A 144,179-nucleotide genomic window follows, 5' to 3' on the forward strand; every position below is an offset into this window, starting at 1 on the left:
TGGATTATGGGTCTGTAACCATGGCAGCCCTAAAACGACCAAATCATGCATTTTATGTAAAACCAGGAAACGTATCACCTCGCGGTGTTCAGGAGTCATGCACATGGTAACCTGAGTCCAATACTGCGGTTTATTTGCTGCCAATGGTGTAGCATCAATACCCCTAAGAGGAATAGGATTTTCTAATGGTTCAAGAGTAAATCCACAGCGCTTAGCAAATGAGAGATCCATGAGACTCAGGGCAGCACCTGAATCTACAAACGCCATGACAGGATAAGATGACAGTGAGCAAATCAAAGTTACAGACAGAATAAATTTAGGTTGCAAATTACCAACGGTGACAGGACTAACAACCTTAGCTATACGTTTAGAGCATGCTGAGATAACATGTGTAGAATCACCACAGTAGTAGCACAAGCCATTCCGGCGTCTATGAATTTTCCGCTCATTTCTAGTCAGGATTCTATCACATTGCATTAAATCAGGTGTCTGTTCAGACAACACCATGAGGGAATTTGCGGTTTTTCTATCACATTGCACCGAATTAGGTGTCTGTTCAGACAACACCATGAGGGAATTTGCGGTTTTGCGCTCCCGCAACCGCCGGTCAATTTGAATAGCCAGTGCCATAGTATCATTCAGACCTGTGGGAATGGGAAAACCCACCATAACATTCTTAATGGCTTCAGAAAGGCCATTTCTAAAATTAGCGGCCAGTGCACACTCGTTCCAATGTGTCAGCACGGACCATTTCCGAAATTTTTGGCAATACACTTCAGCCTCGTCCTGCCCCTGAGACATAGACAGCAAGGCCTTTTCTGCCTGAATCTCAAGATTGGGTTCCTCATAAAGTAAACCGAGCGCCAGAAAAAACGCATCAAGATCAGCCAATGCCGGATCTCCTGGCGCCAGCGAAAAAGCCCAATCCTGAGGGTCGCCCCGTAAGAACGAAATAACAATTTTTACTTGCTGAGCAGAATCTCCTGATGAACAGGGTCTCAGGGACAAAAACAATTTACAATTATTCACGAAATTCCTAAACTTAAACCTGTCTCCGGAAAACAGTTCAGGAATCGGTATTTTAGGTTCTGACCTAGGATTTCTGATAACATAGTCTTGTATGCCCTGCACACGAGTAGCCAGCTGGTCCACACTTGTAATCAAGGTCTGGACATTCATGTCTGCAGCAAGCATAGCCACTCTGAGGTAAAGGGGAAGGAGAAGAAAAAAAAAAAAACTCAGAATCTTCTTTCTTATAATCCCTCTTCTGCAATGCATTAAACATTTAATACTGGCCTGGCAAACTGTTATGACCCCAATGGCGAGGGTCTCAGAGGAACGTGGAAGTCTGCAGAATACAAAAATCCAGCTCATAGGGCAGTGGTAACTGGGTTGACCATATATCTACTCCTAACGCCAACACTAGAAGTAGCCGGGGATCATTCCTACGTTGATTCTAGATGACACGCGCCAGCCGGAGAATCTAGCTACCCCTAGTAGAGGAAACAAAGACCTTTCTTGCCTCCAGAGAAGGGGACCCCAAAGCTGGATAGAAGCCCCCCACAAATAATGACGGTGAGGTAAGAGGAAATGACAAACACAGAAATGAACCAGGTTTAGCACAGAGAGGCCCGCTTACTGATAGCAGAATAAAGAAAGGTAACTTATATGGTCAACAAAAACCCTATCAAAATCCACACTGGAAATTCAAGAACCCCCGAACCGTCTAACGGTCCGGTGGGAGAACACCAGCCCCCTAGAGCTTCCAGCAAAGGTCAGGATATAGATTTGGAACAAGCTGGACAAAAATACAAAACCAAAACAAATAGCAAAAAGCAAAAGGCAGACTTAGCTGATATAACTGGAACCAGGATCAGTAGACAAGAGCACAGCAGACTAGCTCTGATAACTACGTTGCCAGGCATTGAACTGAAGGTCCAGGGAGCTTATATAGCAACACCCCTAACTAACGACCCAGGTGCGGATAAAAGGAATGACAGAAAAACCAGAGTCAAAAAACTAGTAACCACTAGAGGGAGCAAAAAGCAAATTCACAACATCGATGGCTTCAGGGACTAAGTGATTGGTAAGTAAGTACTCTATGTTGTATGCTGTATGTTCTGTATGTCAATATGTGTGTACTGTATGTTGCATGAACTGTATGTACTTTATATGTGTGTATGTGTTTGGGTTTTTTTACACTTGAACACAGTAGCCGGATGATGGGACTATACTGTCCCATCATCCGGCTAACTGTCACTGTAGCAGGCATAGCCGGATGGGACTAGTAGTCCCATCGACAATGCCTGCCTACATACAGCCCCGCACACACACACAGCCCCGCACACACCCACGCACACCCACATAGACACACACAGCCCCACAGACCCCCGCACAGCTCCGTGATCCCCGCACAGCCCCATGATCCCCGCACAGCCCCGCGATCCCCGCACAGCCCCGTGATCCCCGCACAGCCCGCGATCCCCTCACAGCCCCACGATCCCCGCACAGCCCCATGATCCCCGCACAGCCACACAGACGTCCGCACACAGACACACACACGGCCCTGCAGACACCCGCAAATCCCCGAACAGCTCCGCAGACCCCTGCACAGAGACACACATACAGTCCCGCAGACCACCGCAGACACACACAAACACCCACACACAGAAAAGCACATCTTCTCCGCACACACACAGTCTCCCCCTACACACATAGTCTCCGCCCACACACTCTTTCCCCTCCCGATCTGCAGCATTTCTCTCACCCAACTCCGCAGCAAAACCACAGATCCTGCAGTTTTGCTGTAGATTTGACTGAATCAGTGGAAGTCAATGGGTGCAGAAACGCTGCAGATCCGCAAAAAGAATTGGCATGGTCCTTTTTTGAATCTGCCGCGTTTTCAGTGCGGAATTTTCCATACTATTAGCACAACATTTTTTTTCCCCATTGATTTACATTGTACTGTAAATCACTTGCAGATCTGCAGAGGTTCTGCGAGGAAAAAAAACGCTGTGGATCCGCAGGAAATCCGCAACGTGTGCACATAGCCTTAAAGTTAAAGGTCTTATTCATTTTTTATATTGACAACCTATGCTTGGGATAGGCCGTCAGCATCTGATAGGTGAGGGTTGTCCACTATTTGGTAAATCCCATGACTGTGGCCAGCATCAGTACATAATCCTTTATTGCATGTGCTGCAGGGTTCAGTAGAAAAGGCTGCATGCGCGTGCTTGCAGGGTACGAGGGAATTCAAATGCTGGCTGTCGGCAAAAGGGTACAAGCACTGCAATCCCTGGGAATCTGCTTAGGGGTCAGAGAAAAGGACATTGTGGGCTGTTCCCCACCCCTGATCTATGTGGTTAGGGAGAGACCAATCATTCTATCTGAGTTGTGGAGAAGCAGATGCTGTTATTACGCCTTGACTAGTTACAGTGCCTTGTGAAAGTATTCGTCCCCCTTGAACTTTTCAACCTTTTCCCACATAACATGATTCAAACATAAAGATACCAAATGTAAATTTTTGGTGAAGAATCAACATCAAGTGGAACATAATTGTGAAGTTGAACGGAATTTATTGGTTATTTTAAAATTTTGTGGAAATTCAAAAACTGAAAAGTGGGGCGTGCAATATTATTCGGCCCCTTTAACTTAATACTTTGTTGTGCCACCTTTTGCTGCGATTACAGCTGCAGGTCGCTTGGGGTATGTCTCTATCAGTTTTGTACAGCGAGAGAATGAAATTCTTGCCCATTCTTCGGCTACTTTCACACTAGCGTTAACTGCATTACGTCGCAAATGCGTCGTTTTGCCAAAAAAACGCATCCTGCAAAAGTGCTTGCAGGATGCGTTTTTTCTGCATTGACTAACATTAGCGACGCATTTGCGACGCAATGACACACGTCGCAACTGTCATGCGACGGTTGCGCCGTGCTGTGGCGGACCGTCGGGAGCAAAAAACGTTACATGTAACGTTTTTTGCTCACGCCGGTCCGCTTTTTCCGACCGCGCATGCGCGGCCGGAACTCCGCCCCCACCTCCCCGCACTTCCCCGCACCTCACAATGGGGCAGTGGATGCGCTGGAAAAATGCATCCGCTGCCCCCGTTGTGCGGCGGAGACAACGCTAGCGTCGGGGACCTCGGCCCGACACACGGCGACGGGCCGAGCCCGACGCTAGTGTGAAAGAAGCCTTCCTTGGCAAACAGCTCGAGCTCAGTGAGGTTTGATGGAGATCATTTGTGAACAGCAGTTTTCAGCTTTTTCTACAGATTCTCGATTGGATTGAGGTCTGGACTTTGACTTGGCCACTCTAACACCTGGATACATTTATTTGTGAACCATTCCATTGTAGATTTTTCTTTATGTTTGGGGTCAATGTCTTGTTGGAAGACAAATCTCTGTCCCAGTCTCAGGTCTTTTGCAGACTCAAACAGGTTTTCTTCAAAATGGTCCTGTATTTGGCTCCATCCATCTTCTTATCAATTTCAACCATCTTCCCTGTCCCTGCTGAAGAAAAGCAGGCCCAAACCATGATGCTGCCACCACCATGTTTGACAGTGGGGATGGTTTGTTCAGGGTGATGAGCTGTGTTGCCTTTACGCCAAACATATCGTTTGGCATTGTTGACAAAAAGTTAGATTTTGGTTTCATCTGAGCAGAGCACCTTCTTCCACATGTTTGGTGTGTCTCCCAGGTGGCTTGTTGCAAACTTTAAACAACACTTTTTATGGATATCTTTGAGAAATGGCTTTCTTCTTGCCAGTCTTCCATAAAGGCCAGATTTGTGCAGTGTACGACTGATTGTTGTCCTATAGACAGACAGTCCCACCTCAGCTGTAGATCTCTGCAGTTCATCCAGAGTGATCATGGGCCTCTTGGCTGCAGCTCTGATCAGTCTTCTCCTTGTTTGAGATGAAAGTTTAGAGGGATGGCCGGGCCTTGGTAGATTTGCAGTGGTATGATATTCCTTCCATTTCAATATGATCGCTTGCACAGTGCTCCTTGGGATGTTTAAAGTTTTGGAAATCATTTTTTATCCAAATCCGGCTTTAAACTTCTCCACAACAGTATCACAGACCTGCCTGTTGTGTTCCTTGGTCTTCATGATGCTCTCTGTGCTTCAAACAGAACCCTGAGACTATCACAGAGCAGGTGCATTTATACGGGTGCATTATATTTATCATCATTAGGCATTTAGGACAACATTTGATCATTCAGAGATCCACAATGAACTGCTGGAGTGAGTTTGCTGCACTGAAAGTAAAGGGGCCGAATAATATTGCACGCCACACTTTTCAGTTTTTGATTTTCCACAAAAATTTCAAATAAGCAATAAATTTCGTTCAACTTCACAAATGTGTTCCACTTGTTGCTATTTTTCACCCAAAATTTACATTTGATGTATGTACTTTATGTTTGAAGCATGATATGTGGGAAAAGGTTGAAAAGTTCAAGGGGCCGAATACTTTCGCAAGGCACTGTACCTTCTCCCAGGCCCCATTCTCAGTTACGTTTTGCTCCGAAATGCTACAGCATTACAAAGTAAAACATACATGTTTGTAATAAAGGAGCATAGTCACCGATTCATGTTGCCTATGGCTCCCTCTAATTTGGAAAAAGGACCCATAGGCCTCCTCAGAAAATATGAACTGGATGTGCCTGCTACCTCTACACTCCATAATGCTTCAATCCTGGTACATTCTACAAGACAAGCAAACAAAATTATATAAAAAATCTGTGTATAATGTAAAAGTGGTTCACATAAGATTCAAACAATCTGATAATTTATGTATATTTTTACTTTTGTTACAATTCAAAAAGTTATCATTTTAAATGCAAGGTTTGACATGTTTCTCCAGGTGTATTCAGGGTCTTGGTTTTTATGTTTTTGACTATCAATCTCAAGGTTAAGAAGAGAAATCAACTTCAAAGTAAGAGTGAAAGATAGAAAGACAACATCCATCCTAGCTGAAGAAGCTTCATGGTTATCAACCAATGATAACATGAAAACTGTATGTTTGCACAACCTCTCAGTCCCTGTCCTACCTGTGACTTGTACTACCTGACAAATATTTGCATTGGGTCAGTACAAAGTTTATTATTTTAGATTTTCCAAAAAGAGAAGTTATAAACTCCACAGTGAAGTGGATTCCATCTCATTGAAGACCAACCTGGGGCCAGAGGATTTCTCTGGCTGCAAATTTGAAATCATGAAGCGTATATTATATCTCCTGTTATTACTATTTACTGCTAAAATACAAGGATTTGATCTGTTCATAGAAGAGTTCCCAGATTCTGCTGTGAGTATTTTACATACTTTATAATATAGTTACTATAATTTTATCAGCATAAACTACATTGAAGAGCTTCTCAGGATAAAACAAAAAATTATGCATAACTGTTTGATTACCATATCCCTCTAAATTACAAACATTACCTATTACTTGGCATTTAATACATTTATTTAGTTGGTTTTTATTTGTTGCATTTTCTACATGTGTAAGAAATGCTAGATGGAAAGCTATAATGGCTAATTACTGCAGGGATTCATCTGATATTTTGCACGTCCTGAATATGGCACTGCATCGTGGAGGATGGTACCTGCAGCTAAGGCTACATTCACATATCTGTTGTATACATCCATGCGCTATTCGCTTTTTTTACTGACAGCATACTGACCATAGAATTTCATTGCTCGATAACCATATCCGTTTTAAAAAACGTATTCATTTTTCTTATCTGTGAGACTCAAAGATGGTCCTATTCTCATCCAATTTGCGATCAAATTCGGCCATTATCGTCTTAAAAATGGATGAAAATCTGATGTTATTCACGTTTAATCCATTTTCCAATGATCCATTGTTAATTGTAAATTAAAGTGGAGACAGGTTACCTCCTTCAGTTTTTAAAAACGGATGAAAAAAATGGATGCAAAATGGAGGCAATGGGGAAGGCACATGAGAGAAAAACCGTCTATTTTACACAATTTTAAAAATAGACATGGATGTGTGAACGTAGCCTTATTATGGGTCTGAAATTTAATTGACCAACTAATGGATGCAATCGTGGGTCTTTACGCACCATACATTTTGCTCCATAAATGTAACTTTTCAGGCTTGTTAAATTTTTTCACCTGTCAATTAAAGGAATAATGTGGTACACACATTAATAGGTCCCACTCCTGACTCTCTCAGTCTGTGCCTCTGTATTTGACGAGTTTGTCACACTGTATTATTATTTTCATTTTTGTACAGCAGCTATTTATGCTGATTTATCTTAAAGACTACACATGATCACAGACACGGAAGAGGTGATGGTTGCTAATCATCCACCTAACAGCTATAATCACTGGTCCCCAAGTAGCACATAAACCCATTACCTAGACCCAGCATATATGTAATATCCTTAGATTAGCGGAGATCGGTGATTGCCGGCACTTTTTAATGCCGCTTTCCAGTACATGCACCCTGCATCCAGCAGTACAATGTTGGGCTTTGCGTGGGATTAGGATTCAAGCCAAATATAAAAATGGCTACAGGTTGTAAGTGGCTTATTGGAGAAAATTTGGTAATTTTTTGCAATATGTAAACTTTTATTTTTTGAGATAGGATTTCTTAGCAAGTATATAAAAAAGATAAAGAAATATTGAAACAATGCTACTTTATGTACTGCTTTAGCAAGTAATCCACACTGTAAAATAAAAGAATATAGTCTATTAAATCCATTAAACCTTTTTCTCTAATGTTGTAATAATTGTAATAACAATTCTATTTAGCCTTTATACAGTTGTGCTCAAAAGTTTACATACCCCAGCAAAATTTTTGCTTTTTCGTCCTTTTTTCAGAGAATATGAATGATAGCACCAAAACCTTTTCTCCACTCTTGGTTAGTGGTTGGGTGAAGCCAGAAGTTGACACAAATGGGTTTAAATGGCTACTACAGGTAATATCCTCACCTGGGACCTGTGACAAATGCCAGGAAAATGGTTCGGGATGCAAGGAAAAACCCACAAATAACATCAGCTGAAATACTGGACTCTGAAAACTAACGGTGTGGCTGTTTCAAAATGCACAATAAGGAGGCACATGAAGAAAAATGGGCTGCATGGTTGAGTCGCCAGAAGAAAGCCAAATGACCCTGATCAAAAGTTCACATACTTCATTTCTTAATACTGTGTATGGCCGCCTCTAATATCAATTACAGTTTGAAGTCTTTTGTGGTAGTTGTGGATAAGGTTCTTTATTTTCTTTATTTTCTCAGATGGTAAAGCTGCCCAATTTTCTTGTCAAAAAGCCTCCAGTTCCTGTAAATTCCTGAGTTGTCTAGCATGAACTGCATGCTTGAGATCTCCCCAGAGTGGTTCAATGATATTGAAGTCAGGAGATTGAGATGGCCACTCCAGAACCTTCACTTTGTTCTGTTGTAGCCAATGACAGGTCAAGTTGGCCTTGTGTTTTGGATCATTGTCATTTTGAATGTCCAAGTACGTCCCATGCGCAGCTTCCGGGCTGATGAGTGCAAATTTTCCTCCAGTATTTGCTGATAACGTGCTGCATTCATTTTTCCTTCAACTTTGACCAAGTTTCCTGTGTAGCTCACACACCCCCAAAACATCAACGATCCGCCTCTGTTCTTTACAATAGGCCTTGTTGACCTCTCTCCAAATGTAATGTTTATGGTTGTGGCCAAAAAGTTCAATTTTTGTCTCATCACTCCAAATTACCTTGTTCCAGAAGTTTTGATGCTGGTTTCTGTGCTGTTTTGTGTAGTGTAGGTGACATACATTGTGGCATTTGCGCAGTAATGGCTTTCTTCTGGCGACTCAACCAGACCATGCTGCCCGCTTTTCTTCAAGTGCCTCCTTATTGTGCATCTTGAAACAGCCACACCGCTAGTTTTCAGAGAGTCCTCTATTTCATCTGATGTTATTTGTGGGTGTTTCTTTGCATCCTGGCCAATTTTTCCTGCCATTTGGCACAGGTCACAGGTGAGGATATTACCTGTAGTAGCCATTTAAACCCATTTGTGTCAACTTCTGTGCATGTTATCAGGCCAAAATCACCAGGGTATGTAAACTTTTGACCTGGGCCATTTGGATGTCTTGGGATGTCATTATGATTTAAAAAAAGAAAATACAGTAATTTGACAATAAATGGCTTCACCCAACCACTAACCATGAGTGGAGAAAAGGTTTTGGTGTTATCATTCATATTCTCTGAAGAAAGGCCAAGAAAGCAAAAATTCTGCCATGATATGTAAACTTTTGAGCACAACTGTATGTGTTTTCTATAACATTATTTCCTCCTTTAACTGATGTCTGCAAAGTACAACTTGCACATGTTTTGGCTGAGAAGTATAACATTCATTTATGGTACAACCCTGTTAAAGGCAACCTGTCACCAAATTCAGGCTGCTGGAACCACAGGCAACATGAACCCAAGCCTGGCGGTGTGATTGCAGCCAAGTATGACTTTCTCTAAAACCCTGCAACATTTCAGAGAAAACAGAGTTTGAAGAGTCGGCTGGGGACTCCAGGGAGAGATCTGAATAGTCTGGTGCAACCACCGATGGCTTATCCTCACCCCACTCCTGGTGATTGATAGGTCTCTCATGTGTGCATATAGGAAGAAACCTGTCAATCACCTGCGATGGGATGGGGCGGTAGATGCCGGACGACTCACGTCTCTTCTTTTTTGAATGGATTTTCAAACTTGCATGTTTTCTTGAAAGATAAAACAGCTGGGCTCTGATTAATGCATTAATGCTGCCAGTCATTCAGGCAGAATGAATATAGTGACAGGTCCTCATTATGAAAGTCTTCTTATATGTCTAAATAAATTATTTCCTTGAACACATTTTCAATAAAGAATTACATGTGAAAGTATACAAACCATAACTAGTGGCTCCTGAGCACTTCTAAGATACTTTCAATTATGACATGTAGGACTCAGATGGTGGTAATTTAGTGCTGTTTGCCATAGATATAGTCGCAACATGATAAGCCTGGTGCCAATGATGCACACCATTACTTAGAACTGCCATCAGTTTGGGAGTCACATGGAGAAGGTCCCGGAGCCACATTTGGTTCTTCAGCTACTGGTTATGAAATATTGATTTGGAAGGTAATTTACAATCAGGAATTTGTTTTTATAAAAGTGTAGCTGCATTGTCATTAAATGTTTGATATGTCATAGAGACATTTAGAAGTATTGATTGGTTGGTGACCAGTTACTGAGACCCCCAACAATTGCTAAGACAAAGGGCAGAAGAGCTCAGCCTCTGAGACTGAAGATGAGCTTATAGACTCTCTGTATACCCAACTTTGGTCTTTGAGGACAGTAGCACTCAACTGAGAACTTTTGCCCCTCTCTGTTATCAGTCAGTGGGGGTCTTAACACACAGGCTCCCTCCAATCAAAACTTTTGGTATGTCTCCATGATATGTCAAAAGATTTGTGAAAGTACAGTTACTCATCTTTCTCCATCTTTATCCATTCTTTTTTTCCCCAGTTACATCTCATTATATCTGACTCCACTATTGTGCATGTGTAGACTTTTTAGGAGCTTGAATACACCTTGTTTTAGCTTTTGTACAAAGTAATACCCTCTTCGTCTATCACGTTTCCTATTTCCACGGTTAGAAAATATTAATCTCTCCAGGCTGTTATGATTTACAATTGTTGCTGATGTTATGTCATTGTTTATATATACCTTTTAAAAAATAATTAAAAAGTTGTAATAGAAAAGGGTTTTCCATCCTTATGGTATTGATGGCTTTTTCCTGAAAAGGACATAAAATCCAAACACATCACCGTTAAAAAGAGGTCATATTTATCAATACCTGGTTATAATACCAATGTGTTGCAGGATGCATGCAGGCCCAGTGATAAACCATGGAGGCAGCACAGGTATTTTGTACCCATGCCATGTGCGCCTGATATCACCAGGGGCTGTCTGTATACTGCAGTACATTGGTGTTTTAACCAGGTATTAATACGTATGGCCTATTTTTTTCTATGTTGTTAAGGTATTGATGATTTCTTCTTGTGATAGTTCATCAATGTTAGACAGGTGGGTGTAAGATACTCAGCACCCCCACAATCAGCTGTTTTCAGTTCCTGCGGGGTATGGAGCCAGAAGAGCGTATCTTAGTTTACTGTTCAGTGGACATTATCAGGTGCTGCAGTTCACCTCCAATTTAACTGAATAGGAACTGAGGACCCAATCTGATAATGGTGACCTATCCTATCGATTGATTCTATCCATTTGTCATGTCCGACCCTTAGGTACTCTGTAGGCCAGTTCGATATTGATTCTGATCCATAGTTTCATGGAGAAGGTTTTATGGACTGTGTCACCAGGTCTTTCTCCAACCTATAGCCCTTAGCCACATGACCAGCACAGTTGGTATGTCACGTGTTGCCATCATCCCCTGGTAATAGGAAACCGGCAATAAGAAGCCAGCTATGTATACTGTCGATAGGTCATCAATATTGTACTTCAGGAAAACCCCTTTACGTGCCTTTATTGCCTCAGTCCAATAATCTATGCAAAATATTTTGTAAATGTAAATGGTCTTTTTAAGCCAGTACTTTTCATTTGGCAAGTATCACCTGCTATAAAGCCTGGAGGAGGACCATAGTCCATCCTGATACAAAAAATGTGACACCATAAGTAGCCAGTACAGAGTTGTGATGACCCGATAACTATAGTGTCATTTCGTGTGATGAAGTGAATCCATTATACTAAGCGATTCATTTATTTCACAGAATGTAAATTATATAGCGGGATAACTGTGATGTGTGTAGTACGTGTGACGTAGACTATGTAAAGGGTCATGAACATAGCAGCTTTAAGTTACACTTCTGATTGTAAATTTACTTTTTAGGATCTTGGTGATCTCCTCCCAGGGTTTGAAAGTAATCATGGTGAAAGATTTAAGGTATGGACATGTTTCCCAAGATACACTGCAAACTTATATTAACCTTCATAAAAAGACACATTGCAAATTGCTTTCCTGTCCACGCATTAAACATAACTACGGTAATTGAAAATCGTTACCAGCCGTTCAGTTCGTTAATTAAGCACACTCAGACCATATTTTATATAGCCGTAGACATACATGTACTTCAAGGGCAAAAACATTAACTCCAGCTTATGAATAACATAATGTTCTGATATGTGCTGTATGTTTACCAAGTAGATAAAGCAACCTACACAAGGTCATGTAATGCGCCATTGTCAGGGTGCACAGTCCAAGGTGTCACTAGGGTCACTAACATGCTAGATAATGGGCGAGGGCAGAGAGAAAGGGAACGCTATCATTCACATTAGAAATGGGTAAACTGTATATTATTTAAGATGATCAATAATAGATGATCTATATTGCTATCTGTCCAATTATCACACTGTTATCATCAAGAACCTTACTGGTAATATAGTCCAGATGCAATGGACTAAGATAGATAGATAACAATAAGTTAGGTAAAGATGATATATATATATATATATATATATATATATATATATATATATATATATATATATATATACATACATATGTGTGTGTGTGTGTGTATAGTTGAAACTAGAAGTTTACATCCACTATATAAAAAGACACATATGCATGTTTTTCTCAATATCTGACACAAAATCAGAATAAACCTTTCCACTTTTTAGGTCAATTAGGATTACCTGTTGTTTACATACATTTCATTAGCATTTGGTACCATTGCCCTTAAACTGAATGACTTGGGTCAAACGTTTGGGATCACCTTCCACAAGTTTCTCACAATAGTTGGTCGGAATTTGAGCCCATTCCTCCTGAAAAAACTGGTGTAACTGATCCAGGTCTGTAGGTCGCTTTGCTCGCACCTGCCTTTTCAGTTTTCCCCTCAAATTTTTAATAGGATTGAGATCAGGGCTTTGTGATGGCCACTCCAAAACATTGGCTTTGTTATCCTTGAGCCACTTTGTCACCATTTTGGCAGTATGCTTCGGGTCATTGTCCATTTGGAAGACCCATTTCCGCCAAAGCTTTAACTTCCTGGCTGATGTCTTGACATGTTGCTTCAATATTGTCACATAATCTTCGTTTCTCATGATGCCATCTATTTTGTGAAGTGCACCAGCCCCTCCTGCAGAAAGCAATCCCTGTTGTGAATTCTGCTCTTGGGCTCCCTCCAGTGGTTGTTGGTGGTAGTGCAGTTGTCTTGGGGTTGTAATCCAGGGCAGGTGTTTCTGCTGATTGCAGCTCTATTAGGTATTTAGGTGTGCAGGATCCATGAGTCCTTGCCAGTTGTCCATTGTTTTTGGAGGGATTGCATCTCTCTCTGCTTCCTCATGCCCTGCTGCCAATTCAGCTAAGATAAGTGTCTGTTTTTTTGTCTCTGTGCACACATGCAGTGTGCTTTGCAATTCAGTGCAATTCATTGTGTTTTTGTCCAGCTTAGACTTTGTTTGGATTTTTCAGTCATGCTGGATTCTCAGGAGATGCAGATATACTTTCTATGTCTTTAGTTAGATGTAGAATATTTGTATTATCTGCTGTGGATATTTTTAGGATTTTAATACTGACCGCTTAGAATTCTGTCCTATCCTTTTCTATTTAGCTAGAAGTGCCTCATTTGCTAAATCCTGTTTTTCCGCCTGCATGTGTCTTTCCTCTTATACTCACAGTCAATATTTGTGGGGGGCTGCCTATCCTTTGGGGTTCTGCTCTGAGGCAAGATAGCATTCCCATTTCCATCTATAGGGGTATTTAGTCCTCCGGCTGTGTCGAGGTGTCTAGGACGTGTTAGGTACATCCCACAGCTACTTCTAGTTGCGGTGTTAGTTTAGGGTTTGCGGTCAGTACAGGTACCACCTACTCCTGAGAAAGTCTCTCATGTGGCTCCAAGGTTACCGGATCATAACAAATCCCACAACATGATGTTGCAACCCCAATACACACAAAGGAAATAAGCATGTGTATTACAAAACATGTGCAATTGCAATAATTTTCGGGGAGAAATACTTCATTTTCTGGAACATGACTATATATATATATATATAGAGGGAGAAAAAAAGCCAACCAGCACTCCTAATGTGAACACGTGCAAAGCTGCAAACTGCATCATATAGATAAAAAAACACAGCAGCACATGTACATGAATCTAGGCCATGTGAAAACACAGACAAATATTCAATATGAATTATACTTCTCAAAAATATTTTTTTCACAAATTTTTTCAAAAACATTTTTTTTTTATAAAACTTACAGTAATAGATGAAATGAAGATTCTTAGCGCATAAATTGGCCAATTCATGTGTGCCCATCAACCACGGCAAGGTGATCTCCCTCTGATGGGTCCTACTCTACCATACATGACACTCTTGGGCCACCAGCATACAACTATGGACAAAACATGTCACTCTGGGCTAAACCTACAATTTATGGGCAGGTAGAGTTGATTACCGCCATCTGCAAGGTCAATGGGAGGAGTGCAAGATCAGTCTAGATGCAGCCACATCCAATAACTAAATAGAGAAAAAAAGCCAACCAGCACTCCTAATGTGAACACGTGCAAAGCTGCAAACTGCATCATATAGATAAAAAAACACAGCAGCACATGTACATGAATCTAGGCCATGTGAAAACACAGACAAATATTCAATATGAATTATACTTCCCAAAAATATTTTTTTCACAAATTTTTTTTTAAAAAAATTATTTTTTCCCATAAAACTTACAGTAATAGATGAAATGAAGATTCTTAGCGCATAAATTGGCCAATTCATGTGTGCCCATCAACCACAGCAAGGTGATCTCCCTCTGATGGGTCCTACTTATAGGCTGGTGGCCCAAGAGTAGCATGTACGGTAGAGTAGGACCCATCAGAGGGAGATCACCTTGCCGTGGTCATCTATTACTGAAAGCTTTATGAAAAAAAATAATTTTTTTTTGAAAAAATTTGTGAAAAAAATATTTTTGAGAAGTATAATTCATATTGAATATTTGTCTGTGTTTTCACATGGCCTAGATTCATGTACATGTGCTGCTGTGTTTTATATATATATATATATATATATATATATATGTATATATATATATATATATTGCTCTGGCAAAAATTAAGAGACCAGTGGAACATTTCAGTTTGTCTTATTTTTTTCTTTATATGTATATTTTTTAGTAAAATACAAAAAAAAGTACATTTTTCTTTTATTCTATAAATTGACAACATGTCTCAGAAGTTCCAAGCAATAAATTTTGTATTCATTTTCTGAAAATGAGAAATGGTCAAAATAACAAAAAAAGCATTGCTTGCAGACCTCAAATAATGCAAAAAACAAGTTCATAATCATTTAGAAACAACAATACTAATGTTTTAACTCAGGATGAGTTCAGAAATCAATATTTTATGTAATAACCATGATTTTTAATCACAGCTTTCATGCGTCTTGGCATATTTTCCACCAGTCTTTCACACTGCTTTTGGGTGACCTTATGCCACTCCTGGTATAAAAATGTAAGCAGTTCTTCTTTATTTGATGGCTTGTGACTATCCTTCTAACTCCTGATTACATTCCAGAAGTTTTCAATGGGGTTCAGGTCTGGAGATTGGGCTGTGTTGGTCCTTCATCCACACCTTTATTGACCTAGCTGTGTGGCATGGCGCATTTTCCTGCTGGAACCTTCGCAAAGATTAACTTGCTCAATTCCAGCCTTGCTGAAGCATCCCCAGATCTTCACCGTTCCTCTACCAAATTTCTCAGTGGGTGCAAGACACTGTAGCTTGTAAACCTCTCCAGGTCTCTATCTAACCATTAGGCGACCAGGTGTTGATCTGGGGATGCTTCAGCAAGGCTGGAATTGGGCAGGGTGTTCTTTGTGAAGGATGTATGAATCAAACCGCATACAAGGTTATCCTGGAAAAACAGTTGATTCCTTCTGATCAGGCAATGTTCCCCAACTCTGAGGACTGTTTTTTCCAGCGGGACAATGCACCATGCCACACGGCTAGGTCAATCAAGGTGTGGATGAAGGACCACCACATCAAATCTCTGTCATGGTCAGCCCAATCTGCAGACCTGAACCCCATTGAAAACTTCTGGAATGTAATCAGGGGAAAGATTGATAGTCACAAGCCATCAAATAAAGAAGAACTGCTTACATTTTCGTACCAGGAGTGGCATAAGGTCACCCAAAAGCTTTGTGAAAGACTTGTGGAAAGTATGCCAAGATGCATGAAAGCTGTGATTAAAAATCATGGTTATTCCACAAAATATTGATTTCTGAACAATTCCTGGAGTTAAAATATTAGTATTGTTGTTTCTAAATTATTATGAACTTGCTTGTTTTTTTGCATTATTTGAGGTCTGCAAGCAATGCTTCTTTTGTTATTTTGACCATTTCTCATTTTCAGAAAATAAAAACAAAATTTATTGCTTGGAACTTCGAAGACATGTTGTCAGTAGTTTATAGAATAAAATAACAATTTACATTTTACTCAAAATATACCTATAAAGAGAAAAATCAGACAAACTGAAAATGTTGGAGTGGTCTCTTAATTTTTGCCAGAGCTGTATATATATATACCTGTATACATATACAGTGGGTACGGAAAGTATTCAGACCTCGTTACATTTTTCACTCTTTGTTTCATTGCAGCCATTTGATAAATTCAAAAAAGTTTATTTTTTTCTCATTAATGTACACTTTGCACCCCCATCTTGACTGAATAAAAACTGAAATATCACATGGTCATAAGTATTCAGACCCTTTGCTCAGACACTGATATGTAAGTCACATGCTGTCCATTTCCTTGTGATCCTCCTTGAGAGGGTTCTACTCCTTCATTGGAGTCCAGCTGTGTTTAATTAAACTGATAGTACTTCATTTGGAAAGGCACACACCTGTCTATATAAGACCTCACAGCTCACAGTGCATGTCAGACCAAATGAGAATGATGAGATCAAAGAAACTGGCCACAGAGCTCATAGACAGAATTGTTGCAAGTCACAGATCTGGCCAAGGTTACAAAAGAATGTCTGCAATACTCAAGGTTTCTAAGAGCACAGTGGCCTCCATAATCCTTAAATGGAAGTAGTTTGGGACCACCAGAAGTCGTCCTAGACCTGGTTGTCTAGCCAAACTGGGCAATCATGGTAGAAGAGCCTTGGTGAGAGAGGTAAAGAAGAACCCCAAGATCACTGTGGCTGAGCTCCAGAGATGCAGTAGGGAGATGGGAGAAAGTTCCACAAAGTCAACTACCACTGCAGGCCTCCACCAGTCGGGCCTTTATGGCAGAGTGGCCCAACAGAAGTCTATCTTCAGTGCAAGACATATGAAAGCCTGCACAAAGTTTTTTAAAAAACACATGAAAGATTCACAGACTATGAGAAATAAGATTCTCTGGTCTGATGAGACGAAGATAGACCTTTTTGGTGATAATTCTAAGCGGTATGTGTGGAGAAAACCAAACACTGCTCATCACCTGCCCAATACAATCCAAACAGTGAAACATGTTGGTGGCAGCATCATGCTATGGGGGTGTTTTTCAGCTGCAGGGACAGGACGACTGGTTGTCATTGAAAGAAACATGAATGTGGCCAAGTACAGAGATATCCTAGAAGAAAGCCTATCCCAGAGGGCTCTGGGCCTCAGACTTGGCCGAAGGTTCACCTTCCAACAAGACAATGACCCAAGCACACAGCTAAAATAACAAAGGAATGGCTTCAGAACAACTCTGTGACCATTCTTGACTGGCCCAGCCAGAGCCCTGACCTAAACCCAATTGATCCAAAGTAGAGAAGAAAGTAGAAGTGCACTCACCGGTCCTTGTTGCAAAAGTCCATTTTAATTAACACATATGCAGGTACAAAGGGAGGACGTGGAATAGAAGGTCCTTCTATTCCACGTCCTCCCTTTGTACCTGCATATGTGTTAATTAACCCCTTCACCCCGAAGCCTGTTTTCACCTAAGTGACAGGGCCAATTTTTACAATTCTGACCACTGTCACTTTATGAGGTCATAACTCTGAAACGCTTCAACGGATCCTGGTGATTCTGACATTGTTTTCTCGTGACATATTGTACTTTATGATAGTGGTAAAACTTCTTCGATATGACTTGCATTTATTTGTGAAAAAAACAGAAATTTGTCGAAAATTATGAAAATTTAGCAATTTTCAAATTTTTCATTTTTATGCCCTTAAATTAGAGAGTTATATCACATAATATAGTTAATAAACAACATTTCCCACATGTCTGCTTTACATCAGCACAATTTTGGAAACATAATTTTTTTTTGTTAGGGAGTTATAAGGGTTAAAAGTTGACCAGCGATTTCTCATTTTTGCAACAAAATTTGCAAAACCATTTTTTTTACGGACCACCTCACACTTGAAGTGACTTTGAGGGGTCTATATGACAGAAAATACCCAAAAGTGATACCATTCTAAAAACTGCACCCCTCAAGGTACTCAAAACCACATTCAAAAATTTTATTAACCCTTCAGGTGCTTCACAGGAATTTTTGGAATGTTTAAAAAAAATTGAACATTTAACTTTTTTTTCACAAAATTTTTACTTCAGATCCAATTTGTTTTATCTTACCAAGGGTAACAGGAGAAACCACAAAAGTCGTTGTACAAATTGTCCTGAGTACGCCGATACCCCACATGTTGGGGTAAACCAATGTTTGGGCACATGGCAGAGCTCGGAAGGGAAGGAGCGCCATTTGACTTTTCAATGCAAGATTTGCTGGAATTGAGATCGGAACCCATGTCGCGATTGGAGAGCCCCTGACGTGCCTAAACAGTGGAAACCCCCACAAGTGACACCATTTTGGAAAGTAGACCCCCTAAGGAACTTACCTAGATGTGTGGTGAGCATTTTGAACCTCCAAGTGCTTCACAGAAGTTTATAATGTAGAGCCGTAAAAAAAAATTCATATTAATTTTCACAAAAAATGATATTTTCGCCCCAAATTTTTTATTTTCTCAAGGGTAACAGGATAAATTGGACCCCAATAGTTGTTGTGCAATTTGTCCTGAGTACGCTGATACTTCATATATGGGGATAAACCACTGTTTGAGCACATGGCAGAGCTCGGAAGGGAAGGAGCGCCATTTGACTTTTCAATGCAAAATTGGCTGGAATTGAGATCGGAACCCATGTCGCATTTGGAGAGCCCCTGATGTGCCTAAACAGTAGAAACCCCCCACAAGTGACCCCATTTTGGAAATAAGACCCCCTAAGGAACTTATCTAGATGTGTGGTGAGCACTTTTAACCCCCAATTGTTTCACTAAAGTTTAAAATTAAAAAATCATTTTTTCTTTCCACAAAATTATGTTTTAGCCCGCAATTTTTTTTTTCCCAAGGGTAACAGGAGAAATTAGACCACAAAAGTTATTGTCCAATTTGTCCTGAGTACGATGATACCCCATACATGGGGGTAAACCACTGTTTGGGCGCACGGCAGAGCTCTGAAGGGAAGGAGCGCCGTTTGAAATGCAGACTTAGATGGATTGGTCTGCAGGCGTCATGTTGCATTTACAGAGTCCCTGATGTACCTAAACAGTAGAAACCCCCCACAAGTGACCCCATATTGGAAACTAGACCCCCCAAGGAACTTATCTAGATGTGTTGTGAGAACTTTGAACCAACAAGTGTTTCACTACAGTTTATAACGCAGAGCCGTGAAAATAAAAAATATTTTTTTTTCCACGAAAATGATATTTTACCCCCCACATTTTTTTTCCCAAGGGTAACAGGAGAAATTGGACCACAAAAGTTGTTGTCCAATTTGTGCTGAGTACGCTGATACCCCGTATATGGGGGGGAACCACTGTTTGGGTGCACGGCAGAGCTCGGAAGGGAAGGAGCACTGTTTTACTTGTTCAAAGCAGAATTGTCTGGAATTGAGATCGGACGCCATGTCGCATTTGGAGAGCCCCTGATGTGCCTAAACAGTGGAAACCCCCCAATTCTAACTGAAACCCTAACCCCAACCCTTACCCCAGCCCTAACCCTAGCCCTAACCCCAGCCATAACCCTAGCCCTAACGCCAACCCTGTTGTGAATTAGACTTTTTGGCTCCCTCTTGTGGTTACTAGTGATATGACTCTGGGATTGTCTTTCCTCAGTTTGGCACCCACCTGGGTCGTTAGTCCAGGGGTGTTGCTATATAAGCTTCCTGGATCCTTAGTCCAGTGCCTGGCATCGTTGTAATCAGATCCTTTCTGTTTGCTCCTGTCTGCTGGTCCGGTTCGTGCAAAATTAAGCTAAGTCCTGCTTCTTTGTTTTTTGGTTATTTGCTTGCTCTCATTTTTGTCCAGCTTGTACTAAATGTGATTCCTGACCTTGCTGGAAGCTCTAGGGGGCTGGTGTTCTCCCCCCGGGCCGTTAGACGGTTCGGGGGTTCTTGAATATCCAGCGTGGATATTTTGATAGGGTTTTTGCTGACCATATAAGTCATCTTACTATATTCTGCTATTAGCTAGTGGGCCTCTCTTTGCTAAATACCTAGCTCATTCTTACGTTTGTCTTTTCCTCTTACCTCACCGTTATTATTTGTTGGGGGCTTGTATCCAACTTTTGGGGTCTTTTCTCTGGAGGCAAGAAAGGTCTTTCTTTTCCCTTCTAGGGTTAGTTAGTTCTCCGGCTGGCGCGAGACGTCTAGAACCAACGTAGGCACGTTCCCCGGCTGCTGCTATTTGTGGTGCTAGGATTAGATATATGGTCAGCTCAGTTACCACTGCCCTATGAGCTGGTTTTTTGTGTTTGCAGACTTAGTAATTATTTCTGAGACCCTCTGCCATTGGGGTCATAACAGTATGCCAGGCCTACATTGAATGTTTAATGCATTGCAGAAGTGGGATAATAAGAAAGGAAATTCTGAGGTTTTTTTTTTTTTTTTCCTCTCTTCCTCCCCTTTACCTCTGAGTGGCTTGTGCTTGCTGCAGACATGAATGTCCAGACCTTGATTACAAGTGTAGACCAGCTTGCTGCTCGTGTGCAGGGCATACAAGATTTTGTTACCAGTAGTCCAATGTCTGAACCTAAAATACCTATTCCTGAACTGTTTTCTGGAGACCGATTTAAGTTTAGGAATTTCAGGAATAATTGTAAATTGTTTCTATCTCTGAGACCCCGTTCATCTGGAGATTCAGCTCAGCAAGTTAAAATTGTTATCTCTTTTTTACGGGGCGACCCTCAGGATTGGGCCTTCTCGCTAGCGCCAGGAGATCCGGCATTGGCAAATATTGATGCGTTTTTTCTGGCGCTCGGATTGCTTTACGAGGAACCCAATCTTGAAGTTCAGGCAGAAAAAGCCTTGCTGGCTATTTCTCAGGGCCAGGATGAAGCTGAAGTGTATTGCCAAAAATTTCGGAAATGGTCCGTGCTTACTCAGTGGAATGAGTGTGCTCTGGCCGCAAATTTCAGAAATGGCCTTTATGAAGCCATTAAGAATGTGATGGTGGGTTTCCCCATTCCTACAAGTCTGAACGATTCCATGGCGCTGGCTATTCAAATTGACCGGCGTGTGCGGGAGCGCAAAACCGCTAATCCTCTGGTGGTGTTGAACAAACACCTGATTTAATGCAATGTGATAGGATTCAGACTAGAAATGAGCGGAAAAATCATAGACGTCAGAATGGGTTGTGTTTTTACTGTGGTGATTCTACACATGTTATATCAGCATGCTCTAAACGCCTAACAAGGGTTGTTAGTCCTGTCGCCATTGGTAATTTGCAACCTAAATTTATTTTGTCTGTGACTTTAATTTGCTCATTGTCTTCTTACCCTGTTATGGCGTTTGTGGATTCAGGCACTGCCCTGAGTCTTATGGATCTGTCATTTGCCAAGCGCTGTGGTTTTGTTCTTGAACCGTTGGTAAATCCTATTCCTCTTAGAGGTATTGATGCTACGCCATTGGCGGAAAATAAACCGCAGTTTTGGACGCAGGTAACCATGTGCATGACTCCTGAACATCGGGAGGTGATTCGTTTTCTTGTTCTGCATAAAATGCATGATTTGGTTGTTTTGGGTCTGCCATGGTTACAGACCCACAATCCAGTCTTGGATTGGAAGGCTATGTCTGTGTCAAGTTGGGGCTGTCAGGGAATTCATGCTGATTCTCCGCCGGTGTCTATTGCTTCCTCTACTCCTTCGGAAGTTCCTGAGTATTTGTCTGATTATCAGGATGTATTCAGCGAGTCCAGGTCCAGTGCTCTGCCTCCTCATAGGGACTGTGACTGCGCCATAGATTTGATTCCAGGTAGTAAATTTCCTAAGGGAAGACTATTTAATCTGTCTGTACCTGAGCATGCCGCAATGCGTTCGTATATCAAGGAGTCTCTGGAGAAGGGGCATATCCGTCCATCCTCTTCCCCTCTTGGTGCGGGATTCTTTTTTGTGGCCAAGAAGGACGGATCTTTGAGACCTTGTATTGACTATCGGCTTCTGAATAAAATCACTGTTAAATTTCAGTATCCTTTGCCTCTGTTGTCGGACTTGTTTGCCCGGATTAAAGGTGCCAAGTGGTTCACCAAGATAGATCTTCGTGGTGCGTACAACCTTGTGCGCATTAAGCAAGGAGATGAATGGAAGACTGCATTTAATACGCCTGAAGGTCATTTTGAGTACTTGGTGATGCCTTTTGGGCTCTCTAATGCTCCCTCAGTGTTTCAGTCCTTTATGCATGATATTTTCTGGAAGTATCTGGATAAATTTATGATTGTTTATCTGGATGATATTCTGGTTTTCTCTGAAGATTGGGACTCACATGTGGAGCAGGTCAGGATGGTGTTTCAGGTTTTGCGTGAGAATGCTTTGTTTGTTAAGGGCTCAAAGTGTCTCTTTGGAGTACAGAAGGTTCCCTTTTTGGGGTTTATTTTTTCCCCTTCTGCTGTGGAGATGGACCCAGTCAAGGTGCGAGCTATTCATGATTGGACTCAACCCTCGTCAGTTAAGAGTCTTCAGAAGTTCTTGGGTTTTGCTAACTTCTACCGTCGTTTTATCGCTAATTTTTCTAGCGTTGTTAAACCTTTGACGGATATGACCAAGAAAGGTTCTGATGTTGCTAACTGGGCTCCTGCAGCCGTGGAGGCGTTCCAAGAGTTGAAGCGCCGGTTTACTTCGGCGCCTGTTTTGTGCCAGCCTGATGTCTCACTTCCCTTTCAGGTCGAAGTGGATGCTTCTGAGATTGGGGCAGGGGCCGTTTTGTCGCAGAGAGGCCCTGGTTGCTCGGTAATGAGACCATGTGCTTTCTTCTCTAGGAAGTTTTCGCCTGCTGAGCGGAATTATGATGTTGGCAATCGGGAGTTGCTGGCCATGAAGTGGGCATTTGAGGAGTGGCGTCATTGGCTCGAGGGTGCTAAGCATCGTGTGGTGGTCTTGACTGATCACAAAAATTTGATGTATCTCGAGTCTGCTAAACGCCTGAATCCTAGACAGGCCCGCTGGTCATTGTTTTTCTCCCGTTTTGACTTTGTGGTCTCGTATTTACCAGGTTCAAAGAATGTGAAGGCTGATGCTCTTTCAAGGAGCTTTGTGCCTGACTCTCCTGGAGTCGCAGAACCAGTTGGTATTCTTAAAGAGGGAGTTATCTTGTCAGCCATTTCTCCTGATTTGCGACGTGTGTTGCAGAGATTTCAGGCTGGTAGACCTGACTCTTGTCCACCTGACAGACTGTTTCTTCCTGATAAGTGGACCACCAGAGTCATTTCCGAGGTTCATTCCTCGGTGTTGGCAGGGCATCCGGGAATTTTTGGCACCAGAGATCTGGTGGCTAGGTCCTTTTGGTGGCCTTCCTTGTCACGAGATGTGCGGTCATTTGTGCAGTCCTGTGGGACTTGTGCTCGAGCTAAGCCTTGCTGTTCTCGTGCCAGCGGGTTGCTCTTGCCCTTGCCTGTCCCGAAGAGGCCTTGGACACACATTTCCATGGATTTCATTTCAGATCTCCCGGTGTCTCAGGGCATGTCTGTCATCTGGGTGGTATGTGATCGCTTTTCTAAAATGGTCCATTTGGTGCCTTTGCCTAAGCTGCCTTCCTCTTCCGATCTGGTTCCTGTGTTCTTTCAGAATGTGGTTCGTTTACACGGCATTCCTGAGAATATTGTGTCTGACAGAGGATACCAGTTTGTTTCCAGGTTCTGGCGATCCTTTTGTGCTAGGATGGGCATTGATTTGTCGTTTTCGTCTGCCTTTCATCCTCAGACTAATGGACAAACGGACAAACGGAGCGAACTAATCAGACTCTGGAGGCTTATTTGAGGTGTTTTGTTTCGGCAGATCAGGATGATTGGGTGACCTTCTTGCCTTTGGCTGAGTTTGCCCTTAATAATCGGGCTAGTTCCGCTACTTTGGTTTCGCCATTTTTCTGCAACTCTGGTTTCCACCCTCGTTTTTCCTCGGGACATGTGGAGCCTTCTGACTGTCCTGGGGTAGATTCTGTGGTGGATAGGTTGCAGCAGATCTGGAATCATGTGGTGGACAACTTAAAGTTGTCACAGGAGAAGGCTCAGCGTTTTGCCAACCGCCGCCGCGGTGTGGGTCCCCGACTTCGTGTTGGGGATTTGGTGTGGCTGTCTTCTCGATTTGTTCCTATGAAGGTCTCCTCTCCTAAGTTTAAGCCTCGCTTCATCGGTCCTTACAAGATATTGGAAATCCTTAATCCTGTGTCCTTTCGCTTGGATCTTCCGGTGTCGTTTGCCATTCACAACGTGTTCCATAGGTCTTTGTTGCGGCGGTACGTTGTACCTGTGGTTCCTTCTGTTGAGCCTCCTGCTCTGGTGTTGGTTGAGGGCGAGTTGGAGTACGTGGTGGAGAAGATCTTGGATTCTCGTCTCTCCAGACGGAGGCTTCAGTATCTGGTCAAGTGGAAGGGCTATGGTCAGGAGGATAATTCCTGGGTGGTTGCCTCTGATGTGCATGCGGCCGATTTGGTTCATGCCTTTCACGCTGCTCATCCTGATCGCCCTGGTGGTCTTGGTGAGGGTTCGGTGACCCCTCCTTAAGGGGGGGGGTACTGTTGTGAATTAGACTTTTTGGCTCCCTCTTGTGGTTACTAGTGATATGACTCTGGGATTGTCTTTCCTCAGTTTGGCACCCACCTGGGTCGTTAGTCCAGGGGTGTTGCTATATAAGCTTCCTGGATCCTTAGTCCAGTGCCTGGCATCGTTGTAATCAGATCCTTTCTGTTTGCTCCTGTCTGCTGGTCCGGTTCGTGCAAAATTAAGCTAAGTCCTGCTTCTTTGTTTTTTGGTTATTTGCTTGCTCTCATTTTTGTCCAGCTTGTACTAAATGTGATTCCTGACCTTGCTGGAAGCTCTAGGGGGCTGGTGTTCTCCCCCCGGGCCGTTAGACGGTTCGGGGGTTCTTGAATATCCAGCGTGGATATTTTGATAGGGTTTTTGCTGACCATATAAGTCATCTTACTATATTCTGCTATTAGCTAGTGGGCCTCTCTTTGCTAAATACCTAGCTCATTCTTACGTTTGTCTTTTCCTCTTACCTCACCGTTATTATTTGTTGGGGGCTTGTATCCAACTTTTGGGGTCTTTTCTCTGGAGGCAAGAAAGGTCTTTCTTTTCCCTTCTAGGGTTAGTTAGTTCTCCGGCTGGCGCGAGACATCTAGAACCAACGTAGGCACGTTCCCCGGCTGCTGCTATTTGTGGTGCTAGGATTAGATATATGGTCAGCTCAGTTACCACTGCCCTATGAGCTGGTTTTTTGTGTTTGCAGACTTAGTAATTATTTCTGAGACCCTCTGCCATTGGGGTCATAACACAACCCTAACCCTAGCCCTAACCCCAACCCTAACCCTAGCCCTAACCCTAATGGGAAAATGGAAATAAATACATTTTTTTTAAATTTTATTATTTTTCCCTAACTAAGGGGGTGATGCAGGGGGGTTTGATCTACTTTTATAGCGTTTTTTTGGCGGATTTTTATGATTGGCAGCCATCACACACTAAAAGATGCTTTTTATTGGAAAAAATAGTTTTTGCATCACCACATTTTGAGAGCTATAATTTATCCATATTTTGGCCCACAGAGTCATAAGAGATCTTGTTTTTTGCGGGACGAGTTGCTGTTTTTATTGGTACCATTTTCGGACACATGACATTTTTTGATCGCTTTTTATTCCGATTTTTGGGAGGCAGAATGAACAAAAATCAGCAATTCCTGAAATTCTTTTAGGGGGGGCGTTTATAGCATTCCACGTGTGGTAAAATTGATAAAGCAGCTTTATTCTTCAGGTCAGTACGATTACAGCGATACCTCATTTACAGTGCCTACAAGTAGTATTCAACCCCCTGCAGATTTAGCAGGTTTACAAATTTGGAATTAACTTGGCATTGTGACATTTGGACTGTAGATCAGCCTGGAAGTGTGAAATGCACTGCAGCAAAAAAGAATGTTATTTCTTTGTTTATTTTTTTGTAAAATTGGGAAAAGTTTTTTCAGAGGGTCATTTATTATTCAACCCCTCAACCCACCAGAATTCTGTTTGGTTCCCCTAAAGTATTAAGAAGTAGTTCAGGCACAAAGAACAATGAGCTTCACATGTTTGGATTAATTATCTCTTTTTCCAACCTTTTCTGACTATTTAAGACCCTCCCCAAACTTGGGAACAGCACTCAAACATGGTCAACATGGGAAAGACAAAGGAGCATTCCAAGGCCATCAGAGACAAGATCGTGGCGGGTCACAAGGCTGGCAAGGGGTACAAAACCCTTTCCAAGGAGTTGGGCCTACCTGTCTCCACTGTTGGGACCATCATCCGGAAGTGGAAGGCTTATGGAACTACTGTTAGCCTTCCACGGCCTGGACAGCCTTTGAAAGTTTCCTCCCGTGCCGAGGCCAGGCTTGTCCGAAGAGTCAAGGCTAACCCAAGGACAACAAGGAAGGAGCTCCGGGAAGATCTCATGGCAGTGGGGACATTGGTTTCAGTCAATACCATAAGTAACGTACTCCACCGCAATGGTCTCCGTTCCAGACGAGCCCGTAAGGTACCTTTACTTTCAAAGCGTCATGTCAAGGCTCGTCTACAGTTTGCTCATGATCACTTGGAGGACTCTGAGACTGACTGGTTCAAGGTTCTCTTGTCTGATGAGACCAAGATCGAGATCTTTGGTGCCAACCACACACGTGACGTTTAGAGACTGGATGGCACTGCATTTGACCCCAAGAATACCATCCCTACAGTCAAGCATGGTGGTGGCAGCATCATGCTGTGGGGCTGTTTCTCAGCCAAGGGGCCTGGCCATCTGGTCCGCATCCATGGGAAGATGGATAGCACGGCCTACCTGGAGATTTTGGCCAAGAACCTCCGCTCCTCCATCAAGGATCTTAAGATGGGTCGTCATTTCATCTTCCAACAAGACAACGACCCAAAGCACACAGCCAAGAAAACCAAGGCCTGGTTAAAGAGGCAAAAAATCAAGGTGTTGCAGTGGCCTAGTCAGTCTCCTGACCTTAACCCAATTGAAAACTTGTGGAAGGAGCTCAAGATTAAAGTCCACATGAGACACCCAAAGAACCTAGATAACTTGGAGAAGATCTGCATGGAGGAGTGGGCCAAGATAACTCCAGAGACCTGTGCCGGCCTGATCAGGTCTTATAAAAGACGATTATTAGCTGTAATTGCAAACAAAGGTTATTCCACAAAATATTAAACCTAGGGGTTGAATAATAATTGACCCACACTTTTATGTTTAAAATTTATAAAAATTTAACTGAGCAACAAAACTTTTTGGTTTGTAAGATTTATGCATCTGTTAATAAATCCTGCTCTTGTTTGAAGTTTGAAGGCTCTAACTTATTTGCATCTTATTAAACCTGCTAAATCTGCAGGGGGTTGAATACTACTTGTAGGCACTGTATATCATTTTTTTATGTTTTGGCGCTTTTACACAATAAAAACTATTTTATATAAAAAAAATAATTGTTTTTGCATTGCTTTATTCTGAGAGCTATAACTTTTTTATTTTTCTGCTGATGATGCTGTATGGCTGCTTTTTTTTTGCGGGACAAGATGACGTTTTCAGCGGTACCATGGTTATTTATATCCGTCTTTTTGATCGCGTGTTACTCCACTTTTTGTTCGCCTGTATGAAAATAAAGCGTTGCTTTTTGCCTTGTTTTTTTTTTTTTTTTTTGCGGTGTTCACTGAAGGGGTTAACTAGTGGGATAGTTTTATAGAGCGGGTCGTTACGGACGTGGAGATACCAAATATGTGTACTTTTATTGTTTGTTTTTTTATTTACATAAATAAATGGATTTACTGGGAAATGTGTTTATTTCCTTTATTTGGGGATTTTTTTAAAAAAAATTTTGTACGTTCTATTTTTTTTTTTTTACTTTCTACTATTGTCCCAGGGTGGGACAACATCACTGTATTAGATCAGATCGTTGATCTGACAGTGCGCATAGCACTCTGTCAGATCAACGATCTGACAGGCAAGTTTAGGTGGCTTTCCGGCGCCTGCTCTCAGCAACTCTCAGCAGGCGCCGGCTAGCCAGGTCATTTCATGACCCGGAAGGAGTCCCGCGGCCATCTTGGATCCGGGGACTCCTTCCGGATCACCGGAGCAACGCGATGAGATCGCATTGCTCCGGTGGGAGAGCGCAGGGAGCCCTCGTCCCTGCGCGATCCCCCTCTATGCCGCTGTCACTACTGACAGCGGCATCAGAGGGTTTAAATGCCCACGATCGGCGCTAGCGCCGATCGTGGGCATTGCTGCGGGGTGTCAGCTGTCATATACAGCTGACACCCACACCCGATCACCGCGGCGCTCAGCGTGAGACCGCGGTGTTCGGTGCGCCGTACTAGTACTGCTGCTGGCACAAATGCAGTGCTGGCAGCGCAGTACTAGTACGGCGCATGTCGCGAAGGGGTTAAAATGGACTTTTGCAAAAGGACCGGTGAGTGCACTTCTACTTTTTTCTCTACTTTGGAATATTATGGACTCACAGATTGTGCACCCGAGTGTCCACCTGCAGGCTTTCTAGACACAGCAGCTTGAATCATCGTGGTGGTGTTGGAAGAATTTAGTAGCAGTGCCATGTGCCATCTCTTACATTTATATATTCTCTAAACCCAATTGAGCATCTTTGGAGAGACCTGAAAATGGCTGTCCATCAAGGTTCACCATCCAATCTGACGGAACTGGAGAGGATCTACAAGGAAGAATGTCAGACTTTTGTGGCTTATCTTCCTTGTGGAGTGTGTCAATGACTGCCTTCTGGACATCTGTCAAGTTAGCAGTCTTCTCCATGATTGTGGAGCCTAGTGAAACAGACTAAGAGACCTTTTTAAATGTTTAGGAAGCCTTTGCAGGTGTTTTTTGTTAACTATTCTAATTTACTGAGATAATGACTTTTGGGGTATCATTGCCTGTAAGCCATAATCATCAACATTAACAGAAATAAACACTTGAAATAGATCACTCTGTTTGTAATGACCAATCCACTTTCCAGGAAACTATTCCTGTAGGAATGCTCGGACCTGACACCCGTAATGTGGTTGTGCACCATCTTACCAGAAAAACTCAGGGAACGTGCCATCTTCAGTGCATAACTGAACAGTTTCCTAGAAAGTGGATTGGTCGTCGTGGGCCAGTTGAATGACCACCAAGGTCTCCCGATCTGACCCCATTAGACTTTTATCTTTGGGGTCATCTGAAGGCAATAGTCTATGCTGGGAAGATACGAGATGTGCAGCATCTGAAACAACGGATACTGAAAGCCTGTACTAGCATTTCTTCTACGGTGTTGCTATCAGAGTGTCAAGAGTGGGAGAAGAGGGTTGCATTGACAATCCAACACAATGAACAGCACTTTGAACACATTTTATAAGAGGTCATAAACTTGTAAATAACTCATGAAAGAATAAAGTTACGTTAAAACCAAGCATACTATTGTTTTTTTGTGAAATTCTCAATAAGTGATGTGTCACATGACCCTCTTCCCATTGGAAACAATAAAATTGGATCCAAAATGGCCAACTTCAAAATGGTTGCCATGGTCACCACGCATCTTGAAAAGTTTTCCCCCTCCCATATACTAATGTGCCACAAACAGGAAGTTGATATCACCAACTATTCACATTTTATTTAGCTGTATCCATATAAATGACCCACCCGGTATATGAGTTTCACTTTTTGTATTGAAGAACTGAAATAAATCTACTTTTTGATGATATTCTAATTTTGTGAGAAGCACCTGATATATATATATATATATATATATATATATATATATATATATAATGATAGATAAGAATATTAAGGACCACATATTTCAATAGTTTCCACACCAATAGTTTGCAGCAAAGTGGTAGCCAGCACAGAGTTTTCACAGACAGCCTATTGCATTCTGTTTTGTGATATTGCGCAGTATTGAAAGAAAAAAAACATGGACATTGCCATAATCAGGCTGAGTAAATAAATAGTGGGCAATTTCCTCATGTGATCTCTGTTACTCATTAAATATGATTATTTCTTTATATAGACAAATGTGACATTGAAAAGTAAGCTTCCTAAAAAATAAAGGACCATTTACAGAAGTAATCTACTATATAATTGTCTAAGGGTCACTTCCATCTTTCTGTCTGTCCTTCTGTCTTTCTTTCTGTCACGGAAATCCCAAGTCGCTGATTGGTCATGGCAAAACGGCCAAGACCAATCAGCGACGGGCACAGTCCGGCAGCAAAATGGCCGCTCCCTACACCCCTGCCGTCAGTGCCCGCTCCATACTCCCCCCCAGTCAGCGCTCACACAGGGTTAATGGCAGTGTTAACGGACCGCGTTATGCTGCAGTGTAACGCACTCCGTTAAAGCTGCTATTAACCCTGTGTGACCAACTTTTTACTATTAATGCTGCCTATGCAGTATTTCAATAGGGTACCTATGAGACACCTAATATAAAAGAAACTCTTGACTATAGAACCAACTTTGTACCAAATGGTGTTAATGTATGTTCATTTAGTATGGAATGAGGTAGATACTACAGGGTTAATATCTCCAGTAAAGTGCTTATTGCAAAATCAGTTGGTTCCTGCAAAAAGTAACTACCTCAGTTACACATCAGGGTGAGTACATACCCATGGAGCAGCAAGTAAACAGCAGGGGTACAAGAAAGGAGGCACATAGTGTACCTTATCGTACGGAATTGCTACATATATAGATACTAGCCAAATTAGGCATATAGGAGCAATGAGAAATGTAAAAAATTATGAAAATAAAATGTGTGTTCTTAGTATGTTGCCAAATAAGGGAAAAGGGCTTACCCAATAGTGATGTGTAATAAAGTGCTCAGTGCTGATTAATTAGACCTCCAATATAGAGCAGCAACCTCAAATGCTACCAGCATTGCTCCAAGCTCAATAACCATACGCTGGAGGTAAAGACATATTGAGAGGCACACAAATCATGAACGGTATATTACCCCAGCCAGGAGAGAGTCAGAAGACCCCTTGAGGCGCGTTTCATCACAGCTTCCTCAGAAGGGGTGCACAGAAAAGTTAGAGTTAGATGTAAGGTTAGCTCTCTACAGTATTGGCTGCAGACAAATGAATTTGAATAATCATGTAAGAAAAATGCATTTTACAAAGACATTCTTAAATTAATAAGCACCTAAAAATATTGATTGGGTAGTACTCTAATAATATCGGTGTACACCAATGTTATGTAAGTAAAACTCAATGTAAGTTATGAATGGATCAATGTGATAGCTTTTAAATATAATGTACAAGCAACATACTGTTTTTTCACCATAATATAATCGTGGGGAAAATTTGCCAAGATGTCAGTCTTAATGAAGCACTACCATTTTTTTTATTACTAAATGTGTGATTATATGCATATAATGTAGTGTGAGTGTATTAATTTATGTAAGTAATGTATATGTAAGTCTGTGATGCGTCAGAACGCAGCTCCATAGGCTTAGAATAGAAAAGCGACTTCTACGCATAGACTATAGAGTGAGCCGATTAGTCGCAATTGCGGTGACATCATTGATAAAAGGAGCAGAACAGTGCTGGAGGATGGAGAATGCAGTAGTAGATGAATATATTAATCCTCTCCCACTACATTACATACAGATATACAGTGGGGAAATAAGTATTTGATCCCTTGCTGATTTTGTAAGTTTGCCCACTGACAAAGTCATGAACAGCCTATAAATTTAAGGGTAGGTTAATTTTAACAATGAGAGATAGAATATAAAAAATAAAATCCAGGAAATCACATTGTATAAATTATATAAATTTATTTGCATTTTGCAGTGAAAAATAAGTATTTGATCCCCTACCAACCATTAAGAGTTATGGCTCCTACAGACCAGTTAGACGCTCCTAATCAACTTGTTACCTGCATTAAAGACAGCTGTCTTACACAGTCACCTTTATAAAAGACTCCTGTCCATAGACTCAGTAAATCAGTCAGACTCTAACCTCTACAACACGGGCAAGACCAAAGAGCTTTATAAGAATGTCAGGGACAAGATCACAGACCTGCACAAAGCTGGAATGCGCTACAAAACCAAGTAAGATGCTGGGTGAGAAGGAGACAACTGTTGGTGCAATAGTAAGAAAATAGAAGAAATACAAAATGACTGTCAATCGACATCGATCTGGGGCACCATGCAAAATCTCACCTCGTGGGGTATCCTTGATCATGAGGAAGGTGAGAGATCTGCCTAAAACTACACGGGGAGGAGCTTGTTAATGATCTCAAAGCAGCTGGGACCACAGTCACCAAGAAAACCATTGGTATCACATCACACAGTAAAGGTTTAAAATCCTGCAGTGCCTGCAAGGTCCCCCTGCTCAAGTCACATGTGCAGGCCCATCTGATGTTTGCCAAAGATCACTTGGATGATACTGTGAGTGATTGGGAGAAGGTGCTGTGGTCAGATGAGACAAAAATGGAGGTCTTTGGCATTAACTCAACTTGCCATTTTTGGAGGAAAAGAAATGGTGTCTATGACCCAAAGAGCACTGTCCCCACTGTCAAGCATGGAGGAGGAAACATTATGTTTTGGGGGTGTTTCTCTGCTAAGGGCACAGGACTACTTCACTGCATAAATGGGAGAATGGATGGAGCCATGTATCGTAAATTCCTGAGTGACAAAACTCCTTCCCTCCACCAGGACATTAAAAATGGGTCGTGGCTGGGTCTTCCAGCAAGACAATGACCCAAAATATACAGCCAAGGCAACAAAGGAGTGGCTCAAAAAGAAGCACATTAAGGTCATAGAGTGGCCTAGCCAGTCTCCAGACCTTAATCCCATAGAAAACTTAGGGAGTTGAAGCTCCGAGTTGCCAAGCAACAGTCTAAAAAACTTATACTCCAACACCAAAGAACAGCGCTCCAACCGGGTGTAATGATCCAATAAAAAATCTTTATTCAGCCATAAAAAGCGACGTTTCGACCATAGACTGGTCTTTTTCAAGCATACAAAGATGGTAACCTGAGCAGTCTTAAATAGTGTGGACACCACACAGGGAGCCAATCACTATCAAGTACCAGCCCACAATACAATACCATACAATATCATAAAGTATAAACAAACATCAGACACTTGTGTATAAACAGACCTCCATAGTGGTCTCCCCTATATAGGCGAGACCACACGGACAGGTAATCATGTAAATAACATAACTTGATGTACAAGTGTATCTTTCTTTTAAATAGATCTTTTTTCCAGTGTGGGGATGGCAAAAAAATTCTCCTTTCAACATATTATTACAGCAAGCGCAGCCGAGGCATGGGAAATTCCCAAACCTCAGTGCGCTTAGTGTTTTTTGACATGATACCTTAGCCGTACCAAAATCTGATTTCACCAATTTATCACCCAGGTTTCTTTTGGCGCCACTTGTTTGTATTGGATTAAGGTATACAGGAAGCTCAACATGGGAAGGATACTATTGGCAGATGATTACCATGGAGACAAAGACGCATCTGGTGAACCTACCGATCTGAGATGAAAATAATGCCTTGCTGTATGTCTATATATTAAATAATGTAACGATTGTGGTGGTAGTGATATGTTCTTTTAATGTCTGTTTATACACAAGTGTCTGATGTTTGTTTATACTTAATAATATTGTATGGTATTGTATTGTGGGCTGGTACTCAATAGTGATTGGCTCCCTGTGTGGTGTCCACACTATTTAAGACTGCCCAGGTTACCATCTTTGTATGCTTGAAAAATTCCCTGGATATGGAGCGAGCGCCCTGATAAGTGAGTGCTGTCAGCCACCTCTATACTTTACAGTCTCAAATTCTTAATGATTTAGAGATGATCTGCAAAGAGCAGTGGATGAAAAGTCCTCCTGACACGTGCGCAAAACTCATCATCAACTCAAAAAAAGTCTGACTGCTGTGCTTGCCAACAAGGGTTTAGCCACCAACTATTAAGTCTTTTTTGCCAGTGGGATCAAATACTTATTTCTCACTGCAAAATGCAAATAAATGTATATAATTTACACAGTGTGATTTTCTGGATTTTATTTTTGATATTCTATCTCTCAATGTTAAAATTAACCTGCCCTTAAAATTTTAGACTATTCATGCCTTTGTCAGTGTGCAAACTTACAAAATCAGCAAGGGTTCAAATACTTACATCCCCCACTGTACACAATGAAATTTAGTTTAAAAAATATAGATGGAAGGGCTTCTGTAATCAATGTACATTCCAAATTTTTTTGGGTGCGTACGCATATTAATAATTCTACAGAAATACAATTCTATTTCTGCTTTGAGCAAGATTAGATTTGTTCTTTAATTTAGGCCCCTTTCACACATCAGCTTTTTGCCGTCAGTCACAATCCGTTGGCTCGATTTGAAAAACTGATGCGACGGATTTGTTTTTTTCAACGGATCCGACTACCGAATTTGGCTGATTGGACTGGAGCATGCTTAATTAAAAAAAAGCGGAATCTGTCGCCGGATTCTGTCATTTGATGGATCTGGTGCCATTGGCTTCCATTCTAGCAAACGACGGATGGCGACAGATCATAAAAAACGTTACTATGTCCGTTGTCTCCTGCCATTTTTGACGGATCTGGCGAACGACGGATGAAACGTGAGGCCAACTGTTGCAATCCGTCACTAATACAAGTCTATGAGAAAAAAACGGATTCGGCGGTATCAGTCGCCAGATCCGTTTTTTCAAAATTTGACGGATTGCGACTGATGGCAAAAAACTGATGTGTGAAAGGGGGCCTTACACATATTACTTGTCACTTTACAAATGGCAAGAGAAGTAAAACATTTTAAAGGGAACCTGTCACCCCCCAGGCATTTGTAACTAAAAGAGCCATCTTGTGCAGCACTAATGCTGCATTCTGTCAAGGTGGCTCTTTTAGTTCGTGTCCTTGCCAACGCTGAAATAATCGTTTATATAATTTGTCCCTCATACCTCGAATTTGACAGGGGGGCAGGTCTTTCCCCCCTTACACAGACGCACCACAGCCGTCAGTTATTTCCTCATTTCTCATGGGCGCCGCCTCCTCAGCATTTAGGCATTTTCCCGGCGCCTGCGCTTTGTCCTTGGGCATGCAGAGTTAGCACTGCCCGTCCACTGACATCACATGATTTCTTTCTTATTGCGCCTGCGTGGACGCATGGCCCGAGATCCCGCCCCGCAGTCTCTTCTGATTTATTTACACTGCGGGGCTGGGAATCTTGGTCATGCACAGTACTTATCTGCGGCTCTCCCTCATCTCCCTTCGCCTCTTTCCTACTGTCCAGCGTCATAGGAATCGTCAGATATCGTCAGATATCGCCTGGTGGGCTGACAGGTTCCCTTTAAAGCAAATATGACATGCTCTAAAATGTAAAACTTTTCCTAATAAATCATTTCTTAATTTTCCCCACTATAAGTAATAAATAAATGTTAAATTATTATTAATTAATTAATAATTAATTATTATTAAATTATTTAAATTCCAATATGCAGCTCTGGCAAAAATTAAGAGACCACTTCAAAATTTTCAGTTTGTCTGATTTTTCTCTTTATAGGTATATTTTTGAGTAAAATGTAAATTATTCTTTTATGAGAAATGGTCAAAATAACAAAAAAAATGCATTGCTTGCAGACCTCAAATAATGCAAAAAAAACAAAACAAAACAAGTTCATAATCATTTAGAAACAACAATACTAATGTTTTAACTCAGGAAGAGTTCAGAAATCAATATTTTGTGGAATAACCATGATTTTTAATCTCAGCTTTCATGCATCTTGGCATGCTTTGTACAAGTCTTTTACACTGCTTTTGGGTGACATTATGCCACTCCTGGTACAAAAATGTAAGCAGTTCTTCTTTGTTTGATGGCTTGTAACTATCCATCCTCCTCTTGATTACATTCCAGAGGTTTTCAATGGTGCTCAGGTCTGGAGATTGGCCTGGCCATGACAGGGATTTGATGTGGTGGTCCTTCATCCACACATTGATTAACCTAGCTGTGTGGCATGGCGCATTGTCCTGCTGGAAAAAAACAGTCCTCAGAGTTGGGGAACATTGCCTGATCAGAAGGAATCAACTGTTTTTCCAGAATAATCTTGTATGCAGCTTGATTCTTACGTCCTTCGCAAAGATTAACCTGCCCAATTCCAGCCTTGCTGAAGCATCCCCAAATCATCACTGATCCTCCACCAAATTTCACAGTGGGTGCAAGACACTGTGGCTTGTACGCCTCTCCAGGTCTCCGTCTAACCATTAGACGACCAGGTGTTGGGCAAAGCTGAAAATTAGACTCATTAGAGAAGATTACCTAACTCCAATCCTCTATGGTGCAATCCTTATGGTCTTTGGCAAACTTCAGCCTGGCTCTCCTTTGCTTCTCATTGATGAAAGGCTTTTTTCTAGCTTTACATGACTTGAGTCCTGCCTCTAAGAGCCTGTTATGAACTGTTCTTGCTGTGCACTTCACCCCAGCTGCCATTTGCCATTCCTTTTGTAGGTCACTTGATGTCATCCTGCAGTTGCTAAGTGACATTCGAATAAGATGACGGTCATCCTGGTCAGTGGAGAGTCGTTTTCGCCCTCTGCCGGTCTGTAGCTTTGTTGTCCCCAATGACTGCTTCTTGACCTTGTTGTAATGGACTGCCGCCTATGAAACTGTAAGGATGGCGGCAACATGATGCTCACTGTGTCCCTCTGCTAGTAAAGCCAGAATTGAGCCCTTCTTTTCCCTCACTCAAGACTTTTCTTTTCAACTCCTTTGGCATGGTTAAAAGTTATTTTTTCATTCCTATTACTTTTGGGATATTACTAGCACTTGTTTTGCCATCCAGCTTTTCCTATTGCAAGAGGATTGTGAACACCACAGCAGTGTTTTTTATACTTTCCTTCTTTAAATAAGATTTGGTTCGGGTGATCACCTAATCAGAAACACATTAAGGAGAATGAGGAGTACTCTGGTTGGTATTCAACTGGAATGGAAAAGCTGTCAGACATGTAGAGAAGCTGATTTTTATAAAACTGTGCAGTGGTCTCTTAATTTTTGCCAGAGCTGTATAAAGTTTCTTGATTAAGGACGTAATACTCATGGTGGGAGATATGGTCTATGCTGGTATAATAAAATAATAATCAGATCTGAAAATGAACATTTGAAGTTCCTTGCTTACTTTGTGAGCTGTGAACCATATAATGACAAATATTTTCTATATTCTTGTTTTATAGCGATCTGAAGATAGCAGTGAAAAGGTAGGTGTTTCTGCTGAAACCATAAGGTCAGAGATAGATAACTGAATGTTGACTGTTCCTTTAACTGCAAGGTCACACATTCTAGAGAGGCTAAAGGTACCTTCACACGAAGCGACGCTGCAGCGATAGCGACAACGATGTCGATCGCTGCAGCGTCGCTGTTTGGTCGCTGGAGAGCTGTCACACAGACCGCTCTCCAGCGATCAACTATGCCGAGGTCCCCTGGTAACCAGGGTAAACATCGGGTAACTAAGCGCAGGGCCGCGCTTAGTAACCCGATGTTTACCCTGGTTACCAGCGTAAAATCTAAAAAAAACAAACAGCACATACTTACATTCACGTCCCCCTGCGTCCACTTCCTGACTGACTGAGCGCCGTACAGTGAGAGCAGAGCGGTGACGTCACCGCTGTGCTGCTTTCACTTTCACTTTGCGGCGCTGAGTCAGAGGAGGAAGCAGACTGCAGGGGGACGTGAATGTAAGTATGTGCTGTTTGTTTTTTTTACATTTTACGCTAGTAACCAGGGTAAACATCGGGTAACTAAGCGCGGCCCTGCGCTTAGTAACCCGATGTTTACCCTGGTTACCAGTGTAAAATATCGCTGGTATCGTTGCTTTTGCTTTCAAACACAACGATACACAGCGATCGGACGACCAAATAAAGTTCTGGACTTTATTCAGCGACCAGCGACATCACAGCAGGATCCTGATCGCTGCTGCGTGTCAAACGAAACGATATCGCTAGCGAGGACGCTGCAACGTCACGGATTGCTAGCGATATCGTTATAATGTCGTTTCGTGTGAAGGTACCTTAAGGGGGGCTGGATAATTGTGTAAGCCATTTAGTAGAAGAATTGTATTATAGTAAATATAAAAAAGAATAGTTGATGGTTGCATAAATGCCACTAGAAATATTGTGGATTTGAGTAGAAATAGTTGGTAAAATATTTTTTATACATTTTACTTTACATTTATTTTATATCATAGGTCTCACTAGAGCTCTTTTATAGTTTAAAGGGAACCTGCCACATACAGAAGTGCTATTTACCTGCAAATATAGCGTTAAAACCATGCCTGCCTGCCTTACTGAACCAGCGGCTAAAGAGAGAAAATGAACTTGAACTTAGATCATCTCTGTGTATGCTTGCTTCGAGTCATTGAGGCAGTGCAGGAATCCCACCTTCATGTAATGTGCTGAGGCGTAAGAGACAAGTCCCTCACCCTCAGCTACTGCCTCGAGCCACGTTACACAGTAACCAATGACTATAACTGCTCCTTGCATTGCCCTGATGACTGGAAGCAAGCAGCTACAAGGAAAATCAAATTGAATTTTCTCCCTGTAGATGCTGCTTCACTTATGGGGTCTAACACGATTTTAATGCTATCTAGCTGCAGATGAACCTCATATCTGAATGTAAATATTGCTTCTGGACATGATGGTCTCCCTTTAATATTCTTAAAACTCCCTATATATTTCATGATTAGTGTTTGATTAAAATGTCTCCATATATAATGCAACAATTGAGTGACAATGGTATGTCCATCATTCCTCCTACCAGGCACCGTCCCATGACTCAATCTCCCTGTACAGCTACAAGGTGCAATCATCCATCACTTCCCACTTTGTTAATACCATGATACAAAGCAAAGTGGAAAACAATGCCAAACACGGGCAGAGTCTCTCATTTGATATCCAGATACCAAAAGGTGCATTGATCAATAACTTCACGATGTAAGCATAATTCCAATCTGTTTCTCATGCTTCGATACACCTTTCAGATTTTTAAAATATATTGTCTATTATTTAAAGGTTTTATTTTTAGTACAGATTTGTGGTTCCTAATAAAATAAGTGTCATAAATGGTGTGTTCTCTAAATGGGATATAGTCAGCAGTGGGGACTGCAGGGATCTGTACTAGGACTGATTCTTTTTAACCTCTTTATTACTGACCTTGTGGATGGGATTGAGAGCAAATTGTCAGACTTTGCTGACAACATCAAACTATTTAGGAGACTAAAATCTGACTTTGACATTACAATATTGCAAAACGATCTGGATAAGATGACTGAATGGACAAACAATTAGCAAATGAGGTATAATGTAGATACAGTGCCTTGCGAAAGTATTCGTCCCCCTGGAACTTTTCAACCTTTTCCCACATAACATGCTTCAAACATAAAGATACTAAATGTAAATTATTGGTGAAGAATCAACAAGTGGAACACAATTGTGAAGTTCAACACAATTTATTGGTTATTTTAAATTTTTGTGGAAATTCAAAAACGGAAAAGTGATGGCAGACACTATAACAGCTTTTAAAAAATGGATGGATGATTTCCTTAGTACACATAACATTGCGGGTTATAGATAATTTAGTTACAAATAATTTATCACTGAGGTGTGATCTAATAACCATGTATAAGTATATCAGGGGACAATACAAATATCTCTCCGAGGATCTGTTTATACGGTAACAAGGGGGCATTCTCTGTGACTGGAGGAGAGAAGGTTTTTCCACCAAGATAGAAGAGGATTCTTTACTGTTAAGGCAGCGAGAATCTGGAATTGCTTGCCTGAGGAGGTGGTGATGGCAAACTCGGTCAAGGGGTTCAAGAGAGGCCTGGATGTCTTCCTGGAGCGTAACAATATTGTATCTTACAGTTATTAGGTTCTTCAGAAGGACGTAGATCTGGGGAATTATTCTGACGGAATAGCTGGATGGCCAATTATCTTTTTTCGGCCTTGCTAACTATGTTACTATGTTACTATATTAGTGAAGAAAGACTGAACTTGATGGACCATGGCTTTTTTCAACTATGTAACTATGTAATATTATAATTATTTTGCAAAAAACTTTCTTTCAGGAATGTCAATGGCATCACATTTAGTGGCTCAATAAGAGAAAAGTCGGAGGCTAGAAGCTTGTACTCCAAAGCAAGAGCAAGAGGCAAATCAGCCGGACTGTTAAGGTCAGAGGAACATTATTGCACAATGCCATTTTTTGTGTAGAAGTTTATTAATATCTTATCAATGTAATATTTTCTTAAGCATACAATCTAAAAAATATTCAAAACCCTCAAAAATGAAGAAAATCAGTGCTCACAGACCCAGATTTCCCATGGAGTACAGAACATGATGGTTTCTTCAACCATGCAATCGTTCAACTTCAAATCTAGTTTTAAAAAAGGCTTTGGGTCCATGGTGTATTCGTGAATAATTTACTGGGCTGCTTGCTATCATTTTGGTAAAATCACTATTATCTCTGCTACAGTTCTAATGGTTCTCTGAATGCCGAGCTGTGTATAACCCTGCTCACACGTCTAAATAGCAGCTTTCTGTGTATAGTGGCGGGATCTTACAGAGCAGGAGGAGTATATTGCAAGAGACAACTAGTCCTCTAGTGATAATCTCATGCTGATATAGCACTGATTTTATTGAAACAACAACACATGGCATGTTACTGGAATCAGGCTCTCTGCCACTAGATCATGATGCTTTCAGATTACATAGCAAAACCTGCTGACCAATTCCCCTTTATGGCTCCCATACACATTAGTCGAGAGCTCCTGTGTGTGGTGCAGTTGACAGAGATGATCATAGTGAGAGATATAAATCAATGAAAGGTGCATTACACAATATGCCATAGACCAGGGGTGGGAAATTAATTTTCCTCAATGACCATGTAAGAGACCGTGTCTGTTGTGGAGGGCTGGATGAACAGACTGAAATTAATGCTGCTTAATATGAATATTATCATTAACATATTTATTAATGTTATTGTTTATTATTGAGAAGCTGTTACTGCTAATACATGGTACGCTATGAAGTATTGTAGCACGTATCATTATCAGTATCAACTAATCAAAAACAATATAATTCACTCCGTTTTATAACATTTATAAAAAGCAGTATAGCAAAAAGCAGTATCCCCCCACATGTAAAGGCTCTTACCTACACAGTATAATATCTCAACAGCTCTTACCCAAAAGTGTGACATCCCCACAGCCCTCCCACACACAGTATGATGGTCCTCACACTCCCCCAACAGAGTATGATGGCCCCATATTTCCCCACACAGTATGATATCTGCCTGCCCCCATGCACAGTATGATGCCTCCACAGATTCACCCCACAAGTACTGACTGTCAATGAAAAAACACAGAAATACTACTCACCTTGTGCCGGTTCATGGACGCACTGTGCAGTGTATGGACTGGGGCTCTACACGATAGACCTTATCAAGTGACACCATTGCACGTGCTGTGCCAAGACAAAGGTACAAAGGCTAAATGGTGGAACAAGGAGCTAATGGCTCCCTAGTCCATCATTGCCAAAATCGGTACGCAAGATGGAGGGATTGCAGTGCCAATCGGCAACAGGCTCCACCCCAACTCAAGGCAGTACACCGCTGTTTCCAGGTTTTCAGCTGTTCCTGTCTGGCCAACAAGCCATAGTTAACCCAGAGATAAAGCTATCTCGCAAACGTGCCTGATTACTTCAATTAAGCCAAGGGAATTGGTTGCTGTCAGACCCCTTTAGCAGAGTCTTATCTCCTGTGGGAACAAGGCCATTACTTAATATCGCAGGTGTTTCAGAAGACCTGCATACATAAGAGATTATTGATCGATACCACTGGAATTGGCGGGTTTGACTGACTTTTATCTAATTTGTGTGATTTCTTATAGAAATAGATAACTAATAGTCTGACTAAAGATTGTGTCACAAACATCAATTTGAATAGTATCACTTTGGAGGATTTAGTTATGGTTTCTGTCAGGGTATCTATGGTTTAGCAAATAGATCAATGTCTGCACTCAAAATTTACTGTGCTATATTGCTGTTCAGTCAGTTTTCTTATATTTACTATCTATGGTTTAGAACATTCTAGTACTTATACTCTACCACTACTATGTGTGCATCCACTGTTCCATTGTAAACTGTGGTCAAGCTATGCAGGTAAGCAACCGTGAAAGGGTGATGACATTATTGAATTTTCCATATATATGATAAATTACAAGATCTCAATATCTCCTATTTTCCGCTACAGAACTAACTCCCTAGACATGGAAAATTTCAAAGCTGAATTAAATGTTCCCGGAGGAACAAAAGTTCAATTTGAACTTCATTACCAGGAAGCCATTCAGAGGAAACTAGGTGCCTATGAACATGTTCTCTATCTCCAGCCGGGCCGGTTGGCTAAACATTTTGAGGTAAGAAGTGGAGGGTATGTAACAGGAAACAGAATATCAAGCTTTTAAAATGACTAGAAACATAATTCACCCTGTTTATCATAATAGTAAATTTATGTTTCCAGGTGGATATCTACGTCTTGGAGCCTGAAGGAATCAGTAGTCTCACTGTGGTTAACCCAGTTGCAAAACAATTTGCTGACATCATTAATGTTGACCTAGGAGACCAAAAGGTAAAAAGAAAATTAATTTTATGTTACACGTGTGTAAAGACATGTTATGTAAAGAGACCAGAGACAAAAAACAAACAAACTAACAAATAACTCTGAAATTGTCATAACTACATTCAGATTTATGAAACCTGAAACTGTTGAACCCTAAATGTAAATACTTGTGAGGTGTAAATCTTTTGAAATTTCTCAAAAATCTGAATCAAGGCAAGTTAATTCATCGTGAATTGCAAGTGCTGCAAAGCCTCCAATTGCCCTGAAAAGACATGGATAACACTTTGAGGTCTCCTAAAATTTTATCAAACCCATTTCAATAAATTTAATGTAAAAATAGCCTATGTATTGTCAAAGTAACCTTAAAGGGGTTGGCCACTACTATGACAACCCCTTCTTAATCAAAATGTTTAGCCCCAATAAAATAATAAAGCCTATACCCCCTCCTTGTTGGCGCCATTCCAGCGGTGTTGGCACTCACGGTCCTAGGGCTCTGTTGTGACACGGGACCCTGGCGTTCAGTCAGCGCTGGCATCACTGTCCCCACCTTCAGACAAATCGAGCATGAAGAGGAAGTCGAGGCTACAGCTGACTTCCTCTTTATGCTCAGTTTGTACAAAGGCTGATTGGGCTCCAGCGTCGCAGGTCACAACATTGCACGAGCGCCTTGGGGAGAGCAAGTGCAGCCACAGCAAGAACAGATCTGGCATGGGAGGTGAGTATAAGCTTTAATATTTTGTGAGGGTATGAGAAGAAGTTATCCAAGTAGTGGACAACTTCTTTAATATATATATGGCTTTAGGTAGGCAGATGTTAACCAACAGTTTATTCCTTATACATTCATTGCCTTCACTGCTTGACTATCACATAATATCTGTGCAGCTTCTTCAGTGTTTTTATGGCTTTTTCTCCTTATCTCTAAGCCAAACTATGAACTGTGATGTTCCCTCACTATCTAGATGTATCAGTAAAAGACTTGCTGCATTTACTGCCTCTGCTTTTATACAGTCTATGATAGTCCCACCTGATTGGCTGCGAGATACCATGTGATGAGATAGCTGCAAGGCACCATGGGTTTGGGAAGATCGACCAGCTGCAGCCTTACATGGTGGATACAATGTTCTATAATGTGTAAAATGATGGAGGTAGCTGTTTTAGGTGATTCAGACAAACGTGAATCGCTATTTATTTGAATTTGCTCTGTTTTGAGAATTCCCAAATATTCAACATAAATTGATGGAATCTTTTTGCTCACTGCTAAAAAGCACATATTGCTGTGAGTGGCCAAATATCTTCTGAAAGTTGCTACCAGTATATTTACATGCAATGATGAATGCATTGAAACTTGTAAGGAAAACAGTGGAGAGTAGCCCTGCTCATTATTCTTATTGGTATAATATGAAAAGCAAATGAATAATAATAGCCAAAACAAGAGTTTAAGAGCTTTTCCATCCATAAATAATAATGACGGTAAAACATTCCTTCTATTATGTTATGTTTATTAGCGTTTCCATGTCCTTATACTGATATATCATGCACAGAAGTCTGTACATACAGCTGTTACTCCTGAATTCCTGCATAAAAAGTTTTGAAAAGATGCAATATTTTGGTGCAACGCAAGGCTGCACTGAAATTTTTGAGCTTTTGGCGTTCTCATATTCCTTTTGCCCAGTTTTACTTAAGTGGGTGGATCTGAGGTGGGCTGGAGTGTGGCAACTCCCAGCAAGTTAAATTCATGACGAGTTGCAGCGTACCTTGTCCGACAAATCTTACTCCAGTCTTTGACTAAAGTAAGACTTGTGGCGAGACACACACCAGTTTTCAAACGCATCGGATTCATTAAGAGGCATGTACTTCTTAGTGAATTAGCAGCTTCTGACTCCAGCGCAACTCCTTATCCAGCCTAAATATAACAAGGTACATGGCACTCCTGTGATGTTTCGGCCCTAAGGAATGGGCCTTCATCAAAGTCAGATTGCTGGGAATATGGCAACCTTGAGAGTAGCAGTTCAATAAAAAGGCAATATGAAATTGCGTGGTATTGAGCACTCATTACCACACAATTTTACATTGCCCTTCGATTGTGCTGCTCAAACCTGCCATATTGCCAGCATTCTGAGTTTGATGAAGGCCCATTCCTTAGGGCCGAAAAGGCACAAATTTTTCTTTTGGATTGCCTATATAAAAATACATATCGCAAACTTAGGAGTGCCGAGTATCTCGATATATTTATTCTTACACGGATTGGAACCCTTGCCCGAGTGAGCACCCATATTCTCCTATTTTTGAGTGCCGTATATCCACTACTATCCTTAGCAAGACTGGCATGAAAAACACCTGTCATGATGAATCGGGGCCATAGTATTCTGCAATGGATAATCTGTTAAAATAAGTATGTAAAATATAATTAATTTAATTTTTTTTTATTATCGTTCTATTTTCATTTGCATTTCAATATTTAACCTTTTTTCAGGCTCATATATCTTTCAGGCCAACTGTGGATCAGCAGCGTGAGTGCTCCTCCTGTGTGACAACTGCGGTGAATGGAAGACTAAGTATAAAATATGACGTCAAGAGGGATAGGTCCAGTCAACTCCAGGTAAAATACCAGACAGAAACTTGACAGGCCCCATTATATATGTCATAGGGACTCATCAGGAGCAGTTGAGATTGGTGTGACAATGGATCAGTCATACCAGTTAGCGAGATATCAAGAACACAAATTATGACAGAAGCGTGAACGTCATTTTTGGAAAACTACCGTATTTAACGTGACTTTTGAATGTATATGGCACAAAGATAATCATGAAACCGAATCTTACTATATTCAGCATGCATAACAGGTTATTCTGTGAATTTCAGGTGTTCAATGGATACTTCCTCCATTTCTTTGCTCCAGAAAATCAGCCTCCACTTCCAAAGAACATTTTATTTGTGATTGATGTCAGTGGTTCCATGTGGGGGATTAAAATGAGACAGGTAAGTGTTAAATTGATTTAGTTATATAGTTCCTCCGATATGGGAATATAGAGGTTTATGACAGATTATCCTTTGCATTCATTGAACACTTGTGCTTTTTGCTTTTTTTAATTGGTTTCAAAAGAGTACATAAATTAATAATCCTAATAATAGTTGTCATAATAATATGATGTCAGGTTATTCTGAGAAATCTCACACATTATAATGCTTTTTTTTTTCTTATAGACAATTGAAGCTATGAAATCTATCTTAGATGATCTTCGTCCTGATGATCAGTTTGGGATTGTAGACTTCAACCATAATATTCGATGCTGGAAAGACGAGCTTGTTTTTGCATCACCCATTGAAGTACAAAGTGCCAAGAAATATGTACAGAATATACAACCTATTGGAGGTAAACTAAAAAATATGTGCCTTTCATGGTATCAAACAATGAATGATTTTTAACTACAAAAAAAGTAATTTACAGATCAATGTAAAAATCCATTTCATATTGTTTCATTTAGAGCAAAAATTATTTAAAGGGATCCTTTAACGCGAAAAAACATTATTAACCTGCAGATATAGGGTTGTTCTGCAGGTTAATAGCATGCACTAACCTGCCCGATGCTGGCACTTAGACCACCGCTGCTGGGAGGAAATGAACTTTAATCCTTCCGGCAGCATTCCGATTTAAGTCACAGGGGTTGCACCAGGCAGGCTCAGTCAGCGCTCTGTGTATAAAGAGAGGGAGGCTATAACCGTGCCCCCGTCACTGACTGACAGCTCGCTAAGCTAACCAGCTGTCAGTCAGTGATGGGGCAGAAGTTAAAGCCACTGCTTTCTATACACAGAGCAGTCACTGAACCCACGGCGTCACCCTACGACTTGAAGCCGAAAGCTGCTGGGAGGAATAAGTTCAATTTCTCGCAGCGCGGGCCAAAGTGCTGAAGCCATGCAGGTTCAGAACACTTTTAACCTGCAGATAAACCCCATATCTGCAGGTTTATAGTGTTTTTTTTTGACCTGACAGGTTCCCATTTAAGGTAACTTTAGGATAAGAGATTCATAATACCTTGTATTATATTGACTTGGCTGACTTGGCTGCTCTTTCTATACTTAGAAGTCCATTAGAAGGTCTCACGCAGTGATTTACAGCTTTCCCTTGAATTTTGTACATACAGAGTTAGTTGGTTATGCTGAATTTTTTTCCCCAGAAATTATATATTAAAGGTATTGTCCCATGTTCGTTCCTCAGGAGTGCACATCTCCTAAAGATTGACAGTTCACACCACTGGCATGGCTGAGACATTGGCCTAAACTGTGCCCTCTCTGCTGCAAGCAGAGGCAACTTCAGGGCAGCATTTACAGACTGTATAGCAATCATCTAACCAGTACATGCTCATTGACTAGGAAACCAGCCACTGCAGAGGTGGTTGGTAAACTAGGCAATGAGCTGCAAAAGTATAAAATTTAAAATAATTCAATGTTTAAGAAGGGAGAGGACTTTTAATATGAAGTAAATCGCAAAGTTGTTTGTTTTTACAACACTTTGCAATTTTAACCATTTTAGAAACATGAGTTAATATTTTTTTATTTCATCAGCATTATGCTGTATAATCTATTTATTTTAAAGAATCAATTACAGCCATACTCGAAATTGTTGGCACTCTTAAAATTGATCCAGAAAATGAAGTACCATATTTCTTGGACTAATAAGATGCACTTAGGTTTTAGGGGAGGAAAATTTTAAAAATATGTAAGCAACAAGTATGGCCGTGATGTACTGTTATGGGGGGGGGGCTCTGATGTTAACACTGTTATAGGGGTAATGTCCCCCAATTCTGTACTAATATCCTCCATCCTGGTATATATGTGTAACAACATGGCACGGGGTGGTAGTCGTGGGCGAGTCCATTAAGCAACGGTTAGTAAGCACCTCAGCCCCCTTGTACATAAACAGACAGATGCATCTCCAGTCCTGTAGCACAGACAAATTACCTTCAGCACTCGGTTGCTCTCCACAGAGGAACAGCGTTCTCCATATGCATCACATGGCACGCTCCGGTTCCAACAGTAGAAAACTTGTTTTTTAAAGATAAAATGAAGAAGATATGACTTCTTGTACTTTCCCTAGCAAAGTCTATCACATCAGCAGCCGCAGCAGCTCCCATTCGGCTCCTGAGAGCTAACAGTCCCTTGGTGGGCACCTCCTCAGTCCTGGTGCCCGTTTCCACTGCTGGGGGATCCTGGACAGCACCTTCTCCCCTCCAGGGGAGTATCAGTCTCCCAACCCTGCAGAGCCTCCTGCCCTGGGCAAGCCTGCCTGGGCACTGCTCCAGAAACAGGAGCTTCCTGCTTCTTTGAGGCTGCTAGTTCAGACCCCTTTTATTAACCACTTCTGTCCCAACAGATAACATATTGCAGTACACTACTAAGACATAGAATTAAAGGGAACTACATGCTGCCATAACACAGTAAACAGTAGTACCATAGTAGACATATAGACACATTGATACATAGCCAACTATTAGAGCACCGCAAGGAGAACACATGTCTGGCATATACGGAAGGAGGGGGCAGCTGAGGGTCCCCGCCACCTCCTTATATATGTGCCCATCCTGGTACATATGCCCCCCCAATCCTGATATATATGTCCCCATCCAAGTATATATGATCCTCATCCTGGTACACATGAACCCATGCAGGTATATATGGCCCCCATCTAGATATACATGGCTCCCCATCCAGGTATGCATGGCACTCCATCTTGGTATACATGGCTCCCATCCCAATCCTGGTATACATGGACTCCATCCTGGTATGCATGGCCCCCATCCCCATCCTGGTATACATGGCTTTATCCCCACCCTTGTATACATGGCCCCATCCCCATCCTGGTATACATGGCCCTCATTCCCATCCTGATATATATGGCCCCATACAAGTATACATGGCCCCTCATCCAGGTATACATGGCACCGTATCCTGGTATACAAGACCGCCATCTCCATCCTGGTATACATGGCCCCCCCATACACATTCTGGTATAAAAGGCCCCGATCCCCATCCTGGTATATATGGCCCCATCACACTGCAGGCATAAAAAATAAACGATTGTACTTACATTACCTGTTCTGATGTCAGCAGCTGATTTCAGCGTGCAAGCAGCGCGTGACGTCACTGCCAGGCACCCCCACGTGATGAGGTCAGCTGCTAAAATATTCACTGCTCCCCACACCTGGGACTATGGGAGTGGAGAGCAGTGAATATTCATTTTCTTTAATAGTGGGCACACTGCTAGCCGCAGACGGCGGCTCCTGCAGCAGCTGGGCGATCACGTGTGCCCGCTATTAAAGAGAATGAATATTCACTGCTCTCCACTCCCAAAGCTCTATCTTGGTCTCATCTGCCCACAAGATGCTTTCCCAGAAGAATTTTGGCTTACTCACATACATTTTGGCAATCTGCAGTCTAGCTTTTTTAAGTCTCTGTGTCAGCAGTAGAGTCCTCCTGGGTTTCCAATAGCGTTTAATTTCATTCAAACGTCAACGGATAGTTTACACTGAAACTGATGCACCCTGACCCTACAGGACAGCTTAGATTTCTTTGGAACTCTATTGGGGCTGCTTATCCACCATGCAGACTATCCTGCGCTGCAAACTTTCATCAATTTTTCCCTGTGATCCATGTCCTGTGAGATTAGCTACAGTGCCATGGGCTGTAAACTTCTTGTTTATGTTGCATATCATGGACAAAGAAGCATCAAGATCTCTTAATATGGACTTGTAACCTTGAGATTATTGATATTTTTCAACAATTTTGGTTCTCAGGTCCTCACACAGTTCTCTTCTTCTCTTTCTGTTCTCCGTGTGACACACACAAACACAATGCAAAGATTGAATCAATCTCTCCAGTTTCAGGTGTAATTTTCATATTGCCCTCACCTTTTACTTGCCACAGTTGAAGTTGAACGAGCATCACATGCTTGAAACAAAAATTGTTTATCCACAATCTTAGAAAGATGCTAACGATTTGTGGGAAATTATGCCCAGTTTGCTTTTGTTCTCTGTTTTTTTTTCTGTGTTGTTTCAATACACACAAAGGAAATAAACATGTGTATAACAAAACATGTGTAATTGCAATAATTATCTGGGAAAAATACTTCATTTTCTGGTACAATTTCTGGGGTCCCAATACTTTTGGCAATGACTGTATTTAACATACTCCTCAAGACTGAAGTTTGAACACTAAGAAGGAAAATTTGTGAAATTATTGAAATCACAATATTGATAAACATGTTATTGATATTCAAATGTTAAAAAAATTTGAAAAAACACTTTCAAAATATCTTGAATTTCTCAGTATTGAGTATGAGCAACACATGCAGAAGTATCTGCACTTAGACACCTTGGCATGCTATCAATGAGGTTTTAAATGCTTGTCTGAATAATGCTCTGCCACACTAAATGTATGCCACAGGCTCCACGGCCTAACTAATGAAACACCAAGTTGTTAATGTACCTGGATTGAAGACTAGAGGGGTCCAACTACCGTACATAATCCCACTTTACGCCATAATCCCTGGGGTAGGACCCATGTGACATTCCCTTGTGAAGGCCTGAAGGCCGTTTCCTACTTGATCTTGTCTGATTCATAAGAACAGAGAACTGTGATCTGTCCTGTACTGAAAGTGATATTGGATATCACATAGCAAGCCTAATATATTAAACAGTGTGCACACATACCAACAAAAGCCGTTTGCATTACATTGGGCTACAAGTCAGATGACCAGCTACAGGTGTTTCATTGAGCTGACCTCATGGCTCTTAAAGGCTATCATGTTGCAGACCAAGATAGTAATAGAGGCTTGCATAGAGGTCTATCCTCTTCAGCAATAAGCACTAGTGATGAGCGAGTACACTCATTGCTCGGGTGGTCTCCGAGTATTTGCTAGTGCTCGGAGATTTGGTTTTTGTCCACGCAGCTGCATGATTTACGGCTGCTAGACATGCTGAATACATGTGAGGATGCCCTAGAAACCTGGCAACCCCCACATGTATTCAGGCTGGCTAGCAGCCGTAAATCATGCAGCTGAGGCAGCGAAACAAAATCTCCGAGCACTAACAAATACTCGGAGATCACCCGAGAGTGCTTGCTCATCACTAATAAGCACCGCTTTTGTCTTGGATACAATGATAGTCAGAGATTTGTGTTGTGAATTTGGATTCTGGGCTCCCCCGGTGGCTACTGGTGGAATTGAACTGGTGTTGTCATCTTCTCTGTTCACCTGTTCCCATCAAGATGTGGGAGTCGCTATATAACCTTGCTGCTCTGTTAGTTGCTTGCCGGTCAACAATGTTATCAGAAGCCTCTCTGTGCTTGTTCCTGCTCCTAGACAACTACTAGATAAGTTGGACTCTTGTCCATGTTTGTTTTTGCATTTTTGTTCCAGTTCACAGCTGAAGTTTCGTTACTGTGTCTGGAAAGCTCTTGTGAACAGGAATTGCCACTCTGGTGTTATGAGTTAATGCCAGAGTTTTAAAGTAATTCCTGGATGGTGTTTTGATAGGGTTTTCAGCTGACCATGAAAGTGTCCTTTCTGTCTTCTGCTATGTAGTAAGTGGACCTCAAATTTGCTAAACCTATTTTCATACTACGTTTGTAATTTCATCTTAATTCACCGCCAATACATGTGGGGGGCCTCTGTCTCCTTTCGGGGTATTTCTCTAGAGGTGAGCTAGGACTAATATTTTCCTCTGCTAGCATTATTTAGTCCTCCGGCTGGTGCTGGGCATCTAGAATCAACGTAGGCATGCTACCCGGCCACTGCTAGTTGTGCGTTAGGTTTAGTTCATGGTCAGCTCAGTTTCCATCTTCCAAGAGCTAGTTCCTATATATGCTGATGCTATGTTCTCTTGCCATTGAGAACATGACAGTTTGACCGGCCAACTAAAGGGTTAATATCCTTGGCTAAGAAAGGAGAGAAATAAGAAGTCTGCTGAGAATTTTTTTTTTTTTTTTTTTCTCCTTCTAATCTTTGAATGGCTCTGTGTCCACCTGTTTGTAATGGATCTTCAGAGTGTGACTGCAGGTTTGAATAATCTCGCCACGAAGGTACAAAATTTGCAAGACTTTGTTTGTCATGCACCTGTATCTGAGCCGAGAATTCCTTTGCCGGAATTTTTCTCGGGGAATAGATCTGGGTTTCAGAATTTTCGAAATAATTGCAAATTATTTTTGTCCCTGAAATTTCGCTCTGCCGGAGACCCTGCACAGCAGGTCAGGATTGTGATTTCCTTGCTCCGGGGCGACCCTCAAGACTGGGCTTTTTCATTGACACCAGGGGATCCTGCGTTGCTCAATGTGGATGCGTTTTTTCTGGCCTTGTGGTTGCTTTATGACGAACCTCATTTGGAGCTTCAGGCAGAAAAAACTTTGATGTCCCTATCTCAGGGGCAAGATGAAGCGGAAATTTACTGTCAAAGATTCCGTAAATGGTCTGTGCTTACTCAGTGGAATGAGTGCGCCCTGGCGGCGACTTTCAGAGAGGGTCTCTCTGATGCCATTAAGGATGTTATGGTGGGGTTCCCTGTGCCTGCGGGTCTGAATGAGTCCATGACAATGGCTATTCAGATCGATAGGCGTTTGCGGGAGCGCAAACCAGTGCACCATCTGGCGGTGTCCACTGAGAAGTCGCCAGAGAGTATGCAGTGTGATAGAATTCTGTCCCGAAGCGAGCGGCAGAATTTTAGACGGAAAAATGGGTTGTGTTTCTATTGTGGTGATTCTACTCATGTTATATCAGCATGCTCTAAGCGCACTAAAAAGCTTGATAAATCTGTTTCCATTTGCACCTTACCGCCTAAGTTTATTCTATCTGTGACCCTGATTTGCTCTTTGTCATCTATTACTACGGACGCCTATGTCGACTCTGGCGCCGCTTTGAGTCTTATGGATTGGTCCTTTGCTAAACGCTGTGGGTATGATTTAGAGCCTTTGGAGACTCTTATTCCTCTGAAGGGGATTGACTCCACCCCATTGGCTAATAATAAACCACAATACTGGACCCAAGTAACTATGCGTATTAATCCGGATCACCAGGAGATTATTCGCTTTCTGGTGCTGCATAATCTACATGATGATTTGGTGCTAGGATTGCCTTGGCTGCAATCTCACAACCCAGTCCTCGACTGGAAAGCTATGTCTGTGTTGAGCTGGGGATGTAAGGGGGCTCATGGGGATGTACCTGTGGTTTCCATTTCATCATCTATTCCCTCTGAAATTCCTGAGTTCCTGTCTGACTATCGTGACGTCTTTGAAGAATCCAAGCTTGGTTCATTACCTCCGCACCGAGAGTGCGATTGTGCCATAGATTTAATCCCGGGTAGTAAATACCCAAAGGGTCGTTTATTTAATCTGTCTGTGCCTGAACATGCTGCTATGCGAGAATATATAAAGGAGTCCTTGGAAAAGGGACATATTCGTCCATCGTCATCTCCCTTAGGAGCCGGTTTTTTCTTTGTGTCAAAAAAAGACGGCTCTTTGAGACCATGTATCGATAATCGGCTTTTGAATAAAATCACTGTAAAATATCAATACCCATTGCCGTTGCTGACTGATTTGTTTGCTCGCATAAAGGGGGCCAAGTGGTTCTCTAAGATTGACCTTCGTGGGGCGTATAATTTGGTGCGTATCAGGCAGGGGGATGAGTGGAAAACCGCATTTAATACGTCCGAGGGCCACTTTGAGTATTTAGTGATGCCTTTTGGTCTTTCAAATGCTCCGTCAGTTTTCCAGTCCTTTATGCATGATATTTTTCGCGATTATTTGGATAAATTTATGATTGTGTATCTGGATGATATTCTGATTTTTTCGGATGACTGGGACTCTCATGTCCAGCAAGTCAGGAGGGTTTTCCAGGTTTTGCGGTCTAATTCTTTGTGTGTGAAGGGTTCTAAGTGTGTTTTTGGGGTACAGAGGATTTCCTTTTTGGGATATATTTTTTCTCCCTCTTCCATTGAAATGGATCCTGTCAAGGTTCAAGCTATTTGTGATTGGACGCAGCCCTCTTCTCTTAAGAGTCTTCAGAAATTTTTGGGCTTTGCTAACTTTTATCGTCGATTTATTGCTGGTTTTTCGGATATTGCTAAACCATTGACCGATTTGACTAAGAAGGGTGCTGATGTTGCTGATTGGTCCCCTGACGCTGTGGAGGCCTTTCGGGAGCTTAAGCGCCGTTTTTCCTCTGCCCCTGTGTTGCGTCAGCCTGATGTTGCTCTACCTTTTCAGGTTGAGGTCGACGCTTCTGAGATCGGAGCTGGGGCAGTGTTGTCGCAGAAAAGTTCTGACTGCTCCGTGATGAGGCCTTGTGCCTTCTTTTCCCGTAAATTTTCGCCCGCTGAGCGGAATTATGATGTTGGGAATCGGGAGCTTTTGGCCATGAAGTGGGCTTTTGAGGAGTGGCGCCATTGGCTTGAGGGGGCCAGACATCAGGTGGTGGTATTGACTGACCACAAAAACTTGATTTATCTTGAGACCGCCAGGCGCCTGAATCCTAGACAGGCGCACTGGTCATTATTTTTCTCTCGGTTTAATTTTGTGGTGTCATACCTACCGGGTTCTAAGAATGTTAAGGCGGATGCCCTTTCTAGGAGTTTTGAGCCTGACTCGCCTGGTAACTCTGAGCCCACAGGTATCCTTAAGGATGGAGTGGTATTGTCAGCCGTTTCTCCAGACCTGCGGCGGGCCTTGCAGGAGTTTCAGGCGGATAGACCGGATCGTTGCCCACCTGATAAACTGTTTGTTCCTGATGATTGGACCAGTAGAGTCATCTCTGAGGTTCATTCTTCTGCGTTGGCAGGTCATCCTGGCATTTTTGGAACCAGGGATTTGGTGGCAAGGTCCTTCTGGTGGCCTTCCCTGTCACGAGATGTGCGAGGCTTTGTGCAGTCTTGTGACGTTTGTGCTCGGGCCAAGCCTTGTTGCTCTCGGGCTAGTGGATTATTGTTGCCCTTGCCTATTCCTAAGAGGCCTTGGACGCACATCTCGATGGATTTTATTTCAGATCTGCCTGTTTCTCAGAAGATGTCTGTCATCTGGGTGGTGTGTGACCGTTTCTCTAAGATGGTCCATTTGGTTCCTCTGCCCAAGTTGCCTTCTTCTTCCGAGTTGGTTCCTCTGTTTTTTCAAAATGTTGTTCGTTTGCATGGTATTCCTGAGAATATCATTTCTGACAGAGGGACCCAATTCGTGTCTAGATTTTGGCGGGCATTCTGTGCTAGGATGGGCATAGATTTGTCTTTTTCGTCCGCTTTCCATCCTCAGACGAATGGCCAGACCGAGCGGACTAATCAGACCCTGGAGACATATCTGAGGTGTTTTGTGTCTGCTGACCAGGATGATTGGGTTGCTTTTTTGCCATTGGCGGAGTTCGCTCTCAATAATCGGGCCAGCTCTGCCACTTTGGTGTCCCCGTTTTTCTGTAATTCGGGGTTTCATCCTCGATTTTCCTCTGGTCAGGTGGAAACTTCGGATTGTCCTGGAGTGGATGCTGTGGTGGAGAGATTGCATCAGATCTGGGGACAGGTGGTGGACAATTTGAGGTTGTCCCAGGAGAAGACTCAGCTTTTTGCCAACCGCCACCGTCGTGTTGGTCCTCGGCTTTGTGTTGGGGATTTGGTGTGGTTGTCTTCTCGTTTTGTCCCTATGAGGGTCTCTTCTCCTAAGTTTAAGCCTCGGTTCATCGGCCCGTATAAGATATTGGAGATTCTTAACCCTGTTTCCTTCCGTTTGGACCTCCCTGCATCCTTTTCTATTCATAACGTTTTTCATCGGTCATTATTGCGCAGGTATGAGGTACCGGTTGTGCCTTCCGTTGAGCCTCCTGCTCCGGTGTTGGTTGAGGGTGAGTTGGAGTACGTTGTGGAGAAAATCTTAGACTCTCGTGTTTCCAGACGGAGACTCCAGTATCTGGTCAAGTGGAAGGGATACGGCCAGGAGGATAATTCTTGGGTGAATGCATCTGATGTTCATGCCTCTGATCTGGTTCGTGCCTTTCATAGGGCCCATCCTGATCGCCCTGGTGGTTCTGGTGAGGGTTCGGTGCCCCCTCCTTGAGGGGGGGGTACTGTTGTGAATTTGGATTCTGGGCTCCCCCGGTGGCTACTGGTGGAATTGAACTGGTGTTGTCATCTTCTCTGTTCACCTGTTCCCATCAAGATGTGGGAGTCGCTATATAACCTTGCTGCTCTGTTAGTTGCTTGCCGGTCAACAATGTTATCAGAAGCCTCTCTGTGCTTGTTCCTGCTCCTAGACAACTACTAGATAAGTTGGACTCTTGTCCATGTTTGTTTTTGCATTTTTGTTCCAGTTCACAGCTGAAGTTTCGTTACTGTGTCTGGAAAGCTCTTGTGAACAGGAATTGCCACTCTGGTGTTATGAGTTAATGCCAGAGTTTTAAAGTAATTCCTGGATGGTGTTTTGATAGGGTTTTCAGCTGACCATGAAAGTGTCCTTTCTGTCTTCTGCTATGTAGTAAGTGGACCTCAAATTTGCTAAACCTATTTTCATACTACGTTTGTAATTTCATCTTAATTCACCGCCAATACATGTGGGGGGCCTCTGTCTCCTTTCGGGGTATTTCTCTAGAGGTGAGCTAGGACTAATATTTTCCTCTGCTAGCATTATTTAGTCCTCCGGCTGGTGCTGGGCATCTAGAATCAACGTAGGCATGCTACCCGGCCACTGCTAGTTGTGCGTTAGGTTTAGTTCATGGTCAGCTCAGTTTCCATCTTCCAAGAGCTAGTTCCTATATATGCTGATGCTATGTTCTCTTGCCATTGAGAACATGACAGATTTGTCTGCAGACCCTATAGGCAATGCCATGAAGAGGCAGTCATGAAAGAACGTGAAAGTGTCCCAAGAACCATTTTTCAACATGCCCACATCAAGCCGGATGTTACTTGTGTTACTTTGCGCAGCCTGAATGACCTAAATATGCTGCAATGGCCTGCACCCTCACAGGACTTGTTTCTTTTTGAGCACATCTGGGATGTCAGTGATTGACAATTACAAAGGTAGCTACCAGCAGTCCAAGTGCTTTCATCGTGGCAGAACATTCCTCAGACAACCATTAATAACTTCATTGATACCATGTATATCTGTGTGTGGTGATCCTGTGATTTCTATAATTCCATGACTTTTTTTTTCTTGTTGTTGCAATTTCAATGTTGATGATGAGTGTACTAACAAATTATGCGCATTCTAGAAATGCTGGCTGTTGTCATGGCATTGTCAGCAGCAGTGCCAGAGAGTGAAAGAGGACTGCAGAAACTGGAAAATCTAAGTATATTTAAATCATGTAATGGCACTCTGGGACTTCACTGCTTTTTCAGTAGAACAGTATCACTCCCGGATATTTTGAGATAGTTGGTAAATTTGTGCTTAGTGTGCGCCTTTCTCAAAGTAGACAACGTTTCAGTCTCGCAGACCACTCAAAATCTTTTCAGATTGGGGCAATTCACTGCTGCATGTGGAGTCGACTTAAAGAAGTTGTCCACTACTTGGACAACTCCTTATCACACCCCATGCTTGGCCCCAATAAAATAAAAAAGCTTAAACTCACGTCCCATGAGGGCGCAGTTCTCGGGGTGTCGACACACTCTCACAGGGGCTTCCGTGCTGTTGTTGTGAGACGTAAAGCTGGCATCCAATCAGCGCCAGCATCACTGTCTCCACCTTCTGTCGAATTGAAAATGAAGAGAAAGACAGAGATCAGCTACAGCCCAGAAGTCCTCTTCATGTTCAATTCGACAAAAGGAGGAGACAGTGATACCAGAGCTGATTGGGCACCGGGGTCACATGTCACAACAACTGCATGAGAGCCACGGGACCATGAGTGTTAACACCGCTGGAGCGGCCCCGGCATGAGGTGAGTATAGGGTTTTTTGTGGAGGAAAAGGAAGTGTGTCGGCACATCCATCCAGGATATAAGTAAAATCTTTCTTTATTGAAAAATAGATTCAAACATAGTAAAATGAAACCTCAGGAAACCTGACGCGTTTCTGGTGTATACAACAACCTTATTCATAAGAGAACTCTCAGTGCTACGTACTACACCCGTCATATCTCCATTTTTCTGCTTATTGTTTCTGGCATCTCTTATATTTAAAAAAAATGCATTGAAGTTCAAGCTACTGTAAACCATCTAGATATTTGGGAGAAGGTTTTAAATGTTATTGTATATACAGTGCTAAATGAGAATTGAAATCAATAAATGACTACCTTCAGCTCATAACATGCATGCCTGACATGTCAGAATCTTATCCTGCCTTGATAAACACATCTGTCAATCATTGGTGTGAGGGGTCTGGGATAATGATTGATGGACATATACAGCCGTCAGTCATCAGTCACTTTTAAGAGACGAGTGCGCTCCTCATGAATATACCAAACTCATAACTAGGAGTCCAGTGCATTTTTTATGGCCCCTATTAGATAAAAGGACTTATTTTTCAAATATGTTTCACTTTTAAATAACACAGAGTATGCACTCTGTCAAATATAAAGACAATTTCATTAAATGTGATTTAATTATTGTCAGGTACAAACATCAATGAAGCACTCCTGAGAGCAGTCTTTATACTGAAAGAAGCTAGTGAGCAAAAACTGCTGGATCCAAACTCCGTCTCATTGATTGTGCTAGTCTCAGACGGAGACCCCACTGTGGGTAAGTTAGACATCGGTCCTTGGTAAAACTAAAATCTCTGGTACTAGTAATGTGCTGATGCTACAGTTAGGTACAGAAATATTTGGGCAGTGACAAGTTAGTGACATTTTAGCTGTTTATCAAAACATATTGAAGATGCAGTTATATAATCAATGTGGGCTTCAAGTGCAGACTCTCAGCTTTATATTGAGGGTATTCACATCATGGTTTAGGAATTACACCCCTTTAATATATAACTGCCTATTTTTTAAGGGACGAAAAGTAATTGGTCAATTATCTCAAAAGCTCTTTAATGGGCTGCAAGGGCTATTCCCTCATTAAACCATCATCAATTAAGCAGTTAAAAGTTCTGGAGCTGATTCCAGGTGTGACATTTGCATTTGGAATCTGTGTCTGTGAACTCAAAACATGTGGTCAAATATGCTCTCAATAGAAGAGAAACAGACCATTATTAGGCTGAAAAAAGAAGAAATCCATCAGAGAGAGAGCAGAAAAGTTAAGCGCGATAAAATCAACAGTTTGGTACATTCTGAAAAAAAAGAGTGCATTGGTGAGATTGGGAACTCAAAAAGACCTATACATCCAGGGAAGACAAAAGTGATAGATTATCGCAGAAGCCTTTCCATGGTGAATAAAAACCCCTTTCACAACATCCAATCAAGTCAAGAAAACTCTCCAGGAAGTAGGTATTTCAGTATCTAAGTCTACTGTAAAGAGAAGACTTAATGAGAGCAAATGCAGAAGGTTCACAAGATGCAAACCATTAATCAGCCATAAAAATAGAAAGACCAGATTAGACTTTGCCCCAAAAAATCTAAAGAAACCCGTGAAGATGAAACTAAGATCAACCTGTACAAGAATGATGGAAAGAAGAAAGTATGGTGAAGGCTTGGAATGGCTCCTGATCCAAAGTACACCTCCTCTGTAAAACATGGTGGAGGCAATGTAATGGCATGGGCATGCATTTCTTCCCATGCTACTGGGTCACTAGTGTGAAGCAGCCGGATGAATTCTGAAGTGTACATGGCTATACTTTCTGCTCAGATTCAACCAAGTGCATTAAGGTTGATTGGACGGCGCGTCACGGTACAGTTGTACCCGAGATATACTGCAAAAGCAACCAAGGAGTTTTTTAAGGCAAAGAATAGGAATATTCTGCAGTGTCCATGTCAATCACCAGATCTCAATCCCATCGAGCATGCGTTCCACATGCTTTATACAAAACTTAATAAAGAAAGATCCACAAATAAGCAACAACTGAAGTCAGCTGCAGTAAAGGCCTGACAAAGCACCACAAAGGAGGAAAGCCAGCATTTGGTGTCATCCATGGCTTCCAGAAGTTAGCCAGTTATTGCCTGCAAATGATTCTCTACAAAGTATTAAAAATAAACATTTTAGTTATGGTAAAGTTAGTTTGTCCATTTACTTTTGAGCCCCTGACATGAGGAGGTTCTGTAGAAAAAATGTTGCAATTCCTAAACATTTGATGGATTTTTTTGTTTAACTCATAATTAACCCTGAAAGTCTACACTTCAATTGCATCTAAGTTGTTTCCTTTTAAATTAAAAAAAAGTGGCATGCAGAGCCCAAATCATGAAGATTTGGTCACTGTCCAAATATTTCTGGACCTAACTGTATCAGCGTTTCCTGTTTCTAAGTAGAAATACAAGCAATGGTCTACACTAATCGTTCACATAGCTCAAGGGCTCAACTTGAGATAGGCTCCATATGATATGTCATATTTCATATGGGTGAATTAAGTACTGCACTTTTTTTTTACAATTTGGAGTTCTGCTGACATTTTTGATATCTACTATTTAGTTTGAGTTTCCAAGCAGTGCTTTTTTACTTAAAAAAAAAAAAAACTAGATAGGTAGTTATTTTCAAATTATTTTATTTTATTTATTGTCCTGTTCTTCCAGGTGAATTAAAACTGTCTAAAATTCTTAAGAACGTTAAAGCAAATAATCGCGATGAGTTCTCCGTTCATTCCCTTGGCATTGGGTTTGATGTTGACTATGACTTCTTAGAAAGACTGGCCCAGGAGAACCATGGGCTGGCTCAGAGGATTTTTGGAAACCAGGATACAGCTGCTCAACTCAAGGTTTTCTGTCTTTAATTATTAACTTTTCTAGCCAGGTATATAAATAACATTTGTAAGGGTCTAATCTGTTTGGTTTATAATGAAATAAAAATAATTTTCTCAAGAATGTAATTTTTTTTATAGAAATCCACTTTGAATTTATTAACAGATTAGAGTTGCACCACATATATTGATTTATAGATCATAAACCATATATATATATATATATATATATATATATATATATATATATATATATATATTTATACACAGCGGGTGAAATAAGTATTGAACACGTCACCAATTTTCTAAGTAAATATATTTCTCTAGGCCATTGACATGAAATTCTTCCCAGATGTTAATAACAAGCAATCCAATCCACACAGGCAAAGAAATCAAACCCTAGATGTCAATAACTTAAGTTATATGTAATAATGAGAAATGACACCGGGAAATAGTAATGAACAAACTTACTGAAATGTATTTAATACTTCATATATATGTGTTTGTTGGTGATGACAGCTTCAATAAGCCCCCTGTATATAGTTTCTAGTCACATGCATTACTCAGGTGTGATTTTGATAATGTGTGCAAACTAAAGCGCTGCGGAATATGTTAGCGCTATATAAAAATAAACATTATTATTATTATTTTGTCCTATTTTTCCACACAAACACTTTTCAAATCCAGAAGGTTCAGTGTGCTCCGTCTATGAACTTTGAGCTTTAGCTTCTTCCTTAAATGTTCTACTGGATTCAAGTAAGGTGATAATCTGGGTCATTCTAGCAGCTTTATTTTCTTTCTCTGAAACCAATTGAGAGTTTCCTTAGCTGTGTGTTTGGGATCATTGTCTTGTTGAAATGTCCACCTTCGTTCCATCTTCATCATCCTGGTAGATGGCAGCAGATTTTTTTTTATCAAGAATGTATAGGTTCATTTGTCCATTCATCTTTCCTTTAATTGCATGAGCTTGTCAGTGCTGTATGCTGAAAATAAAACCCCACACAATGATGTCCCCCTCTAAATGTTACTGTTGGTATGGTGTTTTGGGTGATATCCAGTGCCTTTTGGCCTCCAAACATGGTGTGCATTATGGCCTCAAAAGAGTTTGATTTTGGTCTCATCAGACCAAACTATGTTCTCCTAGTATGTCACAGGCGTGTCTAAATGTTGTTGGGCAAACATAACGCTCTTGAACATGCTATCAGTATGTTTTGCACCAAGAAGGTTGCGAAGGTCTTGAAACAGCTAACTGGTTTTACCCATCGTGAGATGTTTCTTGCGTGGTACCTTGGTAATGAGACACCTTTTTGTTTGCCAGCAGTTGAACCAGCTGATATTTTTTACTAAGTGGTAGGATTGCTTTCTAATTACTCTTAGATTGCAGCTGGTGTGAAGATTTTTCATGCACCTTTCTTTCTTCATGTGTTCAATACTTTTTCCCTGTGTCATTTCACATTATTACACAAGACTTAGTTTATGGACGTGTACGGTTTGATTTCTTTGCCTGTGTGGATTGGATGAGTTGTGGGCTGTTACTGACATCTGGTGAGAATTTCATGTCTATAGCACCTTCAGAAATATATTTACTTAGAAAATACATATTTCTCCATATATATCAGCACAAGTTACTCTAATTTGATCTTGTTTTCCAGGAATTTTATAAGAAGGTATCCACACCTCTTCTCAAAGACATTGTGTTTGAGTACCCGTCAAATGGAGTCTCTGATATGACGAATAACCGTTTCCACCATTATTTTGGAGGTGATGAAATTGTTGTAGCTGGTAAAGTTGACCCTGAAAAGAAAACACCCATAGAAAGCTTCATCACCGCAACATCTGCTGTAAGTCTAATAACTTTTGGGGATTTCTTGCAAAATACATACATTATTTTTAAATAAATAACGTATACTGCCGTATTTATTGACAATAAGGTATTTATTATGCTTTGCTCTATTATTCAGTGTGTATATCCTGGACTTAAGGCCCAGATGTATGCTACTTTAGCCATATAGTTCCATAGTCAGCCACTGACCCTCATCATGAACAATGTTTCTAGCACAATATACAGGAAGCCTTTGTGATGGAAAGTGACGGCAACAAGTCTGTTAGCATATACTGCATCTGTTCCATAGAGGTTTTTGGCTATCTCAGTCATAATCATTGAGAGATTTCATAGCTGTTCTTTATTACTTATTTTAGTTTTTAGGGAAGATATTAAAAAAAACCTTTAACAATATTGGAATGGAATGATTTTTTTTTTAATCTTATTATGTATAAAATATTTTTATTCAGGATGACGTTAACTTCCTGCTAGAAACCATTTCGGAAATTGAAGCACTGAATGACTTCTTTGCCCAAAGTAAACATGCATTTCCAGATTTCGCCAAGCAATATTGGGCCCAGCTAACCATTAACCAGCTACTAGCTGAGAGGTGAGGACAATAACATTATCCTATACTTTATGAATGAATCGTCGTTCAGTTTAATCCATTCATATGCAGATGGCCAAGCACATAAAAGTGCCCCAGTCACAATATTGTATATGTCAGGCCTTTACATTGAAATAAAAATAGCTGAACAATATAATATACAGACCCCTTTCAATCACTCCCATTCCCAGAGCTCCATCTTCAATGTAGTGGAGATGCTCATGCTCAGCTTCTGCTTCATTCATTGTCTATGGGAATGTCGGAAATAGCGGCACCATCTACTTGGCTATTTCCCTCAGTCCTGAAGACAACTTCAGATCTGTTTACAGGGATTGTCCACAAAAAAAGTACATTTTAATCAATAGATCTTGGAATAATAATTTCCACAATTGGATGTGTATAAATAAAATGTTCCTGTGCTGAGATAATCTTATAAATGTGCCCCTACTGTGTACTGTGTAATGGCCGTGTCTGACCGTACAAGAACTTGGTCTGATCATACCACAGCTCCTGGACATGGGAGTACACATAAGAGAGTATACAGACTGGACAACATTTTACCTCAGGAAAATAATCAGCTGTGATCCCCTGCTGCCCTGTCTGTATACTCTTGTGCATTCTCCCCTGCCCAGGAGATGTGGTATGATCAGATACAGCCATTACAAAGTTCTAGGAAAAACCCTTTAAAAGGGTTATCTAAACCTCCTGAATGGATACAATTGAAAAGTGCTTGTAAAACCAAACTTCTTATTAAATTGCTCTCTTTTCTCAAGAACAGAGGGATCTTTATATCTGTTGTGCACTGCTCTTTGCCTATGTTTCCGATCACCTCTACAGTTTATCAGCTATAACAAGTTTCCTAGTAAAAGAAGCACTGCTGACCTGAATGGTCAATATTTAAGGCGCACACTGTTCCCCAGCAAGTAGGAAGCCCGGAGGTGATTGGACATCCATATAAAGTAGAGGCAGCATGTGTCCACCCTCATATACAGCATTCTACAATGCTGTATGTATGTCCACAATCCGCACTCCATAAAACAAAAAAATAGCTTTTATTGTACTCACATACAGGGCGGTTGGGTCCGAGTTCTTCATCTGGCGCCTCCTCTCTTCTTCCTTCGCATGGATGATGTGTCCTACATCATCCACACAGTATCCTCTGCATCGCGTTCCTCTGAAGACGTACTTCTTTGTCCTACAGACAGAGTAAAGTTCTAAAATGTTAAAAGCCAAAGAATGCTGGCACATGCGCACTACAATACTTTGCTCAGAAGTGCGAGCAGAGGACATTATGTGGATGGCGTAGAATGCGTAATCCACATGAAGCAGATGAGGAGAACGGCGATTGCAAGAAGAGAAGAGGCGCCGGATCAAGAATAGCGACGACCATTGTACCAGACTGTGCCACAGGCGACTATAATAAAAGCTCCTTTTATATATATATCAACTGATGCTGATAAGCAATACACAGATTCTGACATACATATATGACTCCCCCGGAAGAAGGCACGCACGCCGAAACGCGCGTAGGGGTGGCGCCGCAGGTCGGAGGTATTTATGCTTTATTTCTGTAAGTTATTTCCTTATATTTAATGTGTGTGTGCTGAACTGGATATTTTGTACCAGCCGAGCTCTTTATATTCTCGTGTTACATCAGCACATATGCTTCTTTTTATGATTGTTATCATCTAAGTTCACTTAGTATTTCCTCTGTCCTGCGGCTATGGTGCAGCGTCACCTTCATAGCATTCCTTTTACTTTTTTGTTGGTTTGTTATATTTCAATAAAGATGACTATTTGATACCTTTATCCTTTTCTTGTGCAAAATCTCCTTTGTGGGTTTAATATATATATGTATATATATATATATATATATATATATATATATATATATAAAGAGCGCATTGGGGAATTGTATACAGCTTTACAGGTGCTGGCCTTACTTTATATGGGAAAAACATGGTGACAGGTTCCCTTTATTTTTTCATTTGAGTTGTATTTGGGCAATTCAAAAAAATAGGCTTTACTGCAACCATTAAAGGGCCACTGTCACCCCCCTCCAGCCGTTATAAACTAAAAGAGCCACCTTGTGCAGCAGTAATGCTGCAGTCTTACAAGGTGGCTCTTTTAGTTTTAGGTTCAAGTATACCCCAAATAAAGCGTTTTTATACTTAGCCACAATTCCTGTCTCTAGCCAGGGAGGCGGGTCCTCACTCCCCAGCTTGGCCAGCTCCTCTGCCGTCACTCCAATCTTCAGGCGATTTCGGCGCCGCCCCCTCAGCGCTGTTATCGTTTCAAAACCGGCGCCTGCGCTGTGTACTGGTGTCCTGCGCAGACGCAGTAAGCTCTGGCCGTCTGATGTCCCAGCCAGGCTTGCACACTGCGCCTGCGCGGGCATTGTGGCCAGCCACCTTTGGAATCCCCGGAAAACGTCTTCTTATCAGTATATATTTATGTTTCACCTATACAGAATATTCCTTACAAGTACATTTTGATCGCTGTGGTAGGTTCTACCACAGCGATCAAAATAAAAAAAATAATAAATAACCCCCCCCCCCTTTATCACCCCCATAGGGACAATAATAAAATAAAGAAATTTTTTTTTTTTTTTTCCACTAGGGTTAGGGTTAGAACTAGGGTTAGAACTAGGGGTAGGGTTAGGGGTAGGGTTAGGGTTACGGGTAGGGTTAGGGGTAGGGTTATGGCATGTGCACACAGAGCGGATCGGCCGCGGATCCGCAGTGGATCGGCCGCGGATCCGCAGCGGATCGGCCGCGGATCCGCAGCGGATCGGCAGCGGATCCGCAGCGGATGGGCCGCGGATCCGCAGCGGATCGGCAGCGGATCGGCAGCGGATCGGCCGCGGATCCGCAGCAGATCGGCAGCGGATCCGCAGCGGATCGGCCGCGGATCGGCAGCGGATCGGCCGCGGATCCGCAGCGGATCGGCAGCGGATCCGCAGCGGATCGGCCGCGGATCCGCAGCGGATCCGCAGCGGATTGGCCGCGGATCCGCAGCGGATTGGCCGCGGATCCGCAGCGGATCGGCAGCGGATTGGCAGCGGATCCGCAGCGGATCGGCCGCGGATCCGCAGCGGATCCGCAGCGGATTGGCCGCGGATCCGCAGCGGATCGGCAGCGGATTGGCCGCGGATCCGCAGCGGATTGGCCGCAGATCCGCAGCGGATTGGCCGCTGCGAATTCGAAGCAGTTTTCCATCAGGTTTACAGTACCATGTACACCTAAGGAAAACCAAATCCGCTGTGCCCATGGTGCGGAAAATTCCGTGCAGAAACGCTGCGTTGTATTTTCCGCAGCATGTCAATTCTTTGTGCGGATTCCGCAGCGTTTTACACCTGTTCCTCAATAGGAATCCGCAGGTGAAATCCGCACAAAAAAACACTGGAAATCTGCTGTAAATCCGCAGGTAAAACGCAGTGCCTTTTACCTGCAGATTTTTCAAAAATCGTGCGGAAAAATCTTACACGAATCCGCAACGTGGGCACATAGCCTTAGGGTTAGGGTTGGAATTAGAGTTAGGGTTGGAATTAGGGCTAGGGTTTGAAATAGGGTTAAGTGTTATGGTTCTCAATGGCAAGAGAACATAGCCCAGCATACATAGGAACTAGCTCTTGGAAGGATGGAAACTTAAACTGACCATGAACTAAACCTGCCGCACAACTAACAGTAGCCGGGTAGCGTAGCCTGCGTTTTATCCCTAGACGCCCAGCGCCGGCCGGAGGACTAACTAATCCTGGCAGAGGAAAATATAGTCCTGGCTCACCTCTAGAGAAATTTCCCCGAAAGGCAGACAGAGGCCCCCACATATATTGGCGGTGATTTAAGATGAAAATGACAAACGTAGTATGAAAATAGGTTTAGCAAAATCGAGGTCCGCTTACTAGATAGCAGGAAGACAGAAAGGGTACTTTCATGGTCAGCTGAAAACCCTATCAATACACCATCCTGAAATTACTTTAAGACTCTAGTATTAACTCATAACATCAGAGTGGCAATTTCAGATCACAAGAGCTTTCCAGACACAGAAACGAAACTGCAGCTGTGAACTGGAACAAAATGCAAAAAACAAACAAGGACAAAAGTCCGACTTAGCTGGAAGTTGTCTGGTAGCAGGAACATGCACAGAAAGGCTTCTGATTACAATGTTGACCGGCATGGAAGTGACAGAGGAGCAAGGTTAAATAGCGACTCCCACATCCTGATGGGAACAGGTGAACAGAGGGGATGATGCACACAAGTTCAATTCCACCAGTGGCCACCGGGGGAGCCCAAAATCCAATTTCACAACAGTACCCCCCCCTCAAGGAGGGGGCACCGAACCCTCACCAGAACCACCAGGGCGATCAGGATGAGCCCTATGAAAGGCACGGACCAGATCGGAGGCATGAACATCAGAGGCAGTCACCCAAGAATTATCCTCCTGACCGTATCCCTTCCATTTGACCAGATACTGGAGTTTCCGTCTGGAAACACGGGAGTCCAAGATTTTTTCCACAACGTACTCCAACTCGCCCTCAACCAACACCGGAGCAGGAGGCTCAACGGAAGGCACAACCGGTACCTCATACCTGCGCAACAATGACCGATGAAAAACATTATGAATAGAAAAAGATGCAGGGAGGTCCAAACGGAAGGACACAGGGTTAAGAATCTCCAATATCTTGTACGGGCCGATGAACCGAGGCTTAAACTTAGGAGAAGAAACCCTCATAGGGACAAAACGAGAAGACAACCACACCAAGTCCCCGACACAAAGCCGAGGACCAACCCGACGCCGGCGGTTGGCAAAAAGCTGAGTCTTCTCCTGGGACAACTTCAAATTGTCCACCACCTGCCCCCAAATCTGATGCAACCTCTCCACCACAGCATCCACTCCAGGACAATCCGAAGATTCCACCTGACCGGAGGAAAATCGAGGATGAAACCCCGAATTACAGAAAAAAGGAGACACCAAGGTGGCAGAGCTGGCCCGATTATTGAGGGCAAACTCCGCTAAAGGCAAAAAAGCAACCCAATCATCCTGATCTGCAGACACAAAACACCTCAAATATGTCTCCAAAGTCTGATTCGTCCGCTCGGTCTGGCCATTAGTCTGAGGATGGAAAGCAGACGAGAAAGACAAATCTATGCCCATCCTAGCACAGAATGCCCGCCAAAATCTAGACACGAATTGGGTTCCTCTGTCAGAAACGATATTCTCCGGAATACCATGCAAACGAACCACATTTTGAAAAAACAGAGGAACCAACTCGGAAGAAGAAGGCAACTTAGGCAGGGGAACCAAATGGACCATCTTAGAGAAACGGTCACACACCACCCAGATGACAGACATCTTCTGAGAAACAGGAAGATCCGAAATAAAATCCATCGAGATGTGCGTCCAAGGCCTCTTCGGGATAGGCAAGGGCAACAACAATCCACTAGCCCGAGAACAACAAGGCTTGGCCCGAGCACAAACGTCACAAGACTGCACAAAGCCTCGTACATCTCGTGACAGGGAAGGCCACCAGAAGGACCTTGCCACCAAATCCCTGGTACCAAAGATTCCAGGATGACCTGCCAACGCAGAAGAATGAACCTCAGAAATGACTTTACTGGTCCAATCATCAGGAACAAACAGTCTACCAGGTGGGCAACGATCAGGTCTATCCGCCTGAAAATCCTGCAAGGCCCGCCGCAGGTCTGGAGAAACGGCAGACAATATCACTCCATCCTTAAGGATACCTGTAGGTTCAGAATTACCAGGGGAGTCAGGCTCAAAACTCCTAGAAAGGGCATCAGCCTTAACATTCTTAGAACCCGGTAGGTATGACACCACAAAATTAAACCGAGAGAAAAACAACGACCAGCGCGCCTGTCTAGGATTCAGGCGTCTGGCGGACTCAAGATAAATTAAATTTTTGTGGTCGGTCAATACCACCACCTGATGTCTAGCCCCCTCAAGCCAATGACGCCACTCCTCAAAAGCCCACTTCATGGCCAAAAGCTCCCGATTCCCAATATCATAATTCCGCTCGGCGGGCGAAAATTTACGAGAAAAAAAAGCACAAGGTTTCATCACGGAGCAGTCGGAACTTCTTTGCGACAAAACCGCCCCAGCTCCGATTTCAGAAGCGTCGACCTCAACCTGAAAAGGAAGAGCAACATCAGGCTGACGCAACACAGGGGCGGAAGAAAAGCGGCGCTTAAGCTCCCGAAAGGCCTCCACAGCAGCAGGGGACCAATCAGCAACATCAGCACCCTTCTTAGTCAAATCAGTCAATGGTTTAACAACATCAGAAAAACCAGCAATAAATCGACGATAAAAGTTAGCAAAGCCCAAAAATTTCTGAAGACTCTTAAGAGAAGAGGGTTGCGTCCAATCACAAATAGCCCGAACCTTGACAGGATCCATCTCGATGGAAGAGGGGGAAAAAATGTATCCCAAGAAGGAAATCTTTTGAACCCCAAAAACGCACTTAGAACCCTTCACACACAAGGAATTAGACCGCAAAACCTGAAAAACCCTCCTGACCTGCTGGACATGAGAGTCCCAGTCATCCGAAAAAATCAGAATATCATCCAGATACACGATCATAAATTTATCCAAATAATCACGGAAAATGTCATGCATAAAGGACTGAAAGACTGAAGGGGCATTTGAAAGGCCAAAAGGCATCACCAAATACTCAAAGTGGCCCTCGGGCGTATTAAATGCGGTTTTCCACTCATCCCCCTGCTTAATTCGCACCAAATTATACGCCCCACGGAGATCTATCTTAGAGAACCACTTGGCCCCCTTTATGCGAGCAAACAAATCAGTCAGCAGTGGCAACGGATATTGATATTTAACCGTGATTTTATTCAAAAGCCGATAATCAATACACGGCCTCAAAGAGCCATCTTTCTTAGACACAAAGAAAAAACCGGCTCCTAAGGGAGATGACGAAGGACGAATATGTCCCTTTTCCAAGGACTCCTTTATATATTCTCGCATAGCAGCATGTTCAGGCACAGACAGATTAAATAAACGACCCTTAGGGTATTTACTACCCGGAATCAAATCTATGGCACAATCGCACTCCCGGTGCGGAGGTAATGAACCAAGCTTAGGTTCTTCAAAAACGTCACGATAGTCAGACAAGAATTCAGGAATCTCAGAGGGAATAGATGACGAAATGGAAACCAAAGGTACGTCCCCATGCATCCCCTTACATCCCCAGCTTAACACAGACATAGCGTTCCAGTCGAGGACTGGGTTATGAGATTGCAGCCATGGCAATCCAAGCACCAACACATCATGTAGATTATACAGCACAAGAAAGCGAATAATCTCCTGATGATCCGGATTAATTCGCATAGTTACTTGTGTCCAGTATTGTGGTTTATTACTAGCCAATGGGGTGGAGTCAATCCCCTTCAGAGGTATAGGAGTTTCAAGAGGCTCTAAATCATACCCACAGCGTTTGGCAAAGGACCAATCCATAAGACTCAAAGCGGCGCCAGAGTCGACATAGGCATCCGCGGTAATAGATGATAAAGAACAAATCAGGGTCACAGATAGAATAAACTTAGACTGAAAAGTGCCAATTGAAACTGACTTATCAAGCTTCTTAGTACGCTTAGAGCATGCTGATATAACATGAGTTGAATCACCACAATAAAAGCACAACCCATTTTTTCGTCTAAAATTCTGCCGTTCGCTTCTGGACAGAATTCTATCACATTGCATATTCTCTGGCGTCTTCTCAGTAGACACCGCCAAATGGTGCACAGGTTTGCGCTCCCGCAGACGTCTATCGATCTGGATAGCCATTGTCATGGACTCATTCAGACCCGCAGGCACAGGGAACCCCACCATAACATCCTTAACGGCATCAGAGAGACCCTCTCTGAAATTCGCCGCCAGGGCGCACTCATTCCACTGAGTAAGCACAGACCATTTACGGAATTTTTGGCAGTATATTTCAACTTCATCTTGCCCCTGAGATAGGGACATCAAGGCTTTTTCCGCCTGAAGCTCTAAATGAGGTTCCTCATAAAGCAACCCCAAGGCCAGAAAAAACGCATCCACATTGAGCAACGCAGGATCCCCTGGAGCCAATGCAAAAGCCCAATCTTGAGGGTCGCCCCGGAGCAAGGAAATCACAATCCTGACCTGCTGAGCAGGATCTCCAGCAGAGCGAGATTTCAGGGACAAAAACAACTTGCAATTATTTTTGAAATTTTGAAAGCAAGATCTATTCCCCGAGAAAAATTCAGGCAAAGGAATTCTAGGTTCAGATATAGGAACATGAACAACAAAATCTTGTAAATTTTGAACTTTCGTGGTGAGATTATTCAAACCTGCAGCTAAACTCTGAATATCCATTTTAAACAGGTGAACACAGAGCCATTCCAGGATTAGAAGGAGAGAGAGAGAGGAAGGCTGCAATATAGGCAGACTTGCAAGTGATTCAATTGAAAGCACACTCAGAAGTGAAGGAAAAAAAAAAAAAAAAAATTTTTCAGCAGACTTCTTTTTTCTCTCCTTTCTCTGCCAATTAATTTAACCCTTTGCGGGCCGGTCAAACTGTTATGGTTCTCAATGGCAAGAGAACATAGCCCAGCATACATAGGAACTAGCTCTTGGAAGGATGGAAACTTAAACTGACCATGAACTAAACCTGCCGCACAACTAACAGTAGCCGGGTAGCGTAGCCTGCGTTTTATCCCTAGACGCCCAGCGCCGGCCGGAGGACTAACTAATCCTGGCAGAGGAAAATATAGTCCTGGCTCACCTCTAGAGAAATTTCCCCGAAAGGCAGACAGAGGCCCCCACATATATTGGCGGTGATTTAAGATGAAAATGACAAACGTAGTATGAAAATAGGTTTAGCAAAATCGAGGTCCGCTTACTAGATAGCAGGAAGACAGAAAGGGTACTTTCATGGTCAGCTGAAAACCCTATCAATACACCATCCTGAAATTACTTTAAGACTCTAGTATTAACTCATAACATCAGAGTGGCAATTTCAGATCACAAGAGCTTTCCAGACACAGAAACGAAACTGCAGCTGTGAACTGGAACAAAATGCAAAAAACAAACAAGGACAAAAGTCCGACTTAGCTGGAAGTTGTCTGGTAGCAGGAACATGCACAGAAAGGCTTCTGATTACAATATTGACCGGCATGGAAGTGACAGAGGAGCAAGGTTAAATAGCGACTCCCACATCCTGATGGGAACAGGTGAACAGAGGGGATGATGCACACAAGTTCAATTCCACCAGTGGCCACCGGGGGAGCCCAAAATCCAATTTCACAACAGTTAAGATTAGGCTTGTGGTTAGGGTTACGGATAGGGTTAGGGGTGTGTTGGGGTTACAGTTGTGGTTAGGGTTGGGATTAGGGTTACGGTTGGGATTAGGGTTAGGATTAGGGTTGGAATTAGGGTTACGGGTGTGTTGCGGTTAGGGTTGTGGTTAGGGGTGTGTTGGGGTTAGGGTTGTGATTAGGGTTATGGCTACAGTTGGGATTAGGATTAGGGGTGTGTTGGGGTTAGTGTTGAAGTTAGAATTGAGGGGTTTCCACTGTTTAGGCACATCAGGGGTCTCCAAACGCAACATGGCGCCACCATTGATTCCAGCCAATCTTGCGTTCAAAAAGTCAAATGGTGCTCCCGCCCTTCCAAGCCCCGACGTGCGCCCAAACAGTGGTTTACCCCCACATTTGGGGTACCAGCGTACTCAGGACAAACTGGGCAACAACTGTTGGGGTCCAATTTCTCCTGTTACCCTTGCAAAAATAAAAAATTACTTGCTAAAACATAATTTTTGAGGAAAGAACAATTATTTTTTATTTTCACGGCTCTGCGTTATAAACTTCTGTGAAGCACTTGGGGGTTGAAAGTGCTCACCACACATCTAGATAAGTTCCTTCGGGGGTCTAGTTTCCAAAATGGGGTCACTTGTGGGGGGTTTCTACTGTTTAGGCACATCAGGGGCTCTGCAAATGCAATGTGACGCCCGCAGACCATTCCATCAAAGTCTGCATTTCAAATGTCACTACTTCCCTTCCGAGCCCTGACGTGCGCCCAAACAGTGGTTTACCCCCACATATGGGGTATCAGCGTACTCACAACAAACTGGGCAACAAATATTGGGGTCCAAATTCTCCTGTTACCCTTGTGAAAATAAAAAATTGCTTGCTAAAACATCTTTTTTGAGGAAAGAAAAATGATTTTTTATTTTCACGGCTCTGCGTTGTAAACTTCTGTGAAGCACTTGGGGGTTGAACGTGCTCACCACACATCTAGATAAGTTCCTTGGGGGGTCTAGTTTCCAAAATGGGGTCACTTGTGGGGGGTTTCTACTGTTTAGGCATATCAGGGGCTCTGCAAACGTAACATGATGCCCGCAGACCATTCCATCAAAGTCTGCATTCCAAAACATCACTACTTCCCTTCCGAGCCCCGGCATGTGCCCAAACAGTGGTTTACCCCCACATATGGGGTATCAGTGTACTCAGGAGAAACTGGACAACAACTTTTGGGGTCCAATTTCTCCTGTTACTCTTGCAAAAATAAAAAATTCTGGGCTAAAAAAATATTTTTGAGGAAAGGAAACACATTTATTATTTTCACGGCTCTGCGTTATAAACTTCTGTGAAGCACTTGGGGGTTCAAAGTGCTCACCACACATCTAGATAAGTTCCCTTGGGGGTCTAGTTTCCAAAATGGAGTCACTTGTGGGGAGTTCCTACTGTTTAGGCACATCAGGGGCTCTGCAAACGCAACCTGATGCCCGCAGAGCATTCCATCAAAGTCTGCATTTCAAAACGTCACTACTTCCCTTCCGAACCCCGACGTGTGCCAAAACAGTGGTTTACCCCCACATATGGGGTATCAGCGTACTCAGGAGAAACTGGACAACAACTTTTGGGGTCCAATTTCTCCTGTTACTCTTGCAAAAATAAAAAAATTCTGGGCTAAAAAAATATTTTTGAGGAAAGGAAACACATTTTTTATTTTCACGGCTCTGCGTTATAAACTTCTGTGAAGCATTTGGGGGTTCAAAGTGCTCACCACACATCTAGATTAGTTCCTTGGGAGGTCTAGTTTCCAAAATGGGGTCACTTGTGCGGGAGCTCCAATGTTTAGGCACACAGGGGCTCTCCAAACGCGACATGGTGTCCGCTAATGATTGGAGCTAATTTTCCATTCAAAAAGCCAAATGGCGTGCCTTCCCTTCCGAGCCCTGCCGTGCGCCCAAACAGTGGTTTACCCCCACATATGGGGTATCATCGTACTCAGGACAAACTGGACAACAACATTTGGGGTCCAATTTCTCCTATTACCCTTGGGAAAATAAAAAATTCTGGGCTAAAAATCATTTTTGAGGAAAGAAAAATTATTTTTTTATTTTCACGGCTCTGCGTTATAAACTTCTGTGAAGCACCTGGGGGTTATAAGTGCTCACTATGCATCTAGATAAGTTCCTTGGGGGGTCTAGTTTCCAAAATGGGGTCACTTGTAGGGGAGCTCCAATGTTTAGGCACACAGGGGCTCTCCAAACGCGACATGGTGTCCGCTAACGATTGGAGCTAATTTTCCATTCAAAAAGTCAAATGGCACGCCTCCCCTTCCGAGCCTTGCCGTGCACCCAAACAGTGGTTTACCCCCACATATGAGGTATCGGCATACTCAGGAGAAATTGCCCAACAAATTTTAGTATCCATTTTATCCTGTTGCCCATGTGAAAATGAAAGAATTGAGGCTAAAAGAAATTTTGTGTGAAAAAAAAGTACTTTTTCATTTTTGCGGATCAATTTGTGAAGCACCTGGGGGTTTAAAGTGCTCACTATGCCTCTAGATGAGTTCCTTGGGGGGTCTAGTTTCCAAAATGGGGTCACTTGTGGAGGAGCTCCAATGTTTAGGCACACAGGGGCTTTCCAAACGCGACATGGTGTCCGCTAACGATGGAGATAATTTTTCATTCAAAAAGTCAAATGGCGCTCCTTCCCTTCCAAGCCTTACCATGTGCCCAAACAGTGGTTTACCCCCACATGTGAGGTATTGGTGTACTCAGGAGAAATTGCCCAACAAAATTTAGGATCCATTTTATCCTGTTGCCCATGTGAAAATGAAAAAATTGAGGCTAAAATAATTTTTTTGTGAAAAAAAAGTACTTTTTCATTTTTACGGATCAATTTGTGAAGCACCTGGGGGTTTAAAGTGCTCACTATGCTTCTAGATAAGTTCCTTGGGGGGTCTAGTTTCCAAAATGGGGTCACTTGTGGGGGAGCTCCAATGTTTAGGCACACGGGGGCTCTCCAAACGTGACATGGTGTCCGCTAAAGATTGGAGCCAATTTTTCATTCAAAAAGTCAAATGGCGCTCCTTCCCTTCCGAGCCCTGCCGTGCGCCCAAACAGTGGTTTACCCCCACATATGAGGTATCAGCGTACTCAGGACAAATTGGACAACAACGTCCGTGGTCCAGTTTCTCCTTTTACCGCTGGGAAAATAAAAAAATTGTTGCTAAAAGATCATTTTTGTGACTAAAAAGTTAAATGTTCATTTTTTACTTCCATGTTGCTTCTGCTGCTGTGAAACACCTGAAGGGTTAATAAACTTTTTGAATGTGGTTTTGAGCACCTTGAGGGGTGCAGTTTTTAGAATGGTGTCACTTTTGGGTATTTTCAGCCATATAGAACCCTCAAAATGACTTCAAATGTGAGGTGGTCCCTAAAAAAAATGGTTTTGTAAATTTTGTTGTAAAAATGAGAAATCACTGGTCAAATTTTAACCCTTATAACTTCCTAGCAAAAAAAAAAATTGTTTCCAAAATTGTGCTGATGTAAAGTAGACATGTGGGAAACGTTATTTATTAACTATTTTGTGTCACATAACTCTCTGGTTTAACAGAATAAAAATTCAAAATGTGAAAATTGCGAAATTTTCAAATTTTTTGCCAAATTTCCGTTTTTTTCACAAATAAACTCAGAAATTATCGACCTAAATTTACCACTAACATGAAGCCCAATATGTCACGAAAAAACAATCTCAGAATCGCTAGGATCTGTTGAAGCGTTCCTGAGTTATTACCTCATAAAGGGACACTGGTCAGAATTTCAAATAACGGCAAGGTCATTAAGGCCAAAATAGGCTGGGTCATGAAGGGGTTAACTCAACCCTTTCAAATTCATAAAGGTACCCCCCAGGGCTGTCCTTCATCACCTTTGCTTTGTGCAATGTGTATAGAGCCCCTCGCCACTGCCATACGCCTCAATCCAAATCCAAATATTCACAGACAAGGAATTTAAACTGTCTTTATTCGGAGATTATGTTTTATGGACAGTAAAGCAATTACATATTACCTTTCTAATCTACATTCTCTCTTAGGACTATTTAGTTATCTGTTAGACTATAAGGTTAACAATAGAAAAACAGAAGCCTTCATTCTCAATGTCTCTAACACATAATTACACTTGTTAATAGAAAACTATAACTATAGGTGGAAAGATGCCTATCTGAAATATTTGGGGGTTCAACTGGCTTCCAGTTATAAATCGATATATCATCATAATTATCCTGTTATTTAATGAACTCAAATGATTACTTAATAAATGGAACAGTCTTACTCTATATATGTTTGGGGGAATTTCAGCAGTCAAAATTACTAAACTTTTAGACTTGTTTGCAACTTTCCTAAAGCACAGTCCATGAGAAAGTTTATTAGAGGAAAGATACCTCCATGATTACATTTCTTATCACATCCCCTTAATATGTAAATCTTAAGGAGAAAGGGGTCTATATTGCAAAAAGATATTGCTAAAAAATTAGATTTTAATGAATTATGTTTAAAAAAATGTTACAATAAAATTTCAAGCAGATAGAATATTAATATATTAGTATATCAACAATGGTGCGCTAACCTAGAAATAATACATAACAAAAATGTGTGGTATCTTATCTCAGAAGGCAAAAGAAAATATATTTGGTTTCAAGGAGACTATTCATAGAATATCAGACATGCAGTGCATTTGTCTTAAGTCAAGAGGTCAGGTGAATGTAAGCAGGAGGTGTAGATAGTGGGTGCACTAGTCCTACTAGAGTCACCTATTTTAGCCTTTCCATTATAGTGCTCCTTACAATAGGGAAATGGTAAGGAGATAAGTCAAACCAAACAATATAATTATATGTACTTACAAAGTGCTTAGTGCCTTGTGCTGAGGGTATAGCGTGTCATCACCCCCGACTATGCCATTTCGCCCCCTTTTGGAAAAAGCATAGGTGAAACGAGGGATTTTACTTAATCCCCTATATAGACAATATATAGACGATCACCTAAAAAACTCATACATGAGTAAATGTGAAAGTTTTCTAGGGGGATACCTCTCGCTTAGTACTTGGCAAGGAATATGGAGACTTCCATATGCTTCACCTATAGGGAAAGTCATTATAAGCAATGTCTTGGTATCAAACTCCTTCCTATTACATAAACTTAACCTTAATACTTCCAAATGGTGTTGGAGACATGGTTACATTGAGGGGGGTTTACCTCACTTATTCTGGTCTTGTGCAGGTATTTAAGGCTTTTTGAGAATCTGTTAAGGCTCTCATTTTTATCTTAACATACCCCTTGATTGTAAACTTTATTCAGCCAATCCCACCGTTTCAGATTCAACAACTTTTACTACACATGACCACTGCTGCTAGATGTCTGGTAGTGTGTACGTGGTGGATGACTCATCTGCCATCAAATAATGAGTTACACATGGGTATACAAGACGTGCGAAGCACAGAATACCCCATAGCCCTGTTAGAGAAGCACTCCTCACATCAAAGTTTTTATCCTCTTACTATATTGTAGTAATCATATTATATGGCATTGTGTACTTACAATTGCTCATTTTTCCTTTCTACCCAGTTAATTCTTCTGTTTTTCATTAGGTCTATGACATCAAGTGATTAAAAACTGACTAGCTGAATCCTTCTAAGCTCTAAGTAGAAACAGGAGGTCAATCTTCTCTGTATGAGTCATGAGTCACTGCAAAAGTCCCTGGCAGGGGGGAGGAGGGAGGAGCAGGGTCAGGAATTGAAGAGGGGAATGATTTATGCAGAAACAAGATTCTTCCTGTTTCTACATAGAGCAGAAAAAAGAGAAGAATTAGTTGGGTTGAAAGGCAAAATGAAATGAGCAATTGTAAGGACACAGTGCAATATAATATAATGATTGCAATATATTAAGAGGAGAAAAACCTTGATAGGAGTGCTTTTTTAAATAACACAATTGAGAACTTTGAAGAACTCTTTGGGAAACATATTGGGTGCAAAGAACTGTTAATTAACATGGTTATGAATAGTAGTTTTAGGACTAGGTGTTGAATTAGAAGTTTTCTTTAATTTCTTCCCCGCTTCTTTCTGTGTCATCGCCTTGTCTTAGTTTGTCATTGTTCATGTTCAAATGTAATTATAGGATATGAATTCTTCAGTGCTGAGTTCATGCATTGTTGCTGATTATCAAATTAAACTATGTAGTATTGTTTGCTAATATTTTGACTTTCTTTAACTCTCTTTTCACTCTTAAATTTTATTTTCGAGAAATTCAATAAAGATTCAGTTAAATAAAAAAAAAATAAGCTTGAGGATGACTTATAACATAGGTGCTAGACACAATCTAGATCTGAAATCCCACAAAATATTTTTCAGCTCTTAAATTGTGTGTGACCTTGGAAAAAAACAACTTATTTTTACCAATGCTCATTTTTTGTGCAGGAACTTGGCGACCACAGCTGAAGCTAAACGAAACCTAACCAAAAGAATTATGCAGTTGTCCATAACCCACCATTTTGTGACCCCTTTTACATCCTTGTTGATTGAGAGTGAAGATGGAAAGGAGAAAATGTTGGCAGACTCCCCAAATACCCTCAAAGGAGCTTGCTGCCAAAGTCAGTACAATTAATTTACATTAATTTTCTTTGCAACAGGATAATATTTCAGTAATTCTTGAAGACTTTCAGTCTATGTATGACTGTTTAACCATATTTCAGACCCCAACCCTAGGAATGTTATAAAGGAAGATTTGTAGATTATGTCCGCACTGCCAACCAATTCGATGCCAGACGTAGTGAAGGAATTAATGGTGGTAATGTTGATGTGGTATTACCTGAAGAAGGAGTCATATAGACTCTGAAACGCGATGAATAAACCACCATTAATTCCTTCACTACGTCTGGCTTGGAATTGGTTGGCAGCATGGACATAATCCACAAATCTTCCTTTATAACATTCCTGTTATGGTCGCGTGTCGACCCGTGGATCTGCGGCAGCTGGCATATACATGCTTTCATTACACTACAATCAGGTGAGCAGCTCTTTGCTAATACGATACTTGTAAATCGTGAGATAAGACCCTATATGCGCTTTTCTTTTTCCTGCAAGTTTTTATTACCAGACCCCACCCCTAGTATTGTTTGGGGAAGTGTTCCTAATGACCAGAAACACCCACAAAACACCTGCTTTGGGGCATGGTTTGCATTCCACTTTGCAGGGCAATCCCTAAAAAAAAAAATCAGGATTGCAGGCAAGTGTGTACATAACTGGTTGAAAGGCAAAATTAAGTACTTAAATGGACAATTGTGACAATTGTAAAGTAAAATGACATTTTTATATACATCTCTGCACCACCTATAACACTTAATACCAGCAAATGTTAGTGATGGCATCAGTACTGCTGGCTGCAAAGCTGGATTATAGAAAAGGCACATAGGAAACCAGCACCACCCAGGTCCTCCACCACTCACCCTTCCTGCCTAGATCATTCCTTTTATAATCTAGTTGTTTAAAGGAGAACATCTGACAAAAAAATGAAGGGGCTTGCAATGGAGTCACAAGCAGCTAGAATTAGCTTGTATCCCTCGAATGATTCTTTTGAATGAATTCATATTTGTCGATTGAAGACCAAGGACGTAGCTGTCACCAGAGTGGAAATAGAAATGTGAAGGAGTGGACACCTCTTCAACATGTGTGAGGCATAGTGGGCTAGGTAGGGTTGAAAGCCTAGAGGTAGAATAAGGGTCACTACCTACTATAATCCAGCCACGCCAGACTCTGTTCAGCACAGACTTAATTTTTGATGTACAAAATGTCTTCTCTCACTTTTCTGTTACTTAATCCTTGTCACCTGAAAAATGAGAAACCTCTTTCTAATGTTAGAGAAAGCCAATGAAACAGTAATATGTTAGCCTATATCATATATAGGTACAAGCATGTAGTGAAAAGCGCTTACTACAACATGAATGTTACATTACACCGTTACACCGACACCCAAGCAAACAGATGGAAAGATTGTCAGTAGTGATGAGCGAGTGTACTCGTTGCTCGGGTTTTCCTGAGCATGCTCGGGTGACCTCCAAGTATTTGACTGCTCGGAGATTTAGTTTTCATCGTGGCAGCTGGATGATTTACAGGTAGTAGCCAGCATAAGTACATGTGGGGGTTGCCTGGTTGCTAGGGAATCCCCACACGTAATCAAGCAGGCTAGTAGCTGTAAATCATTCAGCTGCCAGGATGAAAAATAAATCTCTGAGCAGTCAAATACTCGGAGGTCACCCGAGCGTGCTCTGGAAAACCAGAGCAACGAGTAAACTCGCTCATCACTAGTTGTCAGTTGTTTTCTACTATATATCTGTATAGTAATATTTTAACTCTTCCTTTAAATCAGCATTGGCTGTATCTACAAAGACTACTCCAGCACCTCCTGCACCAACAGTGACAAAGGAGCTTGAGTGTCCTCCACCTGTTCTTCAAGCTCCTTTAGAGCTCAGAGCAGACCCAACTGAGTCAATAACTGTTCCTCCAAACTGCAAAAACAATCCAAATGCTCCACCAAACTGTGGTACGTATTCCTGCTTATGTATAGAAATATATAACTCTGTCCTGAAGTTCTTGAAGGGATTCTCTCATGAGGACTGCCCCATTTCATATTATACCATACTGTTATAAACTAGAATCGATAGCTGCTAGTAGTAGATGGCTGGTATTTTTCCTCTACAGCAGTGATATCTTTCAATAGTGATTAATAATCTCTTTAGCCCCTTTACAACAAATGACGGACATAGCAGGTTATGAGCGGGTGTCTGTTCCCACATCATGATGTGCCATGTCCGTCACGGATTAAAACTGTCGCAGTGTGAAACCCCGACGCGCGTTTCACGGTAGCCAAGTGCCGCTTTCTCAGGGGGACTTCTATCCACCGGTAAGCTCTGCTTATTCATACCGCTTGTTACGGCGTTTATTGACATATGTCCCCTGCTTGAGGGATCCTTACGGTGGTATTATTAGTCTATATTTTTCTCTCTCATTGTATCTATCTATGAGCTTTTTTGGTGCTTGATATCACTCCTTTACCTGTCATTTGATATATACTGTTATATTGGGCTATTTTCTGGGGTGATCAGGGTTTTTTCTCGGCATTGTATTGGTGCTTTCTTGTTACTATGTGATATATGTAATTTTGTATCTTTATTGATTAATAAAACTTATTTCTGCTTTTATTAAATTTCACTATTGCTCCTAGTCCTCCTTGTTTCCAAAGTGTATTTTATGTAGTATTTTAATGATTAGTTTCGCTAGCCTTTATTCAGTACCATCTGTAATTTTAGTCTTGACGTGCCCAAATTTGTAGGACTATGTATAATACATTGCTGATACTTATGTATAATACATTGCTGATACTTATGTATTTCCAGTTGACAACGATCCACATTTCATTATAAACTTACCAAAGAGCCAGACAGATGTCTGCTTCAATATTGATGCACAGGCTGGAAGTATCCTAAACATGATGTCAGATCCAAAATTAGGTAAGGAAATTAGGCGTGTACACATGAGCGTTACCTTACACCTTTACAGGTAGGTTCACACTCGACTTAAAGTTTTTCTGTTCTTTTGTAGGAACAGAAAAATGTGACTCTTGTAAAAATCTCATCCATTCTATGATGGATAAAGATGGCTCCAGGCAGACCTCATTTATAATAATGATGTCCATTTGGTTTACGTTTGGGAGGCTATAATTCTATTTAAAAAAGGCGGCACGTTGCACTTTTTTTTCTAGAAGTGTGATCCTAGCCTAGTAGACCGCTACATGCAAGCTGATCGGCTGTTGTTTAATAGTCGGTTTAGACAGATTTACAAGCCAAAGTTACAGATCCTTGGTTATATGATCGCTCTATCCCCATAGAATATCATTGTTCTTTGAATCACATATTTAAACAGGATGATGCTGCCAAGAATCATGATTTTTAAGCAATATTAAAAATGACCCTCTCAATGAGCGTACAGATTCCAAGGAGTATTATCAAGTTTGAAAGTTATTTCCTATCCATGGGATATCGCAGACCTTCCCAATCGCTGGGACCCCACTGATCCGGAGAACTCTGAAGAGCCCTGTGTGAATGGATCGGAGGTCAATTATGCATACTGCCACTCCATTCATTTTCAAAGAGACCGCTGGAGATAGCCAAATGGAGCGGCAGTGTGCTTGATCAATCACGGCTCCATGCACATTCAGCATTGGTAGGGGTCCCAGCAATCCCGAATACCCCCTAACCTGCGGATAGGGGATACAGTAACTTTCAAAATTGCCACCTTTACACTTGGACTCACATCTATCAGTAGTCCTGAAAGTTGTGTTGAGCTGGAACTGGACACAACCGATCGCGTATTAAGCCCTGTGGATGCCGTGTTTGCCCACTATGGTGTAATCAGTCTGAAGTCTCACCAGCATTTTACCTTCAAGTATATGTAACAGAACGAATACAAGAAAGGATCTCAGTAAACTGACAACTCTCCATGAACACAGTGACTATATCCACTTCCTTTTACTCTAGGCATTACAATTAATGGGAAAATTGTGACTGCTAAGAAAGCCAAGGATGGCAAGCTAAATACCTATTTTGGCACGTTTGGCTTGTATTTCCAGCAGCTGAACACGAAGATAGAAGTAAGCACTGAGAAAATAACAGTGAAAGATCCGTCTCACACGAGAGAAATGAAGTGGTCCGAGTCCAGTACTCTGACATATAATAGGTGGGTGAATCATTACATTTGTTATGTGGACTGAAAATGGCAAACATTTCCCAAAATATTTTTCGCACTGCAAGTGATTTATTTACTACCAGTTGAAATGATGAATGATGGCACAGCAGACCCTCAGCTCTGAAGTACACAATAGTATGTATACAAGTACGAAATGTTCTGGGGTCTGTCACATGTGATTATATGTATATATATATATACTGTATATATATATATATATACAGTGGGGCAAAAAAGTATTTAGTCAGTCAGCAATAGTGCAAGTTCCACCACTTAAAAAGATGAGAGGCGTCTGTAATTTACATCATAGGTAGACCTCAACTATGGGAGACAAACTGAGAAAAAAAAATCCAGAAAATCACATTGTCTGTTTTTTATCATTGTATTTGCATATTATGGTGGAAAATAAGTATTTGGTCAGAAACAAACAATCAAGATTTCTGGCTCTCACAGACCTTTAACTTCTTCTTTAAGAGTCTCATCTTTCCTCCACTCATTACCTGTAGTAATGGCACCTGTTTAAACTTGTTATATAAAAAGACACCTGTGCACACCCTCAAACAGTCTGACTCCAAACTCCACTATGGTGAAGACCAAAGAGCTGTCAAAGGACACCAGAAACAAAATTGTAGCCCTGCACCAGGCTGGGAAGACTGAATCTGCAATAGCCAACCAGCTTGGAGTGAAAAAATCAACAGTGGGAGCAATAATTAGAAAATGGAAGACATTCAAGACCACTGATAATCTCCCTCGATCTGGGGCTCCACGCAAAATCCCACCCTGTGGGGTCAGAATGATCACAAGAACGGTGAGCAAAAATCCCAGAACCACGCGGGGGGACCTAGTGAATGAACTGCAGAGAGCTGGGACCAATGTAACAACGCCTACCATAAGTAACACACTACGCCACCATGGACTCAGATCCTGCAGTGCCAGACGTGTCCCACTGCTTAAGCCAGTACATGTCCGGGCCCGTCTGAAGTTTGCTAGAGAGCATTTGGATGATCCAGTGGAGTTTTGGGAGAATGTCCTATGGTCTGATGAAACCAAACTGGAACTGTTTGGTAGAAACACAACTTGTCGTGTTGGGAGGAAAAAGAATACTGAGTTGCATCCATCAAACACCATACCTACTGTAAAGCATGGTGGTGGAAACATCATGCTTTGGGGCTGTTTCTCTGCAAAGGGGCCAGGACGACTGATCCGGGTACATGAAAGAATGAATGGGGCCATGTATCGTGAGATTTTGAGTGCAAACCTCCTTCCATCAGCAAGGGCATTGAAGATGAAACGTGGCTGGGTCTTTCAACATGACAATGATCCAAAGCACACCGCCAGGGCAACGAAGGAGTGGCTTCGTAAGAAGCATTTCAAGGTCCTGGAGTGGCCTAGCCAGTCTCCAGATCTCAACCCTATAGAAAACCTTTGGAGGGAGTTGAAAGTCCGTGTTGCCAAGCGAAAAGCCAAAAACATCACTGCTCTAGAGGAGATCTGCATGGAGGAATGGGCCAACATACCAACAACAGTGTGTGGCAACCTTGTGAAGACTTACAGAAAACGTTTGACCTCTGTCATTGCCAACAAAGGATATATTACAAAGTATTGAGATGAAATTTTGTTTCTGACCAAATACTTATTTTCCACCATAATATGCAAATAAAATGCTAAAAAAACAGACAATGTGATTTTCTGGATTTTTTTTCTCAGTTAGTCTCCCATAGTTGAGGTCTACCTATGATGTAAATTACAGACGCCTCTCATCTTTTTAAGTGGTGGAACTTGCACTATTGCTGACTGACTAAATACTTTTTTGCCCCACTGTATATATATATATATATATATATATATATATATATATATATATATATGTATCTATATATATAATTGTCTAAGGGTTTTTCCGTCTGTCTGTCTGACTGTCTTTCTGTCTGTCTGTCTTTCTGTCTGTCTGTCTGTCTTGGAAATCCCGCGTCTCTGATTGGTCGAGGCCGCCAGGCCTCGACCAATCAGCGACGGGCACAGCATGGCGACGATGATGTCATAATGGAAATCCCGCGTCTCTGATTGGTCGAGGCCGCCAGGCCTCGACCAATCAGCGACGGGCACAGTATCGATGTAGATGTCATAATGGTTGCCATGGCGACGATGATGTCATAAAGGTTGCCTCGACCAATCAGCGACGGGCACAGTCTGCCGCGAATTCTGGAATCATCATTGTCCATATACTACGGGGACATGCATATTCTAGAATACCCGATGCGTTAGAATCGGGCCACAGTCTAGTATACACTCACTGGCCACTTTATTAGGTACACCTGTCCAACTTCTTGTTAACACTTAATTTCTAATCAGCCAATCACATGGCGGCAACTCAGTGCATTTAGGCATGTAGACATGGTCAAGACAATCTCCTGCAGTTCAAACCGAGCATCAGTATGGGGAAGAAAGGTGATTTGAGTGCCACCAGTTTTTTCAGGAGGAATGGGCTCAAATTCCGACCAACTATTGTGAGAAACTTGTGGAAGGTAATCCCAAACGTTTGACCCAAGTCATTCAGTTTAAGGGCAATGGTACCAAATGCTAATGAAATGTATGTAAACATGTAATCCTAATTGACCTAAAAAGTGGAAAGGTTTATTCTGATTTTGTGTCAGATATTGAGAAAAACATGCATATGTGTCTTTTTATATAGTGGATGTAAACTTCTAGTTTCAACTATACACACACATATATATATATATATACACACTCACCGGCCACTTTATTAGGTACACCTGTCCAACTTCTTGTTAACACTTAATTTCTAATCAGCCAATCACATGGCGGCAACTCAGTGCATTTAGGCATGTAGACATGGTCAAGACAATCTCCTGCAGTTCAAACCGAGCATCAGTATGGGGAAGAAAGGTGATTTGAGTGCCTTTGAACGTGGCATGGTTGTTGGTGCCAGAAGGGCTGGTCTGAGTATTTCAGAAACTGCTGATCTACTGGGATTTTCACGCACAACCATCTCTAGGGTTTACAGAGAATGGTCCGAAAAAGAAAAAAAATCCAGTGAGCGGCAGTTCTGTGGGCGGAAATGCCTTGGTGATGCCAGAGGTCAGAGGAGAATGGGCAGACTGGTTCGAGCTGATAGAAAGGCAACAGTGACTCAAATCGCCACCCGTTACAACCAAGGTAGGCCTAAGAGCATCTCTGAACGCACAGTGCGTCGAACTTTGAGGCAGATGGGCTACAGCAGCAGAAGACCACACCGGGTACCACTCCTTTCAGCTAAGAACAGGAAACGGAGGCTACAATTTGTACAAGCTCATCGAAATTGGACAGTAGAAGATTGGAAAAACGTTGCTTGGTCTGATGAGTCTCGATTTCTGCTGCGACATTCGGATGGTAGGGTCAGAATTTGGCGTAAACAACATGAAAGCATGGATCCATCCTGCCTTGTATGGAGCATCTTTGGGATGTGCAGCCGACAAATCTGCGGCAACTGTGTGATGCCATCATGTCAATATGGACCAAAATCTCTGAGGAATGCTTCCAGCACCTTGTTGAATCTATGCCACGAAGAATTGAGGCAGTTCTGAAGGCAAAAGGGGGTCCAACCCGTTACTAGCATGGTGTACCTAATAAAGTGGCCGGTGAGTGTATATATATATATATATATATATATATATATATATATATATATATATATATATATATATATATATATATATATATATGATATACACACACACATACAGTGTGTTCGTAAAGTCATGGGGCACTTTTCACCAGTCACAGGATCTATTTATAGTTTACATTTTGGTGCCCTTTCTCTGGCCCAATCATATCAGACCTGTTCATGAGGAGAGAAAACCAGAACCAATCAAACAACACAAACTCATTTAAGCTGTTGCTGAGCCCCCAGTCAGATTAACCCCTGATAAACTGAACTCTGCTTAATACACTGCCAGGTCTGTGACATCGTGCAACCACAAGCTTATGCCAGCTGTGTGGTTTTCCATGCCAGTCAAGATGTGGACGGTACAGAAGAAAGTTCAGTGTGTTCTGTGGCTCGCTAAATTCGAATCTGTGACCAAAAAGCTACATGAATATCGGCGCGTTTACAACGAAGCGCCACCACATAGGAATAGGGATAAGCAGTTGAAGGAAACCGGCAGTTTGGTGGAGAAACCCTGTGATAGGCCATTTTTTTTCACGGAGTGGTCTGCGACAGCAAACATGTATCTTGACATGTTGGAATTATATGTAGTGTCACAATTTCCAGAAGGTTTCATCTTCAACAGGACGGCGCTCCTCCACACTATGCCACCATTGTTTATGAGTTTCCCCCAGCGGTGGATAGGCAGGGGTTCTGTCAAGCCATGGCCACCATGATCTCCGGATCTGAGGCCCTTAGACTTTTACTTTTGGGGTTATGTGAAGCAACATGTGTATATTGAACGCATCAACGACATTAATCACTTAAAACAGAGAATCACAGACGTTATTCACTCTGTTACACCAGACGTCCTTACCCGTGTGGAAAGAACTTCACTATCGTTTGGATGTGTGTAGGGCAACAAATGGAGCCCACATCAAGCTGCACTGAATAGGTATTAAACAGGGAGAGTTTCTTTTATTTGGAGCAGATTTCACATTTCTATCGTTTTTTGATGCTTTCCAGTGACTGGTCAAAAGTGCCCCATGACTTTATAGATACACTGTATTATATGTTCAAAGTGGTGTCCATTGGATATAAGTGAGAATAACGTCTAGTTTTGTGGGGTCGATCTACTGGAACCCCCACAGATTGCCAATACGCACAATAGACAATCACAGCATAAAAAATTATTTCAAGCAGCATTTTAATATTAAGAATTGTAAAAATTATTATTATCTATTTATATAATCGTCTAAAGGGTCACTTCCGTCTGTCTGTCACGGAAATCCCGCGTCGCTGATTGGTCGTGGCCAGCCGCGACCAATCAGCGACGGGCACAGTTCGGCCGCGAATTCGCCCTTCCCTATTCCCCTCCAGTCAGTGCCCCCTCCCTACTGCCGTCCAGTCAGTGCCCCCATAGCGGTTTAGCAGTCTGTTAAATGGACTGCAGTACACAGCGGCATAATGCGATGTAACGCAGTCCGTTAACGCTGCTATTAACCCGGTGTGACCAACTTTTTACTATTGATGCTGTATAGGCAGCATCAATAGTAAAAAGATCTAATGTTAAAAATAATAAAAAAAAAAAAAAAAATCATTATATTCTCACCTTCCGGCGCCTTTGCCGCTCCTTGCGACGCTCCGGTCACAAGAATGCATTGCGGCAATGACCGCAGTCTCACGAAACCGCTACATCATCACGTGGTATTGCTGTAATGCATTCTTGGGACCGGAGCGTCGCAAGGAGCATCGCTACACGCCTGGGCTGGATCCAGGGGCCGCCGGAAGGGGAGTATATAACTTTTTAATTTAAATTCTTTTTTTTTTTTTTTTTTAACAGGGATATGGTGCCCACATTGCTATATACTACGTGGGCTGTTATATACTGCGTGGCCTGTGCTATATACTACGTGGCTGTCTTATATACTATGTGGGCTGTGTTATATACTGCATAGGCTGTTATATACTGTGTGTCCTGTGTTATATACTACGTCTCTGTGCTATATACTACGTGGCTGGGCAATATACGTGGGCTGTGTTACATACTATGTGGGCTGTGTTATATACTGCGTGGGCTGTGCTATATACTACTATACATATTCTAGAATACTCGATGCGTTAGAATCGGGCCACCATCTAGTTTATTTATATAGTACTATTAATTCCATATTGCTGTACGAGAAAGGGGTTAAGTACAGAGTTATAGATATAGTTTACAGTAAACAAATTTGTAATGACAGACTGGTACAGAGGGGAGAGGACCCTGTCCTTGCGACCTTACATTACAATATCATTTCACTGTATCCTGAGCAATAAGTAAAGGTAACACTTGCTCATTCTGGAATTTTTTCTATTGCAGGCTGGTTGTATCAATGAAGAAGGAAAGCAATATCACCGTCACTGTGGATAATGACTTGTCATTCCTTATTGTTCTGCATCGTGTGTGGAAGGATCACCCTGTCAACGTTGACTTCCTTGGTTTATACTTTCCTTCTAGTGAGACATTCTCCGATACAGCACATGGACTGATAGGTAGTACATTATTTGGAGTTTTTGATAACTCACCAGTAAAGCTACCAAAATTTTTCATCATTATCTTCTGTTTGGTGATTATAGCTATTGACATATGAGACAATGTTTTAAGAAATTAAAAATTACATGGATGGCTGTAGATTATAAGTAGTTAAAGCTGAATTTTGATGCTTCCATACAGAGTAAGTTTTACATGAAGCAACGTGACATCATAAAATGATTTTTGCCATCTCAGGTTCTGTTTGCAGGCTCATAGATTTCAGGAAACAGTGTATGCAAAATTGTTAAATAGCAGTAATAAAGTAAGGATATCAATACATATAAAGTGTACGCTCTACACCTTTATCTAGGCCAGTTTATGAAGGATCCTGAAATCAGTGTCTATGATCTTCGACCTGGAACCATTCCTGAGAAACCAATCGCTACAATGAATGTTAAAGGAAAGCAGCTGACTGTAACAAGGTTTGTATAAGAACACATAAGCTACACACACTGCACGTCATTTAATCCAAGACTATACATATCTAATCCATGTACATCACACGATTAATCTAGGAGAGCCTCGTCCTCCTTCTCTTCTATTTTTGCTGGGATCATCTATCCTTTGGACTACAGTATAGGGACACTTTGCTTGGTATACAGCAATTCTACACTACATGATCTGATCCAGCTTCATTGATTTGCTTCTCAAGAGTAATGGGCAAACCCGTGGTTGTTCAGGTCCCCTGGGCTCGGCCGAACATCTAAAAAAAAGTCTGCACTTGTTATCAAGAGTAGAAGAGGCCCCACCTCATTTTTTTTTTTTTAAATGTGTTTATAGCACAGGTGCCGGTTGATAAATACTCCCATCAGCAGCGCCTGCTCTCGTTGTTATGAGTGACAGCAGGCATACACTGATGAAAGTAGTACTCTCTCATCAGCTGATGCCTGTGACCGGCAGTAACTTTTTTACCGCCGGTCACAGGTGCTGGCTTAAATTGTCATCTGACAGCATAGGAAGCACAGCGCTCTGACCGACGATAACTAACTTCCAGCCAATCATTCACCTGTGTTTCTCGAGCTGTCACACAGATGACAGTGTGGGAAACAGCCAATGTCCTGGGTGCCAAACCTGAACAAGATGGAATTGCTGGAGACGTCTGCGTTCTGGGTCTGTGCACGGACACTAGGTGTTCGGTACAGACCCGGAACTTCACTGTTCGGATTCGCTCATCTATATTTCTCAATATTCTGTCCTAAATGTTACTGTAATCAAAAAGCCACCATGTGTATACAACTTGAGAGTATAAAACTCTCCCCGGATGCCCCAAGGGCCTCCACTTTACTGGACAACTCCAGAAATATTGTGACGCAAGCAAATGGAGTACAACAGTCCAAAGTATCATTATAATATAATTTATTAATCAGCAAATCAGAACAAACAAACATTCGAGTATATCTGCTGTCAGCAGAAAAATACCAATCAGGAAGGCAGTACAAAAAAGATATGATGGTACATTAGGTGGGATGTGGAAAGGGTAAGTAGCACCCCTAACTGATACACATGGTATAACGTCAATAAAGTATGTCACAGGGAAGTAATGCCATAAAGCACTAACGTATGTGCGTAATCCCCGCCCCAATGAACATACAAAATACAATTGGCGATATTGATTATGTGCACTTACCCATGGTACAGAGGGAACCCAACCACAGACCACCTAAGAGCCCTGGACGCGCGTTTCGCGGTAAGCTTTTTCAGCTTCCCTGCTGAAAAAGCTTACCGCGAAACGCGCGTCCAGGGCTCTTAGGTGGTCTGTGGTTGGGTTCCCTCTGTACCATGGGTAAGTGCACATAATCAATATCGCCAATTGTATTTTGTATGTTCATTGGGGCGGGGATTACGCACATACGTTAGTGCTTTATGGCATTACTTCCCTGTGACATACTTTATTGACGTTATACCATGTGTATCAGTTAGGGGTGCTACTTACCCTTTCCACATCCCACCTAATGTACCATCATATCTTTTTTGTACTGCCTTCCTGATTGGTATTTTTCTGCTGACAGCAGATATACTCGAATGTTTGTTTGTTCTGATTTGCTGATTAATAAATTATATTATAATGATACTTTGGACTGTTGTACTCCATTTGCTTGCGTCAATATTCTGTCCTAGTCTAGACGTTTGGAACATCATAAAAGGGAAACTGACAGTAGATTACTGCTGTGTTTGAGGTGTACGTCGTAAAAATATATTCCAGGAAAAGCTTGTGACGAAAACCTCAAGCGTCGCTATAGGTTCCATTTATCTTCATCTTTTCAACCGCAGATGGGATATTATGAGTTAGTGTCTTTTTTTTAACTGTATAAAAGAAATTAAGAAAACCTGCACTTTCCTATGGTGAAGGCTGCAGCAAAAAAAGAGCTTTTTTTATGCATGGAACCTTAGTGATTAATGCCACTGTATAATATGCAATGGTATAAAAGTCAGGGAATCTTTGTGACTGTAGAGAGGTGATAAACGTTTGCGATGGGACCTTTTAAGTCCTTCTTTAACTCTAGTCCTCAAGTACCCCACAAATGGGTCATAATTTGAGGCTCTTGTATAAAAATTAAAATATATATCTTGGATTACTATTATTTTATGGGCTTGCTAGTATAACTCTAAAGGCCCCGTCACACATAGCGAGATCGCTAGCGAGATCGCTGCTGAGTCACAAGTTTTGTGACGCAACAGCGACCTCAGTAGCGATCTCGCTATGTGTGACACGTACCAGCGATCAGGCCCCTGCTGCGAGATCGCTGGTCGTGTCGGAATGGCCTGGGCCATTTTTTGATCGTTGAGGTCCCGCTGACATCGCTGAATCGGTGTGTGTGACACCGATCCAGCGATGTCTTCACTGGTAACCAGGGTAAACATCGGGTTACTAAGCGCAGGCCCGCGCTTAGTAACCCGATGTTTACCCTGGTTACCAGCGTAAATTTAAAAAAAAACAAACAGTACATACTCACCATCTGATGTCAGTCAGGTCCCTTGCCGTCTGCTTCCCACACTGACTGAGCGCCGCAAAGTGAAAGTGAAAGTACAGCACAGCGGTGACGTCACCGCTGCGCTCTGCTCTCACTGTACGGCCGGATCTCAGTCAGAGCAGGAAGCAGACGGCAAGGGACCTGACGGACATCAGATGGTGAGTATGTACTGTTTGTTTTTTTGGGTAACCAGGGTAAACATCGGGTCACTAAGCGCGGCCCTGCGCTTAGTAACCCGATGTTTACCCTGGTTACCCGGGTGCTGCAGGGGGACTTCGGCATCGTTGAAGACAGTTTCAACGATGCCGAAGTCGTTCCCCTGATCGTTGGTCGCTGGAGAGAGTTGTCTGTGTGACAGCTCCCCAGCGACCACACAGCGACTTACCAACGATCACGGCCAGGTCGTATCGCTGGTCGTGATCGTTGGTAAATCGCTATGTGTGACGGGGCCTTAAAAATAGCAAAGGAATCCTAAACCCATTTGGCACTGTTGGGCGACTGGAGATGAGAAACACTGTTGTCATAGATCTTAAGGTACCTTCACACGAAACGACTTTGTAACGATATCGCTAGCGATCCGTGACGTTGCAGCGTCCTCGCTAGCGATATCGTTTAGTTTGACACGCAGCAGCGATCAGGATCCTGCTGTGATGTCGCTGGTCGCTGAATAAAGTCCAGAACTTTATTTGGTCGTCCGATCGCCGTGTATCGTTGTGTTTGAAAGCAAAAGCAACGATACCAGCGATGTTTTACACTGGTAACCAGGGTAAACATCGGGTTACCAAGCGCAGGGCCGCGCTTAGTAACCCGATGTTTACCCTGGTTACCAGCGTAAAAGTAAAAAAAACAAACAGTACATACTCACCTGCGCGTCCCCCAGCGTCTGCTTCCTGACACTTACTGAGCGCCGGCCCTAAAGTGAAAGTGAAAGCACAGCGGTGACGCCACCGCTGTGCTGTTAGGGCCGGAGCTCAGTCAGTGTCAGGAAGCAGACGCTGGGGGACGCGCAGGTGAGTATGTACTGTTTGTTTTTTTTATTTTTACGCTGGTAACCAGGGTAAACATCGGGTTACTAAGCGCGGCCCTGCGCTTAGCAACCCGATGTTTACCCTGGTTACCCGGGGACCTCGGCATCGTTGGTCGCTGGAGAGCGGTCTGTGTGACAGCTCCCCAGCGATCAAACAGCGACGCTGCAGCGATCGGCATCGTTGTCGCTATCGCTGCAGCGTCGCTTCGTGTGAAGGTACCTTTACTGATAAACTGTTAGAAGGAGTTTGATCTCTGGGACCACCGCCCCCCCACTGATTTTGAGATATCAAGCATGTGACCACTAATCCATTCATTCTAAAAGGAAGTGCCAAAGACCAGCCAAGCACAGCGCTTATCTATTTATGGAGCTCCAATTGGGAATAGATTGAAGGGCTGCATTCTTGACCTCCACTACATTCAAACATGGCCCTTCGGAGCCACAATCTCGGGATGAGTGGGGGTCTCAGCAGCTTGACTCCCAGTGATCGGGAAATTACCCCCTATCCTATGGTTAAAGGATTACTTCCAAACTTGGTAAAGCCTCTTTACCAATATTGGGTTATGCTCACACTGGTTGTCCTATATCACGGTCATAGCCAGGCAAGAAAGTTTTAGAGGCAACTTAAAAAAAAACAATCCTCCTAGACACGAAAAAAATATATAACTGGTGCCGTGGAGTATGATCTGACTACTTTTTTTTATGCAGAGGTGTACAGAAGGAGTTCCACCATAACAGAATTAATGGAACAAGTGTGACCTGCTGGTTTGTGCACAACAGCGGAAAGGGTTTCATCGATGGACACTATAAAGACTACATAGTGCCTCAGCTCTACAGCTTCCTAAAACTCCATTGAAGAATGTTATAAAAAAAAGTGCTAAATTGTGCTAAGAAAAATGCGATTAAATAAAGTTTTTCACTGTGTTGCACTTTTTCTTTTGTGTCAGGAAGCACAGAAAAAAAAATCAAAAGTGGAGTGACAATATGCTATATTACATTGTTATCTCTGTCAGATGGTATCATCACGAAGCATGAGATGGATTGAAAATAAAGGACACGTTATAGGGGATTTGTTGTACTGTTCATGCATGTTTTTTCCTAGTGAAGCACAATAAATCATCATCTTTAAGGCTTTACACAGATGATCTTTGGGTTGGCAAATATGGTTAATAATTTGGCAACTGAAATCCATTTATTTAAACCAAATAGAACATGTAATTTTATTTTTTATTCATTTGTTTAGTTGTCATACCTTGTGAAGTCTTAAAGGGAATGTATCATCTATATTATTTAATTAAAACCAGATACTGAAACATTCTCAGTCTATTCTATGTTCTGTACACTGTGGGAATGCCTATCAATCCTGAGCTGCTGTAGAATATTTAGAGATATTACAGATGCCACATAAAACAAGATCTTCATCTATTTCTATAGCCGAGAGGCTTTTTTCAAGTTCTGGAGTCTGTGTAGATGTTATTGTGAAAGGAGAGGGAGGAGGTGAGCTGTGATTATCAAATGTTAGTGGATCCTGTGATAGCTAATGGTGTTATCTTTCATTTTAATCCCATCTATGAGTACAATAAGGGTACTGTCACACAGTGCAATTTTGATCGCTATGACGGCACGATTCGTGACGTTCTAGCGATATCCATACGATATCGCAGTGTCTGACACGCAGCAGCGATCAGGGACCCTGCTGAGAATCGTACGTCGTAGCAGATCGTTTGGAACTTTCTTTCGTCGCTTGATCTCCCGCTGACATCGCTGGATCGTTGTGTGTGACAGCGATCCAGCGATGTGTTCGCTTGTAACCAGGGTAAACATCGGGTAACTAAGCGCACGGCCGCGCTTAGTAACCCGATGTTTACCCTGGTTACCAGCGTAAACGTAAAAAAAACAAACAGTACATACTTACATTCCGGTGTCTGTCCTCCGGCGTCTCAGCTTCTCTGCACTGTGAGCGCCGGCCAGCCAGAAAGCGAGCACAGCGGTGACGTCTGACGTCACCGCTGTGCTTTCCGGCTATGGCGCTTACACAGTGGAGAGAAGCAGAACGCCGGGGGACAGACACCGGAATGTAAGTATGTACTGTTTGTTTTTTTTACGTTTACGCTGGTAACCAGGGTAAACATCGGGTTACTAAGCGCGGCCCTGCGCTTAGTAACCCGATGTTTACCCTGGTTACCCGGGGACTTCGGCATCGCTCCAGCGCCGTGATTGCACAGTGTGACCGCAGTCTACGACGCTGGAGCGATAATCATACGACGCTGTGACGTCACGAATCGTGCCGTCGTAGCGATCAAAATTGCACTGTGTGACAGTACCCTAACATTACTAGAAAAAATAAAATCTCTACATAACAATACTATAAGTATTAGCCTAATATTAGGCTAAGTGGGCAGTGTGTAAACTACAATACTTCAGAAATATACGTGTGTATATATATATATATATATATATATATATATATATATATATATATATACATACAGTCATGGCCAAAAGTATTGACAACCCTGCAATTCTGTCAGATAATACTCAGTTTCTTCCTGAAAATGATTGCAAACACAAATTCTTTGGTATAGTTATCTTTACTTAATTTGTCTTAAATGAAAAAACACAAAAGAGAATGAAGCAAAAAGTAAAACATTGATCATTTCACACAAAACTCCAAAAATGGGCCAGACAAAAGTATTGGCACCCTCAGCCTAATACTTGGTTGCACAACCTTTAGCCAAAATAACTGCGACCAACCGCTTCCGGTAACCATCAATGAGTTTCTTACAATGCTCTGCTGGAATTTTAGACCATTCTTCTTTGGCAAACTGCTCCAGGTCCCTGATATTTGAAGGGTGCCTTCTCCAAACTGCCATTTTTAGATCTCTCCACAAGAGTTCTATGGGATTCAGGTCTGGACTCACTGCTGGCCACCCTAGAAGTCTCCAGTGCTTTCTCTCAAACCATTTTCTAGTGCTTTTTGAAGTGTGTTTTGGGTCATTGTCCTGCTGGAAGACCCATGACCTCTGAGGGAGACCCAGCTTTCTCACACTGGGCCCTACATTATGCTGCAAAATTTGTTGGTAGTCTTCAGACTTCATAATGCCATACACACGGTCAAACAGTCCAGTGCCAGAGGCAGCAAAGCAACCCCAAAACATCAGGGAACCTCCACCATGTTTGACTGTAGGGACTGTGTTCTTTTCTTTGAATGCCTCTTTTTTTCTCCTGTAAACTCTATGTTGATGCCTTTGCCCAAAAAGCTCTACTTTTGTCTCATCTGACCAGAGAACATTCTTCCAAAACGTTTTAGGCTTTTTCAGGTACGTTTTGGCAAACTCCAGCCTGGCTTTTTTATGTCTCGGGGTAAGAAGTGGGGTCTTCCTGGATCTCCTACCATACAGTCCCTTTTCATTCAGACGCCGACGGATAGTACGGGTTGACACTTGTACCCTCGGACTGCAGGGCAGCTTGAACTTGTTTGGATGTTAGTTGAGGTTCTTTATCCAACATCCACACAATCTTGCGTTGAAATCTCTTGTCAATTTTTCTTTTCCGTCCACATCTAGGGAGGTTAGCCACAGTGCCATGGGCTTTAAACTTCTTGATGACACTGCGCACGGTAGACATAGGAACATTCAGGTCTTTGGAGATGGACTTGTAGCCTTGAGATTGCGCATGCTTCCTCACAATTTGGTTTCTCAAGTCCTCAGACAGTTCTTTGGTTTTCTTTCTTTTCTCCATGCTCAATGTGGTACACACAAGGACACAGGACAGAGGTTGAGTCAACTTTAATCCATGTCAACTGGCTGCAAGTGTGATTTAGTTATTGCCAACACCTGTTAGGTGCCACAGGTAAGTTACAGGTGCTGTTAATTACACTAATTAGAGAAGCAGCACATGATTTTTCAAACAGTGCCAATACTTTTGTCCACCCCCTTTTTTATGTTTGGTGTGGAATTATATCCAATTTGGCTTTAGGACAATTCTTTTTGCGTTTTTTCATTTAAGACAAATTAAATGAAAATAATAATACCAAAGAATTCGTGTTTGCAATCATTTTCAGGAAGAAACTGAGTATTATCTGCCAGAATTGCATCGGTGTGAATACTTTTGGCCATGACTGTACTATACATACACACGTATGTATATATTATATATATATATATATATATATATATATATATATATATATATATATATAGTGTATTTTGCATAGATCGTGATATTGGGAAAAAAAAACAAATCATTTCAAAACATGTTCACTAATGTTCACTATAAAAGTTTGATGGAGCCATAGGTCATTTCTGAATGCACATTGCCTTAAAGGGGTGATCCGGGACATTGAACCTGCAGGCCGCAGAATCACTAGTCCGTAATTGCTCTGAGCCGATGTCGGCCACAAAATGCAGGTGACTTGCAACTACCTGCCTGCAAGTTCTTAGCCCCATAAGAAAAAGAATACAAAAGACCCTTTAAAGGTAAACCCATCGTTCATTTCCAGATTCCCAAATTACGGTTTGCAGTCTGGAACGTTCTTCTTTGAAATGACTCAGGGTTTCAGATAAAACATAGTTTGAAGATCTGGTCAGGAGACGAGGAGTAAAATTCAGTTCTCAGCGAGGTCCTCCCCTCCTCACTCTGGATATTTGACAGGTCTCTCCTATGTGTGCACCTGGGAGAGACTTGTCAATCACGTGGGTTGGGGAGCAGCCAAGGACCACATCGGACTCACCCTGTCTCTTCAAACCTAAATCATTTATGGCATATATGGAGGTCCAGTAGCTGAAGAATTTAAGAAAGATTTCGACTACTGCAGATTTGTTACAGATTTTGCAAAGCATACAATCTAATCCGCTGCTCTAAATACTGTTACTTAGGGCTGTCCCACACGTCCAGATAATTCCGGTACCGGAAACAATCGGTACCCGAATTATCCGTGTCCGTGTGCCCCTACGTTTCTGGTGTACATCAGTGTGGCACACTTGCGGCACACGTGTGCCGCCCGTGTGCCCACTGGGTACCACACGCACCGTGCTGGGTACCACACGTACCAGCATCTGGTGCTGAATCCACCATTCATATCTTCTGTGCAGCAGAGTTTGCTGCATAGAAGATATGAATAATAGTGTTTAAAAGAAAGATCTATCTGTCCGCCGCCCTCCCACCCCCTGTGCGCCCCCCCGCTGTTCTGAAAATACTCACCCGCTTCCCTCGTTGGCTGTCGCTGCTTCCTGGTCTGGTCGCTCCTTCTACTGTATGCGGTCACGTGGGGCCGCTTATTTACAGTCATGAATAGGCGGCTCCACCCCTATGGGAGGTGGAGCCACATATTCATGACTCTAATCGGCGGCCCCACGTGACCGCATACGGCAGCAGGAAGCAGCGACAGCCAACGAGGGAAGCGGGTAAGTATTTTCAGAACAGCGGGGGGGCGCACAGGGGGTGGGAGGGCGGCGGACAGATAGATCTTTCTTTTAAACACTATTATTCATATCTTCTATGCAGAAAACGCTGCTGCAGGGAAGATATGAATGGCGGCTTCAGCACCATGTGGGGGGGACAGCGCTTACTGTAGCGCTGTCTCCTGCACGCCACAGGGACTGCACACGGAGACCGTCCGTGTGCGGTCCGTGTTTTACACGGACCCATTGACTTTAATGGGTCCGTGTAATACGTGCGCTCCCACGAACACTGACATGTCTCCATGTTTGGCACACGGAGACACGGTCCGCAAAAAATCAATGACATCTGCACAGATGCATTGATTTTAATGGGTCTACGTGTGTCAGTGTCTCCGGTACGTGAGGAAACTGTCACCTCACGTACCGGAGCCACTGACGTGTGAAACCGGCCTTACATCTCGATTTACTGTGGACTTTCACAGGGTTGTAAACTCTGAACCGCAAACTTTTTTCTTTTTTACCCCTTTTATGTACCATGCTTTCTAAATTAAAGTTTAAAGATAGTCTGTCAACCCAAACTGATATTATAAGCTTGTAGGGGGGATATAAACCCCTATAAAAAAAAAAAAAAAAAAAAGATAAAAAAATAAAATCACACCTTTTGTGTTCTCGTTGCTGACTCCATTCAGCAGAAACGGAAGTTTTATAAATCATGCTAATTAGGGTGCTCACCGTTCTGCCCACTGGTTTTGCAGGTCTCGCCTCCCTCACTGGTGTTTGACCGCACTGGCATTCCTGAGCTTTCTTTGCAGACAGTGCTTTCCAAGCATGCAAGTGCTGTCAGTCACTAATAAGGGAGGCGAGGCATGCAAAACCAGTGGGTGGAATGATGCGCCGAGCCTCTTGGCCACACCAAGTGCCCTAATTAGCATGTTTGATTACACGGTGTTCCAAATTATTATGCAAATTGGATTTAAGTGTCATAAAGATTTAATTGTTTTGCTTTTCAAATAAACTCGTGGATGGTATTGTGTCTCAGGGCTCAATGGATCACTGAAATCAATCTTAAACACATGTGATAATTGGTTTTCCAGGTGATTCTAATGAAAGGAAAACTACTTAAAAATGATGTTCCACATTATTAAGCAGGTCACAGTTTTCAAGTAACATGGGAAAAAGGATCTCTCTGCTGCTGAAAAGCATCAAATAGTGCAATGCCTTGGTGAAGGGATAAAAACATTAGAAATTTCCCAAAAACTTAAGGGTGATCACTGTACTGTTAAGAGATTTGTGGCTGTATCTGAGCACAGATGTGTTTGTGCTGATAAAGGCATAATGAGGAAGATTTCTGCCAGGCAAGTTCATCGGATTAAGGGTATGTGCACACGTTCAGGATTTCTTGCAGAAATGTCCTGAAGAAAACCGGAAATTTTCTGCAAGAAATCCGCATTTTTTTTTTTTGCGTTTTTTTCGCGGTTTTTTAGCATTCTGCAAGCGTAATTAGCTTGCAGAATGCTAAAGTTTTCCAAGCGATCTGTAGCATCGCTTGGAAAACTGACTGACAAGTTGGTCACACTTGTCAAACATACTGTTTGACAAGTGTGACCAACTTTTTACTATAGATGCAGCTTATGCAGCATCTATAGTAAAAGATAGAATGTTTAAAAATAATAAAAAAAATAAAAAAATGCTTATACTCACCCAGACATCTCATCAGCGGCATCCGTTCGTCTTCCTATAGCTGGTGTGTGCGCGCAGGACCTTCCGTGACGTCACGGTCACGTGAGCGGTCACATGACCGCTCACGACCAATCACAGGACAGTGACGTCATCGGCGAGGTCCTTCGCCGCACATCAGCTACAGGAACCGAACGGCAGCGTGCAGTGGAGGCGGGAACACTGCGCGGGACATCGAGGGTGAGTATATCGCTATTTTTTATTTTATTTCTTATTTTTTGACCACTTATATGGTGCCCAGTGCGTGGAGGAGAGTCTCCTCTCCTCCACCCTGGGTACCAACCGCACATAATCTGCTTACTTCCCGCATGGTGTGCACAGCCCCGTGCGGGAAGTAAGCAGATCAATGGACCCCTAGGTGTGCGGAATCCCTGCAATTCCGCATTTTTAATGAACATGTTGCTTTTTTTTCCGCTATGCGATTTTTTCGCGGAAAAAATCGCAACATTTGCACAAAAAATGCGGAATACCTTGTAAATAATAGGAGGCATAGGTTAGCGTTTTTTTCGCGTTTTTATCACGTTTTTATAGCGAAAAAACGCGAAAAAAACGCTAAAAATCCTGAACGTGTGCACATGGCCTAAGAGAGCAGCTGCTAAAAAGCCATTACAAAGCAGCAAACAGATATTTGAAGCTGCTAGTGCCTCTGGAGTCCCTCGAACCTCAAGATATAGGCTCCTTCAAAGGCTTGCTGTGGTTCATAAACCTACTATTCAGCCACCCTTAAAGTGTTCACAAGCAAAAATGGTTGCATTGGGCCCACACATACATGAAGACTAATTTCCAAACAGTCTTGTTGTTTACTGATAAGTGTCGAGCAACCCTGGATGGTCCAAATGGATGGAGTAGTGGATGGTTGGTGGATGGCCACCATGTCCCAACAAGGCTGCAACATCAGCAAGGAGGTGGAGGGGTCATGTTTTGGGCCGGAATCATGGAGAAACAGCTGGTAGGGCCCTTTAAGGTTCCTAAAGGTGTGAAAATGACCTCTGCAAAGTATTATATAGAGTTTCTGACTGACAACTTTCCTCCATGGTATGAAAAGCAGAAATGTGCCTTCAGGAGCAAAATCATCTTCATGCTGACAATGCACCATCTCATGCTGCAAAGAAAACCTCTGAGTCATTGGCTGCTATGGGCATAAAAAGGAGATAAACTCATGGCGTGGCCACCATCTTCTCCTGACCTCAACCCTATAGAGAACCTTTGGAGTATCATAAAGCAAAAGATCTATGAGGGTGGGAGGCAGTTCACATCAAAACAACAGCTCTGGGAGGCTATTCTGACTTCATGCAAAGAAATACAAGCAGAAACTCTCCAAAAACTCACAAGTTCAATGGATGCAAGAATTGTGAAGGTGATATCAAAGAAGGGATCCTATGTTAACATGTAACTTGGCCTGTTAGGATGTTTTGGAGTTAAATACCGTATATACTCGAGTATAAGCCGACCCGAGTATAAGCCGACCCCCTAATTTTGCCACAAAAAAACTGGGAAAACTTATTGACTCGAGTACAAGCCTAGGGTGGAAAATGCAGCTGCTACCGGTGAATTTCAAAATTAAAAATAGATGCTCCATACCGTTCATTATGGCCCCATAGATGCTCCATATAAAGCTGTACCACATATAATGCTCTGCACCGTTCATTATGGCCCCATAGATGCTCCACATAAAGCTGTGCCATATATAATGCTCTGCACCGTTCAGTATGGACCCATAGATGCTCCACATAAAGCTGTGCCATATATAATGCTCTGCTCCGTTCAGTATGGCCCCATAGATGCTCCACATAAAGCTGCCCCATATATAATGCTCTGCAGTTCATTATGGCCCCATAGATGCTCCATAGAATGCTGTGCCATATACAATGCTCTACACCGTTGATTATTGCCCCATAGATGCTCCATAGAAAGCTGTGCCATATACAATGCTCTGCACCGTTGATTATTGCCCCATAGAAAGCTGTGCCATATACAATGCTCTGCACCGTTGATTATTGCCCCATAGATGCTCCATAGAAAGCTGTGCCATATACAATGCTCTGCACCGTTGATTATTGCCCCATAGAAAGCTGTGCCATATACAATGCTCTGCACCGTTGATTATTGCCCCATAGAAAGCTGTGCCATATACAATGCTCTGCACCGTTGATTATTGCTCCATAGAAAGCTGTGCCATATACAATGCTCTGCACCGTTCATTATTGCCCCATAGATGCTCCACATAAATCTGTGCAATATATAATGCTGCTGCTGCTGCAATAAAAAAAAAAAAAAAAATGACATACTCACCTCTCTTGCTTGCAGCTCCTCAGCGTCCCGTCTCGGCATCTCTCCGCACTGACTGTTCAGTCAGAGCAAGAGGACGGGAAGACGGAGCGGCGCCCGGCGTGTGGAACGCGGACAGGTGACTATGACATACTTACCTGCTCCTGGCGTCCCTGGCTCCTTATCCCGGACAGCTGGTCTCCGGGTGCCGCAGCCTCTTCCTCTGTCACCGTTACCGCTCATTAGAGAAATGAATATGCGGCTCCACCCCTATGGGAGTGGAGTCCATATTCATAACTTTAATGAGCGGTACCATGTGACCGCTGAACAGGGGAAGAGCTGCGGCACTGAAGACCGTGGGACGGGCAGGGGGAGCGCCAGGAGCGCCGGGACTAGGTGAGTATGCCCGAGAGGGGCACTTTCAGCCCAAAAATTTGGGCTGAAAATCTCGGCTTATACTCGAGTATATACGGTAGCTTTTTTGTTCAGTGAATGTGACCTCCTAAAGCTGCAAATTCCACAAATGAGCATTTTCAGTTCTTTAAAACATATCAAATGTTTAGAAATTCTACTGTGCCTAATAATTTGGAACAGTGCATTTTAAGTTTTTATTCATTTTGGAGATTATACTATTATCATTGGGAGGTTTCTTCAATAAAATTCGATGTATACGCTAACGGGTGATGACTTTTATTACACTGACTGTCATTTGCACCGACCATTTAGGAAAAGCCGAGAAAAATGTCATTTGCATATAATTTGGAACATAGTGTAAGCTTCAATTCCTTTAATACTCAGGCAGCGATTAGAACACAAAAGGGTGCGATTTTTAGAGGGTTTTATATTCCAAACAAGGATATGCGCTAAGTTTATACTGTCAGTTAGGGATGGCAAACTTCATTTAAAAAGTCGAGCAAAATAAAATACAAAAAAAAAAAATAGTTGGGAAAATGAAACAAATACATATAGCTCTTGTAAAAATAATTTTATTTCCGGATACTCCAACATCAAAAAAGCTTTTCCAAGTGTGAAGAATATTCCGAGAGATAAAGACACAGAAGCCAGGAAATAGAAAGACTGAAGCTGCAGCTAGCAGACCATCCTCCTCGGCACATTCTCTATACACATATACAATCTAGGAAAACCCTGACACAGTAGAGTTTTGTATTTTTCTGGCAGCATCGCATAAATCATGCCACCTTGGAAAAATCCTCATATGGGAGGCTGTTCACCTTTCGGCCTTTGAGTGGGCCCTGTAATGGAAAATATAGAAAATGTCACAAATCCTTGTTAAATCCTATGTACAACATCAACCGTCTTCATCCAACAAGATTTCATAATAAGACAAGATAGCAGACAGCACACTCTTTACATTACTAGGGAGACCTTGCCAAAAAACTATACATTTATGGCAAAATAATATAACACGGACATTTTGGGAATCTATCTTGTGCAAATAATTAATTACTTATCAAAGATCCTCCAATTTAGGTGGAGTCCGCTGCTGTGAAGGATTATCTGTTAGTAACCTGCCATCTATCCTCAACATGAAGGGAAAGTCCAGACACCTCATAGAGATGAGATGGCTGGTCAGAAGAAATTAGCGTTTGGGGGGGGGGGGGGAGTATTAAAATTTGCCTTAATTTTTTAGTTACTCGATTTGGCTGCCATTTTGCTAGATTATGGAGTGCAGAGAAAAAGTAAAACAAATAAAATGTCATTCTCACCGCTCCTTGGTCCTTTCAGACCTGTCCCGCCATGGGTCCTCCAACCAGCTCTTTCTTCCATCTTCATCTCTGGACGTGACTCCAATTCACTAGGCTGGCCCCACGCCATAATAGTGCCTAATAAATGGAAGGCCCAGCCAGAAAGAAGATAGAAGAAAGAACATAACAGAATAAAAGTAAAAAAACAACAACTGACTTTTCAGGTTTTTTTTTTTTTATTGACTCCTGCTTCCTAATGCAAATTAAACATCCACAAAGCTCTTTATTTTTCATTTTGTGTTGGCACATCGCATAACCTTTTTATTTTTCATATGAAGTAACTTTAAAAAAATTTGTAAGTCTTTTGTCATTATAGCTGTAGTCTAATGGATTTTTTTGTGTTTAATCTCTTTTATTAAAGTATTAAAATAGTACAACATATCACAAATACAAACATACATATAGACTAAAGTAGTTACAAAACTTCTCAAAATAGTACGTGTTTTTACTTCACGCAAATATGGTATCATCACAGAGTCATATTTATTAGTTATTGCCATATATGTTCCTTGCTCAACTCTTCTGTTCTTTCTTAGCATCTCGTATTGTCCACGACCTGTTGCCCCATTTCGATAATTATTTCGCTAAGCGGAAGTCTATTTCCAATTGCTATATTTATCCATAGAATCCGCCCAATATATCATTATTTATCCCTGACAGCATCTATGGTTGCTTATGGTATAACGTCAGACTTAAAGGAAAGATAAGAAGAAAAGAGGAAAAAGAAAGGAAAAATGGGAAGGGGAAAGGAAGGACCATGCCTCCGCAGCCCTCTGAAACCAGCCCAGGAAAGCCAAGGAGAAACCTCACTGCCGGGAAAGTACCTCCCATTTCTCCATGAGAGCCCCAAAACTCCCGGAGTCTCTAAATAAAATCCAGGGTTGCCATGTCCACAAGTACCTCGAGTTATCACCCAAAGCCTGTGCAAACAATTCCTCCATATGGTGGATATGAGAGAATTCTGTTAACCATTCAATCATGGATGGAATTTTTGTTGTACGCCAATGTCTAGGTATAACCATGCGGGCTGCCGTCAAGCAAAACCTCAGGAGACTACTTTTTTGTTTGGCTATTGGTCCCGGTAGCATGGACAAGATGGCCATGTGCGGAGTAAGATTTATATCCTCTCCTGATATTTTATTGTAAGTCGAGAATACTTCTCCCCAGAAACTCTTTATCCCTGGACACTGCCACCAAATATGGAACAAAGTTCCCCTTGCGTTCCCACAGCGCCAGCACCCATCCGCCACCGAGGGGAATACGGCATGCAACCTCACAGGATATTGGTACCATCTAGTAAGAATTTTGAAATTCTTCTCTTGGGCATGGCTGGCCGGATACATCCCATGAGCGCAGCGGTATGCCGATGTGATTTCCCGCTCAGTAAATGTGCATCCCATTTCCGCCTCCCACGCTCTAATATATCCCGGGATAACTGTTGAAGTCTCCTCGTTTAGCAATTTGTACACAAGAGAAATCTGATGCGATGGGGGTGTCTGCTGGGCGAATATCCTCTCAAACTGTGTCAGAGAAGGTGATGGTCTCTCTCCACCAGAAATTCGTCTGACAAATGATTTTAATTGTTCATACTCTAACCAAGATAGTGTACGAGTAGGACATTCGTCTTGTAGCTCGTTGAGAGAGGAAAGACCCTTCTGCGAGATTTGATATATTCTTTGATTGGATTCCACCCTCCATCCCAAAAACCTCTCTAATGGATTTTTTTTAATAAATTTTTTTGTATTTATTTTTTACGGTAACAGTTTTCAACTTTATAATTTTATTTCACAATTTATTGTAGCCCCACGAGGAGGCTTGAAGCGGAGATCTCTTGATCATATTATTAATGTTTTGGAATGTACATGTTACAAGCATTATGACCTTTTAGCGATACACAGAGGAACAGCCTTATAGGCTTTGTTATGGCAGACCTTTCTGAGGCCCCTGGCAGCCATGGCAACCCATTAACAATCAGCGATTGTGCATAACAGGCTGATTATAAACATCTTCAACGTGTATAAGTTATAATGATACCTATATGCGTTATGTGGACGTTGGTTAAACGATACTTTGGCCATTTTGACAGTCTCTCTCACACACAGGAGTGCTTGCACGGCCGAGCGCTCGTGTATTGTCTATGAAAAAGCCTCCGATAGGCATTTCTATGGGTGGCTTATTTAAGGGAGAACGGAGCATTTGGCAGTCGGACATACCAGATCCATCAGTTGGTCGGCGCCCTATTACATATTAGAGTATTGCTGATATCAATGGGATCAGCCGCCATAAGTCTAATGTGAATGGGGGACGATAAACAACAGCATCTAAAGAGAAATGGTTGGGAATAGTGTTTCCATGATCCCGACATTTCAAGTGGGTTCCCAGTGGTCTATTACATAGCAGCCTGTATGAGCATGAGGATGCTTGGTCATGGCATATTGATTAAAGGGAACCTGTCACCCCCAAAATCGAAGGTGAGCTAAGCCCACCAGCATCAGGGGCTTATCTACAGCATTCCAGAATGCTGTAGATAAGCCCCTGATGCTGGTGGGCTTAGCTCACCTTCGATTTTGGGGGTGACAGGTTCCCTTTGAATGTCTCCTACTTGGACGGAATAGTAAGTTCAAATGTGTGGATGGGGTTGATCATAGATACATTTACAAGTTCAGTAACAGTAATTTTACTCACTTATATAGCATCATTAATTCCACAGCGCTTTACGGACATTACCCCATCTTACGGACATTACCCCATCCATGCACACTTACCGAGTCGATGACTATTGTAGCAGAAAAGCTTTTTTCATTTATACTTTCCAGGATGCCGAAGTTTCCTTTGTATCCCCCATTGAGGATTAGAACTTGCTTCCCTAGTATATAAAGTCAAGGATCAATCATTACCATTTATCTAAGCTATGTAAGAAACCTCCACAATGACAAGATTGCCTGGCAGATCATAATTTAACTTTCACCTGGGCATGTGGCCATTTTCTTATTCCACCATCTCTATATGTAAATTGTACAACTTTTATTTTAATGAATTATTAATGTTTCCTTATTCTGGTTAAAAAGACGCCAAGTAAGCCAGAGTTTGCATAGCGGGGACTCCCAGAAGTGACATCAGTGAGGTAGAGCACGCTCACCTGGAACAGGGATGACCGTTTCTAGATGGGTCTGATCCAGCTTCAATTTGTCTCCTGAATCAATAAGCTTCACTACTGCCGTGTACCGATCAATCACCTCCTAAAGAAGAAATACATATGTGGACATGTCAAGCTCTCCAGAAGCAAGCTTCAGCCATTTATTACAGTGTACTGTGCCATATGATCACAGTAGGAGACAAATTCACGTGAAGTCCAACCTAACCGGAAACAACTGCCTTACCTTCACTACAGATTTTTTCTTGTAATATTTCTCCCCCAACTTCTTTGTTACAATTTTCACAACAATTTCCTAAAAAGTAAATTAAAACCAAACAGTAAATAAAAGAAGAAGTACAGTAGAGTTACAGACCATGTTAAAGACGGAAAAATCCCTCTTCAGTTTTTACTCACACTGTGCGGATCCTGATCGAGTCGCTACTGCGGCTCTGGTTGTCCATTATTGTCTGCAGTGGTGATGTCACATTGATAGCCAATGTCCGGGTTCACACTTGCGTTTGGCTGGTCGGACACATGTTGCGTTCCTGTGTGGTTGGCGGGCACGTTAAAATGCCGCATGCAGAAGCATCCGCATACAACGCATGTCCCTGCGTACCCAATGTTAAAGAAAGGTACGCAGGACACATGCGGAAGTAGGCAGAGCTTAAGGGAGGAAGTACGCAGCCATCCACAGACCAGCCAAACGCAAGTGTGAACTTAGCCTTAGCGGCTCTGCCTACATTAACAAGCCGGTGAGTTCACAGACTGGTTACATTGCTGTTGGGGTGATATCAGCATTGCAAACAATAAGTGACACCAGGAGCTCTGTGCTGGACCAGGGGAGGGTGAGTAAAACACATTTTTAAAATTGTATTTGTTTTTTAAACAAACTGTAGCCAGAAGACAGGACTTTTCTGGAACCAGAAAACACCTTTAACATTCAGTATGGCAATCATAGGGAACATTTAGAGACACTCGATGCCTTTAAATAGAACTGAGCACACATACATCCACTAATAATACGGTATATTGCAGAAACTGTAAGCATTCACCAAATACATACCAAGCAAACAGTTAAAATTAATGAATAATCTACCATCAGTTGGAATAACAAGTTATATAGAACACACACTATAAGAGCAATATAACCCTTTTGTTATACGAAGGCAACACTTGACATTCACAAATCAACCAAGTCAGAAAATAAAAATATTATACTGCTATATCTAAATATTTTCTGGAAGCAGACACCTTATACATTATATAAAGGCCACTCATGTCTTTAAATACAATTCTGCATTTAAGTGTGACGCACTGTTCAAATTGTATAAAATAGCATGTTTGTGTCTGAGCCAAGGAGAAACTTAGCTTCATCAATCCTACTAAAATAGCAGTCCATTATATGTAGTGTTTGTGTATATGCCATGTCTAAATCTCATCATATCTTAACGTGGTTACCAGAATTGAACAGATCAGAAAACTAAGTTGTTAATAAACAGCACTACAATGACAAAGATCCCCTTATATGTGACAAAGAGCATATCCCCTCTTATTGGCAAGTAGGGTGATAACAAGTTCCTGAATATTTTCCCTCCCTACTTCTCACCCCCACTTCCTGTAATCACTTGATGCCTTCTTTCTTCCCTTAAAGGGAATCTATCAGCAGGTGTTTGCTACCAAATCTGAGGGCAGCATGATGTAGGCAAAGAGAAGCTGAATCTAAAGATGTATCGCTTAGATTACTGGGTGCAGCCGTTCTCACACAATCAGAGCTTTTAGATTTAACAATACAGCAGAGCTGAGGAAGCTAATCCCACCCACACCAGGCTCTGTATATACAGTGTCCATAGACAGTAAGGCGCCCATCTCAGGAGAGGGCATGTCACACTAGCATGCACATGCCGCCATGTCCAGCAATGATAAACTACTGACGCTAAAACAATCATTGCAAACAAACAAAACCATGAAGCTTGATAAGAGAGATCGCTCAAATCTGTGTTTTACCCCTACCTCATACTGTTTTCAGATTACAGATCAAAAAAGCATGAAATCAGGGTATAAGACTTCCTGTCCTGCTTCTTAACGTCAGAAGAGCTACCCTAAATCTTGTAACTACAGTTTTGAGCCAGGTATCATTTGAAAGGTAAGATTCTGTGTTTTAGTTAGTACCTCCAGTTTCACCAGGAAGGACCTAGGACTTGGTTTTAAGTCACCGTTTCTAAATAATACGCTGTAATACTACAAGGATTTATATATAGGATTTTACAAGTCATCATTCTTGGTTTAAGCTGTGAAACCGGACCAACACTAATAGGATGCCAAAATCTAAACTCTAATCTTAGGATTCGAATCACAAGTGTTGAAAGTCGTATCATGATCCCTCGACATCGTGAAGATCATACATGAACTACAGGAGACTGAATGGGCTGCTTACCGGCTGCAACCAGAAGTCTGTTCGCTCAGTTTTCTTTTTCTTCTCTTCCATCTATATATAAAAAACAAAGTTATATATCAGTGGAAAAGACCAGGAGTCCCAGGAGAGACTGTGAACCCATCCCTATATGTAACATGTCAGATTACGACGATGGTCATGTCCTTTCCGTGTACCGGGCTAGAGGAGCCAGTGGCAGATGGATCTGAATGAGGCCAGTGATTGCCCCCAGCTCAATGCATTCAGTACCACAGACAATGACCCAGATGCTGAACAGGACTACAGCAGGGATGGCAGCGATCATGCAGATGCTGCACAGAGCCAAGTGGGCGCTAACTTCAATCATTCACAGTGAAAGAACCTATGGATGTTTCCCTGCACGGTCAGAACGGTAAGACACCAAGTCATACTTACCTCAATGATTTCCTCAAGAGCGGATTTCTTTTTCTTCTCTTTGGTTTGGCCCGGCGTTGCATCTTTTCTTTTTACAGGCCCAGGCAGTGTAGCGGATTTCAGTGCATTGGCCGCTAATGAACTGCTGCTGGAGAATCAAATAGGGAGGTAAGCCCCAGATGACGTGCATCTTGGAAACATCCACTTCTAAAAAACAGTCAGAAGAAAAATCTCACCTGGACTTCGAAGACGACTGTCCTGATGTACTTGCTCCTTTGCCCAAATTAAATACCACTTGAGGAGTAAAAACAAAAATGAAACACTAAGTTACTGGCCAAATATACAAGGAAGAGGAAAATCTTTACAATATCAGTCTATGGTTTTGTTCTGAAAAAGAAAGTGCGTTGGAAAAAAAAAAAAAAGTAAGGTCATAATTGTATTTCCATGTCAGGATTGACATAATTTGTAGAGTTCTTAATGTGTGTCAAGTGGGAAGACTAAGAAGACAAAGAAGAAAAACAAACAAAACAAACACAAACTAAAGCCCCGCTGACCTGAAAAACCCTAGTAAAGTTAATAAACCAAAAGGTTGGCAGCAGGAGACCTAAGAAGAAGTGATGCCAAACGCTACATGTGATACCAAAGTTATGACCGGTCATAGGATATATGACTGGGGTTGAATAGCTAGATATACACCCAACACCCCTTCTCTTATAGGACCAGGGATGTTAGGTGTTAACACCCTTAAAGGCATGAATGTGTTCCTGGCGGTATTCAGGGCAATGATATTCACACTGCTGCTCAAAGGGAACCTGCCATGTTGAGAATGGTATCTGATCTGCAGGCAGGATGTCAGCGCAGGAGGAGCGGATCAGATTAATAGGCCATTTTTGGTGGGAAAGTTTCACTGAAACCCCTGAGGTTTATATATGTGTGAGTCCAGGGGGCAGTCCTATATAGTGACTGACAGCTCCCCGTATGATTGTGATAACTGTCACTCACTGATCAGGACCGCCCATTGGACTAATATACAAACACCAGGGATCCCAATGAATAAAATACAAGTTATACTGATTTTTCCCACACACATTGTCCTGCTTCTCCCCTACAGATCGGACCATATGTACAACATGGCAGGTTCCCTTTCTGTAGTAAGATGTCGGCACAATCTAGTGCAAAGAGCGGCAAACACTCCAGCTGTTGTGAAAGCAACGCCCAACATGTCCAGACACCAGACAAACTGTGGTTCTCTGGAAATGCTGGGAGTTGTAGTTTCACATGCTGGATTGCTGAAGGTGGCCAAGCCCTAGTCGAGTGAATAGAGATGTCAGACACAGCTGGTGGCATCAGTCACCAGTAGTGTTGAGCATTCCGATACTGCAAATATCGGGTATCGGACGATATTCGCTGTATCGGAATTCCGATACAGAGTTCCGATATTTTTGTGATATCGGAAGTTCCTATAAGTTCCCAGGCGTGTGCGGTGCGTATGGTTCCCAGGGTCTGGAGGAGAGGAGACTCTCCTTCAGGCCCTGGGATCCATATTCATGTAAAAAATAAAGAAAAAAAATAAAAAATATGGATATACTCACCCCTCCGACAGACCCTGGACCTCAGCGGTGTAACCGGCAGCCTCCGTTCCTAAGAATGCAGTGAGTATAGGACCTGCGATGAAGTTGCGGCTTGTGATTGGTCGCATGAGCGGTCAGATGAGCGGTCACGCGACCAACCACAAGCCGCGACGTCATCGAAGGTCCTTCACTCTGCATTCTTAGGAATGGAGGCAGACGCTTGCAGCGGTGACAGCCAGGGGCCGTCCGAGGGTGAGTATATCCATATTTTTTATTTTTATTCTTTATTTTTTACATGAATATGGATCCCAGGGCCTGAAGGAGAGTTTCCTCTCCTTCAGACCCTGGGAACCATCCAGGATACCTTCCGATATTTGTGTCCCATTGACTTGTATTGGTATCGGGTATTGGCAATATCTGATATTTTTTGGATATCGCCGATCCAATCCGATACCGATACTTTCAAATATCGGAAGGTATCGCTCAACACTAGTCACCAGCATACTCCATGCTAAAGCAGAAAGCCAGAAGAGAAGCCAAGAAAGAGAGGTTTGGGGATGGGGGTTGCTTATTAAATACCACCAATCGTTGTTATGCTGTATGGAAAGGGCAGGAGGAACGACGTCTCTGGATATACTAAACACACAGGGAATAGGAAACACGCACACACACACACACACACACACACACACACACACACACACACACACACACACACACGCGCACACACACGCACACGCACACACACGCACACACATCACCATTGCATATGAAATGGAGGTGATTTAAAGGGAATTTGTCAATAGGATCAAGCCTCCTATGCCGTCTATATGGGCACGTGGTCATAGGAAAATGGATGAAATTATATCTTGATATCTGCGATCTGATGTTTTATTCCAGAGAAATAGCAAAAAACTGACTGGTGTGTACAGCTGTGAACTAGGAGCAGCCATGTCTATATACAACAAATAAAGTTGCACTCTGTAGTGCTAAAGAATGCAAATAAGTAACATATGAACTATGAAGTGCAATACTGCTCTAGATAAGAAAACAGTGGAGATTCTTAGCAATTCTAATCTAGAGCAGGAATGCTATTCAGATTTTATTTCCATGCCTTAGCACCACAGAGTGCAACTTGTCTGTTATTCCATAGAAAGCCATATATTTCGCCCATGTAAATCAGCTGTTCTTATGAATGAAAGGAGGGGTTACATGTGTGACATGTAATGGCCGCTCTCTGCTCTCCTGACTATATACACTGGCGTTTAACACAGCCGAGTGCTCGCTGATGTTTAATCGCATAGCACTGGGCCCAATGTTACTCTATGAGCAATGCAGATCAGGGATTATTTTCTAATACGGATTCGGGATGGGAAAACACTCACAGCATGCTGCAAGTGGTCCGGTATTCAGATCACCGCACCCATACAAATCTATGGGTACATGTGAAACATCGGACGGCACTCAGATTTCACCTGAGTGCAGTCCGATGTACTCACACTGGTAACTCCCTCTGATGTACAGTAATCTCCAGAGGCAGATTCTCATGCAGATCAGTGTCCGGCCCATAATCCCCAACAGCTCATTCACATGTAAGAAAAAAAAAAAAAGAATTTCTCTATAATAAGACTTCAGATCACAGATCTCACTTTATCCAGCTTCCTATGCTCCACAAGTTCATATAGACGGCTTAGGAAGGGTGACCCTACTGACAGATTCCCTTTAAATGTTTAATAACGGCATATCCACAGAATGTGCCAGTTATTACAAATACAAAGATTTTTGATCCACTTTCCTCAAGGCGAGGTGCAGCCACATCCATTTACAAACTGAACAGAGGTTTCAGTATAAAAGCACAGCTCTCTCAACATACATACTGTAGATATTAGAGTAAGGCTATGTGTATATGATGCGTTTTTGCGGTGTTTTTTGACGTGCGTAAATGCTCCAAAAACACAATGGAATACTAAAGAAAAGTAATTAATAGCCTGGGAACCTTTGGCTATTGGCTCCTTCCAGAATATTAATATTAGTCCTCAGCTTTCCCTCTGCTGATTGTTAAAATGATGTGGGAGCCCACACAATTTAAAAAAAAAAAAAAAAAAAAAAAAAAAAAAAAAAAATTATATATATATATATATATATATATATATATATATATATATATATATATATATATATATATATATATATATATATATATATATATATATATATATATATATATATATATATATATATATATATATATATATATATATATGTATGTGTGTATGTGTATGTATATATATATATATATATATATATATATACATATATATATATACACACACATATATATATATACATACAGATATTGCATTTCACGCAGATATCTGCTTTTTTGTTACAGCATATGTAGGTTAATTATGTTAATGCTCCTACATAGGCGTGTGTGTGTGTGTATTTAATATTAACCCCTTCATGACTTTGGGATTTTCCGTTTTTGTTTTTCACTCCCCTCCTTTCCAGAGCCATAACTTTCTTATTTTTCCGTCAATATGGCCATGTGAGGGCTTATTTTTTGCGGGACGAGTTGTACTTTTGAACGTTTTTGAGCGGTTTTACCATGATGTGTACTAGAAAATGGGAAAAAAATTCCAAGTGCGGTGAAATTGCAAAAAAAAAGTGCAATCCCATGCGTGTTTTTTGTTTGGCTTTTTTGCTAGGTTCACTAAATGCTAAATGTGACCCTCCATTATGATTCTCCAGGTCAGTTTGAGTTCATAGACACCAAATATGTCTAGGTTAATTTTTTATCTGTGGTGAAAAAATTCCAAAATTTGATTAAAAAAAAAAATAAAAAAATTTCCGCCATTTTCCGACACCCATAGCATCTAAATTTTTCGTGATCTGGGGTCGGGTGAGGGCTTATTTTTTGCGTGCCGAGTTGACGTTTTTAGTGATACCTTTTTGGTGCAGATACGTTATTTTGATCGCCCATTATTGCATTTTAATGCAATGTCGCAGACACAAAAAAACGTAATTTTGGCATTTCTAAATTTTTTCTCGCTACGCCATTTAGCGATCAGGTTAATCTTTTTTTATTGATAGATCGGGCGATTCTGAACGCAGTAATGCCAAATAGGTGTATATTTGATTTTTATTGTGGCGAAAGGGGGGTGATTTAAACTTTAATATTTTTTTTATTTCATATTTTTTTAAACATTTTTTTTTTTACTTTTGCCATGCTTCAATAGCCTCCATGGGAGTCTAGAAGCTGGCATAGCCTGATCGGCTTTGCTACATAGGAGCGATCATCAGATCGCTCCTATGTAGCTTAATTACAGGCTTGCTATGAGCACCGACCACAGGGTGGCGCTCACAGCAAACCGGCATCAGTAACCATAGAGGTCTAAAAGACCTCTATGGTTACTATCCTGACACATCGCTGACCCCCGATCATGTGACGGGAGTCGGCGATGCGCTCATTTCCGGCCGGAAGCGGTAGTTAAATGCCGCTGTCAGCGTTTGACAGCGGCATTTAACTAGTTAATAGCGGCGGGTGGATCGCGATTCCACTCGCCGCTATTGCGCGCACATGTCAGCTGTTCAAAACAGCTGACATGTCCTGGCTTTGATGTGGGCTCACCGCCGGAGGATCTGACCTCGGACGTACTATCCCGTCCGAGGTCAGAAAGGGGTTAATGAGGGTATCTGGCTGAAGAGGTTGAACAAGAAAATGACATCACAATTTTTTTTAAATAATATATCTTTATTTAGCTCTATGGATTTACAAAAACGCATGAAAAAAACCATGCAAAAACGCATGTATTTCTAGCTGCGTTTTTCTGCCAAGAGATGCAGAAACCTTGCAGAAATTTTTGCAAGCAAATATGAAACGTGAACACATAGCCTAAGAGTTCTTTGCACCTGTGGTTACGTCAAAAGGGAAAACTCAATTGGTCAGGGATTATTTTGAACACAGACTACGTCCCCATGGTCAGTAATGGGCAGCGCTTTGGAAGAAGCACATGTCCGCTGCAGCCAAAGAGCTGCCGACTTTTGAACGCAGGTAATTCCGTACGTGTTCATTGAACCGTGCAGAATCACCGCGCCAAAACATTGTATGGGTGAAATTTATCTTGCGGAGACTAGTGACGGTGCACACATAGTCCCATCCACTATACTGTAACATCTAGACGCTGCGGGTTGGATGCTGCGGATGTATGCAGAATTTACTGTCTGTGGGAACATACCCTTATGTATGCAGAATTTACTGTCTGTGGGAACATACCCTTATGTATGCAGAATTTACTGTGGGAACATACCCTTTAAAAAAAAAAAAAAAAAAAGCAAAGATCAAAAGTAATGGAAACATACCTTTCTCTTCCTCGTTTTCTCTATTTAACCCTGTGTAGACAGGGGTCTCCTGTAAATGCAAAGAGTCAAATTTACAACATGCCCCAAACCAAATTCTTCAACGCTGCTGCTCTGGACTATAGCGAGGACTATATATATTGGGACTATAAATCAGATGCAGCACTGATAACATTATATCACAAGGGTTCTACTTGGGCTGAAAGGATGTCAACAACTGGGGTCAAAAAGAATTTAAACAATTAAGTAGCCCCCAAATATCCTAATTACTACCACATATTTTCAAGATATTCCAAGACTAAAAAAGTTTTCCTGAATTGCTGCTGCCAATGGGGCTAATCAAATAATGGGATAATGGGATACATTAAAAGAGGCATAGATGCTCATGACAAGATCAGGTTAGCCTCTATACAAGTCACCAGTGCAGCCACACTTAGAAAACTGTGTACAGTTATGGTTTCCAGTGTAGGGCAGCACGGTGGCTCAGTGGTTAGCACAGCAGCCTTGCAGCGCTGGAGTCCTGGGTTCTAATCCCACCAAGGACAACATCTGCAAAGAGTTTGTATGTTCTCCCCGTGTTTGCGTGGGTTTCCTCCGGGTACTCTGGTTTCCTCCCACATTCCAAAGACATACTGATAGGGAATGTAGATTGTGAGCCCCCTCGGGGACAGCGATGATAATGTGTGCAAACTGTAAAGCCCTGCGGGTTATGTTAGCGCAATATAAAAATAATGATTATAAGGACATGGATGAACTACAGTGGCTGCAGAGAAGAGCGACCAAGGTTATTAACCCTTCATGACATCACGTATGTTTACGTCATATGTTGTGTCCCTGACTTTGATGTGGGCTTACACTCTGTGGGCTTCTTTCCCCGCACATGACGACTAATTTAAGCAGTCATCATGTGCCTTTAACAGTCAATCACTGACAGCGGGATTTTAACAGGCACCAGCCGGCAGTGCGTCATTCATCCAGCCGGCGTTCATAGGAGATCATGATTTCTGCAATGCATAGCCGTGCTGAAGCCCTGTTAGGCCGGTTTCACACGTCAGTGGCTCCGGTACGTGTGGTGACAGTTTTCTCACGTACCGGAGACACTGACTCACGTAGACACATTAAAATCAATGTGTCTCTGCACATGTCAGCGTGTTTTCACGGATGATGTGTCCGTTTGAAAAACACGGAGACATGTCAGTGTTCGTGGGAGCGCACCCATAGGGGTGGAGCCGCATATTCATCACTGTAATGAGCGGCACCACGTGACCTCTCATACAGGACAAGCTGCGACGCTGAGAGGAAGCATCGAGGGAGCTGGGTGAGTACTTTATTTCCAGCGGGCGGGCGCACAGGGGGTGGGAGGTTACCGGGAACTTTATTTCAACCGCAAAAAAAAAAAAAAAAGTGATTTTTCATTCCTTCTCTCCAGCGAACGCTGCTGGAGAGAAGAAATGAATGGCGGCTTCAGCACCCAAAGCAGGGGACAGCGCTTACTGTAGCGCCATCTCTCCTGCACGGTCCGTGTGGTACCCAGTCGGCACACGGCTGCCGCACGTGTGCCACACTGATGTGCCACGTGAGCACACAGACACGGATAACTCCGGTACCGGAATTATCTGGACGTGTGAGGCCTTATGTATAACACAGGTGATCAGACAATCATAGCTTCAAGTCTCCTAAAGGGACTATTGAATAAAGTTAAAAAAAATAAAAATGGTAAAAAAAAAAAATATGGAAAAAACCCACATTCAAATTACACCCTTTTGCCCCATTATAATAATAATAAAAAAAAAATGTATAAAAAAAAAAAATACACATTCGGTATCACTGCGATAAAAAATGTCTGATCTATCAAAACATAAAATAAATTAATCCGATCAGTAAACAGCGTAACGAAAAAAAACAAACCCGCCAGAATCACGGGTCTTTTGGCCGCCACCACAACATTGCAATAAAAGGAGATCGTATCTATTCCAAAATGGTAACAGTAAAAACGTCGACTTATGGCGCAAAAAAAAAAAAAAAAATGTTTCCATGCAAATTTCCAAATTTTTCACCATTTACATATAAAAACAAGACAAAAAAAAACACTATATATGTTTGGTATCTGCATACTTGTACTGACCTGTAGAATTAGGCTATGTGCACACGCTGCGGATTTTGCTGTGGATCCGCAGCGATTCCGCAGCTGCGGGTCCGCAGCAGTTCTCCATGAGTTTACAGTACAATGTAAACCTATAGGAAACGCAATCCGCAGTGCACATGCTGCGGAAAAAGCCGCGCCGAAACGCTGCGGTTTATATTCCGCAGCATGTCAATTCTTTGTGTGGATTTCGCAGCGGTTTACACCTGTTCCTCAATAGGTTTCCGCAGGTGTAAAACCGCAGGGGAATCCGCACTAATTCCACAATAAATCCGCAGGTAAAACACAGTGCCTTTTACCGGCGAATTTCACAAATCTGCTGCGGAGAAATCCGCAGAGCTCCAAAATACGTGTGCACATACCCTTATAGTGCTTGGTCAGTTTTATCATATAGTAAACATTGTAAATTAAGAAAATTTAAAAAAAAAATTGTGGAATTGCACTTTTTTGCAATTTCACCGTATTTTATTTTTCCCCCCACTTTCCAGTACATTATATGGTAAAATCAATGGTGTAATTCAAAAGTACAACTCGTCCCACAAACAACAAGCCACCACACGGCTATATTGACACAAACATAAAAAAGTTATGTCTCTTGGAAGATGGGGAGGAAAAAAAACAAACACAAAATGGCCAAGGGGTGAAGGGGGTTCAGGGAATGGGTGAATATTACAGGTTATGGGCACTGGATTCTGTGATGGACGCTGATCCAGGGAATTATTCTGAATGTCATGTGTGGAGATGGGAAGACATTGTTCCGTAATATGGGGCTATTAGCATCTGCCTCATAGGGTTTTGGCACTTTGTCTAGATCAAGATCTTAGAATTTTTACATGGACGTGTGTCATTTTATTGAGCCTTACCAGACATGCTATTCTATTGTGTCACTAATCAGAGGTAGTAATGAGTGAATGTGCTGGGGTAAGGTGTTATCTGGGCATGCTTGTGTGCTAACAGAGGGACTTCAATGTGCTCGAAAAATATGTTTGCGTCCCCACGAATGCATTTCTCATGGCTGTTAGGCAATCACTCCATGTGTTGCATCTGTCTAACAGCCACGAGACATACAGCTCCGAGGACTCGAACCTATTTTTTGAGCACTCCGAAAACACTTGGTTAGCACCCGAGCATACTCAGATAACACCTTGTCCGAGCACGTTCACTGATCACTAATCCGAGGCATTAAGAATTACGCAGACCCCATTCAATGGGATGTTCTGCCTGTGTAATGCAGGACGGGATAGGAGTGAAATAATCTTTGCCACTGCTCTACACTGACTACAATATGAGGATCCTGGCCAAAGCTCTACCATTAACTCACAAATCCCTAATAGCGTAATAAGCTGGATAACCCATTGACAGCCATTTCTAGCATAGCATCCCCATTATGTATGCCTAAAATGACTAAAGGATGAAGTTCTGGTCAGTCTTTAGATCAGTGGGCTCCCAACCCCCACAGCTAAGTCTGGGCTATATCGTTAATGGAGAGAGTCACACGTGCTCTGCCATCTCTCCTGTCACTGCACCAATCTGAAGGAAGGAGCAGACGACTTGTGGATAAAATGTCCTGAGACAGCCCCATTACATGCAGAAATTCTGGGGGTACATTTACCTCCTCTTTTTCGGTCTGGCCCCTTTTAACTTGCTCTTCGATAAATTTAGCTGTCCTCTCCTCATCATCGAGATCTTGTTTCTTCTTTTTCTCTAGCTCTTGTTGTCTCTTGATGGTTTCTGGATCCCGGTCTATGTATTGAATGTACCAACCCTTTGGTGTTTCATCCACTTTACATACACCTAGGAAGAGGTATAAAGCAACAAGGAGGATTAGACAGACCAAGCAAAACCTAGTTATTATGTTTAGGGTGGAGAGATTAAACAAAAGATGATGATAATCTGGAAAAAAACGATTATAAAAAGTGATGGCATATTGCTAGAATATGTGATTGCTTTATGATCGGTGGGAGTTCCAACATGTGACCCCAATGAGCTGAGTCATTTCCAAGTCTTCCCTGTACAATGCTGCTTCCATCTACTTGCTTGTGTGAGGAACTAAAGTTAGTCATAATCTATACATGGGCTTATTATCGGGGGGGGGGGGGGGGAGAAGAGAGAGAGGGAGAGAGGGAGAGAGGGAGAGAGGGAGAGAGGGGGGAGAGAGAGAGGGGGGAGAGAGAGAGGGGGGAGAGAGAGAGGGGGGAGAGAGAGAGGGGGGAGAGAGAGAGGGGGGAGAGAGAGAGGGGGGAGAGAGAGAGGGGGGAGAGGGAGAGAGAGAGAGAGAGAGAGAGAGAGAGAGAGAGAGAGAGAGAGAGAGAGAGAGAGAGAGAGAGAGAGAGAGAGAGAGAGAGAGAGAGAGAGAGAGAGAGAGAGAGAGAGAGAGAGAGAGGAGAGAGAGAGAGAGAGGAGAGAGAGAGAGAGGGAGAGAGGGGGAGAGGGAGAGAGAGAACCAGATGTTTCCCTGAAAGCAACACCTACCCCGAAGTTAAGCCCATGTATTTATGTGTGCATGCACATGTATATTTAGCAGCATAGATGCATTCAAGGAAACATACTGTAAGATTATATATATTAAGGGACCTAATTATTGGGCTCCTTCGTTTTGATTAGCCTGTTGTTGTTGTATTTACATATACATATGTTCAGAGGTCATGAATTTGATCTGGTTTACATACAGGACAATGCTATAAGGACGAATTAGTACCCTCGTGCAGGACAAATGAGGATATTTGTAGACAATAAGGTATTAAGGGATACGCACAACGCATGTCAAACGCATACACAACGCAGCGTTTTTTGACGCATGCGTTGTCCTATACAATTGAAGATCCAAAACGCCCCCCCCAAAATACATTTAGTCAAAAGGCGCATGCGTCAAAAAACGCGGCTCAATGCAGGCAACTGCGCCCTATGCGATTTTCATAGACACTAATGTGTTTTTTTGGCGCATTTACGACGCAGGTGCGTTGCATGCGTTTTTCTTCGGAAATGTGACGCATCAAAACTGCAACCTGTAGCGTCGTCCGCGCCCTGTCTGGTGCGCCAAAAAACCGCATGCGTCATACAACGCATACCGGCGCATGTCCATGCGCCCCCCCCATGTTAAAGATAGGGGCGCATGACGCATGCGTCGGTATGCGTCGACGACACTGCGCCCAACAATGCAAATGTGAACGTAGCCATACACAAAAACTATGTGTTTAGTATCTGTGTAATCATATTGAACTGGAGTATTTTAGTGCCAAGTCAGTTTTACAGTCTAGTGAATATGGTAAAAAAAAAAATAATATAAAAAAAATTGTGGAATTTCACTTTTTTTGCAATTTCAATGCAATTGGAAGTTTTGTTCACACTTTCCAGTGCATCACATGATAAAATGAATGGGGTCATTCAAAAGTACAACTTGTCCTGCAAAAAACAAGGCCTCATATGGCTGTGGGGACAGTAAATTACAACAGTTATGGAAGAAGGGGGGAGACAGAAATTGGTTACGGCATGAAGGGAGTCTGGCAGCTGAGTGACATTGCCAGGACCATGAGCAGCAGGAATAAGACTGTCTCAGTTATTGCCACTAGGTATATTATGCTGCAGGATTGAAATCAATAGGTTGTTCATACAAGTGATATAGAAGGCAGGCTCCATTTATTAAAAAATAAATAAATGTGAATTCAGGTATATTTTGTAAGAAGAAGCACTCCCATCTATATTTTGTATTAAGTGTGTGTATATGCATGTAGTATGAGTGTATACTCACCTAGCGCCACTCTCTCCTCTTCACAGTGACATCACTCCCCTGCAGACCGTCCGGGCCATGCTGAGCTGTGTCACCCTGAAGCATCAGAACGCGGCTCCATAGGGTTACATTATGAAAGAGACTCCCGGCTCACACATCTGAGATCACACCACATTACATGCACATATAATCACATTTAGTGGAAAAGTAGCGATGGGAGTGCTTCTGTACTATCTAGTGTAGGTTTCATCAATTGTCATTTTGTAAAGTCGAGAGGACAATGAGACTGGTTAGGATGATGGACAGAAAAAAAGTCATAGTAAAGCACTTACCTTCTCTTCCCAGCCACTTGGTAAAGTCTGTTAGCGTCTCCCACTGTGTTGCGTTCATGTGGACGTGTTCTCGATGACTGATGTACTCATTATACACAATGTTATTATGCACCCGCTTTGTTCCTTTAAAACAAAAAAAAAAAACAAAAAAAAAAAAAACATTGATGGTCTTAATATATAGCCCAGCTCTGTAACCAGCAGAAAGGTGCACAGAACACAGCAATGGATTCGGCAAGCAAAGGAGAATTTCCAGCACTGATTTCTATAAAATCTTCACTTTTCTTTATTAAATAGCCACAAACATAATCCAGACAAAGAGCCAGCAGTAAATCAGCCGACGCGTTTCAGATCAGATGCGATCCTTAGTCCTTGCAAGTTAAGATTTTATCATCAGATGGTGCTGGGAATTTTCCTTAACTTGTTTCAATGTATACTATAAAATACACACACCGTCCGAAGAGAAGGACAGTGATTAACTAGTTGTTGATAGTCTGGTTACACTGTTGTTTTGGACAATTTTTCCACAACAAATCAGATGCATTGTTTAAAAGGTCTGTGACAATGCAGAACAAGGGAATTAGATTGTGGCATCACACCTACGATCTCAGTACCATCCGGAAGGTGACTAACGATTAGTAATAATGGCACACATCCTTTGGCACTGCTCTAATCTCAAATAACGACTACATCTGGGCACTATATGAAAATACACAACATGTGAAATCTAGTTTTAGGCTTACATCTAACTTCAGTCTGCAGACTCAAGAGTCATTCTACGTCCTCCAGGCCGAAATATTTCTAGACATTTCATGTTTCTAATTTGCTACATTCCTATCTGCTATTCCACCTTTTCCAGCTCTCACTATTTATGATATGGTAGGAGTAAAAACTCAGTTGGGTGCAGCCAATGGTCTAGAGTCAGCTATTCCAGACCACTCAGACTTTAAAGGGAACCTGTCACCCCCAAAATCGAGGGTGAGCTAAGCCCACCAGCATCAGGGGCTTATCTACAGCATTCTGGAATGCTGTAGATAAGCCCCGATGTATCCTAAAAGAAAAAGAGGTTAGATTATACTCACCCAGAATGCTGTAGATAAGCCCCGGATGCCAGTGGGCTTAGCTCACCCTCGATTTTGGGGGTGACAGGTTCCCTTTAAACATCCAGGCGGTCCACATACTACTCCGTAATGACATTCTAAAACGTGACTGCAAAGTATGCAGATTGTTGTCAGACCACAATGTACTCACCATTGAGGGTTTACCACTATCTCTGCCTTCCTTATCTTTGTATACACGCGGCGAACACAAGCCGCACATACAGATGAGGAAGAACTGACAGTTCTTCCTCCTCCGAACCCAGCGATCAGGTGATCACTGGAGAGCAAAAAAGGAGTCGGGGCTGCTGGGTCCTAGCAGACCCATATCAGCATTAGTGTTCAAGCAGGAAGCTGAATTTGCTCGGTAACCAGATTTAATATGCCAGCCCCAGTTACAGGGAAAATCAGCAATTTCTTTTTTAAATGGTGATATGACCCTTGTAATTACAGATAAATGTGAAACGTTCCTCACCAAAGCGTCTTCTTAAAAGTTCCAAAAATTCCGTGCGGAATTCACTTTAAAGAAAAAAAGGAAGAAAATAGTCAAATACTGATTTTACAAATGCAGTAGATACTTACATGTACATGAATATAGTGATGAGAATATTACATTAAAAACTCACACATTTCTATAGACTCAAGACTTGAAAATACAAGTAATACTGAGGGCAGGAAAAGAACAATGAGAAGTCCTACACTCACCCGTCTAACTATAACCAGGATGGCATTGACACAAAGCTGTGGACACACGGGAGCATCAGACAATATAGGGTGTAGTGGAAAAGGCAGAGGCCCCTTTTAGCTTTGCTGGGGTATGGACAGTGCTACAGCCAGACCGTATACTTCTCTATGATAAGGAAACATGGCAGCCGATTTAGGAAGACGAGCCCTTTAAATCCACCAATCTGTGTTGTAACTACTCACTTCGAGAAGTAATCCATGAACTGCCGGGGGTTCTCGGACGCAAGCAGCAGCTGTCTCTGGTGGGATTCGGACATGCAGTGACACTTGAAGCCATTCTTGGGAGAAATAAAACAGAAAATGATCATTTTTAACAAATGAGGCAGCTTCGGATATGGAAAACATAAGGCAACAACAAAACATATCTAGTAATGTCCAAAAGCAAACTGTTCATAAAACCATGAGAATAGAGGGGTCCAGCAACAGTGACCCCATGATTCCCAAGCATCAGGGATACCAATGAAAGGATGGCTGCAAGGCCCCATTCTCATCTCCTGACTTTTCCCCAAACAAGTTTCTTTAAAGATGGCATTGTACTTACATTGGCTGCAGGTAAAAAGCTGCACATACAGTTATAGCACGTTTCTGCTGCAGAAAAGCATGAAAAATGCATGTAATCCGCATATGCCTATATCAATAAAGTTTTGTCAAATCCAAATTCAAGGAAGTGTCAAACACAAAGCAACTTTATTTCAAGCATGACGCACAAAAAAGAAAAATAATGGCGTCATGAAAAAAAAGAAATGCACTAACAAACTCAAGTAACCTAACATACATAATAGGTGCAGAAATTCTACAGCATCAAAAACTCATCATGGGAACGGAGCTTAAAGGCAATCTGTCAGCATGAGATAGAGGCTGACACAGAATTCAGCGACATGTCACTTATTAGGCTGTGTGCTCCTAATGAGCCCTGGTCCGAACACGCCCCCTCCTGTGATTAGCAGCTCACTGTTAATAGACAGTGCACATAGAAAGCTGTGGTGCGGGTGAGATTACCTACTTTATGCTTCATCTAAAAACTGGTTGTGTGAGACCGGCTGCTCCCAGTAATCTAAGTGATACATCGTTGGATTCAGGGTCTCTTTGCCTACATCATGCTGCTCTCAGATGAGGTAGAATAAACCTGGTGATAGATTCCCTTTAAAAGCACCATTCCAGTTTCTTTTTTTCAGCGCTGGAGTGGGGCTACTAATCAAACTTTCCAGACTCTAGTATTATACTTACCAGCCATAGTTGTCTGCTCTTCCCAGTGACGCGCCATCTTGTGTTTGCAACTTCTGACTGACCAGAAGTGAGAGGTAACAGTCACCAACTCTCAGTATAAGACTATGACGGCCAGAATGAGGCCCTCAGACTAGCATTAAGTTGTGATTCTAGATCACCCAGCAAATACTGGAGCCATCCGGCAGGCCACAAGTAGCAGAAGACAACCGGAGGGGCGGCGATAAGACATAAAGATGGTGGATGGTAAGTATAATATTTGGAGCAGGGAGCTTAGATTAGTGGCACCTCTGCACAGGTAATATCAAATAAAAATGCTGGACAATGTGGAATCTGAAATCCTCTGTGGTCACATTCTAGCAGGGGCATATCTCTGCACTGAAATCCTCGATTCTTCCTATTAAGACCCCCTAGAGGACAGTCAGGAGGCAGTAGAACGATTGGCTGCAGCAGTCATGTGACGCCCCCGCCAGATGGTGGTGCTAGGAGACTGCAACATGCAGTACTGAGTGAGGAGCAGGGGCGCCACAGCCAGAGGAGAGTTGTAGTTTTGAAATTTATTACCCCTCTCTGGGCTCTTTTTTTCCCCATTCACTCCCATCACCGCAGATGTATAATCCCAGCAGTCAAGTCAGTACATGGCATTTCTCCCATATCACATATTCAGCTGTGAGCAGGATTATAAGGCTATGTGCACACGTTGCAGATTTCCTGCAGATCTGCAGCTTTTTTTTCAACGCAGAAACGCTGCAGATCTGCAAGTGATTTACAGTACAATGTAAATCAAGGGGACAATAAAAATGCTGTGCTGATGGTGCAGAAAAATCTGCACGGAAAACGCAGCAGATTCAAAAAAGGACCATGTCACTTCTTTTTGCAGATCTGCTGCGTTTCTGCACCCAATCCATTATAGAAATCTGCAAGGGGGAAAAAAAGGAAGAAATCTGCACAAAAATCTGCAACGTGTGCACATACCAAAAAAAGGCGCAGATTCTGACCTGCGTTTTCTGCCAAGAAATTCAGAATCTGCACAGAAAATTCCACAGTCAAATCTGCAATGTGTGCACACAGCCTAAGCTATGTGCCCACGTTGCGGATTCGTGTGCGGATTTTTCTGCACCGTTTTTGAAAAATCCGCAGGTAAAATACCTGCGGATTACCTGCGTTTTTGTGCAGATTTCACCTGTGGTTTTACACCTGTGGATTCCTATTATGGAGCAGGTATAAAACGCTGCGGAATCCGCACAAAGAATTGACATGCTGCGGAAAATACAATGCAGCGTTTCCGCGCTGTATTTTCCACACCATTGGTACAGCGGATTTGGTTTTCCATAGGTTTACATGGTACTGTAAACCTGATGGAAAACTGCTACGGATCCGCAGCGGTCAGTCCACAACGTGTGCACATAGCCTTAGAAAGTGGAAGCGCTTAGGAACTACAGCTACTCAATGGGACCACGTAAACGCTAACGCTCTGTACTCAACAACCGCAGACTCCATACCTCCTCTGGCACCAACATCAGCACAAAACGTGTGTTGGGGGCTTCTCATGGCCGAGCAGCTGCATACAAGTCTTAAAGGGGTTGCCCAAGACTGAACTACTAATGATCTATTTAAATGTCATCAATATGATGTCGGAGGGCTTCGGGTCACTTGATCGGGAGACAGACTGCAGTACTCGGCAATAGCCACTAGGCAATAGTGGGGCTGCACTGCCAAAGGCAATAGCGGGGCTGCAGTGTCAAACGCAGCCACTGCTGGAACAGATATTGGGGGAGTTGCTGAGTATTGGACCCCCAGCGATGTCATATTGACAGTGTACCCCATGGACAGGTCATCACTAGGTCAGTCCTGTGGAATCCCTCTAGCTCACCAAGCAAAATGTCACATGTCTACTAGACTCACTTGGATTCTGTCAGTAGAAGCGAATTCAGAGAAGTGCGGCCATCAAGTCAGTTAGTAAAAGTGTGTAATGCACATACATGTGGTCACATCACCGCTGACTGGCATGGAGAACACGGGAGTCGTCCCACAGAGCTGGCAGCCAGCCCACGGGGAGCACACGTCCCACAGAACCCGCAGCCAGCCCACGGGGGGCACACGTCCCACAGAACCCGCAGCCAGCCCACGGGGGGCACACGTCCTACAGAACCCGCAGCCAGCCCACGGGGAGCACACAGCCTACAGAACCCGCAGCCAGCCCACGGGGGGCACACAGCCTACAGAACCCGCAGCTAGCCCACGGGGGCACACAGCCTACAGAACCCGCAGCTAGCCCACGGGGGGCACACAGCCTACAGAACCCGCAGCCAGCCCACGGGGGGCACACATCCTACAGAACCCGCAGCCAGCCCACGGGGGGCACACAGCCTACAGAACCCGCAGCTAGCCCACGGGGGCACACAGCCTACAGAACCCGCAGCCAGTCCTCGGGGGCACACAGCCTACAGAACCCGCAGCCAGTCCTCGGGGGGCACACGTCCTACAGAACCCGCAGCCAGCCCACGGGGGGCACACAGCCTACAGAACCCACAGCCAGCCCACGGGGGGCACACATCCTACAGAACCCGCAGCCAGCCCACGGGGGGCACACAGCCTACAGAACCCGCAGCTAGCCCACGGGGGCACACAGCCTACAGAACCCGCAGCCAGCCCACGGGGGCACACAGCCTACAGAACCCGCAGCCAGTCCTCGGGGGGCACACGTCCTACAGAACCCGCAGCCAGCCCACGGGGGGCACACAGCCTACAGAACCCACAGCCAGCCCACGGGGGGCACACATCCTACAGAACCCGCAGCCAGCCCACGGGGGGCACACAGCCTACAGAACCCACAGCCAGCCCACGGGGGGCACACATCCTACAGAACCCGCAGCCAGCCCACGGGGGGCACACAGCCTACAGAACCCGCAGCTAGCCCACGGGGGCACACAGCCTACAGAACCCGCAGCCAGCCCATGGGGGCACACAGCCTACAGAACCCGCAGCTAGCCCACGGGGGCACACAGCCTACAGAACCCGCAGCCAGCCCACGGGGGCACACAGCCTACAGAACCCGCAGCCAGCCCACGGGGGCACATGTCCTACAGAACCCGCAGCCAGCCCACGGGGGCACATGTCCTACAGAACCCGCAGCCAGCCCACGGGGGCACACTTATTATAGGGCCCACAGGGGCTCACGTCCTATGGCATTCACCTCGTCCCGGCACTGCTTCTGGCACATCTGGCAGTACCATCGTAACTTCTGTAGCCCCTTCGATTTAATTCGGTTGGCGATCGCCTTCGGTGTCAGAAAGTCCGCCTTGCCCATAGCGCCGCACGGATCCCGGCTGCTGGTGGAACTATTTCCGTACGATGTGATTCACTGGCGTAAACACGCGAAGCAATCGTCACTTCCGGGGGTGGCTCGTGTGAGACAAGGCCGCCATCTTTGTAGTGGGCAGTGGTGACCTGTCTGCAGTCTGCTCTCATCTGTAGTAAGATTACTGGGCCTGTATCAGAAGCACAGTGCCACATTCTCAGTCAGCGCTGTACATGGGGCGGGTGCATCCCGGGATTTCCGGGCGGGTTGTACAGAGATGTGGGCTCTGATCCTTTCTGACACAGGGCTTCACCATAGAATACAGTGCGGCGGGGGCGGGCATCTCCCCTGGGTGTCACCCCCCATGTATTAGATGTCTTCCCCCCGAAGCACCGGCCGTGGTGAGGTCTCTCCTCGGTCCGTGTAACCGGGCACTTTTCCCTGCACACTGCTGTTTTTCTGGCTGGTTCTGCCCAAAAGCGGCACAAACCGTCCTATAAGGCAGGCTATGTGCCCACGTTGCGGATTGGTGTGCGGATTTTTCCGCACCGTTTTTGAAAAATCCGAGGGTAAAACACAGTGCGTTTTACCTGCGGATTACCCTCGGATTTACCGCAGATTTCCTGTATTTTTTGTGCAGATTTCACCTGCATGTTATTACACTTGCAGATTCCTATTGAGGAACAGGTGTAAAACGCTGCGGAATGCGCACAAAGAATTGACATGCTGCAGACTAAGGCTATGTGCACACGTTCAGGTTTTTTTGCGTTTTTTTCGCGATAAAAACGCTATAAAAACTCATTAAAAACGCATACATTATGCATCCTATCATTTAGAATGCATTCTGCATGTTTTGTGCACATGGTGCGTTTTTTTCCGCGAAAAAAACACATTGCTGTAAAAAAAGCAGCATGTTCTTTAATTTTGCAGATTTCCCACGTTTTTCCCGCAATTCTATGCATTTGGGAAAAAACGCACAAAAAACGCGTCAAAAACGCATGCGGATTTCTGGCAGAAATGTCCGGTTTTTGTCAGGAAGATTTCTGCTAGAAATCCTGACGTGTGCACATAGCCTAAACAACGCAGCGTTTCTGCGCAGTATTTTCCGCACAAAGCATCTGCACTGCGGATTTTGTTTTCCATAGGTTTACATGGTACTTACACCTGATGGAAAACAGCTGCGAATCTGCAGCGTCAAATCCGCACCGTGTGCACAAAGCCTAACATGAACATAATCTGATACAGCGCGTTATGTCACGTCGTTCGGAAACCCTGAAGTGGTAACGAGAAGAGACCTCATTATTGGGGGCTTCCACTAGCCAGCTGTGTGCTCTGTGTACTAGAGAGTAACATGCGCTGACCACCGGAGGAACGGCAGCAAAACTCAGAAAAACAACCGCCAACTTTTTTTGGAGGCAGATGCGCCGGGGTCTTAAGACGCCATGCACACATACCCTATGTGAACCCTTGAAGCTTTTTCTTTTTTCTCCAGAACCCCATCTCAGCCTGAAAAACCCCTAAAATTCCCTACTGTTCCCTCACTACGCTATCTACAGTAACTGCTTTATTTTATTAGTTTTACCACCTTCCTGTGATGATGCCTCGTTAATAATAATTTTTATTATTTTTATGTAGCGCTAACATATTCCGCAGCGCTTTACAGTTTGCACACATTATCATCGCTGTCCCTGAGGGGGCTCACAATCTAGAATCCCTATCAGTATGTCTTTGGAATGTGGGAGGAAACCGGAGAACCCGGAGGAAACCCACGCAAACATGGGGAGAACATACAAACTCTTTGCAGATGTTGTCCTTGGTGGGATTAGAACCCAGGACTCCAGCGCTGCAAGGCTGCTGTGCTAACCACTGAGCCACCGTGCTGCCCTACACTGGAAACCATAACTGTACACAGTTTTCTAAGTGTGGCTGCACTGGTGACTTGTATAGAGGCTAACCTGATCTTGTCATGAGCATCTATGCCTCTTTTAATGTATGGGATTTGAACCCAGGACCCCAGCGCTGCAATTCTATCCACTGAGCCACCGTGCTGCCTTGTTGAGATTCACCAGTGCATGCTGGAGAAGTGATTCGTTATCACGTGGCAGAGGCTGTGGTCACTGTCTCAGCCCTTGCCCACGCTGAAACGAAGCCTCATCAGTGCTGTCAGTGGCTGGTCTAGTCTCCTGCTCTACTGAGCATGCATCGGCTGACATGCTCAGTAGGATCTTGTCACTGTGGAATATTATTTTTAATGCACAGTGACAGTGCGCTCCCTCCCCAGCTCATCTCTTCTCTTACAAGCAGAGACCTCCGCCACCAAACTGACAGTACTTTTGGTGACAGGGCTGATCTATGTTCTCACTGCTGCTCAGTTATCTCCTTACAATGCACACTGTCACTGCATTTTCTTGCCAGCTGGTCACTTTTCATTAGAGGTGGAGAGGGAGCGCACTGTCACTGTGCATTAAAAAGAATATTGCACAGTGACAAGATCCATATATCATAATTGACAACCAATGCATGTACAGTAGAGTTGGGACTAGCCCACCCACTGAAGTGGACATCAATGATAACGCTTCAATTCAGGGTGGGGGCAGGGACGGCAGCGGTGACCACATCCCAGCATGCACTGGGAATTCCCAAACAAAGCATTATCAAACAGGAAGTTAGTGACAAAAAAAGCTAATAGAGAAGAGAGGGAATGGCGGGGATTTTTTAACTAAAGTATATTAAGAAAAGCAATTAGATTCTTACATTAAATAGACTTTTATGACTAAAGGTACCTACACACTGAACAACTTAACAACGATAACGCTAGCGATCCGTGACGTTGCAGCGTCCTGGATAGCGATCTCGTTGTGTTTGACACGCAGCAGCGATCAGGATCCTGCTGTGACATCATTGGTCGGAGCTAGAAGGCCAGCACCTTTTTTCATCGCTGGATCACACGCTGACATCGCTGAGTCGGCGTGTGTGACGCTGATTCAGCGATTGAAAATAAGAATAATGGCGGGTGCACCACTAGAATATAGGCAAGTATATAATGAAGTATCAGGGTGCTACATTAGGCATGGAAACAGCAAATATGATCAAAGAAGAGAAAGAGCCAAAAAGAACGTGCACACCTACTACAAAATATATAGCAAAATATAGAATAAATTTTATTACAAGCAAAAACACCATACAAATATAAAATCAATTAAAAAACGTGTAACAAAGTACACAACACCCCAATATAACAGCCTATGTAGGAAATGCGAAATCTGCAAAAAACACGCTAAATACACTGTGCTGATAAACACCTAGTTCACAAGAGATACAATATGAGGTATGCCAACATAAATGTTTATAACAGAAATGCACGGACTAAGCCCTCTAAAAAGCACACACACATTATAGGCGTCCCTATATGTGTCCTAAATGAAAGCACATGTAAAGGGCGTATAGCGTGTACACATATACAATATGCTAGTGGCCCTGAATGGGTGAAAGGAATGCTGCAAATGAGTTAAATTTCGCAAAGTACCAGCCTGCAATAAAACCTGGGAACCACAGAGAGTGGAGAGAAGCTCAGGTAAAACAGGCAATAAATGCAACCTGGAGCCCAGTCATGTATCTGGAAAAAAAAAAAAAAAAAAAAAAAAGTGGACCACAGAGAGAGCAGGAAACGCTGTGCAATGCTGAAAAGTGAAGGCAGCAGGGAAAATAGTCCACAAAACACCCAGATATGTCAGGGCCAAAATGTGGGGTGTGGAAAGATCCCACGCGTATCGCTGCTGAAAAGCAGCTTCGTCAGGGAAAGTAGGCTGATTCAGCGATGTCTTCACTGGTAACCAGGGTAAACATCGGGTTACTAAGCGCAGGGCCGCGCTTAGTAACCCGATATTTACCCTGGTTACCATTGTAAATGTAAAAAAACCAAACACTACATACTTACATTCCGGTGTCTGTCGGGTCCCCCGGCGTCCGCTTCCCTACACTGTGTCAGCGCCGGCCGGCTGTAAAGCAGAGCACAGCGGTGACGTCACCACTCTGCTTTACGGCTGGCGCTTACACAGTGCAGGGAAGCGGACGCCGGGGAACGCGACAGACACCGGAATGTAAGTATGTAGTGTTTGTTTTTTTTACATTTACACTGGTAACCAGGGTAAACATTGGGTTACTAAGCGTGGCCCTGCGCTTAGTAACCCGATGTTTACTCTGGTTACCCGGGGACTTCGGCATCGTTGGTCGCTGGAGAGCTGTCTGTATGACAGCTCTCCAGCGACCACACGACGAAACAGCGACGCTGCAGCAATCGGCATCGTTGTCTATATCGCTGCAGCGTCGCTTAATGTGACGGTACCTTAAGTCTGCATGTTTCGGACCACCCTTTAGACAATGATCTCACTTCAGTAGGCTGGAGGGAGCCAGTGAGTGGTAGACCCCTCAATGGAGAATCGGCAAATCATACGGCAAAGTTTTCAATGACGCAGTAAAATAAGCTTTTTGTAACCCCACAATTTCATAGCACAGAATTTACACGATCTTCTGTACACACCTTCCAGTGATGAGAAGTTAGCACAGTGACTGCCCTGAGATAGTAATCTGATGGGTGCAGGTGGATGTGGCATGGGGTGCACCTAATGGGATGGCAGGGTGATTTCGGGAAGACCTGTCACATTCTGACAAAAGTGCGACATTATCCTGAATAGCAGACGCTCGCCTCTGTCACCACTTACGGCTCACTAATTGTGGATTGTTGGCCTGTTTTCTTGGATTTCTTTGCCATTGGAGGTTTTTAGTAATGTGTCATCTCGCCAACATGTCAAGAAATATTATCTCAACAGGTATGATACAAATATATATATTTATAAAACATTATAAACATCTATATATATATTTTATATATTCTATGTATGTTTTACTACTGTAATAACAGTGATGCTTTGCAACAAAGCTTCTACATATTAGTTTTCTTGTTCATTTCATTTTGTATTTTAGTCCCTATCCTCCAGGAGGAGTTTCTTCTCACTGATCCAGCTCGAATTTATGACAGGTTTTCATTTTGCTGTTTTTTCCTCCTTGCTATATTATCACCTTATTAGCCATACAATTTTTAGGCCATAGTACATATCATGTCATATTGCACGACTCGTTAAAGGGTTGATTGTGACTTGTAGGATCGCTACTTCCAATAGGTGGCGCTATAGAGTAAAGTCCTCTTTTTCTCAGAAGAGGCAATTTGCATATTTAAATTCCCAGAGGAGCATTGCACGGCGAATAAGCCTCCTTACCTTGACAAGCCAGAGATGGTATGTCACTCTCCATAAGGAGAAACGTTACCCCTTAGACCCCACTCCAGAGCCTCTCACCTAGCCAAATCAGTTCTCATGCTTCGCACTGACGAGGGCCAACAGCCCGAAACACCGTGTCTGCGAATTGAGATACTGATTTGGCTTTTATCCTAAGTCATATTGCACGACTCGTTAAAGGGTTGATTGTGACTTGTAGGATCGCTACTTCCAATAGGTGGCGCTATAGAGTAAAGTCCTCTTTTTCTCAGAAGAGGCAATTTGCATAGGCCATAGTACGTCCTCGATCCTTTATCATTACAGAGAGGGCATTCATGGCTTCGCGAAGTCCATCACCAGATGTGGCGCAGCATCCAAATATCTTCCAGGAGTCTCCTTCCCACTGATCCAGCTGCAGATCCAGAGCTAGATCAGATGGATTTTTTACATCTTCTAAATCTTGTTTGTTAGCAAGTACAACAAATGGTACACCTTCCAAATCCGCCTCACCTAAAACCATGCATAACAGTCGCTTGGCATCATCTTGTCTTTCGGGGTCTTTGCTGTCCACTACAAATAGAATCCCCTGTGTATTAGCAAAGTAATGCTTGTAGAAAGGCCAAGTATTGGGGTTCATGCTGACATCCCACAGTGTATACAACACACCGTCAAGGGGCTCCAGCGTCTCCACGTTAAATCCAACAGTTGGTATGGGGGTCACACTTTCATTTAACTTTAGTCGATAAAGGACGGTGGTCTTACCAGACTCTGCAGGACCCAGAAGTAAAACGCGGGCTTTCACAGGGTAAAATCCAGAAAGGCATATTTGAATTCTATTAAGTAGATTTCCCATGGTTAGAATGTATAAACCCAATGCTTCCTGGGTCAGGGTGTCATATGGGAAAGTGAGGAGCACAACACTGCCGTCCTGACCAGCAGCCTGCCCTTTGGGTCAGTGCAATGCTGCTCCCCTGGTTTATAGCTTTACACGTGTCACCTATTGGCTGCTGCAGCACCACGACTAGTCTAGAGGCTCATATTTCTCCTGGAAGCCATATCAGGTTTCATGGAAACATTGCGAGGGAGATATCTTTTACTAAGACGCATGAGTGAACTGATGAAAAAGAAACGTACTGCAGCTATGCTACCACCAACTACCCATCTATTACTTGTAGAAGGGCACCGAACCTCAGGGATGTACAGGTGCACACTCTATATGAGGGCCCAAAAAAGGCGACTCCAAAGGACCCAGATGTGGCTTCTTGTCTAGTGACTGCACACCTAAATTCCACATTACCCTACATATCACATGCAGTACCACTGGGGAAATGTATTATGTGATATGTCCGGGTTCATAGGCCTCACCGCTAGGCAGCTAAAAATATGGAAGAGAGCTTGGCAGGGATATCAGGAATGCCACCATAATGACGATTCCTCACAACTTAAACCCTTGGCGACACACCTGAAACAATGTCATGGCATTGGGTACTGACCATGTCCACATGACCAAACATGGGGGAGACTGTCTCATCGTACCTGCTCATTTAGTCATAGGGGTGTGCTTCACTGCCTTCAGTTACGGCTCTCGCCACCCATGACCCTCGAACGCTGTTCCCGGGGTTGTGCGCAGTCTGTATTGTGGAGCTGCATTTACGCAGTGTTGTGCGGGGAGCCACGCATACGCCATGAAGAGCGTCTCCCTGCGCTGGAGCACTGAGGCTGTGTGTACTACCCATCTTCACTGACAGCGTCGACACTGCGTAAGCGCGGCTCCACGATACACCATGCACAAGAGCGGGATTTCAAGGCGGATTCGAGTGAGGTTGGCACAACCCCGGGAACATCATTCAAATGGTGTGGGCAGCGCCAACCGTGACTGAACGCAATGAAGCACACCCCTGTGACTAAATGAGCAGCTACGATATAACCATATAAAGTGCTTTTTGCACAATTACACAAGGCGTTTGATAATGAAAAACTGTGTTAATAATGCACACTGCTTCACTAATAACGCACTGGGGCCAGATTACAGGCTACAAAGGACATGACAGGTTCCCTTTACAATATCTGGAAAAGCCATAAATGGGGCAAATAGTTTGAAGAATTTGTGGCCAATCAGAACGTCACTAAGAGATATTGGATAGCACTGCAGCCTTGTAGCACTGGGGGTCCTGGGTACAAAGCCCACCAAGGACAACATCTGCAAGGAGTTTGTATGTTCTCTCTGTGTTTGCGTGTGTTTCCTCCGGGCACTCCGGTTTCCTCCCACATTCCAAAGACATACTGATAGGGAATATAGATTGTGAGCCCCATCGGGGACAGTGATAATGTCTGTGAAGCGCTGTGGAATTAATGGCGCTATATAAGCAAGTAAAATAACGAAAAAATAAATTTTCTCTCCAATAATCTGGCCAAAATGCAATGATGAATCAGGCCCAAAGTGTTTCTCGTAAGCCGTGCTCTTCCAGTCACCTGAACACTGCAGCCAATCACAGGCTGCAGCGGTTCTCTGACGTCTGTACAGGGCAGACACGTTAGGAGCCAGTGCAGACCTCCTGAGCATCCGTCGCTGGATTCGCGGGAGCGCTGGAAGGAGCCTGTGCCCAGGTTTTCTTATTTTAAGCAGTTTGATGCCTGTTTTTTCTACATTGCACAACCGCTTTTAAAGGCAGCAGAATTTCTACACAAAAAGAAAACGCTAGATGCGAACATGGCCTGGCTTGGCTGAAGCAGAAAAACGCTTCACACACAAAAAAAGGGTCAAAATCCGCACAAAGAACATCATGAAAACGTGATTCTTTCATGCTGCTTTCTGTTGTGGCATTTTCAGCCACCTACTGATCACAGAGGATATCAGTTACACTACAATCATTACCATTTGAGGACATATTTGCTTTCATACAAGTTCTATGTGATAAAGAATTAAATAAAGGATCCTGTATGCCGCCTAGACGGATCGAGATTACAACTGGATCCATTCTAGCGATAATCTACTACCGGATCACGGATAGGACCTGCCAACATCAAAGATGGCGGAAGCGGGCATGCAAGGTACAGTGACAGGTCTCGCGAGATCTCCGCCCTCCGCCTGGTCGTCACGGCTTAGTTGCGGCGCATGCGCGTCCTGCGCTGTCTGACCTTGCCCGTAGTCACCATGTTGTCCCGCAGCAGCGTCCTCATCTTTCAGCCACAATGGTAAGTGTCGGTGCGGGGACCGAGGGGAGTTTATGGGCCGTGCACAGGGCAACCCGAGCCGGCTGTGATCGCTGGGCTCGGTGGTCCTCAGTGTGCGACGTTTTATGTGAACCCCCGGGACATAGACTAGGCCGCAACCGGCCCCTGTGCTTCAAGGTGTCAGAGCAGTGACCGGAGGAATGGCTCCAGTGTGCATGGGATGAGATCCATACATCAGGATTGTAAGTCTCCCCATATCATGCGAATAAGACCTTCTCCTAGGGCTGGGCACCAACCGGGACAGAGCCCTTACCCCGGGTACGGGGCACCGAGCAGGGACAGAGCCCTTACCCCGGGTACGGGGGAACCGAGCAGGGACAGAGCCCTTACCCCGGGTACAGGGCCCCGAGCAGGGACAGAGCCCTTACCCTAGGTACAGGGCCCCGAGCAGGGACAGAGTTGTTACCCTGGGTACGGGGCACCGAGCAGGGACAGAGCTGTTACCCTGGGTACGGGGCACCGAGCGGGGACAGAGCCCTTACCCCCTGGTATGGGGCACCGAGCAGGGACAGAGCCCTTACCCCTGGTACAGGGCACCGAGCGGGGACAGAGCTGTTACCCTGGGTACGGGGCACCGAGCAGGGGGCAGATCCCTTACCCTAGGTACAGGGACAGAGCCCTTACCCTGAGTACGAGGCACTGAGCAGGGACAGAGCCCTTACCCTACATATGGGGCACTGAGCAGGGACAGAGCGATTACCCTGGGTACGGGGCACCAAGCAGGGACAGAGCCCTTATCCTCGGTACCGAGCACCAAACAGGGACAGAGCCATTACCCTGGGTACAAGACACCGAGCAGGGACAGAGCTGTTACCCTGGTTATGGGGCGCCGAGCAGGGAGCAGATCCCTTACCCCAGGTATGGGGCACCGAGCAGGGACACAGCCATTACCCTGGGTACGGGGCACAAGCAGGGACAGAGCCGTTACCCCGGGTACAGGGCCCCGAGCAGGGACAGAGCCCTTACCCTGGGTACGGGGCACCGAGCAGGGACAGAGCCCTTATCCTAGGTATGGAGCACCGAACAGGGACAGAGCTGTTACCCTGGGTACGGGGCACCGAGCAGGGGACAGATCCCTTACCCTAGGTACGGGGCACCGAGCAGAGGACAGATCCCTTACCCTGGGTACGGGGCACTGAGCAGGGACAGAGCCCTTACCCTGGGTACGGGGCACCGAGGAGGGGCAGAGCCCTTACCCTGGGTACGGGGCACAGAGCAGGGACAGAGCCCTTACCCTGGGTACGGGGCACCAAGCAGGGACAATACCCAGAGCACAAGCTTGCATGGAATGACTGCTTATATGGAGTATGTGGGCAGCGCTTCCTGTCATGTAGGTCACCTTTTAGCCCTCCATAGATCAAACATGATGTCCTGTTTTGTGTTTTAGGGGTCAAGTCAGGAACATGGCAACTCTGAAGGACAGTGAGTATCCATCCGACACGTAAGATGAGTGTATTGGACAGCAGTGCCTGAAAAGAGGAGGGTTTATCTAGTTAATGGGGTTGTCAAAAAAATGCATGGGGTCTGTCACATGTACTCGCAGTGATCTGTGGGAGACTGACACTCGCCTGTACATAGGGATCACTTTTACCTGTTATGGCGCTTAGGACAGCCCTTCACGAGTCTGATCTCTGTGTACCTGTAAACTTTGATAAGGATTTCACTCTGTAATTTTTGGAAGTGCACTGTACTTTTACTGTGCAGAAGCTGAACCACAAAATCCGTAGGGTACCGTCACACAGTGCAATTTTGATCGCTACGATTCGTGACGTTGCAGCGTCGTATGATTATCGCTCCAGCGTCGTAGACTGCGGTCACACTTTGCAATCACGGCGCTGGAGCGATGCCGAAGTCCCCGGGTAACCAGGGTAAACATCGGGTTACTAAGCGCAGGGCCGCGCTTAGTAACCCGATGTTTACCGTGGTTATCAGCGTAAAAGTAAAAAAAAAAAAAAAACCGTACATACTCACCATCTGATGTCCGTCAGGTCCCTTGCCGTCTGCTTCCCACTCTGACTGTCTGGCGGCCGGAAAGTGAGAGCAGATCACAGCGGTGACGTCACTGCTGTGCTGTGCTCTCACTGTACGGCGGCGCTCAGTCAGAGCAGGAAGTATGTACGGTTTGTTTTTTTTTACTTTTACGCTGGTAACCACGGTAAACATCGGGTTACTAAGCACGGCCCTGCGCTTAGTAACCCGATGTTTACCCTGGTTACAAGCGAACGCATCGCTGGATCGCTGTCACACACAACGATCCAGCGATGACAGCGGGAGATCCAGCGACGAAAGAAAGTTCCATACGATCTGCTACGACGTACGATTCTCAGCAGGGTCCCTGATCGCTGCTGCGTGTCAGACACAGCGATATCGTAACGATATCGCTAGAACGTCACGAATCGTGCCGTCGTAACGATCAAAATTGCACTGTGTGACGGTACCCTTAGACTGTATTCTTAGAGGCAACTTGTCTTGTTGAAAATGGTATCTGATCTGTGACCAAGGTGTTATAGAGCAGGAGGAGCTGATCAGATTATCCTTTATTGTGGGAAAGTTGCATTCATTGAAATCCCTGGCGTTTTGTATGTGTGTGAGTCCAGTGGGCGGTCGTACAAGTGATTGACAGTATATACATATAAACACCAGGGATATCGGTGGATACAAGCTACACTGAATCTTTTCCCATAAACCTACATACCATTGTGCTCTGCTTCTTCTCTGTACCATGCTGTCTTCAGAGAGGACCAAATGTACACCGTGACAGGTTCCCTTTATATTTCTAGCGACTGGACCAAAAATAACGTGTCCAGCTAACTCCTGCTAGCCTAGTAAAGGTGATCCACTTCTCAAAGCAGGTGTTGCTGGATTAGGAAAAAAATATATACTAAATCAGCGAAATAGCACACAAGTCCATCATGTTTCCTCACCGCCACTCCGGTGGGTCCGCTAGACAACTTGTTCTGCAGAGATGATGCCACTTACATTCATGTGACCGCTGCAGGCAATTACTGGCGGACCTACTTTCCACAAGCTAATGTCAGTGATTGGCTGCAGTGGTTATGCAGTCTCCATTGGAACCACAACTAACTGTAAGGCACTGAAGTGTCATGGAACTTAAAGATGGTAGATGTGCCATGGATGACTGTGGTGGAAATGCTAAAGGATATTTCACACCAGTGTTACAGGCGTTGGCACGGGTCACCATTACTCCTTTTCTTTTGTAACAGCCCAAACCCCCATGACGCTGTGTCCCACTTTGGTATACAGCTGCTATGGTCTTTATTACAACAATTGATCTTTGCCCGTGTCTAAGTATAAGGCTTCTGTGTATAACTCCAGCAACAATGCGGTGCTGCCGCCATCCTACAGCAGATACAGATGGGGCGTCATGAACCCCAGTGACTTCTAATGGGGCAGTAAGGGTTGTGCTCCGCTCTCCTGCTGTCAGGTCTTGTGAATACAGTGGATGTTATTGAGCTTGGACTTGACTGATGCGAGTTAAACTCCTGTGTTCCAGTCACCAGGCGACTGAAATCCATCAAGAATATCCAAAAGATCACAAAGTCTATGAAGATGGTGGCAGCTGCCAAGTACGCTAAGGCTGAAAGGGAGCTGAAACCTGCCAGAGTATACGGAACTGGAGCTTTAGGTAAGGCTGTCTTAGAAAACTGCATGAATTCCTCCAGGTATTTATTGTTTATCAACTATGGAATAGTGTCAGGGCATGCTGGGAGATGTAGTTTTACAACACCTGGAGAGCTGCACTATGCGGAGCACTGGGAGGAAGGTGAAGATCTTGTCTTTTTCTTTTTCTCATAGCATTGTACGAGAAGGCTGAGATTAAGGCTCCTGAAGACCAGAAGAAGCATCTGATCATCGGTGTGTCCTCTGATAGAGGTCTTTGTGGTGGTATTCATACCTCCGTGGCCAAAGCCATTAAACACGAAATCTCTTCGCTTTCTGGTGGTGGAAAAGAAGTTATGGTTGTTGGAATTGGGGACAAGCTGAGAGGCTTACTTCAGAGGTTCGTATGAGCAGCTTGGGATCCGTTCACAGGTGGAACCTACTGAGAATTCCTGCCCGAGCTCTGGGAGATATTCTCTAATGCCTGGTGGGCTTGTGTGACCCTGGCTTTCTCAATTAGGATACCTCCCTACTTTAAAAGATAAGAGGCACGCCTACAACCGTTCTAATTTTATACTAAGCCAGTTCTTTACGCTCACTCAGTCCTTTTTATATGTGCTCATACAGAAATCTATCTCCTAATATATGATGTCTCCTCAGTATGATGCCACCTGCCTGTGTGACCTCCTTCTCTGCCGGCACTCACATAATCACAAAATGTCTTGTAGCCTGAATGTCCTTGGTAGTCCTTCAGTCTGTGCATAGACTGAACGGTAGAGCAGAGATCTGTGTCCTGAGAATATAGACAGCTGAATTCAAGATGTCTCCCTGAACAGCACCTCCTAAAATGTGAGAAGTCCTGCTGGATGTGGAATGGATGGGCCATTGATGCCTTTCTGGAAAGATTCCCTACTTCTTTTTGCTGGTTTTTGGCAAAAAAAGTACAAATAGAATCTGATTGTGGCCTTCTATAGATCATAATTGTGATATGTAGAGAATAGAGGCATTCTATGTACGGTACATGGAATCTAAAGTGAACCTGACGGCAGGATTTACCCTAGGGGGTATTAGCAGCACTTCATCAGCCACCTAATGCCATTTGTAATGGTCTTTATATTACACCAAACCGATACAGGTGTGTTTGGAAACAATGTTAAATCCTTCCGGCCTGCAGCTAGTGGACTTGTCTGGGACCCCTGTCGCTCACTGCGACATCCTAGTGGGAGGAGGGGGAGAAGAGGGACCATGATGACTTCTTCACCTCTCCATCCTCCCTGCAGATGCCCAGTAGGTGTGACCCCAGCAGCTATAGTAATGGTTAACAGAGGTCCCAGACGAGTCGAGTACCCTCAGTCAGGGAGGATTAAACAATGTGTGTTAGATATAACTCAGGGATCATTACCGGGGTTGTCCAGTACTCGGATGACCACTTGTTGAATACTGTATTCCGCAGTGTGATGTAAAGATGATATATACCCTCCTGCATGGCGCCATTCCAGGAGTGTCAGGACCCGGTGCTCACGCAACATTGTACCTCAATTCTACAAGCAATCAGTGGTCTCTAATGGGCTGCAGTTCTTACACTTCCCTCTGACATCTGAGGGAATGCAGCCTGTTAGTGACCCCTGATTAGCTGCAGTGCTCACGTGGCATAATACTATCACGTAAGCACTGAGAGGAGACCTGGTGTCTACATCGCTGGAATCGTGCTTGTGAGGGAAGTGTCTGTTTCTATGTTTCTCAGTGAAAAATATCAATGTTTAAGACGGTAATGGACAATCCCTTTCAAAATGGTAGCTGATAGTGTGCTAATACCTCTACACTAGCATTTTGGACAGCCCAAAAGGCCCATTCTTGAGTGCCCATTGGCATCTTCTCATGACCTCAATGATTGTGACACATGCCAACCAATTCTGGAATTTGCTTATAAAGTGAAATTAATGACAATCTTAGACGCCAATTTAGGATTGTGAAGACCACTTCATTCACAAAGTTAACCTACACTGAAATAGTAAAAGTACTTTAAATGGTTTCTGTCAACCATTTCTAATGACCATTGTCTTCTTTTCTTTAAGGACTCATGGTAGTCACCTCCTTTTGACCTTCAAGGAAGTTGGCAGGAAGCCTCCTACTTTTGGTGATGCCTCTGTGATTGCTTCTGAGCTACTGAACTCTGGTTATGAGTTTGACCAAGGCAATGTGGTGTTCAATAGATTCAGGTACCAAGATTGACTATGGACTGATGGCTGCTGTGCGGTATGTTCCTGTGCTGATCCCTTTGTTCTTGTAGGTCTGTGATCTCTTACAAGACTGAAGAAAAGCCATTCTTTTCTCTTGACACTGTTGCACACTCTGGTAAGTTGCTCGCGTTTTTTTTCTTTTTTTTTTTTTCTTTCTTGCATGTGATTCAGGTATTAACTCTTTAGAAGATGTGCACCCTACATATTTGGTGCTGGCACGGTAGTGTAACAGTGGTTGGAGTCTATTGAAGTTACCGGGGCCTTAATACAAAATGCAAAACAGTATTAAATTATACTTTATTATTATTTTTTTTTTTTTTTATAACGGTTCAAGTAACCACTCCGATTCTTTTTCTGGAATGTGAATAGCAAAATATAAAAACATACCATATTTAGTATCGCTGAGTGGGACACTGTCCAAACTAATAATAAATCAGAATATTTATCCCGTATGGTGAACACCAAACCTACAAAAGGGCTGAGCTTTTCCTATATGTGCGTGCAGGTCATAGGAAGCTGAATAAGAGGATACCTTGATATATCCAATCCGATGTCTTATT

General features: G+C 43.0%; 3 protein-coding genes across 5 annotated transcripts in view; 2 read left to right on the top strand and 1 right to left on the bottom strand.

Moving 5' to 3' along the window:
• The first annotated feature begins 6,123 nt into the window (after nt 1–6,123).
• Nucleotides 6,124–94,940, top strand: ITIH2 (inter-alpha-trypsin inhibitor heavy chain 2). Its single transcript, XM_077264496.1, has 21 exons — nt 6,124–6,301; nt 11,889–11,942; nt 37,689–37,712; nt 39,271–39,443; nt 40,577–40,681; nt 42,760–42,922; nt 43,027–43,134; nt 45,599–45,724; nt 45,988–46,104; nt 46,330–46,498; nt 58,688–58,813; nt 60,736–60,917; nt 62,552–62,740; nt 63,192–63,331; nt 79,084–79,256; nt 81,032–81,205; nt 82,059–82,172; nt 83,199–83,397; nt 89,412–89,584; nt 89,935–90,046; nt 94,332–94,940. Exons 1-21 carry the CDS (start codon nt 6,212–6,214, stop codon nt 94,477–94,479), a joined length of 2,859 nt encoding a protein of 952 aa, XP_077120611.1. The 5' UTR covers nt 6,124–6,211; the 3' UTR covers nt 94,480–94,940.
• A 9,060-nt stretch (nt 94,941–104,000) lies between these two features.
• KIN (Kin17 DNA and RNA binding protein) lies at nt 104,001–129,439 on the bottom strand. 2 transcript variants are annotated; one of them, XM_077264497.1, is made up of 13 exons: nt 129,147–129,439; nt 124,910–125,004; nt 124,458–124,501; nt 122,889–123,011; nt 120,442–120,623; nt 116,690–116,738; nt 110,993–111,050; nt 110,778–110,904; nt 110,367–110,417; nt 108,177–108,245; nt 107,936–108,035; nt 107,562–107,662; nt 104,001–104,283 (listed from the first exon to the last, which is right to left on the bottom strand). In XM_077264497.1, exons 1-13 carry the CDS (start codon nt 129,258–129,260, stop codon nt 104,221–104,223), a joined length of 1,176 nt encoding a protein of 391 aa, XP_077120612.1. In that variant the 5' UTR covers nt 129,261–129,439; the 3' UTR covers nt 104,001–104,220. The 2 variants fall into 2 exon arrangements, with proteins under 2 accessions (XP_077120612.1, XP_077120613.1); XM_077264498.1 differs by having other exon boundaries at nt 110,778–110,901; nt 129,147–129,340.
• An 8,157-nt stretch (nt 129,440–137,596) lies between these two features.
• Nucleotides 137,597–144,179, top strand: part of ATP5F1C (ATP synthase F1 subunit gamma) — a 14,346-nt gene continuing 7,763 nt past the window's right edge. For both annotated transcript variants that reach the window (XM_077264500.1, XM_077264501.1), the window contains exons 1-6: nt 137,597–137,719; nt 139,146–139,180; nt 141,273–141,404; nt 141,575–141,779; nt 143,455–143,598; nt 143,670–143,734. In XM_077264500.1, the coding sequence (XP_077120615.1) occupies nt 137,640–137,719; nt 139,146–139,180; nt 141,273–141,404; nt 141,575–141,779; nt 143,455–143,598; nt 143,670–143,734 (661 nt within the window). In that variant the 5' untranslated portion in view covers nt 137,597–137,639. The remainder of the gene's footprint in view (nt 137,720–139,145; nt 139,181–141,272; nt 141,405–141,574; nt 141,780–143,454; nt 143,599–143,669; nt 143,735–144,179) is intronic.

Source organism: Ranitomeya variabilis, chromosome 5 (genome assembly GCF_051348905.1).
Source record: "Ranitomeya variabilis isolate aRanVar5 chromosome 5, aRanVar5.hap1, whole genome shotgun sequence".
Classification (NCBI taxonomy): domain Eukaryota; kingdom Metazoa; phylum Chordata; class Amphibia; order Anura; family Dendrobatidae; genus Ranitomeya; species Ranitomeya variabilis.

What these genes read in the sequence shown, in the direction of transcription:
- ITIH2 (XM_077264496.1), top strand. Translation starts at nt 6,212, where the DNA reads ATGAAGCGTATATTATATCTCCTGTTATTACTATTTACTGCTAAAATA. An exon ending in GGGGGATTAAAATGAGACAG is followed by an intron (nt 46,105 to 46,329) that starts GTAAGTGTTAAA and finishes TTTTTCTTATAG; the next exon opens with ACAATTGAAGCTATGAAATC. An exon ending in TCATCACCGCAACATCTGCT is followed by an intron (nt 62,741 to 63,191) that starts GTAAGTCTAATA and finishes ATTTTTATTCAG; the next exon opens with GATGACGTTAACTTCCTGCT.
- KIN (XM_077264497.1), bottom strand. Translation starts at nt 129,260, where the DNA reads ATGGGCAAGGCGGACTTTCTGACACCGAAGGCGATCGCCAACCGAATT. An exon ending in CAGTCGTCTTCGAAGTCCAG is followed by an intron (nt 110,905 to 110,992) that starts GTGAGATTTTTC and finishes TTGATTCTCCAG; the next exon opens with CAGCAGTTCATTAGCGGCCA. An exon ending in CTACAATAGTCATCGACTCG is followed by an intron (nt 104,284 to 107,561) that starts GTAAGTGTGCAT and finishes TTTCCATTACAG; the next exon opens with GGCCCACTCAAAGGCCGAAA.